The sequence below is a fragment of the Mixophyes fleayi genome, chromosome 4 (genome assembly GCF_038048845.1).
Source record: "Mixophyes fleayi isolate aMixFle1 chromosome 4, aMixFle1.hap1, whole genome shotgun sequence".
Classification (NCBI taxonomy): Eukaryota; Metazoa; Chordata; class Amphibia; order Anura; family Limnodynastidae; genus Mixophyes; species Mixophyes fleayi.
Window position 1 is genome coordinate 318,139,586 of NC_134405.1, and position 129,623 is coordinate 318,269,208.

Below are 129,623 nucleotides of genomic sequence, written 5' to 3' on the forward strand. Positions count from 1 at the left end.
AATTTATGTGACAATTTAGCAAAGGGAAAAAAGCTCTATGGCCTATCTATCAAGAGGTAACCCACCGAAAGCTTCCCCATGCAAAGATACAAGTATCACCGAAATCCCTGTGTGATTAATATATTGGGTTTCACTAAATAAAAAAAATAAAAAAAAACCTGACTTATAAGGAAGTTTAGCTACCCACAGAACATAACTGGCTATAATAACCTCTGGGGTTATAACATGTCTCCTCTATCTGTTAGGTCATAGTCGGAGCAAAAAGAAAAATACCTTTTGTCCTAATTTTAACACATTTAAGATTTTATCACACCAAAATTTCTTAGAAAGTAAAGAGGGGAAGAATGCCAGGGGTATATTTACTAAACTGCGGGTTTGTAAAAGTGGAGATGTTGCCTATAGCAACCAATCAGATTCTAACTTTCATTTATTTAGTGCATTCTACAACATGACAGCTAGAATCTGATTGGATGCTATAGGCAACATCTCCACTTTTTCAAACCCGCAGTTTAGTAAATATAACCCCAGGTGTTATTAGTAAAATCTCTAAATCATTGCTGCTGTGCCTGCTGAGGGTAATATTCATGGGATAACTTAGCACCTATTGTAAATTATAAGGATATTAGACATCAACAAGGTTTTTGTGACCATATAAAGGAACGAGGCTGCAAGTTTGGAGCTTATAAACAGATCATGGACGTTTGAAATGACTTGTAATATCTGTGACACTTCACAGCAGGGGGTTTGCTGTTACTTATAATGATAAATCTTAGGCTGGGTACACACTACAGAATTTCCTGACCAATGTGTTATCTACAACGATTTAACCTGCAAGTTCTGATCAGTCAGTTTATTCATGCGGACACACTATACACGTTTTAAATGAGTTTTGAACGACTATCGGTCTGGCCAGCTATTTTTGTCAGTCATAAAGTTGTCTCAAAAGATTGTAAGATCGCATAGACTGAACCGATATATGCCCCCCCCCCCCTCCTGCAGCAATATGCCAAATAAATTTATATAAAGAGCTGAACATCACTAGCACAAATTCCCACAAACTCAGATTTCGGAAAAGGAAGTACATCATCGCCATTCCTTCATAGGCACATCATTGTGTATAAATATACACGCCGAGAAAGGAGCCGCTGTTTGAGGAAGTTGGTCGAGCAATTGGTCGTGATTTCGGACACAGTGCGGGACTGACGGTGGTTGGAACAACATTTATAGTTCTGCTGAACAATCAACTGAAACGACTATAGTTCATCGTTTAAGTATACACACGATTGCCCCAATCGTCTGCTGCAAACACTGTACTGTGTACCCAGCCTTGGTAACAAACAGTGTAGCTATGACATCACTACCCACTTTGCAGCCAAACAATGTTGTCATTTTGGGGTAGGAGGCCAATTAGTTTGTGGGTCCCCTGTTGATAAGAGGCTCCTTTTCCCTGCATATAATAGGCAGTGCTGTAGCAAGGAACCATAGAGCTTGGAGAGAGCTTTTGCTATGGCTAGACCGAGTCAGCATGAAGAGGACATGGCCAGCATGCAGAGAATGCACGTTGAACTGAAGGGTCTCTGGACAAATGACTTTCATAACCAGCCCTTGGCACCCCTCCTGTGCCGTGTGATATATGCAGCAATTCCTACAAAAATGAAAGCAATTACTTTTTTATTATTATTATTATTATTCATTTTACAATTAGATTTATATTTCACAAATGTACAGGAAAAGACAGGTACAGATTAGGGACAAAACTGTTATAGATTAGTATGTGTCTTAGCACAGTGGGTTACTGACCATCAGTGGTGCCCTGTCATCAGTGGTGCAGTGCTCATGCCCTGCCCCTGATCATATGGCTCAGCCCGGTATATGTACTCAGGGTAATTTACTGCCTTGTTGCAGAGTATGCTTTGTACAATAGTTATGCCTAATGGCCACCATGGAACACCCACCAGGCAGCCTAGTTATCTGCAACAGTGCTTAAGATCATCATCATCATCATCACCATTTATTTATATAGTGCCACTAAATCTATCTAAGCTCCAAGTAATGAACAATCAAACAGTGTTTAGGTGGAGCTTAGCATGACAACCACTGAATAAATCACAATAACCCCCTGTCAACCAAAGCCAGATCATCCATTAGTCAACCTAGACTCCTGATTAGGGCCAATTGGTTTTTTTTTTTTCTTTTATTACATCAGAGGCATCCAGTCCTAAAGGACCATGTGTTAGAGACTATCTGTGATTACAATGTGGGACAATGTACTTACCCTAAAATGAGAGAACGTCAGCTCTGGGGTCTTCATGTAAATTGATATCATTTGAGAACCATATAACTAAGTGCTGTGCAGTAGGAACAAGATGTCATAAAAGTGAATCTTTATTTCATGATAGAGATAGTCTGATGCTCATTTTTTTTGGTGAACTACTCTTGTATTGCACTAGGCTCCTGCGGCAGCCCTACACCCTTATACGACACTCATTATTTTATTATACCTGCATATTCAGGGGCACCTGTGCGGTGGTCTACCCACTGTGAGATGAAAAGGGGGTGAGCTAGAGGTGGTTGGTGTGTCTGAGGCTCTCCAGAGGTGGGTGCTAGAGAGATTGTGTCTACACCAGCCCACCGACAGTCAGGGGAAAAATTGTAAATTAATTTAATGTTAGTTCCTGTCTACTATTGTCCAGTGTAATATACTGATGAAATCTCTGATGTGAAGGGAGCTTGATTTCTACATTGGCAAAAACAGGGGCTGCCCTAGGAAAATTGGAACACATCCTTACCTGAACTCACTGAAACCCACCTATCTGCATCTATATATCTGTCTATCTTATCTATTGTAAATAGGTAACATGCTATAGGTAACTATGTACATAAAATTGGCATTAATTTGACCTCTGCTAGAGGATGACTGGTGTCTGTGTGGGGTGGGTGGAGGAAACATCAATTCAGCACAGCACTTCCCATCTGCTGCTGCTGCTGCAGCCATGTTGAACTCTTTGTGAGGGGGTGGGAGAGAGGGGAGGAGAGAGAGAGAGAGAGAGAGAGAGACAAGACGATCAGGGGAGAGTGCTGGGTGATGGTGGGACACATCAGCCTCTGAATGCCCACGGATATTATTATCAGACAAGAGATTAATGCTGGAGAGGAAGAGTAACAATCACCTGCACCAGAGCCAGCAGCATCCTCCTGCACAGACTAGGACCATGCACTGCTGCTGCCACTGATCCTGGTAAGTGACATCATGGTGTCATTAGTCACCGGATCCTTTCCCTCCCACTCTTTTGGCTTTATTCGTATTTTCTGTTGTGTGCATTATAAAAGCATTGCCTAGGAGATTACCTCATTTCAGACCAATGTATGTATACCAGCTGCCGCCCACTGCAGACCTGATATACATCGTGCATATTATTCTTTCATTAACACATTTATCTCTCTCTTTTATCTCGCTAACCACATTCTTCCCTTTGCTGTGAAATATCTTCTTGCGGTTGATTATGAAACCCATGAGCAGGCGCAGCCACCTTTGCTGATATTCAGGGTGGCATCAGGTGCCCAGGAAGTACCATCTGAGTCCTCTATTGCTAGGCATTATCCCATTAAATGCATGTAAGTGATGCATCTGCCCATCATCAGTAGCTACGGAACAGGACAGTGTCTGCCCGGTCCCTGGCTCAGTATTAGCCTTATACCAGGCAAGTGTCTGTCCATCTCCTGGCCCAGTTATAGCTGTGTACCAGGCCAGTGTCTGCCCAGCTCCTGGTCCAGTTATAGCTGTGGACCAGGCCAGTGTTTGCCTAGTTCCTGGCTCACTATTAGCTTTATACCAGGCCAGTGTCTGCCCAGCTCCTGGCTCAGTAATAGCAGTGTACCAGGCCAGTGTCTGCCCAGCTCCTGGCTCAGTAATAGCAGTGTACCAGGCCAGTGTTTGCTCAGTCCCTGGCTCAGGATTAGCTGTGTACCAGGCCAGTGTCTGTCCAGCTCCTGGCCCAGTTATAGCAGTGTACCAGGCCAGTGTCTGCCCAGCTCCTGGCACAGTAATAGCAGTGTACCAGGCCAGTGTCTGCCCAGCTCCTGGCTCAGTAATAGCAGTGTACCAGGCCAGTGTCTGCCCAGCTCCTGGCTCAGTAATAGCAGTGTACCAGGCCAGTGTCTGCCCAGCTCCTGGCACAGCAATAGCAGTGTACCAGGCCAGTGTCTGCCCAGCTCCTGGCACAGTAATAGCAGTGTACCAGGCCAGTGTCTGCCCAGCTCCTGGCTCAGTAATAGCAGTGTACCAGGCCAGTGTCTGCCCAGCTCCTGGCTCAGTAATAGCAGTGTACCAGGCAAGTGTCTGCCCAGCTCCTGGCACAGCAATAGCAGTGTACCAGGCCAGTGTCTGCCCAGCTCCTGGCACAGTAATAGCAGTGTACCAGGCCAGTGTCTGCCCAGCTCCTGGCTCAGTAATAGCAGTGTACCAGGCCAGTGTCTGCCCAGCTCCTGGCACAGTAATAGCAGTGTACCAGGCCAGTGTTTGCCTAGTCCCTGGCTGGGTATTAGCTTTATACCATGCCAATGTTTGCCATACCAGGCCAGTGTCTGCCCAGCTCCTGGCACAGTAATAGCTGCCCGGTCCCTGGCTGAGTATTAGAGGTATTATTACAGTGCATGTGATGGGCTGTGCAGCAGGTGCTCGCACAGGAAGGGCCGGGCTTAGCAGTGCTGAGCTGACTGATCTCCCCACACAGATCTCACATCCGCAGCATCTGAACCTGACACATCCTCCCTCCAAGCCGGGCTCCTGCATGAGAGGTAAACACAGGGCGGCCCTGATATGGTGTATTCTGTAGGGAAGATTGATCTGTGACTGACAGACTGTGGGGGATGCAATACCCCCTACTGATGGCTGTCAGCCTTGTATAACCATTACAGCTTGTGGCTGTAATGTATTCATTCCTATTTGTATATGATTACACCACCAGCATTTGCTGCAGAACCTCTTGGTTCTCATGCCTGGTATCAGCCACCATTTTATTATTTACACCCTTCCCCCTCTATACATAGAATAAACAGTCATGTCATCCTACCTCTGGTTGTACAGTTTGACATTTGAACTGACTTCTATGATCTATCTGTCCTTAGTTTGGACCCAAAGCCCCATGTCCCTGTTTCTTCCAAATGTTCCATATATTGGATGTGCTGTATAAGTCTATGAATAAACATTTCTAATGGTTCTTTAACTTCTAAATTTACTTATTTTGCTTTAGTGATTTGTGGTTTTAGTAGCTGTGTATATTTAGCTGGGTCTCGTTCTCAGTTACATATTTATTTTTAATTGCATTTATACATTTATTTTTAATTGCAAGTTGAGATTTCTGTGTTTTTGAACTGCAGAACTCCACACCTCCTCACACCTCATCCTGTCTAGGGGCCTGATTCATTAAGGATCTTAAATTAAGAAGTTTCTTATTTAAGTCTCCTGGACAAAACCATGTTGCAATGCAAGGGGTGCAAATTAGTATTCTGCTTTGCACATACGTTAAATACTGACTGTTTTTTCATGTAGCACACAAATATCAACTTTAAATTTCAGTGTACAAATAAGCTATCAAGTATTTGTGTTCTACATGAAAAAATAACTTATGTGCAAAACAGAAAACTAATTTGCACCCCTTGCATTGTAACATGGTTTTGTCCAGGAGACTTAAATATGAAACTTCTTAATTTAAAATCCTTAATGAATCTGGCCCTAGGTTATTAAGCTGTAAAATTGCATAATAGAGCTGCTTCTCCCTGCGATCTCCCTGGTCTGCTTTGCCTGGACCTCTGAATACTTACTACGTTTTTTACATAATTACAGTCGTCTAGATGGAAAAAAGACCAATGTCTGTCAAGTTCAACTAAATTATAGTTCAAGTTATGCCATTGTAACTAATAGATTCATGTGGGAATAAAATGATCCAATTATTTTATCCTATAACTTTCGGTTTTCCCAAATAATTTTTAAAAGTTTATTTTTAACGTTTTTACTCTTGAAAAAATGTGCATTAAATGTAATTGAGAAATAAAAGTATGAAATTCACACAGTCCAGCCCTGCAATCATGTGTATAGCCGTACCCTGTTGCAATGGTTACCGACCAGAGCGAACTAAATAATGTAGGATTCTAAAGACATTTATATAAATCTAGGCTACATCTTGAAGTTTTAAGGAGCCGAGAAAGATGTACATCCAATGGCATTAGTAGCAATGTCTTCCTGAAGTTCGGAGCAAACAGTCTTTTTCTTAACCGCAATGGTTAACTGTAATTTGGCACAAGAATATCTGTATTACTACATCGTTCAAATGTAAAATAGAACTATGCCATCAGTGCTTCCTGTATCTTCACTCTCATATTCCTCATTTGCATGAAATCAATACGCAGACACCATTTTGCAAAATAAATGCAAATTATATTTTGATTAGCTAATACAGAGTAGAGATATGTTGCATACTATCCAATAAAGTGATATACAGAATAATGGACCCACACTCCCCTTCCTTCTTATACAAATGAGTGAGATCTCATACATTAACAAAAGCACATTAAAATGTATTGATTGTGCAGCGTTAATATTTCATCCTCTTTATAACAGTACCCTTGCTATAGAGCCATTTTCGGCCTGTGCTGTAAGTTTGTGGTATAAAGAGGGAGCACTGTATAAGAAGATAGTCTGGTCCTGCATTCCTTATGGTAGAGTATCTTTCGTTCTGCTTTTTAAAATAAAGTGATATGCTTGAAATACATTTCCATGCACTCCTTGTTGAAAGGTGATAGACGAGGGGGTGTTAGAAACTGTACTCACTGTGATGAACACATTCATAAGATAAGATGTGAATGAGTTCTCTGTACAGCGCTGCGGAATCAGTGGCGCTATATAAATAAATGGTGAGGATGATAATTGTTTGTCAACACACTTGTGATAGAGGGGAGGAAATTTGGAGTTTGGGAGAGGATACACATTTATGTCTGGCACGGTCACTGCACCTCACACTGTGTATAATGACATCTGTACATTTTTTGATAAGGTGATATACTGTGCAGGATAATAATTTGGCACGGCAACCCCTGTGAGTAGGTGATTATATATGTCTGGCACTGCACCACATTTAATAAGATAAGGTGAATATATAGGATAGAATGTTGGTATACTACACTTTGTGATAGAATGGAGATGGGCTTCTGGCATTGTGGTAAGGTGGTATACAGGGCACCATGCTCCTGTGGACACGGTGGTATACAGAATAGACCCCTGACATTGCACTCCTTCAGATAAGGTGATATGTAGGATACATGTCTCTTACAGCATTAGATGCGATATGGGTACAGGGCAGCACAGACCTCTGGCACTGCATTCATTGTTATAAGGTAGTGCACATGATATGCATCTGACACTGCATCCCTTGTCATAAGGTGATACGCAGGATAGATTACTGGCACTGCCCTTCTTGACATAAAGTAATATTCTAATTGCTCTTTCAGTGTTAATTTCTATGGATCCACCTCTGCTCCGCTTCCCTTACTAGTTGGAGCACCACAAGGTAACTGGATCTTCGCTATCTACACCACTTCTCTTGGAAAACTAATAAGCTTCTTTGGATTTCAGTATCATCTCTATGCGGATGATACGCAAATTTATCTGTCCTCTCCTGATCTCTCACCATCTGTGTTGTCCCATGTTAGTGACTGTCTTTCTGCCATTTCATCTTGGATGTCCTGTCGCCAACTCAATCTCTCAAAAACAGAGTTTATAATATTCCCACCCACCAACAGAAGTTACCTACCCACAACATGATCATAAATCCCACCCCACAAGCTAGCTGCCTAGGTGTGATCCTTGACTCAGAGGTATCCTTTGTTCCCCATATCGACTCTATATCTAAATTATGTTACATACATCTAAAAAATATTTCCAGAATACTGCAAAAACTTTAATCCATGCACTCATCATCTCCCACATCGGCTATCGCAATTCCCTCCTTACTGGTCTTCCCCTAAAACAGACTCTCACCCCTACGATCTATTTTGCACGCAGCAGCCAGACTGATTTTCCTAATATAAAATTCTTCTACTGACATACAAGGCCATCAATAAAACTGCACCAACATACATCTCCTCACTTGTCTCAAAATATCTCCCAACTCAACACAGTTCTATGCAGGATCTGCGTCTCTCATCCACTCTCATTGCATCCTCCTATACCTGTTTACAGGACTTTTGTTGGGCTGCTCCCACTCTGTGGAATTCCCTCCCTCGCACAATAAGACTTTCCTCTGGTCTACAAACCTTCAAGCGTTCTCCAAAAACTCACTTCTTCAGGCAAGCTTATAATATTCCTTAACCACCCTTTTAACTTTCCTAGGTTACCCTATTACCACACTTTACAGAATTCACACAAGACAACAACCCTCTTACCCCCTGACCAACATTGCTGTATGACTGATTCCTATAGCGTACAAACCACTTTTTACCTTTGCAATATGGCTGGCCCAATATGCAGTATGTAGATTTAACCTCATGTATCCCAACTCCCATTGACCTATAGATTTGTAACCTTGCGAGCAGGGACCTCTCACCTCTTTGTCTGTATTACCCAGTATTGTTTATTACTGTGTTTGTCCCCAATTTTAAAGCGCTACGGAATTTGCTTGCGCTATATAAATAAATGTCGATGATGAAATACGTGGTAGACATCTGGCACTACACTCCTTGTGATAAGATAATATATACAGAGTAGACATCTAACACTGCACCCTTATATATCATCATCATCATTTATTTATATAGCGCCACTAATTCCGCAGCGCTGTACAGAGAACTCAGTCACATCAGTCCCTGCCCCATTGGAGCTTACAGTCTAAATTCCCTAACATATACACACAGACAGAGAGAGAGAGAGACTAGGGTCAGTTTTGATAGCAGCCAATTAACCTACTAGTATGTTTTTGGAGTGTGGGAGGAAACCGGAGCACCCGGAGGAAACCCACGCAAACACAGGGAGAGCATACAAACTCCACACAGATAAGGCCATGGTCGGGAATTAAAGGGACATACATTTTGTACTTTAAATATTTGACATTAAAAGCATTCATATTTGGTGGCTTGGTAGTGGGGATTTCAGTAGTTTGTTCTGCAAAATGTAGTGTCTGTAGTATTATATATCACTTGTAACAGAAGATTCTATTGTCTTGTTGCTTTCAGAAAAATCGATGCTCCTTCACTTGTGAAGAATATTGAAAGAATACTCTGTATCCATTACTATTTCTTCAGGTAAAGTTCTGTCAAACGTCTGCAGTCGTAAAATATCATTAACTTGTAATAATACATGTAAATGCAGTAATGTGTAAGTGCTGAATGTTTATTCTAAGCTTTTAAACCATCTGCTAAGTGTGTCACCATAGCAACGGGAAATAATGTCTTTCACTGAAAGGACCTCACACACGGAGGCATTTTCCTGGTTACCAGTGGGATGAAGCTTAGTCACATAGGAGCTTATTTTATAAGAATAAACCGAAAAGACACTTTGTGCAAACCATACATAGAATTGCCGATTCATCCGTTTAAAACCAACAGATATGACACAAACGCGCTGCATGGAAATAGTCCTGGTGTTTGCTGCAAGTTGCATGGTAATAGTTGCAGGAATGCATGTTGCATTTAAACTTATTAATATGCAGATATGTACCATGAGTGTTTCACGTGTTTTAAATGACCTGGCAGCCCCAGCCCCAAGTAATTCACAATTCTTTTCTCTACCAAGCTACAGACATTTTACATATAACTATTTCTTGTAATTATTTTCTTAGCGTGTTTTTGGGATGAAGCCTCGTTAAGTGAGGTTTATTCAATCCTTAACCAACAAATGGAGCATAACTATTGGGCTAAATGTACATGGACTTTCATCCAACCTGCACCATGTTTAGTATGCGCTGGGCAGAGCGATCATTGATTCATGTGTAAAGTAGACTTTTGCTGGACATAAGTGGTTACCAAAATGAATGATCAGCCATGGAAGAAAATAAAGTAGTACATGCAGACTCCATGGATCACTATTAGTTTCCTGTGCTGCTCATGGGCAGCATGGTGGCCTAGTGGTTAGCACTTCTGCCTCACAGCACTGGGGTCATGAGTTCAATTCCCAACTATGGCCTTATGTGTGAGGAGTTTGTATGTTCTCCCCATGCTTGCATGGGTTTCCTCCAGGCGCTCCGGTTTCCTCCCACACTCCAAAAACATGCTGGTAGGTTAATTGGCTGCTATCAAATTGACCCTAGTCTCTGTCTATGTCTGTATGTGTTAGGGAATTTAGACTGTAAGCTCCAATGGGGCAGGGACTGATGTGAATGAGTTCTCTGTACAGCGATGCAGAATTAGTAGCGTTATATATATAAATGGTGATTATGATGATGTGTATTAACAGACAATTTTGCATATGCAGCAGTGATCCCTATTCTGTGCCACAATACCATTTTATTCAATGTATACTGAACATGGAGACCTAAGTGATTTCTTTTAGTTATATATCATTTTCTTGTATTTATCCACCATGTGATTTCCTATGACAAGTTGTCAGATTTATGTTTAAGCAATAGCTGTATATTAGGCCAGTTCAAGACAGTGGTTCCTCCCATCTCAGGTCACCCTACTGCTGCTAAAATGTCCTTTTATATTAATCCATTTTGGATCGTTTCCAACCCTCTATATGGCCACTAGAATTTTCCACTAAAGCTATCCTTGGCACTGAAGGGTCCTACATTATCTTGAACTGGCCTTTCATTGATTGTTCCAGTGTGGTTTGTTGTTATGCTATTTTGGACTCTCCTGTATCATTTTTTTGTTACATTGAGTTACCTGATTACAGTCTTGGACCCAGAAAGAATTCTACAGAGAATGGTGTTAATTTAATATTGCCTTTAACCAAACTTTGAATAGATCACATGTCACTGAATGTTCCGGGCCTGATTCATTAAGGAAAGTAAATGCTGATACGTGCCATATATTTCTTAAAATCACTCTGCGCGTTCCCAGAACTGGACCATGCACCAGTGAACACAAGCACATCTAATTCATCTAGGGGTGGAACTGGGAGGGGAATGGAGGGAAATGCAGTGTACAGCGAGGGCATGCCCAGCTCGAGCGCACACCGCAACGTCCAATTCAAGCTTTGGGCATCTCTAAGGTACTTGTTTTTCTGACATGTCACTTGCACCAGTTACAGTTCAGGTGTAAGTGCTGAGTGATAGCAATGACATCACGTATACATGCTAGAACATGTGTTTGCAATCAGTTCAACCCTAAAAATGCAGTTTATGTACAGTAGACATTACTAACATCATAAATGTGGGGAGAAAAAATGAAAAAGATACCTGTTTTATGTTAATGTTTTTTCATTAATGACTATATTATTAACAGGTGACATTAATTGAATAATTAATTGAATCAGGCCCTCCATGTTCAGGAAAAAGATTGGGAACAGTATTATCCACGTCAGAGGTGCAAAGCAACATTGCTGGGCCCCACAGCGAAAATGAGGAGGGTTGCGATGCGGCCCTCCCCACAGCCTCTGCTCTTCTGAGGTCTGCGCAAGCTCTGGGATAATAGTGGGTGTAGAAATTGGTGGTACTACTGCCCTCGACTCTGGGCCCCGTAGCCACTGCCCCCATGCTATAACGGTTCTGACACTAGGAGGTATACTTACTAAACTGCGGGTTTGGAAAAGTGGAGATGTTGCCTATAGCAACCAATCAGATTCTAGATGTCATTTTGTAGGATGTACTAAATAAATGAAAGCTAGAATCTGATTGGTTGCTATAGGCAACATCTCCACTTTTCCAAACCCGCAGTTTAGTAAATCTAGCCCTAGGAGCAGTAGTGGCTATGGTTTTACTCATTTCCTCATGGACACTATTAATGGATTGATAATATATAAGGATTCAAGTTCTTGGTTTTAAAAAACCCCACTGATGGCTTTAGAAAATTCTGACAACTGATTGTCTCTCAGGGTCCATCCGCAGCATTGAAGAATCTCCCACACTCTCTCCTACCACCACTACTGCACTCTTACATGGTTTCTCCATTATAGTCGGTTCTTGTTTCATCATCACCATAAATTATGGTGGTATCAGGGACCTAGGTCAGATCCCAAGGACAGAGAAGAGCAGCCAGTAAATGTGGTGTGACCACTTATTACCGATATAACCTTAGTCAATCTCTGTAATCCTCAAAAACGATTTGGGATTACCTTTCCCCCAAATTTTATAGAGCAATCTCCCTATTATATTTAGACGTCAGATTAGTAGCATCTATTTGTGGTTCTCGTCTTATTAGGGTCCCGGACAGACTGGTGCATTATGACCAGGTAGCTTGAGGCTGGTGAACTCAGTTACATGAGGGGAAAAGTGCTCAGTGCCCCTTTACCTTCTCACCTTATACATCAAACTGGTCATTAATGGGTGGCCCTACCTCAGTGACATTTTTGACCATTATACAATAACCATACCATTTGTTAACTCATTGGGCCCCTCTTACTAAACTTAAGTTCCCTAGTTCTCAGATGTCTCCAGTTTCCATCACAAGAGACATAAACCTTCCCCTTACCCTCTACAGGTCCCACAATTAGGTGACTCCAGATAGTTAAAGATTATCAGGGCTGCTAATTTACAGATGACGTTATATTTTCTCTTACAATTCCGCTTACTTGTATCCCATATGCTATGTCTATTCCGACTCAATTTGCTTCAATGTTTGGGTTAAGAGGGACCCAGAGACATCTAAGATTAGTTATTTTGTCTCTTACTTAGGTATCAAATTAACAGGTTATTTCCATACTTGCCAACTCTCCCCGAATGTCAGGGAGACTCCCTGAAATAGGGGTGATCTCCCTCACTCCCTGAAGAGTCTGGCATTCTCCCTGATGCTGAGCCAGTACAAGACGTGGTTGGCTTCACCATCTGTGGCATGATGGCACAGTTCAGAAATTGTGTCCTGTGTCCATGTATTGATGCCTATGGAGGTGACCATTTTCATGGAGACCAAGATTTAATCAAAGACTGACAGGTAAGACAACAAGACTTCAGTAATGGAGACAGAAGTGTAAAAGACACTTCAGTCTCTAGAGATTCATTAGCTGCTTTTCTTTAACACACAGTTGCCTACTCTCCCGGAATGTCCGGGAGACTCCCGCATTTCTGGGAGACCTCCCGGGAGAGCAGGGCAACCTCCCGTTTCTCGCCCCCGCAATAAATAAGTGGCGGGGCTTAATGACACAAATATTGCATCATCTTAGCCCTGCCCCCTGCTGTAATTGGCCAAAATTACAGCACGCCCACCTCCCCCGGGATCTCCTTGAAGCCAACGAGGAAAAGTTGGCAAGTATGGTTATTTCACACTTTATAAGTTGAGCCAATGTATGGGCTGCTTAAATCTGACATTCGTCAACGATCTTGTATCTATATTCTGTCTTCATAGTTGATGAGGTTGAAAAAAGACACCAGTCCATCAAGTTCAACCTATTTTGGATCTCCTGCAATCCTGCACTTATATTTGAAATTAATCCAGAGTAAGCAACCGCCAATCTGTTTCAATTTTGAAAATCCCCCCAGACTCAATATTGCAATCCAATTTTTACCCTATATCCACTACTATCCTTTATTTTAAATTAACGGTCGTATCCCTGGATACACCTTTCCGCTAAAAATTTGTCTAACCCTTTCTTAAACATATCTATTGAATCTGCCATCACAACCTTCCCTGGCAATGAATTCCATATCTTGACTGCCCTTACTAAAAAAACCCTTCCTTTGCTGGTTGTGAAATTTCCTCTCCTCTAACCTTAGGGGATGACCACGTGTCCTGTGTATGGTCCTTGGGGTAAAAAGTTCCCATGAAAGCTCTCCCTATTGACCCCTAATGTATTTGTACATAGTAATCATATCTCCCCTTAGACGCCTCTTTTCTAAAGTAAACATGCCTAAACTGGCTAACCTTTCCTCATAACTTAATGACTCCATACCCTTTATCAATTTTGTCGCCCTTCTCTGAACCCTTTCTACTTCCAAATTATCTTTTTTATAGAGTGGTGCCCAGAACTGTACTGCATATTCTAGATGAGGTCTTACCAACGATTTATACAGTGGCAAAATTACACTGTCTTCCCTTGCATCTATGCCCCTTTTTATGGATGCCAATACTTTGTTTGCCCTTGCAGCTGCTGCTTGACATTGAGCACTATTGCTAAGTCTACTGTCTACGAGCACTCCCAAATCCTTTTCCATTATAGATTCTCCTAAATTAATTCCATTTAATTTATAGATTGCGTTCTTGTTTTTGATCCCTGAATGCATAACCTTACATTTATCTGTGTTAAACCTCATATTCCATTTAGCCGCCCAATCCTCCAGTTTATTTAAGTCCCTCTGTAGAGAAGCTACATCTTGCTCTGATTTTATTACCTTACAGAGTTTAGTGTCATCTGCAAAAATAGAAACTTTACTCTCTAAACCATCACCAAGGTCATTAATAAATATATTAAAAAGGAGTGGTCCCAGCACGGAACCTTGAGGTACTCCACTTAAGACTTTTGACCAATTAGAAAATGTTCCATTTATCACAACTCTCTGTTCCCTATTCTCTATCCAGTTTTCGATCCAAGTACAAATTTTGATTCCTAGACCCAGTTCCCTTATTTTGTAAACCAACCTCTTGTGTGGCACTGTATCAAAGGCCTTTGCAAAATCTAAGTAGACCACATCTACTGTGCTGCTCTGGTCTAAGTTCCCACTAACTTCCTCGTAGAAACTAATTAGATTAGTTTGACATGACCTATCCCTCTCAAATCCATGTTGATTCCCACTAATAATTTTATTGCGTACCAAGTAATCCTGAATACTGTCCCTTAAAATACCTTCCAGTAGTTTCCCCACTATTGATGTCAGGCTTACAGGTCTATAATTCTCTGGTGGTGATCTCGTCCCCTTTTTAAACAACGGCACCACATCTGCTATTCGCCAATCCCTTGGTACTGAGCCTGATGAGATTGAATCTCTGAAAATTAAGAATAGCGGTCTAGCTATTTCCGAGTTTAACTCCATAAGGACCCTTGGGTGTATGCCATCTGGACCTGGAGCTTTATTTATCTTAATATTCTTCAGTCGCCTTTGGACTTCTTCCTCTGACAACCAAGTATTAATTAATGGCATGGTTTCATTTCCATTTTTATGTATTACTTCTGCCATTTGTTCCTCTCTGGTAAATACTGAAGAAAAGAACGTGTTTAATAGCTCTGCTTTTTCCTTAGTATCATTTATCAATTCACCCATAACCCATTCACCTCTTCAATGTCTATTCTCCTGATACTAAATTCCAGTTTATTCTTCAAGGGCAACAGGATTTGAATAGCTCTAGGACAATGAAAAAATTACCTTGATGTTCATTGAGACCTCCAAATGCAGTTTAATGTTATGTCGATGGAAAACTCCCACAGGCATCTCACCTGTTTAGCCCCATCTAGACTGATCCACCTCTTCTCTAAACAACCTCAGTTGTTATCCAGGTTGGTTAGATGGGGCACAATTTACCATACCTGGTGGACCTGCCCACTAGTTAGGTTTATATGGATTCAAACCCAGAAATGAACTTTGGACACATGACAGATTAATGTTCATTTAAACCCCTCATTTATGCTCCTTAGTAAGAAACTTCTAAAATTATGGCGTGCCTCTTTTAAATGTTTACAATATATACTCATGACCACAAGGATTCATGGTGGCTTAATGGTTAGCACTTCTGCCTCACAGCACTGGGATTATGAGTTCAATTCCCGACCATGGCCTTATCTGTGTGGAGTTTGTATGTTCTCCTCGTGTTTGCGTGGGCTTCTTCCGGGTGCTCCGGTTTCCTCCCACACTCCAAAAATATACTAGTAGGTTAAATGGCTGCTATCAAAATTGACCCTGGTCTCTCTGTCTGTCTGTGTATGTTAGAGAATTTGGACTGTAAGCTCCAATGGGACAGGGACTGATGTGAATGAATTCTGCGGAATAAGTGGCGCTATATAAATAAATGATGATGATGAAGGATTCATATCACTCAATGGCAAATTAAATGTATTAAGCACATTTTTAGACCTGTAGGTTCCTACCCCTTCTTATTCTTAAATTGGGAATGCACTCTGCATGGTAATAGCTTATTTTGTATTACACAGCATAGTTGAGTATTAGTCATTTTATTGATTGCATCGTTTTATCTTTTTATATTCTCTTATTTTTGTTCTGTTTGTTACTGATTTCTGTTGATGCTTTGCAACTGTTTATTTATATGCTAATGTAATGTCAACAGCGCGTTATCAATAAAGCTATTTATAAAACAAACAAAAAATATAAATAAAACAAATAATATCTATTTATTTGCCCTGGTTTCTCTTTGCATTGCGCACGTTTCATACGTGACTGGTGTTAAAATGTCTGTCTGCTTCCATTGTGTTTGGGCATGACTGGCAAGGTAACACTCCAATGCATATATTTATTTTAGACACAGAGACCGTTTTCATAAGAGCTTTCTGATTTCTTTTGTTGACTTAAACACAGAGATCTAGATGTGGCTAGTTATTTCAACTTGTTCCACTTTATAAGCCTATGATTAGCAGTTATCAATATTGCACATACTAGTGTGATTAATTCCATTATTCCTGCATCACTAAATCTGTCTGCAGAATGCAAATGTAAACTGGGGCTGTGAAATAAACTTGTGGAGGGTAGTTAATGACGGAAACATGATTGTTGTTCCAAGATACACTAAACTTTCACTAACCCTCATGAATGTCCTTGTGAAAGGGTCTCAATTTAGCCACAATAGTTTGATCCCTAATAACTTGTATCTATAGACAAGGGCCGGTGCTACCATTAGGCGACATTATGTAGCTGGTTGTCTGGGACAATCAGTTGTAAAATCTTAAAATAGGGTACCCATAAGTACCTGTAACATAAGTATAGCAGTTTGGGAGGTGGTTTCTTTAGCAAAAGCGTTGGTTAGGTTGAGAGCTGTGCTAGATTAAAATTGCTCAAAAAGCGGAGTTAGGGCCTGATTCATTAAGGATCTTAACTTAAGAAAGTTCTTATTTCAGTCTCCTGGACAAAACCATGTTACAATGCAAGTTTGCACATAAGTTAAATACTGACTGTTTTTTCATGTAGCACACAAATATCAACTTTAAATTTCGGTGTACAAATAAGCTATCAAGTATTTGTATGATACATGAAAAAACAGTCAGTATTTATCTTATGTGCAAAACAGAATACTAATTTGCGCCCCTTGCATTGTAATATGGTTTTGTCCAGGAGACTTAAATAAGAAGTTTCTTAAGTTAAGATCCTTAATGAATCAGGCCCTTAGTTTTCAAATGAAAAAACATTTAAAATGTGCAATCACCCAATCTCTGATAAAGAATTAGCCATGGCAACTGTTGGATATTTTGTAAAGCTGGGTCCACTCATCATCATCATCATCAGCTATTTATATACTCTACAGACGATTACTGGAGATGCGATTTCTGTAACAATTTTACCAACGACTGAAAGTCCCGATGTGCCGATGCATGTGTACACGATTCACAGATCTGTGATCTGCGGCTATCATAACCATCTGCTGAACAGATTGTGTCTCTGCACAATCTAAGTAGATCTGCCTACACTGCTGGTGGAGAGTGTGTACACACTTCCACATCATTCCATCGTTGATTGTGATTTTTAGGAGGTTTATAAAACCTAATCAAATGATACAGTGTGCTTAGGTGCGATAAAACATGATGGTGGGAGTGTACACACTAATGCAATATCTTACCAAACGGTTGTTTATTTGATCGGCACGATGATTGGATGAAAAGCCTGTAGTGTGAAGCCAGTTTAACTTATTGAGGCCACTTGTTATGTAATGTTGTCTGTCTTATCTGTTTATTACATTATGTGCAGGTTCACTGTCTTGTACTTAAGCAACGTCCTGCACAGGTTGGTAGAATCACACACACAGAGTGTTGGTGTTATTGTGCTTTGCTACTTGAGCTTTTTGTCTTATATCAGGACTATTATCATTATTTTGTAAAGGCTATTGGATGTGGCTGCTAGAGGTACATAAATTAAATGATCATTACTTATAGACTAACTTGAAGAAGTTAAAATATACAGGTAAGGACAATTTTCTGTAGAAGCTGAGAATTCTAATCTACAATTACTGAGGGTGTTCTCCCAGCAGACTCACGTGCTGTCTGCCACCGTTTGGTATATTAAAAAGAAAACTGAGTTTGAAATAGAAAAGCATGTTTGTTCTGCATTTGGCAAAGTGTTATTGGTTGGTGTATCTGTGTCACCAACACTCAGAGACACACTGATTGACCACATAACGAGTGCATTCAGCTTCATGTATCATTAACACTGTATGACACAGAATTATTCCAGATCAAACCGTCAGGAAATAAGTGAATAGGTTATCGTGCCTTATTGATATATTTAAAAGGAAGCTGTTCCTCTTGCTCAGACCTTCAAGAGGAACTGCTATGTGTTTTCTGCATTTCCTGTGTATAGTTTGTGAGATCAGTCACTAACATAACGTGTCTTGAAGTCACAATTTTATATCAGGTTACAGTGAAAGGTTTGAAGAGCCTTTTTAGTACAACCTTCCTCCAACTCATATTTTCTTCTCTCTCTTGGTGGTTTTACGGTCTGGTCGGTCACTTACTGTAGTTTAAACCATGGTTATGTGCTAAAAATGTATAAAAAATGTAACGTGAGTTTTAAATAGCTCCAGGAGTATAGCATCTGTTTTCTTTACTTGTCCCCACTGTTTACCCAGACTTAACCCAAGATACATAAGCCAGTTTGTAAACTGTTCAACTAAAAAGGCTAGTAAAGTATAAAGTATAAGGGCCTGCTTGGACTTTTAGTTCCTCAACCCTGCTCCAGCGCATATCATTTGTGATTTTCCCGCATTATATGTCTAAACAGACATTATCATCAGAGCTTTATGCTACTTTATGCAAGTGTGTTAGGTTACTTTATGCAAGTGTGTTAGGCTACTTTATGCAAGTGTGTTAGGCTACTTTATGCACGCGTGTTAGGCTACTTTATGCAAGTGTGTTAGGCTACTTTATGCAAGTGTGTTAGGCTAGCTTATGCACGTGTGTTAGGCTACTTTATGCACGCGTGTTAGGCTACTTTATGCAAGTGTGTTAGGTTACTTTATGCAAGTGTGTTAGGCTACTTTATGCAAGTGTGTTAGGCTACTTTATGCACGCGTGTTAGGCTACTTTATGCAAGTGTGTTAGGCTACTTTATGCAAGTATGTTAGGCTACCTTATGCACGTGTGTTAGGCTACTTTATGCAAGTGTGTTAGGCTACTTTATGCACGCGTGTTAGGCTAGTTTATGCAAGTGTGTTAGACTAGCTCAGTGATGGCTGACCTTTTCAGCTTGGTGTGTAGAAAATCGAAAAAAAGTGTAGCCTTCCTTGGGTCGCGTGTCATTTCAAGAAAAAAATAATAATATATATATATATATATGTTATTGGGTTACAGGGTGAAACCAGATACTGGCCACAAGCAATCTTATGTAGTGTTTTTATTAATAGACCAAAGACTCCATTTCTGGTGAGCCTGCAGGGTATGCTGAGCTGTGTGATTTATATATAAATATTGTATTATAGGATTAAAAAAGTAGAGGAAGATTGCTTGTGGCCAGTATTTTGAGGCTATTTTACGATTAAATATTACAAATATCCATTATAATCCCTACCGTGCCCCAGGGAAGCCAGCCGGTGAAGTCATGTCGGGAGATATGCAAGGGAAGAGCTGCTGCGACCGCGCATGCGCAGCAGCTCCGTTTCGCCGATGGGGAGTTGTACAGCAGCCGCAGCGCTGTCAAAGAAGCATCCGCGGCGGTGCTGTATAAAGAAAATGTTTGGCATGGTACTGGCGTGTCAGTCAAACTGCCTCGGCGTGTCACGAGTGACACGCGTCTCATAGGTTAGCCAACACGGGACTAGCTTATGCAAGTGTGTTAGGCTACTTTATGCAAGTGTGTTAGGCTACTTTATGCAAGTGTGTTAGGCTACTTTATGCAAGTGTGTTAGGCTACTTTATGCAAGTGTGTTAGGCTACTTTATGCAAGTGTGTTAGGCTACTTTATGCAAGTGTGTTAGGCTAGCTTATGCAAGTGTGTTAGGCTAGCTTATGCAAGTGTGTTAGGCTAGCTTATGCAAGTGTGTTAGGCTAGTTTATACACGTGTGTTAGGCTAGCTTATGCAAGTGTGTTAGACTAGCTTATGCAAGAGTGTGAGGCTAGCTTATGCAAGTGTGTTAGGCTAGTTTATGCAAGTGTGTTAGGCTAGTTTATGCAAGTGTGTTAGGCTAGTTTTGCAAGTGTAATAGGCTAGTTTATACAAGTGTGTTAGGCTAGTTTATGCAAGTGTGTTAGGCTAGTTTATGCAAGTGTGTTAGGCTAGCTTATGCACGTGTGTTAGGCTAGTTTATGCAAGTGTGTTAGGCTAGTTTATACACGTGTGTTAGGCTAGTTTATACACGTGTGTTAGGCTAGTTTATGCAAGTGTGTTAGACTAGCTTATGCAAGTGTATTAGGCTAGCTTATGCAAGTGTGTTAGGCTACTTTATGCAAGTGTGTTAGGCTACTTTATGCAAGTGTGTTAGGCTACTTTATGCAAGTGTGTTAGGCTACTTTATGCAAGTGTGTTAGGCTACTTTATGCAAGTGTGTTAGGCTAGCTTATGCAAGTGTGTTAGGCTAGCTTATGCAAGTGTGTTAGGCTAGCTTATGCAAGTGTGTTAGGCTAGTTTATACACGTGTGTTAGGCTAGCTTATGCAAGTGTGTTAGACTAGCTTATGCAAGAGTGTGAGGCTAGCTTATGCAAGTGTGTTAGGCTAGTTTATGCAAGTGTGTTAGGCTAGTTTATGCAAGTGTGTTAGGCTAGTTTTGCAAGTGTAATAGGCTAGTTTATACAAGTGTGTTAGGCTAGTTTATGCAAGTGTGTTAGGCTAGTTTATGCAAGTGTGTTAGGCTAGCTTATGCACGTGTGTTAGGCTAGTTTATGCAAGTGTGTTAGGCTAGTTTATACACGTGTGTTAGGCTAGTTTATACACGTGTGTTAGGCTAGTTTATGCAAGTGTGTTAGACTAGCTTATGCAAGTGTATTAGGCTAGCTTATGCAAGTGTGTTAGGCTACTTTATGCAAGTGTGTTAGGCTACTTTATGCAAGTGTGTTAGGCTACTTTATGCAAGTGTGTTAGGCTACTTTATGCAAGTGTGTTAGGCTACTTTATGCAAGTGTGTTAGGCTAGCTTATGCAAGTGTGTTAGGCTAGCTTATGCAAGTGTGTTAGGCTAGCTTATGCAAGTGTGTTAGGCTAGTTTATACACGTGTGTTAGGCTAGCTTATGCAAGTGTGTTAGACTAGCTTATGCAAGAGTGTGAGGCTAGCTTATGCAAGTGTGTTAGGCTAGTTTATGCAAGTGTGTTAGGCTAGTTTATGCAAGTGTGTTAGGCTAGTTTTGCAAGTGTAATAGGCTAGTTTATACAAGTGTGTTAGGCTAGTTTATGCAAGTGTGTTAGGCTAGTTTATGCAAGTGTGTTAGGCTAGCTTATGCACGTGTGTTAGGCTAGTTTATGCAAGTGTGTTAGGCTAGTTTATACACGTGTGTTAGGCTAGTTTATACACGTGTGTTAGGCTAGTTTATGCAAGTGTGTTAGACTAGCTTATGCAAGTGTATTAGGCTAGCTTATGCAAGTGTGTTAGGCTAGTTTTGCAAGTGTATTAGGCTAGTTTATACAAGTGTGTTAGGCTAGTTTATGCAAGTGTGTTAGGCTAGTTTATGCAAGTGTGTTAGGCTAGTTTATGCAAGTGTGTTAGGCTAGTTTATGCAAGTGTGTTAGGCTAGTTTATGCAAGTGTATTAGGCTAGTTTATACAAGTGTGTTAGGCTAGTTTATGCAAGTGTGTTAGGCTAGTTTATGCAAGTGTGTTAGGCTAGTTTATGCAAGTGTGTTAGGCTAGTTTATGCAAGTGTGTTAGGCTAGTTTATGCAAGTGTGTTAGGCTAGTTTATGCAAGTGTGTTAGGCTAGTTTATGCAAGTGTGTTAGGCTAGTTTATACAAGTGTGTTAGGCTAGCTTATGCAAGTGTGTTAGGCTAGTTTATGCAAGTGTGTTAGGCTAGTTTATACACGTGTGTTAGGCTAGTTTATACAAGTGTGTTAGGCTAGTTTATGCAAGTGTGTTAGGCTAGTTTATGCAAGTGTGTTAGGCTAGTTTATGCAAGTGTGTTAGGCTAGTTTATGCAAGTGTGTTAGGCTAGTTTATGCAAGTGTGTTAGGCTAGTTTATGCAAGTGTGTTAGGCTAGTTTATGCAAGTGTGTTAGGCTAGTTTATGCACGTGTGTTAGGCTAGTTTATGCAAGTGTATTAGGCTAGTTTATACAAGTGTGTTAGGCTAGTTTATGCAAGTGTGTTAGGCTAGTTTATGCAAGTGTGTTAGGCTAGTTTATGCAAGTGTGTTAGGCTAGTTTATGCAAGTGTGTTAGGCTAGTTTATGCAAGTGTGTTAGGCTAGTTTATGCAAGTGTGTTAGGCTAGTTTATACAAGTGTGTTAGGCTAGTTTATGCAAGTGTATTAGGCTAGTTTATACAAGTGTGTTAGGCTAGTTTATGCAAGTGTATTAGGCTAGTTTATGCAAGTGTGTTAGGCTAGTTTATACAAGTGTGTTAGGCTAGTTTATGCAAGTGTGTATAAAAGTGTTCTCTTGGACAAAGAGGCTTCACTCTGGTATGAACATCTTAGCACATTTTTGCTATTTTGCTTTACAGTCTGAATATGCCCACTGCCATTACATAGCAGAAATATTGGTAAGAAATAAGGGAATTATGGGACAGAAACAACAACAGTGGTTCTCTACACACAGGTATTAGTGTGCCTAGGATTAGTAGCACCTTGGTAGAAATTAAGTAAAGTGCTGTAACAAGAGTATTATTATATATATATTATATATGTATATTATATATTCATCTCTCAAGTTTTATGTTGAACAAACATAACATAAATTAAACCAGCGTCAGAGTGCATTTAAATGTTACTATATTTCTCTCTCAAATAGATAACTTTGTTATAAACTCCCTGGAGACTGGTGCTACCGGATTTACTCACCATGACCACCCACGTGACGCTGGAAGATGCGTTATCAAACGTGGACCTGCTGGAGGAGCTGCCCCTCCCTGACCAGCAGCCATGCATCGAGCCTCCGCCATCCTCCATAATGTACCAGGTAGAGTCTTGTTGTGTCAAAACCAGAGAACAAATAAACCTGCGCTCGGTATATCCCATGTTGTATATGGTACCAGCTGCGTGGCAATATAATGCCCATATATGTATACAAAACAAAATGACAGTTGTTTTCAGTGCATATCCTTTATACTGCATATTTGTCTGTATCTAGCAAAATGAAAACATGAGGTATTGGTTCATATTTTGACCAAAACATTTAAGCCTGCATCCCAGCACCTCGTTATATGCAGGTCCTACACTGACCTATATGCTTCAAACACCATAAACATTCAGTTAAAATCAGCTATGCTCACTTCCCAGGTATAGGGGCTTACATCTAGTAAGGGCTGGCTTGTGAGCCACACCCAAATGAGCCTTACATAGGCCTGATGGACATCCGCCAAGACAACATAGCCAATATTTTGAGGCAAAACCAGAGAAAAAATAAAAAATAAGCCTTCGCTCTGTATATCTCATATTATATATTGTACCAGCTGCGTGGCAATAAGTCTTAGAAACATAGAATTTGACAGTAGATAATAACCTAGGGCCTGATTCATTAAGGATCTTAACTTAAGAAACTTCTTATTTCAGTCTCCTGGACAAAACCATGTTACAATGCAAGGAGTGCAAATTAGTATTCTGTTTTGCACATAAGTTAAATACTGACTGTTTTTTCATGTAGCACACAAATACTTGATAGCTTATTTGTAAACTGAAATTTAAAGTTGATATCTGTGTGCTACATGAAAAACAGTCAGTATTTAACTTATGTGCAAAACAGAATACTAATTTGCACCCCTTGCATTGTAACATAGTTTTGTCCAGGAGACTGAAATAAGAAGTTTCTTAAGTTAAGATCTTTAATGAATCAGGCCCCTAGTCTGCCCATTTTTTATTGACATTTTTTAACCTCAAACCCTATTTGGTCCTTTAATCTTTGTAATGATATCCTTATGTCTATCCCACATATGTTTAACTTGCTCTAATGCATTAGCCTCTACCACCTCTGATGGGAGGATATTCCACTTATCCACTACCCTTTCTGTGAAGTCATTTTTCCTCAAATTTCCTGTGAACCTACTTCCCCCCAGTGTCAGTACATGTCCTTGTGTTCTAATACTTCTCTTCCTTTGAAGAATGTTTCCCTCCTGTACCTTGTTCAAACCCTTGATATATTTGAAAGTTTTTGTCAAGTCCCCCCTTTGCCTTCTCTGCTCCAAACTATACATATTACGATCGTTGTTGTGTATTGTACTAATCACAGGCCTACAAAGCCAAAATGAACTGGTATTCCACACGTATTCACCATCCTTACATAGTGCTGTTAATATGTCATTATTAACCAATAATGTCCATCCAAAATCAAGTTATAAGAATAAGTAAGGTGTAAATATATTGCATTTGTCCTTACCTAAATTAATTTTGTCAAGCATGTTTGTTCATCTCCAGAAGTGATTTCAATGGCAGAAATTGTTGATAAAATCAGTTACTGTTCCAAACTTCATTATTATCAGCGATAATATTATTCCAACTATATAATAACTGGAGAAATTTTTATAGACAATAAAAAGGACATTATACTGAAACTATATTACTCTTAAAATGTAGTCAGAGTCACTCAAAGATTTACACTGTCATTGTACGCAAAGGACATCATTGCAATTTGTGCACATTTTGTGCCCTTAATGTGTGACTCGTTATCATGTTTTCAACCACAGTTACTTCACTTTCCACAGAATGAAAGAAATTGTGTTTCAGTGAGATTAAGAAATTAACCTGTAGACATTATATACTGTGCTTAGTAATTTAATTTATGTACTGTAATAGCTAACCATTAATAAGCAATGACAGCGTTAAGCACCATTTAAACAACTATTACTGATTGTATTTATTATACCTCTATGCCTTTATGTGGTACGTAAGCACTGGAGAGGTAGGGGAATCTTTTAAATTGTTCTGTAGACCAGGTTCTGGAGAATCTCCCTATATTATCTATATTATGTTCTCACAGGCCAACTTTGATACCAACTTTGAGGATCGGAATGCGTTTGTAACTGGTATAGCCAGGTACATAGAGCAGGCCACTGTCCACTCCAGCATGGTGAGTATGTGCAGGATGCAGATTGGTTTCTAATGCTCCTAAAATCATTCAAAACTTCAGAAATTGCATTATGTAAAGAAGATTGTTCTGGCTTTCTTTAAATATGCATGGAGACCAAGACATTGTAAGTATTGTCTGTTTAAAAATACATTTGGAAAAAATAAATGCAGTAAAGATTTATGGAAAGACGGTGATAATGTACTTGATAGCATCCTTAACATGGTTGGAATCGGGATTATATAGTCGAGCTAGTCTCATTGAGAAATTTTAGTCACAGCACAGTAAAATAATTGAAGAAACTAAAGCTGACCACACGCGTTTCACATTCTAGTTTGCCCAACCATGTGATGGAACCACTGTTGTGGCTCTGGGCTGAGTACCAGCCTTTTCTCTACACACACGGACATGTCCTCTCTGCGTTCAATCCAATTTTGGGACAACCAATGATCTCACCAATGGGAAACAGCGCCAAGCCTGACTGTACACCCTGCTGGATCAACTGAGATCCAACTGCGTCTTATTTTGATATGACACCAGTGCCGGATCCAGGGGGGGCGATCGGGGCAAACCCCCCCCCTACCAGCACAAGTCCTTTAAATTTTGGTCCAAGACGCCGATCAAAACGTGTGGAGAGGCGGGGCCAATCGCGGGTGGTGGGCGGGGTTTTCCGGGGCCAGCCAATCGGAATGAAGGCGTGATTATGCTAAATCCCCCCCACCTCCTAAAGGTTACGTCTAGGTCCGCCCCTGTAAGGTACAATTGGGGAATGCACAATTTACAAGAAATGATCTAATATGTACGTGTGTGGCAAGTTTAAGCATTCATTAACAACACAACATTATAATTAAACATGTTTGTTTTTTAACATAGTGGCTTTTTTTATTGCATAGCATTGGGGGACAGAAGCCGTTCAGCCAGTGAGCCAAAAGAATCATATGTATGGTAGACAGAGAAACTGACAAAGACAAAGAAAACTGGAATGTTCACCAAACAAACAAGTTAGAATCAGTACAGGAATAAATGTAGACTTGGTGAAAATTCAGTGTTAAGGACAGGCAACGCTTTTATACATATCTGTAATAACGTACAACAGGGGGTATAGTATCCTCTTAACATACATTATCCTAATGCACATTAAAGTGGTGACATCAGAAATCTCTGGTTATAAGTGATGACCTCACAACACACCATTTATAAGATGTTGTTTATAGGAGTTTATTCACAGAATAGCAGTGTTTGTGAACAGGAGCTGTCCAGCAGTTCTGAAAACAGATCTCATTCCCCGCTGTGTGAAACATTTAGGGCTAGATTTACTAAGCTGCGGGTTTGAAAATGTGTGGATGTTGCCTATAGCAACCAATCAGATTCTAGCTGTCATTCTGTAGAAAGTACTAAATAAATGAAAGCTAGAATCTGATTGGTTACTATAGGCAACATCTCCACTTTTTCAAACCCGCAGCTTAGTAAATCTAGCCCTTAGTATGATAACCTCAGTTATAGGGAGAACTGTAGGAACCAGAGTCTACATAGTATTGAGCACTGACCATATTATTATATGTGTGAATATATTGCTGACATGATTATGTTACAGAATGAGATGCTGGAAGAGGGACAGGAGTACGCTGTCATGTTGTATACATGGAGGAGCTGTTCCCGAGCCATCCCACAGGTGGGTGTAAGCAGAGACCTGCACACTATTCATTGTTCCCTATTATTCTCCATTCCCTATTATTCTATATTCCCTATTATTCTTTATTGTTCTATATTTCCTATTATTCTCTGTTATCTATTGTTCTCTATTCTCTATTATTCTCTATTGTTCTCTATTCCATATTATTCTGTATTATTCTCTGTTCCCTATTATTCTCTATTCCCTATTATTCTCTGTTCTCTATTGTTCTATGTTCTCTATTGTTCTCTGTTCTCTATTATTCTCTATTGTTATCTATTCCATATTATTCTGTATTTTTCTCTATTCCCTATTATTCTCTATTCCCTATTATTCTTTATTGTTTTATATTTCATATTATTCTTTATTGTTCTCTATTCCCTATTATTCTCTGTTCTCTATTGTTCTCTATTCCCTATTATTCTCTGTTCTCTATTCTCTGTTCTCTATTATTCTCTATTCTATATTATTCTGTATTTTTCTCTATTCCCTATTATTCTTTTTTGTTCTGTATTTCCTATTATTCTTTATTGTTCTATATTTCATATTATTCTTTATTGTTCTCTATTCTCTAATATTCTCTATTCCCTATTATTCCCTATTGTTATCTATTCCCTATTGTTCTCTATTCTCTAATATTCTCTATTCCCTATTATTCCCTATTGTTATTTATTCCCTGTTATTCTCTATTCCCTATTTGTCCACCTCATTGTTCTGACACTGCTGTGTTCCAGTCACTCTCTTCCTCTTCAGACATCTAACCCTCTTTAGATGTTTGACCCCAATGACTACTTACTGTTATTAATTTTATCTTTGTGGCCTACTCGGCCTTAAAGCATATCTATCGCCTAAACACCGTGGAGGCAGCCATTTTGTGAGCTCCTAAAATATTGAAATGAATACGGCCAACATTAATACAATGTAGACCAGGGCCTCTAGAATGTTATTCAGGAAATATTTCCTCGATGTCACTGGTTCCTTCCCTGCAGGTTCATAGATAGTGGTTTAGCTCAAAAAATGGCTGCCTATACTATGTGCCGGTGACAGATACTCGTTAATTAAAGTCCCATTCACATAATGCTGGTGTGTGAAACTTTTATTTAGGAAAAAAAAGCTGATTAAACAGCAAAATAAAAATTATTGTCTAATGTTCCATTGAAGGTAAAGTGTAACGAGCAGCCAAACCGTGTGGAGATTTATGAGAAGACGGTGGAAGTCCTGGAACCCGAGGTCACCAAACTGATGAAGTTCATGTATTTCCAGGTAAGATGCTGCTGGATTCTTGTGTAATAGTGAAACCAGTAGGTCAGCCACATATCCGGGCTCATCTAGGTCTTTGCCTTATTAGCCCCCTTTCTCATGGAACTTAATGTGTTCACCAGAACCTAGTTGTCCCCAGGTCTTGTACACAAAGCTATCGTTACTGACCAATATGGGTACAACTAGGGACCAACAAAAGTGTCAGGCCGTAGGCCTACTGAGGACTACAATGAAGGAGAACACTAACCGTTATTAGCACTACTGAACTAGCAGGTGCGGAGTCTAACGTACCCCTGGTATTCGCCGGGGACCCCCGCAAGGAGGTTTGGACCTTGCTGCAGAGGGCACGCAGGTCACGGTCCTACTAGCCAGTTGCCAGTGTAGTGTAGAAGGATCAGACGGTCCGGGTCAAGCCAATCGGGAATGCAAGGTACAAGGGAGAATCCAGAGGAATAGTCAACAAGCCAAGGTCGCAGGAACAGTATGGGTCAAACAGATAGAAGGGATGGTCGCCAAGCCGGGTCACAACGGGAGAGCAGGAGCACTGGGAGAAACATCTGGGAAGCTGAGCAGGAAGAACCAGGAACACTAGGTGCAGAACCTGTTACTCTGGCACCCTATTGGCGCCAAAGCCAGGTATAAATAGAGCAGGATTGGCAGTGATTGGAGGAGCCAGGAGGCAGCACTCTGGAGTGAAGGTAGCTTCCCGTTGCTAGGCAACGGGAGGGCGCATGCGCCCGACAGGCAGCTGAAGCGGAAGCAGCAGCGCGTCTGTTGCTAGGCAACAGAGCGCAACTGCCCGGAAGACAGGTGTCCGTCCCCGTCTGACAGGGGATCAGCAGGGACGGCGCCTAACAAAAAGAGTGAGAGATGGTCTCGCCAAGGCATAACGCAAATGATAAGGAGCGATACAAAGTCAGCAGCAAAAACTCATGGTCATAACGCCCATTGTTGAAGGCCATTTTACACTTATCCTCCTGTCTGAAGTTTTTAGCTATATACAAGCGTGGGGACCTCCATCTTTTTAACAGCAAGGGAATAAAACCCTTACTATAGGTAAGGTAGGAGTGCGAATGGAACCACATTTAAGATTGTCCAGAATATGTTCCCTCCCTGAGGAAGTGGTCAGAGGACAATGAAACGTTGGCACCGGCTGATCTACTGACAGGTTAAAGACCTTCTGCACTGCAGAAAGTAGAAGAAACATCCAGATACACTTTATTAGGACTGGTAACTGTCTACTGCATTGTGGTCGTACTTCAGGTCTCATTGTGAGTGTGATTGCTCATTATATAAATATCGCTTTACAAATATTATAGACTATGAGAATTGTTCTCATTTTCAGGAAGCAGATGTATTGTTGTTTTATATCCTGGGAGCTATTTATTGAAGAAGAATTTCAACTTTAGTGTTTCATACTGTTGGTTTTTACCTCTAAGAGGAGGCGAGTGTGGCACTATAGCCTTAATCTATTTCCAAAGCATAAAAAAGGAGTAACTCTGCAACTGGGAAAAACCATGTTGCATTGGAGGGGGGGGGGGGGGGTAAATATAAAATGTGGGAAACAGATTTATAGTTGGGGTAGGGCATGTCCTAGATCAACTTTAAATTTCAGTGTAAAAATAAAGCTATCAAGTATATGTGTGCTACATGAAAAAACAGCCAGTACTTAACTTATGTGCAAAATAATAAACTATTTTGTACCCCTTGCATTGTAACATGGTTTGTCCCTTAGAATATTTACTCCTTTTTTCTTGCCTTATTTTCCTTAATGAATCAGGCCCTGTGTGTCTGTTATTGTCTCTTTATTTGAAACTACTATTGAATGGCCACAATATATTACTGCATAGCCTTGCACTCAGGTCCGGACAAGCCATAAACCTTTCCTCTAGGGGGCATGTCAAGTACCAATAGGACAGTCATAAAGTCTATGAAGTGGTAATATTTAAGGTTTTCGGTAAATTCAGAAAAACATGACGGTATACTCTACAACGAGACAAATAGGACGTTTTCGGAGACAACATGAACTCTACTTGGTTATCTCACCCATCAGTCAGAGGTTTAGGCATCATGGAAGAACCAGGACTAACTGACGAATTGGAGAAAAAAACAGACATAAGGATGTTTTTTATAAAAATGTAGATGACCTGCGGTCAAATAAATCTCAGGGGTTATGAAACAAATCACACTGTCCTTCAAAAGTCTATTATCTAAGGATAAAACATCCAAATGGATGTTCAGTAGGCACAGTAGGCACAAACTGAATACCTAAAACCTTAGCAAACTAGTGAACGTAGATCAGCATATACATATATATTGTGTCAAATTTTTGAAAATGTACGACCTAGATGACTTTCTACGGTCCCATCTAGATGCACAACTCGTTGCGGTCTAGCACAGGCACAGAATTGGGCACAGGCAAAGCTAAGATGACACTGGACGAGTTATTATCTTACAAGCGTTCTTGCTTCTAAGAAACTGAAGGATGGTTAGTCCAATTAGAGCTTTTTCTAATTGCTCTCCATCTGTAGCTCATGTAGCAGCTTCTACACATGTTAGTAAATGTAAATATTTCATGTTGTCAATATAGAATAACTGATGGTCGTATGTCTTACTCAATGTTTAAAATGAAGCCCAATACGTTATTTACAGAAAGTTTGTCCACACAAGGGCTGATCATGTGTCTCGGTCCTCTCATCATCAGGTGCTCAGGCCAAGTGACCATATCACAGGGCGGCCTGTTAGTGCAGTCGGTAGATGGCTTCATACTAGTCCAACAGTGGTCATCTGGTGACCAAATTTTAAGACATGTGCAAAAATGATCCATTTGGTTTCGATTGGTTCCTTCTTAGGCTGGGTACACACTACAGAAAACTTCTCCCTCTGCGATATCTTTAAGGATTTTACCCCTGATCAGCATGCTGATTCATGTGTACACACTATACACGTTTTACACGATTTACCATCGGCTGAAAAGATCCTGACTCAGCACACTCCATAGAGATCTATGGACACTGCCGGTCGTGAGTACATATAGTGTATATGGCAGAATCGGAAAGACATCGTTCCATCGTTGAATGAGATTTTTAGTCCGTTTATAGAATCAAATCAAACGATACAATGTCTTCTAGAACGATAAAACATGATCATTATAGAGTACACACTAATGCGATATGAGACCTAATGGTCGTTTATCATTTGATTACCCGGTGATCGAGTGAAAAGCCTGTAGTGTGTACCCAGCCTTAGACCTTTTGGGGCCAAACATACAAAAATATGTCAGTATTGGTGCCAACACCACTGCAGTTGTCGGCATCAATAGAGTTGGCCATTATTGAAAAGTATTACCTGAATGGTGTTAACTCTATTTTTTAAACTGCTAGGAAGCTAACACTACATCATCACAATTTAATTTTGTTATTTTTTTTTTTAATAAAAAGAAAAATCAGTTTGTTGTCATTTTAATGATCAATAAGAGCACCTCTTGTTGTTCAGGCTTTAACCCTCATAGTCTGACTCTGCTTCTAGATGTATGTTTAAGCTGTATTCCTTGTTGTGTTCTCTAGCGTAAGGCGATTGAGCGGTTCTGCAATGAGGTGAAACGGCTGTGTCACGCCGAGCGCAGGAAGGATTTCGTGTCGGAGGCGTACCTCCTCACGCTAGGGAAGTTTATCAACATGTTTGCGGTACTGGATGAGCTGAAGAACATGAAGTGCAGTGTGAAGAACGACCACTCTGCCTATAAACGGTGAGGAGACTTTGATCAATTTTTATGGTCCATCCATAAAAAAAAAGAAATGCGAACTGCGTCGGGTCCCACTCCAAAAATTAAAACTATAACACTATGATCTCAAGGTTTCTCCAGACAGTGAACAACCACTAAAACTCCTGGTGTGATTGCACTCACCTGTTAGCAAGTATTTAAAAAGAAAACCTTTCAATTCTGACAGAGATGATTCTTCCAGGTCTAGTAACTTCTCCAGATTATCAAAAAAAATTCACATAAAAATATGGAAAGAAAAATTAGAATCTAGCATAATACCCTTATTTATTTCATAATAAATAAGCATTATACACTGACGTAAAGAAGGTAAAATACCTGCTGGGGTAAGGAAGATTTTCCTACCAGACCTGTGCATCCCAGGTGTCCTCGGCTCTACCTCTCTACAGAAACAAAAGTCCATCAAACTCTCTATTGTTTGAAGAAACAAACTGAATGCAATTTCCTGGAACTAATCATCTGTCCTGGGAACGGAGGACAGGATAACTGAAAGTGGTAAGTATCCAGGGCTGTAACTGGAAATACTCAGTAGGGGTAATGAGCCAAGTATAAGAGACGGTGGCTCAGTGGTTAGCAGTTCTGCCTCACAGCACTGGGGTCATGAGTTCAATTCCCGACCATGGCCTTATCTGTGTGGAATTTGTATGTTCTCCCTGTGTTTGCGTGGGTTTCCTCCCACACTCCAAAAACATACTAGTAGGTTAATTGGCTGCTATTAAATTGACCCTAGTCTGTGTGTCTGTGTGTCTGTCTGTGTGTCTATGTTAGGGGAATTTAGACTGTAAGCTCCAATGGGGCAGGGGCTGATGTGGATGAGTTCTCTGTGCAGCGCTGCGGAATTAGTGGCGCTATATAAATAAATGGTGATGATGATGAAGAGACCTTGCAGGGACTTGCGCAGTCAGAGGAATCTTAGGCTTGGATGAAGCGGACTGCCAGACCAGCTTCAGGGCCCTTTGGGGCAAGGGTTCTTTACCGCCCTCTGTTGGGTGGTTGGGGGTTTGCAGGGCACAGAAGGATCATCTTCTAGTGCATGAGTAGAACCCTTTCATACGTTGCGCTGTGTCTGATTTTTTTTATATAAGATTTTGTTGCTGTATTGATTTGTATCATCCCTTTCCTCTCCTTCGGTATCTTTATCCCTGATTAAGTGTTTGAAATGTAAATGAAAATATATATGTAAAAAAAACCAACACAATACTACCTGCAGCGAGTGCAATCACATCGGGAGTTTTGGTGGTTGTTCACTGTCGCTGAAACATTTGAATTTTTGACACAAAATTGCTGTGGTTTCTGTTGTATGTTATTTATATCCTTGTGAGTGACCCTCTGAACTATTGTTTTATTATTATTTTTGGACATAAACTTTTTTCCTCACACATTGTTTTCACGTTTAAGGAAGATTTGCAACTATTCTATGGATCAGATGGGACAGCGTCTTTTGTATAGCCATCGACAGCACTTTTAACCCTAGTGCTGCTGGCAGACTTGCTGGCACAATACAGTAAATAAATACATTTTTATTGGTGATTGCCTCTGTTTATATTCATTCATATGAACTTTACTCAACCCATTGGGTTTTGGATTTTGTTTGTTGTGGACAGAACTTTTTAAATTTTTGTTCCGTGAATAAATATTTGTGTATTTTTACATTTCTCTCTGTGACACCATTCTTACACATTCATTGCACCAAGAGAGAATCTCTCTAAATACATTTTTAAAACTGCCGCTTTCCCCTCCCAAACAAATTAACCGTAGTGCTGCCAGCCAAGGCTGGTACTAGCAAAACTGGGGGCGACAAAAAGCGTGTGGTTCCCCTGCCATAGTGACAACCAGGCTGGATTCTATAGAGAGATGGGGTCTGCTGGCAGCACTAGGGTTAATGTGTTTGGGGGTTTGGAGTTAAGGTGTTTGTTGAGGTGTGTTTTCTGTCTTTTATTATCCATTAACTATTTCAGCATTGCCCTTTGAATGTCGACATTGTAACTGTCGACATTACTACTGTCAACATTCACAATGTCAACATTTTAAACATGTGGACAGAATGAATCTGTCGACAGATTCGCCGTTGCCATATCGTACCCAACCACACTTTAATAACATGATGCAAAGGGCACAACTGTGCTGTCGCCCATAGCAACCAATTACCTCTGTTAATTCTAGTGCAAGTTATGCAAAGGATAGCTAATTTCTGATTGGTTGCTCTGGGTTACAGCAGACTAGCGCTTTCTCCACCATGTTATTCAACCTTATTTTGTGTAAAAAAAAATACATAATTCCTTTCATAATAGGAAAAAATTAACGTTTTTTAATTATGATATTATGCAATATGAATAATTGTACTATTATTTTATAACATTTAACAAGAATATGTAGAATTTAAATACAGTAATAATATACAATTCATTTCAGTAATTACATATACAAAAGACAATATTGGGAGGAAGAGAAGCGTACAGGTAGATACCACTGAATGAAATAAGTCCAAGGTCAATCTTGGTTGTGTTGTGTATTGTAAGTAGATTGCGACACTAGCTGTGTGTGTTGGTAGCGAATTCGTTATATCATTATTATTATATTTACTCTCATTCGCTTGCAGTGCTGCCCAGTTCCTAAGAAAGATGGCCGACCCTCAGTCCATCCAAGAGTCTCAGAATCTCTCCATGTTCTTAGCCAACCATAACAGGATCACCCAGGTAGATACTCTTTTCACATTATGATTACACAGGTGATATTATAGGTATCCACGTCTCCCAACTGAAAACATTTTACACCCCATTATGTTTTATTCTTTATATTCTTCCCCGAATCCTACTTTTTCCATCTCCCTCCCGTTTTCTCCAGCCGTTCCCGCAACCCTCCTAAATTTGACTTTACTCCCTGTCATTATTTATCAGACCCCTCTATGCACTCTCTCCTATATACCTATAATGTTTTTCCTATTATCCCTGACGATGTCTTACTGCTTCCTGTAATACAAGCCCACACACGTGCAATCTGCTTGCATGATCATATCTACTTATGCATGGCCATCCTAACACCAGAGGATTACAGCTGGAACAAGGATGGCAGCAGACGGTCTGATGTGAATATCGATCTTGTATGTTTCTGTATAACATGTGTTACTACAGCGGACTTCCCGGAATGTTTAGAACGTAACGTCATTGTGTTATTGCCCTAACAGTGTCTGCACCAGCAACTTGAGGTGATTCCCGGGTACGAGGAGCTGCTGGCCGACATTGTCAATATCTGCGTGGATTATTATGAGAATAAAATGTACCTGACACCAAGTGAAAAGCATATGCTGCTGAAGGTAAACTGTTATCAGGGACATCATAGGGCCTCATTTAGAGTCGTACGCAAAGTCCATTTCAGGCGCATTGTGCACATTTCCACTGCCGCGCATGCGCAGGAAGCATCAGTTCCGTCTGCTTTTCAGACCCAGTGTAAACTTGCGACAGCTTGCGTCTCAGTACGAGGGAAAGGGTGGAACACGGAGTTATGTAGGCGTGACCGTGAATAATTTAGATACTATGGGTGACTAAACGCAAAAACTACCCTAGGCGGATCAAGACGCAGGCGGAACACACGTCAAAAAAGACTGAAAAAGTGCGGCAGGAATTAGGTGGCAGTAGTTAGTTAGCTGCAGGAGCTGGTCGCAACTCAGTAGGGTATTACGAGTGGGATGCAACTGGGGTTGCATGCCACCATGCCTTCCACTCCTGCTTTTCCATGTACGTCTTAGATGCACATTGCGTCCGACTCTACATGAGGCCCATAGTGAGCAATTGCTTTTTAATGGTGGCTGGAGAATGTGGTCACATCATATGTTTATTAGGTCCTGTTGCCAAATGACCAGATTTGCAAAATGTGTCTGTCCTTTTTAATTATTGCTATTATTTTAAAAAAGTGAAGCATTGAAACTTTAGTGCAAGGTTTTATCCACATTAAACAATAACACATTTGCCCTCCTTAAAGGATAAGTAATTGTGTGAGGTAAGTATAATAAGTAAGTCTCACTTGCGCTGCCTCCTACATTATTATTATTATTATCGTAGATTTGTAAGGCTCTGCAGCGCCGTACAGTAGGAAAGACAAGGACATATATAAAACAAGACATATGTAAGACAAGAACAGACCAGGTAGACAAAATAAATGCATACATGAAAACAAAGGGTATGAAGGACCCTGCTCATTAGAGAGTTTACATTCTAAGTGGAGGAGGGCACAGCTGAAACAAGAGGAGCGAGTGTGGCTCAGAGTATGGAGATTGGGATAATTGTGAGGGTGCATTAGTGTGATAGTGTTATTGAGGATAAGGTCACCTCTAAAAAAGAGATGGATTTTCAAAGAGCAGCTAAAGATTTGAAGGCTGTGGGAAAGTCTGATTGAGCATTGTAGGGAATTCCATAAGTGGGGAGCAGCACGGGAGAAGTCTTGTAGGCGGGAGTGAGAGGTGGTTATCAGAGACGAGACAAGGTGCAGGTCAGAGGTAGATCTAAGAGGGTGTATGGGAGAGTATTTTGATATGAGATTTGAGATGTATGCAGGGGTGTTGTTGAGGGCTTTGTAGGTAAGGGTGAGTAATTTGAATTGGATTCTGGAGGACACAGGGAGCCAGTGTAGGGATTTGCAAAGTGGAGCAGCAGATGTGGAGCGCTGAGAGAGGAAGATCAGTCTTGCAGCAGCATTTAGGATGGATTGAAGTGTGGATATATAGTTGTCAGGAATGCCAGATAGCAGGAGGTTGCAATAGTCAAGATGGGAGATGATGAGGGAATGGATAAGAGTTTTGGTAACATGTTGAGTAAGAAAAGGACGTATTCTGGTAATGTAAGGTGGAGTCTACAGGACCGGGAGAGAGTCTGTATGTGAGAAATAAAGCAGAGGGTGGAGTCAAGTGTGACACCAAGGCAGCGGGATTGTGAGACTGAGGGTATTGTGGTGTTATTGTCAGTGAGGGAGATTTGAGGGCAGGTGGTGACTCTGGCAGGAGGGAAGATAATAAGCTCTGTTTTGGACATGTTGAGCTTTAGGTAGCGTTGGGACATCCATGTGGAGATAGAAAGACAGTTGGTTACACGAGATAGTACAGAAAGGGAGAGGTCAGGGGAAGAGATATAGATTTGGGTGTCATCAGCATAGAGGTGTTATTGGAGGTCGAATGAGCGAATTAGTGCCCCATGATAAGAGGTGTACAATGAAAAAAGTAAAGGGCCAAGAACAGAGCCTTGTGGGACCCCAACAGATAGTGAGAGTGGAGGGGAAGATGTGCCAGAGGTAGAAACACTAAAGGAGTGGTTCGATAGGTAGGAAGTGATCCAGTAAAGAACTGTGTCACGAAGGTCAATGGAATGAAGGTTGTAGGAGAAGAGGGTGATCAACAGTGTCAAAAGGAGCAGTGTATAAATAAATATTAATAATAAAAAAATAATAAAAGGAGCAGAGAGGTCCAGGAGAATGAGTATGGAGAAATTACCATTAGATTTTGCAGTAAGTAGATCATTGGTCACTTTTGTGAGAGCAGTTTCAGAGGAATGTTGGGGGCGGAAGAATAGAATAAGAGGAGAGAAAGTGAGACAGACGTTTGTACATTAATCTTTCAAGTAGTTTGGAGGCAAATGGAAGGAGAGAAATAGGGCGGTAGTTGGAGAAAGAGGCTGGATCGAGAGATGGTTTCTTTAGAATAGGTGAGATGAGCACATGTTTAAACGAGGATGGTAATGTGCCAGTGGAGAGTGACAGGTTGAAGAGGTGAGTTAGAGATGGGCATGCAGTGGAGGAGAGGAAGCGGAGTAGTTGGGAGGGAAATACCTTACATGCAGATATACAATACTGCCTAAATGTTGTTTTTATCTGTACATTTCACATAGATTTAAAGTTTTTCCAAAGCCTACACACAGTGGAAGCAGCCATTTTGTGATTTGTACCTCAGTGATGTCACTGGTTCCTAGTGCATTGATAGGCCGCATTCTTCTAAATGTTAGGTTGGATCGCAAAATGGCTGCCTGGATTGTGTGCAGTAAACACATACACTTCAAAGGATAACTCCACCCACCAAAAACTACAACTTAATGTTGGGAGGAATTAGGAAAAAGATAAAAAAAATCTCACTTACCTGAGCTGTAGGGATTTTTAAAAGATATATTTCTGATCCAGATAATGGTGGGTGAGTTACCTCATCACGCCCAGTGTCACACTATGTGGACATGCTAGGTAATGTCACGAAACGTGGAGTGAATCGGACTTCTTGGAAAACAAAAAACAGCTGAAAGATTAAGCAGATCCTGTAAATGAATCCGTCTCTATGTGACTATTCGTCTCTGTCTTGCAGGTGATGGGTTTCGGGTTGTACCTGATGGATGGAAATGTCAGCAACATTTATAAACTGGATGCCAAAAAGAGGATAAACTTGAGCAAAATTGACAAATTCTTCAAGGTGATGTGTACAGTTCACCCTTCTATACACACAGAGTAATTCTCCATTTCTCCAATGGTACAAACGTATTCAGTGTTCTTTAAACACCAGGGGGTAAATGTATCAAGCTGAGAGTTTTCCGGCGGGTTTGAAAAACCAATCAGATTCTAGCTATCATTTATTTAGTACATTCTACAAAATGACAGCTAGAATCTGATTGGTTGCTATAGGCAACATCTCCACTTTTCAAACTCGCTGTAAAACTCAGCTTGATACATTTACCCCCAGGTATTTGTAGAGTCATCTAAATTTTCTAATCACTTGACGTTTGATAAGGAACAGTCCCATAGTAAGCTGCAACTGATAAGAAACCCCTTGAACCACAGCAGATTGAGAGATGGTAATTGAGAAGAGCGAAGGTACCATGGCTGAGCCAATACAGAATAGTCTTAGTACTCGTCCTATTGGCTTTCATTCAGGAACAACAGCTTTGAATTATTAATGTTATCAATAATCCGCTACCAGTATATTGGCACAGAAGGTGCCAGACAGTTAAGGGGGTGAAAACACTCTTTCCTTTCCATTTATTAATGTGAGGCATTGTCATTTTCCCATATCCCATCCGCTGCTTTAAACCCCATGCTCCATTTAAGAGGTAGCTGCCAAAATAAAGTAAACCACTTCCAAACCACTGAGCTACAAGCCACTAGAATAGCAGTAATGTACCATGGCATAGAGTGCTGGGGGGTAAATGTATCAAGCTGGGAGTTTCTGGCGGGCTTGCAAAGTGGAGATGTTGCCTATAGCAACCAATCAGATTCTAACTGTCATTTTGTAGAATGTACTAAATAAATGATGACTAGAATCTGATTGGTTGCTATAGCAACATCTCCACTTTTCAAACCTAAAAATGTTGTTTTCTTAATAGTGATGGAACCCAGCCTCAATTTTATCCACAATTGTCCCAAGCTGATATCTTTCTCTCATACTTCCATGTCTTCATCACCTTACCCACTGTTCTTTGTGAAACTTTAGCAATTTCAGAAGTCATCACCTGAATAGTTCTTGCCAGACGTTCCCTAACGATCACCCCTGTCAAACAGTCACAGAGATACTTTACCCCAGCTATAGTAGATGAAGTAACAGGCAACTGGCGCTTCCTGTGATTTTATTGTTCATGACTCTAAGCATGATGGGATATAAATTGATCCCACATTCTTAATTAACTGAGGGACCATAACCGCGTGGAAACGCCTGCTTTCATTATACTTTGTGTCCCCCATTTACAGTGGATTTAAAACAGATAAACAAAATGCATGTTCGTTCCTTTTTAAGAAGAAGGATCCATCAACAACCTTGAGGGCGTCACACATAGCCTGTGTGTGATAACTCGTCTCATGCACCCTGTCCTACTGTGCTCATATACAGAGCTTCCTGGATGCTGTACTTGTGTGTCTAATTGTGCAGTCCGTCTCTGTTCTCTCTTGCAGCAGCTGCAGGTGGTGCCGCTCTTTGGAGACATGCAGATAGAGCTGGCCAGATACATTAAGACCAGTGCTCACTATGAGGAGAACAAGTCAAAGTGAGTGCAAGCCGTAATGTCTCTTGGCTCTGAGGAGTGATAGGAGGAGGCCTCATCACAGTGCAACTTGCTGAATCATTTATTCTGGTGTTTGAGGAGGAAGTAATTAACCACAGCAGTAAGCAGCTTGTGGTTGGAAAATGCATTTACTGTGCCCTGGCTTTGCTGCCAAAAGCTGCTTAGTGCTGCCGTATCTCCATGTATAGCCGCCTGGCCGTTAGGACAAACAATACTGCTCCTGAACACTTTAGTGTCAGCTACCTGAGTTCTGTTACTTGTCTGGGCATATATCACTGAGACTTGGAAACCAAAGGTTGATGTTGGTAGAAATCCAACCTCGTTTTCAGATCTTTTTTGGGGGTGCCCGTGAGATTCCAGGTTTGGGAGCATTTTTGTGCTAAAATGAGCAGGAGCAGTGACTTACATCATACCAGCCGAGTAGATGATTGACCTCTTTTTTAATGGTTTATACTTTGAATTTTCACTTTCCTTTCAGTGGGCACTGATGTTTTTTTCATTACAATAAAAATAGAGTTCATATACAAATGAAAAACTCATTAGAAGGTGTTGTCTTTGGGTTTAATATAAAAGTGTGTTTTACCAAAAGCATTGTTTACCCAATCTGTCCGTCTGTATGAGAACAAAGAACAGGCCCTGTCACAGGATAACTCATATCGAAAGCCCTCTATCAGGTAATGGATTGCCTTGTTTCAGCAACTTGTTTTCATACAGATTCCGATCTTCTTTCATGGCAAAACATCAGGTAAAAAGGGTCTGTGGTTGAACAGCGAAATCAGTTGTGTTTTATCGCTTATTTGCATTGCTTTCAGTTTAGCATTTAAAGTTTACCAATCTGTTCATCAGAAAGGGGTTTTTCCACCCTCAGACACCCTCTTTAATTTATTGGTTTGATAATGACTTACTGCAACATTTTGCACATACATTGGCTTATCTTGCTGGCTTTCTTTTGTGTTTTTCCCCAGAGCTGTCTATGTTTGTAGCCCTTGGCTATTACACAGAACAAGCTGTTTGCTCAGTGCAAAGCTGATCTACATCTTAACCAAGGGAGATTAAAATAAACAGGCTTGTCTGTCTATTTTAAAGCCATTGCTGAAAAACACAGAAATATTCCAGGCAGAGAAAAAACAGACATTTGGTAAAGTTGTGCAATGTCATGTACACAGCAATAAATGTGAGTTATCTGAAGATTGAATCCCCCTATAAATTATGATTTAAGAGCTTAAAACTGGACACATTGGTGTGTAGGGAAAGGCTTAAGATTGCCAAAGTCTTATTTTAGTAATGGAATTGTACTATAAATATTCATTTGTTATTTAGTAGGTCTAGACCCTATTGCGTAGATTTATCAAACTTTCTAAAAAGAAAAAGTGGAGATGTTGCCCATAGCAACCAATTAGATTCTAGCTATTGTCTATCTAGTGCATTCTTGACAATAATAGCTAGAATCTGGTTGCTATGGGCAACACCTCCACTTTTTCTTTTTAGAAGGTTTGATAAACCTACCCCAATGTCTGTTTTGTTGATATGTTTCTCAAATGATCAGGGGCTAGATTTACTAAACAGCGGGTTCAAAAAAGTGTAGATGTTGCCTATAGCAACCAATCAGATTCTAGCTGTCATCTTGTAGAATGTACTAAATAAATGACAGCTAGAATCTGATTGGTTGCTATAGGCAACATCTCCACTTTTTCAAACCCGCAGTTTAGTAAATCTAGCCCCAGGTCTTTGCAGAATGTCATTATGACGTGTAGTGTAGCTGTTACCACCAGTTTACCTAACAAGTGCCCCCAGACTCTCCCACATGCCCCATTGAGGCCGATCCGCAGGCTTAAGCAGCTGTTTCCTGCCCAGGTGGACCTGCACCCAGAGCAGCATCAGCCCCCAGTACAATATCTGTGAGCAGATGGTACAGATCCGGGACGACCACATACGTTTCATCTCTGAGCTGGCCCGATACAGCAACAGCGAGGTAAGGAAATCCGCAGGCTGCTACTTACTGACAGTTATACTGTTATACTGCAAAACCTTTATATGACTTTTCTCGTAGCGCTTTATGTCGGAGCCATTTTGGGCTATTATTAACTATTAATCTATTTTTTATGTTATTTATTTATTTTTAACTATTTATTTTGAAAAATAGCACTGATATACAAACAGGAATCAACAATTAGTACATTGCAAAAACAGGCATAGGTAGATAACAATGCAAAGGCAAACATTCGAACAAAAACATATTGTCATAGGAGAAACAAATAAGGAACAATTGTTGCACAAATTGCTCAAACTCTACAACATTTTCCAAAAAAATATGAGGTGTGGGTGGGGGTTTGAAGACACTGATTGTTGCCGAAGGAGGAAAATAGAGTGCAGAGGAAAGTACTTCACAAAATCTCGGGGAGGGGGACAACTCTGAGGAGCAGACAACATAAGAGCCACTCACCAATGGAGACCAATGGGGGTTCACTTAAAGGGAGGTAGCAAGTGAAGGGCTTACAAGTACTGTCAGGGAGCCCAATTCTGGTGGAATTTATCATCCTTATCGTGTAAATGTTGTGTGATCTGTTCTATCTGGGGAATAAACCAGATATAGGAGCGTAGGGCCGCCATAGTGGGGGGCTCAGCTTGTTTCCAGAACTTGGCCACCAAGCATCGCGCTGCAGCAAGGATGTGGGAAGCTAATTTTGCGGATTGTCTGTCATCGGCAGTCAGGGGATAGCAGAGGAGGAAGGACCACGGTTCTTTCTGGACAGGACACGGAAGGAGGGAGGAGAGGAGGGCCCTAACTCAGTCCCAAAAGGAGGATATTTTAGGGCAGGTCCACCATATATGTAGAAAAGATCCCATCTGGCCACAACCCCGCCAGCATAATGGAGAGCTAGAGCGAAACATTTTAGCGAGCTTGTCGGGGGTGAAGTACCATCGATAGTATGCTTTATATGCGTTCTCCTTGATCAAGGTGGAGATAGAGCTGGTGGCAACCTGTTCTCTTATAATCTCCCAAAAATCCTCCTTGAGGTGGGGGGTGGATCCCTCTTGTGTCTCCCGCCGGGAGGCAAAAGTGCGCCAAGGCTTAAGCTGTAGATTTAAGAGATCATACCTCTACTTAAAGGTTAGGAGAGACATAAGGTTTCAAAGGGGGAAGTAGGAAGGGGGGGGGAGCACCCCTTGGGAGAGAGCCCACAAAGTGCCACAGCTGAAAGTATTCATAGAATTTAGGAAGGAGGTTTGGATGCTTAGAACACAGATCATCCCAGGAGATAAAGGCACTTTGATATAGGAGGTCTCCAACAAATCGGACACCAGAAGTACACCAGCCACCAGAGAAAGCTGAGGAGAGCCCAGGAGAGAAGGCAGGATTTCCCCAGAGAAGCAGGATAGGAGGGGAGGAGGCGAGATACTGAGATGGGGCCGGCAGGTCTCCCAGATCGTAGCTGAGAATGACAGGGTGGGGCAACGGCCAGTAAGGGGCGATCTAGACTGTTTTGAAAGGCCCCATATGCAGGAAAGGAACGGAAGTTTGAGGTAGGCAGATTCAATGTCAACCCACGACAGTGCCGCTGGGGGAGCAAAGGAGTCTACAATCTGGCTCAAGTGAGCCGCCCAATGGTAAATCTTCATATCCAGGAAGCTCTTACCACCACACTTAGTGGGCCTCTTTAGGAGAGCCAGCTTGATCCTAGGAGACCAGCCGGTCCAGACAAACCTAGAAAGGTAGTTTTGGATAGAAGAAAGTTCCGAAAGGGGAACTCTAACAGAAAGGGTCTGAAAGTAGTAAAGAAACTTAGGAAGGAGATTCATCTTGACAGAAATGATCCTGCCCAGCCACGAGATGTTCAATGAGCGCCAGGAGAAGAGTTCTGACTTGATTTTTGCAAAAAGGCCCTGATAATTCACCCGGTACAGGGAGTCATAGGAGTCGGTGATAAAAACTCCTAGATATTTAATTTTCTTTCTTTGCCATCGGAAGTTAAAGCGGGAGGTGAGGGCTAGCCCTTCTCGGCTGGAGATATTAAGCAGAACGGCTTCCGATTTAGCAATGTTAATCTTATAGCCAGAAAGGCACCTGTAGGATGTTGAAGATCCCAGGGAGCGATGTTCTCAGGTGTTGGAGAGTTAAGAGGACATCCTCTGCGAAGAGAGAAAGCTTACTTTCCAAATCCCCCGTCTGCACACTCCGTATGTCAGGACAAGCTCGCATGGAAGCAGCAAGAGGCTCTATAACAAGGGCAAAGATTAGAGGGGAGAGGGGGCAACCTTGACGGGTACCGTTGGAGACGGTAATAAGGTCCGAAGGAGAACCGTTGATCATGACTTCCGCAGAGGGTTGAGAATACAGGGCTTGGATACCAGTAAGGAGGTTACCAGAGATAACAAACGCCAACAAGGCTCGGGACATAAAGCTCCAGGAGATCCTGTCAAAAGCCTTCTCAGCGTCGAGAGAGAGAATAATGGCCGAATCAGATCAACGGTCCTCCTGGTATTATCTCTGGCCTGGTGGCCCGGAATGAAGCCAACCTGGTCATAATAGACAAGGGAGGGAATTTAATCTATTAGCCAAAATTTTAGCATATAATTTGACGTCTGTATTAAGCAGGGAGATAGGGCGGTAACTAGCGCAGTCGTTAACATCTTTACTGTCTTTATAAGTAACTGAGATCCGAGCCTCCAAGGAATCCCTGGACCAACAACCTCCATCCAGGATTGAATTGAAGAGAGTGTGCAAACGAGGAACCAGGAGCTCAGCAAACTTCTTGTAGTAGACAGCCGTAAAGCCGTCGGGCCCCGGGGCCTACCTGACTTCCGGGACTTTACAACCTGTTCAACTTCATCTCTGATAATCTGATGAGGGGGGCTACTAGCGTATTCGCCTAGGGCGGCCTGAACCCTTAATCAGGACCTGAGCACGGTTATGTGCAAATATACCAGCGTACTGAAAAATACAAAATCCATATGTTCAACAACTAACTTCAGCCGAGATATCCCCTTACTATCCTGAGTTAGATAATTAATTAATAGCGGTGTTGGGGGTTTGTCCTAACAGATAAGTAGTCTGATCTTTGACCTGAGTTTTAAACCTGCATTTTGGATGCACGACGTATAGAACACTGTAGCCGCGCAATTGTGTTTTAGTAGGCAGACAATGTCCTAAATCCATATGTATGGAAGAGTGTAAAACTGATGAGGATTATAACTGTCTTTGATAGGTTGTAACAGGATCCGGCCTGGACAGCCAGAAATCAGATGAGGAGTACAGGGAGCTGTTTGACTTGGCACTGAGGGGACTTCAGCTGTTATCTAAGTGGAGCGCTCATGTCATGGAAGTGGTGAGTAGGCGGAAAACAAATATGGCCGACTCTGGAGAACTGTCAATAAGCCCCCCCTGGACCCCAGTGAGAGAGTATCAGGATGTAGGTTAAGGCTGTGGGCAGTTTCGCATCATAGTGTGTACATTCTCATCATGCTCAGCATTGTGAACCTTACTTGTTCTTTTACAATTTCACAGAGAGATTGAAACCTACTGTAACCTGTTTGCGCAAAAAAAAAAAACACCACTCACATTTACTCTGTGTCAGGGTCTGATAATGCACCACACAGACCTGTCTCTACTTGACAAGTGGGTGTGTTGGTCACTCAGAATGCTAATAAGACTGTTGATTATGGGTAAGGTAAGAAGGCCATCATCATATACAGCTATATTCTGTTTACTAACTTAAAGTGGCCACACACGGTCAGATCTGGTAGATCGGGCAAACCTGCCACATACCTGCTCATTTGGCCATCAGTCTGAGTGACCGGGGGGTAATTGTATCAAGCTGAGAGTTTTCCAGCGGGTTTGAAAAACCAATCAGATTTTAGCTATCATTTATTTAGTACATTCTACAAAATGAAAGCTAGAATCTGATTGGTTGCTATAGGCAACATCTCCCCTTTTCAAACCCGCCGGAAAACTCTCAGTTTGATACATTTACCCCCTGGATCGGACAAGACTGCTAAGAATTTCCTTGTTCCAGTGGACTGGTGATGCCATAGATGCGTATCGTCAGTGGCTGACCAAATTTTCCATTCTGCCTGAATGGATTTTGATTCCACATGATGGGCATATGATTGGCACTCCACTGGTACGATTGGCACACCACGATACTGGTTAACGTCATCTACGTGGGCTTTATACTAAAATCTCTATTTTTTTATCATCTCCTATAGAACACATATACATAATTAAGAACCATACAGGGGTAAATTTATCAAGCTGCGGGTTTGAAAAAGTGGAGTTGTTGCCGATAGCAACCAATCAGATTCTAGCTGTCATTTTGTAGAATGTACTAAATAAATGATAACTAGAATCTGATTGGTTGCTATAGGCAACATCCTCACTTTTTTAAACCCGCAGTTTGATAAATTTACCCCACAGTCTTCTTTTTCATTTGTTTTATTTGAGGGAATTAGAGAAAAGACATACACTGTTGGCTTCTGTAAAGGTGCGCAGGACTAATTTGTATATTGGCTTTTTCAGAATAGTGACCCTGGATTATTGCAAAGTCAAAATGTAGCGCTGATATTTAACTGAAGGTGTATGGTCATTTAGAAGCTGTGAGGGGTCACTGTGATTCCGAGACATAAAAAGGACTGCTCTTTTTTACTTGTTTTTCTTTTTTCAAATAGTCCTTGTGTAAATCCCCTAAATATGTGAGAATTGAGACTTGTATAGGAAAAAATAGAGGTACTCACATGTAAGATGACAAAGCCATACATGAATGTGTTCTGCAATTTGTATGCTAAAACGTACCTTTTTCATTACCCATGTTACTTGTCCATTTCTGAGCATGGTAGTAATGTTCCTCAGTATTTTGTTTTTATGTCTGGTCACGACGGTCGCTGTTTGCGCACCTTTGCATGCTTCACACCTCACCCACGCTTGACCGCACTGTAAAGTAAGAGATTAGAGACTGAAGAATAGGAATCAGAGGTTCAAACAGGAAGCAAAACATCAGTATTGAGGCAATGCAGACTGAGAGGGAGAGGACCACGTTAGATACTGCTTAAGCAATAAAACATGCATGTTGGCATTGCACATGTCTATAGTAAAGTATAATTGCTCCGTAAATACATAGGGAGACATTTATGAAAACTGGTGTAAAGAGAAAATGGGTTGTTGCCTGTTATAACCTGATTCTGTCAGTTTTCTATTGCAGTTTATAAAATGAAAACTAATGTTCTTAATTTGTTTTTGTGGTCAATCCTGCACAAGTTATCAGAAACGTCCTTGATTGTTATTTGTATCTATATGTTTGGCGCAGTGCCGTAACTATAAATTTTGGTGCCCTGGGCGAGACAGGGCAACGGCGCCCCCCATCTAAGGCGTGGGGGTGGGGGTCGGTAAGAGGACAGAAAGAGATAGAGAGATTTTAACTTACCAGAGTTTGATGCTTCAGCCGTTAAGTTCCGCGGTGGAATGCACGTGCGTTCCACTGACAGGAAGTTTGGCATTTGCGTTCCAAATGCCGAACTTCCTGTCAGTGGAACGCACATGCGTTCCATGGCGGAACTTAACGGCTGAAGCATCAAACTCTGGTAAGTTAAAATCTCTCTCTCTCTTCAGCCCTTAAGCGGAACTTAAGGGCTGAAGGCAGGTAGCGGACGGCTGCTGCGCCCCCTTGGCTTTGCGCCCTGGGCGAGGGCACCGCCCGCACCACCCTCGTTACGGCACTGGTTTGGCGTGGTGAGATGAGTTTCTTGAGCAATGGCCAGGAGCCCGGTTACCCTGAAAATCCCCAGCTCCACTGTATGACATTCCCACACGCATGTACACTGTCCAACGCCCAACTGAGGCTTCTAACTCTTCATCTCTTAGTATTCCTGGAAGTTGGTTCACCCTACAGACAAGTTCTGTAACAAGGATTGCCCAGGCACGGCGGAAGAGTATGAGCGAGCCACGAGGTACAACTACACCAGCGAGGAGAAGTTCGCCTTTGTGGAGGTAAGAGAAGTCTGCTCCTACATTACAGTACAACACATTCCTGTATGTATCTATAAACAATGCTGAGTAAGGTGCAGCTAGAGGTAAAACATGCAAATGTAGATCAGCATCAGCACTGAGAGCAACAAAATACAAATGTTCTACCACACTCTGGGCCTCATTCATCCAGGAACTCAAAACATGAATGGAATATGCGTTTATGTTTCTTCAAACGCACGTACATCATCGGGTATACGCACGTCTGTATTCATGAAGGAGCGGATGTGAAGATACATCTGGTGATGAATACGGGTCTAGGTGCGCTCTGCTCTAACAGACAATACACTGCAGGGTACGACAAATACATAGGTGAAATATAAAGTCACAAAAGAACGCACAGAAAAAAAGAAACTTCAATTAATGACACTTAATACCATAATCATTAATGGTAAAACATTAAAAAGTTTAAAAAAAAAGTGTTTTTTTTACTTATTTTTATTCTTTTTATTAAATACATTTATTAGGATGTTATTAATGTCTACTGTACATAAAATACATTTTTACAGTTAGTCTTGATTCCACACCTGTGTCCTTGCTTGTATACACAGTCATCATCACTTACACCCGACCTGTAACCCAGCGCAAGTGTTACGTCTGAATATTATATATAGTTTTGAGAGGCCCAAAGCTTGAATCAGAGGCTGCTGCGTGCGCATGAGCTTGGCACGCCCTTACTGTACATTAGCTACGTGCATACGCCCAGTCCCCTCCCTGTTCCGCCCATGAAACCGTAGGCTGTAGTAAGGGTCCTTTGCACTCAAAGATGAATGGGACGTAGCTGCGTTCTCTGGTGTAGCTCCGGTTATAGGCATGCACAGTGTTATTTTACACAGAATACGTCATGTATTCCTACTCTGGATTCCCAGCAGCTTGTTCCCAGTACAACCTTCCTGTTGCAGTTCAATGGGGCGCCCTTCCTTAGGACCACCACTGTATGTGATACCTGAACTGCACCGTCTGATAGAGGGATGTGGTACCAGGGGAGGGATCCCAAGATAGTACTAAAGTGAAGGCTATTCCTTATTTATTCAACTTTGCAATAAAAAATTAGGGCAGTCTAATTATAGGCCGTGTTAGTTGATACTCTCACATGTGCATGTACATGTAGACACAGACTTCAGTGCCACTGCAGTGGTTCTATAGGAAAAACAATGTTTAAAAGGCACCAAAATAATCATCTGGTCAGTCTAGGTCACATTACACGTGTGGTGAGGCGTCCAACTTATAACAACCAGACTTTATCCAACTTCTCTCTGCACGTCTGACTAAGGAATGTCGCTTTGTAGCAGTGGCGGATCCAGGGGGGGGGGCGATCCCCTAGCAGGGGCTTGCTGCCGACAGCTGCACACTGTGCAGGTCCGCTCGGCAGTGACAGTGCGCTGTCCGGCTGCTCTGATTGTGTTTTAAACACAATCAGAGCAGCGGGGCAGCACACTGTCACTGCCGAGCGGACCTGCACATACTGTGCAGCCGCCGGCAGCCTTAGAAGTCGGAAAGGGGCGGGGCCTAAATCGCCATCCCCCTACATCGCCCCGGGTATAGCAATTTCCTAGATCCGCCCCTGCTTTGTAGAAGGGTAATGCACCATTGAGATGGACTATCCATTGTTTCCTCGCATGGGCCCTGGTTTTTCTTTTCCAACGATCTGTGTATTTCTCGTAGACATAAAGAACCTAACCTGACAACTGTTCTATCTGTATCCTACACTCAGATATCTGTAACTGAGGTCTGTAACTGCTGTATAGAAGTGCTATGGGAGGCAGATATATCACCCACGGTCCCCAATTGTTCCATCTCAGAGTCTCACATTTAGAGGCACTGGGCATCTGCTGTGTAACCATTGCAGCCAATAGCTACTACATCTGGTTAGTGAGAGAGTACAAGCCTCTCCAATGCTGCCGGGGACCCTGCATTACAGCAGTGCTGCTCTCCACACTGCCCCCGTGTGGCGGTTCTCACATGGCGCAGAGGTTGAGCTCCCCTGACACACATCCACCCAGGCTCACAGCATGGCCATGGCACCACGTCAAGACTTGTGTAAAGTGATTTGGAAACTGTAAGCTGTAATTGGCATCAGACATCTAGTGCAAAAAATCAACACATATATTGTAATCTATCCAACAGTAAGAAATCATTTTTGATGGTATCATTGTTTGTGTCATACATTTATGAGAATATTGTCTTGTTTACTAACTTACTGGACTCTGTTCTTAATCTCTTCTGAAGGTGATTGCCATGGTGAAGGGTCTGCAGGTTCTCATGGGCCGCATGGAGAGCGTGTTTAACCAGGCCATACGGAATACCATATACGCTGCCCTGCAAGACTTTGCCCAGAGCGCCCTGCGGGAGCCCCTCCGCCAGGCCGTGCGCAAGAAGAAGAACGTGCTGATCAGGTAAGAACACAATCTTGTAGGAGTTGTCCACTCAGACAACCATCCTGCTCCCTAGTAATTAGTGACAGCATTTCCCCTGGAGCCATACTGTGTGTCTACGGGAACCGCCAGCCATTCAGCTCTGAAGGACTGGAGTCATCCGAGCATTTCAATTGGGCATGGCGGGAATGGGGAAACTAACGTGTAGCTTTCATGTCCCTCAGTCTCTGTTGTCTGTCACAATAGCACAGGTTGTAAAAGTTACCGGTGTTCTTATAAGGGTGTTGCAGTATGATGGTCACTATTCTCTATAGAATACATGTTCATAACTGGCTTCTATAATTCTATTGACTCTTATAAACAAGAGCTATAACACTTACTGTAGCTCCCAAGAAGCCATCTATACATTGTTGTATGTCTTCATATTCTCCTAATTACTGTAAGATATATTTTTCTATCATACAGTCATTCCATATAATTATCTTAAAGAGTAAATCCACCCCAAATCATAAATTCAGTATTAATATCACAATTTATACCCCCTCCTCAAAGTACCGACCAGTTCAGTAAGATTGGCGGGTCCCCCGTCATCCTCCATACTACCGCCGCTCTCCCGCACCCTAGCACTGGTATGGTATGTTTTGTCGGTGTATAACACCCTGCCCAAAATAACATATTGAAAATTCTGTATCAAACAAGCAGCATGTTGTGCACCAACGATACGCTGTTTATGGAAACATGCAGTGGCCATTAGTGTGGCCAGATCTTCTAAACTCCCAACCACAGGTTAATAAACTTTGTGACTGGGGCATAGCAGTTTGGGTTGGAATTATCTTTTATTAAAAATATTTTTTTTGTTTAAGTTTTGAGTTTATTTTGATTTTACCTTTTTATGTTTGTTTAGCTAAACTCATTGGGCACAAATGATCCACTCAGCTGTACATTTTTGCATTTATTAAAATAAACAGTTTTTGCAGTATTGATTACTCTGATGATGTAGAATAAAACATCCATAGAAGGCATTAGAACAGTGGCATACAGGACCTCCCATTGGCTAATTAACTAACATTAGAAATAGCAAAATGCTTCTTTTGGCATTTGGTAATAAATTTTGAATTGAGAGCGGGTCCAATGTGGTAGCAGTAACATTGACCGATGTGTCATTTATGCTTCTGTTCTCTTACTGCGGGATAAACTAGAAAAAAGAATCACAAAAAACATTCACAATTCCATATGCACAGTTTGTTAATACAGATGCGTCTCATTTTTTGGAAATAAGTGTTCCAACGTATTGATTTCCAGAGACTGCACACAACTATTTTTTTCCAGATCCTAAATAGCCCAAGGGGTATATTTACTAAACTGCTGGTTTGAAAAAGTGGAGATGTTGCCTATAGCAACCAATCGGATTCTAGCTGTCATTTATTGAGTACATTCTACAGGATGACAGCTGGAATCTGATTGGTTGCTATAGGCAACATCTCTATCTGCAGAATAAAGTATACCCAATGACATCTGTGCTTGGACTGTGTTGTTGACGTACTAATCCTTTGCTCAGCGTTCTGCAGGCTATACGTAAGACAATCTGTGATTGGGAAGCCGGCCGTGAGCCCCCCAATGACCCATGTCTGCGAGGGGAGAAGGACCCTAAAGGTGGCTTCGACATTAAAGTTCCCCGGAGAGCAGTGGGACCCTCCAGCACTCAGGTCTCTATCAGTCCCCTTCATCAATTGTTTATGCAGATTTACTGGTACCTTTCAATCATTAAATAAAGACATGTACTTAGCTCGTAGAGCTTAGGATATTGTGTACATTTTTAGAGAAATATGGCAGCATGAACTGAACAACTTAAAGATTTTATGATTTTACATAGCTGTTGTGTCCTTCAAGCAAAACGCAGTTTAGTACAATGCGCCCTCTACTGTAACATTTCAAATAAGCATATTTTTACGCTCATTCCTGGCTACTGACCTGTCTCCTCTTCCCCTTCTAGCTGTATATGGTGCGTACAATGCTGGAATCTTTAATCGCCGATAAGAGTGGTTCTAAGAAGACATTACGCAGCAGTCTGGATGGACCCATCGTGCAGGCTATAGAGGAGTTCCACAAACAGTCTTTCTTTTTCACTCACCTGCTCAACTTCAGCGGTGCGTCCTGGGTGGGGAGGTGGGATAATGTGCAGGGGCAAATGCAGGATTTGTAGAGGGGGGTTTCCACACCACCAGTGGGCGTGACCAGCATGCATGGGGGCGTGGCTATAATATTAGACAGTGCTTGGCTGCTCGCCAACTCTTCCTATCCTTATAATATACATGGGCAATGCTGCGTGCACTACTGTTAGGTGCACACAGCTCTCCCTTTTCAAGCAGAGCCGTGTGAAGCAGGGGCAGGGTCCAGCCACCTCAATTATACAGTGCCCCAGGCTTGGAGGTGGGTTTCTGGCACTAGGAAACCCCTCCTCGGTTTGCCTATGCTGTGCCCCTACACAAAGTACAGGCAGCCATTGTGCCATGACAATACATCCTCACTAGTGACCAATGACGGAGGCACAGTTACTCCATCTGTACTTACGGTCCCAGCTACTAGTGTGTTGCAGGTCACAGTCTATGCTCCCTCTCTATACTGAGACAGTAAGACCAGTACATATGTACTTTTCATAGGCTTATAATGATGTTAATTGTGTACCCTGGCCCACCTGGTGGTCACGAAGGTAACATGGGTCATCGCAGCTTGTCCCCATCCACCTTATTGATGGATAACCTCCCTATGAAGTTCTAGAGGTCTCCTAATTCAGTAGTCTCCCGGACATTCCGGGAGAGCAGAAATCTATGTGTATCATGTAATCTATCTTTATAGTAGCGAGAACACAGTATATGATCAAGGATATTACATTTAATTTGTCTACAAAATACCATATTCCTTCGTTCTGCTGATCGCACATAGTACATCTAATCTGTGTGGTCTCGTTCCAGAGGCTCTGCAGCAGTGCTGTGATCTGTCCCAGCTCTGGTTCCGCGAGTTCTTCCTAGAACTCACTATGGGCCGACGTATCCAGTTCCCCATCGAGATGTCCATGCCCTGGATCCTTACCGACCACATCCTGGAGACCAAGGAGCCCTCTATGATGGAGTAAGTGACCAAAGAGACTTTTATCTCTCCGTACAGCGCTTTAGAATTGGGGGCGCTATGTAAATAAACGATGATGATTGTAAATGTAATATAGCAGCTCCCAACGACAGTTTGAAAATGAATAAAGTCGAGTTACAATTGTATATATCAGAACTGTATTTGTTCGTGTTTTTGTTTTTATTTCAATAAGTTGTTTAAAGCCAAGTACAGAACATGAGCCACGTGAGTTATTTCCTATAAGATAATTAACAGTTACTCAGGTGTTTGGGGAGTATATTCTTACAGACCGTTATATGGAAACTATTTATTTGATAGCAGAAAACACTCCCTAGACACCATTAACAACAGGGACACCTGCGGGTTGTATAAGAAGTTATTAAACGCCACTAAATGAAACCGTTACATATCTGTGCCAAAGTTTTGAATATCTCTTTTTTTAAATTAATGAAGCGCAAGATAGTTCCCCTGTAATCGCCTCTCCTTCCACAGGTATGTGCTGTATCCCCTGGACCTGTATAATGACAGCGCCTACTATGCTTTGACCAAGTTTAAGAAGCAGTTTCTCTATGATGAGATTGAGGCGGAGGTAAGTGACAGTCATTATGTATAATGGTAATGTGGAGCAGAATATTACTGTGACTCGCTGCTAACGCATTGATCTTATCCTCTGTTTCTTGTGATATATTCTTAAAGTGCAGTAAACAGCCCAATTATAAAATAAGATTTATCATTATTTTCCATCATTTTATGCTGTATCACCCAGAAATTTTACATTAGAGGGTAAAGTGGACTTGTTCCAACTACTCCTTTTTTTAGGGCAGCTCTCTTGTATCCTGATTTTCCCAGGACGTCCCCCCTTTTCCCCCAAAAAAATCTGGAAGTCGATATTAAACTCCTAATTAATCCACATTAAAACGACAAATAGGAAAAGGCTCATAGAACTATTTTACATTATTTGGGATCTAAAGAAATATAGGAGCATGTATATAGGAACATAGTACTACTCCTATAGTACTTTTTATAAATCATATATTATTCCAAAGTGGTCATAGTCTTGTGTGACATGGCATGATGCAAAAGCGGGCGTGACAAAGTAAAAAGTGGGATGTGGCTAAAACGTTTGCAAGTGGGGCGTAATTATGTCTAGGGTGCAAATTTTTACCTCTAGTTGTTATTTAAGACTCAAAATACCTTATTATGCCCTTGACCATTTGATATTCTCAGTGCTTTTAAAATCAACTATCTGTAGCACTCTGATCTTGAGCATGCGACCTTTGCGTAATATTTGTCCCGAATTCACCTTGTTTGTCAATATATTGTGAGACAAATTTAAAAAAATAGATGTTCATTAGAAATAGGGCAATTCCCAGCATGCTAAATCACAGAGCATCTTTTGTGTTAGTGGGACAAGTGGCTGTGTTGTCATTTTCTCTAGTATATCTCCACCTTGTGGACATTTTCCGTTTATTTTATGACTGCGTGTAAATTTCTGTTAATACTTATATTGTTATTTCTATATAAGGGCCCAACATATTTCAGTCGGCTTCTAAATTCCCTTTTAATTACCTATTTTCATTTCTTTTCTTGCAGGTGAATTTGTGCTTTGACCAGTTTGTGTACAAGCTATCTGATCAGATCTTTGCCTATTACAAGGCTATGTCTGGCAGGTATGAACACATATAGACTTACAGGCATTACAGATTGATTGGATAAGTGTTTTTTTGGAAATAGAGAGTAGGAACAAGGTCTCTATGATTGATAGAGAAGAGCTGTATCGGGTGTTTGCACAGTCTGCATTTTCCATAGACATAAGAGTCACTCTTCTCCTTGTTCCAGTGTTCTGCTGGATAAACGTTTCCGAGCGGAGTGTAAGAACTACGGGGTGATAATTCCGTACCCACCATCCAACCGCTATGAAACACTGCTCAAACAGCGGCACGTACAGGTGTGTGATCCTTCATTTGTATATGAGAGTTGTACTTGGTCGTATTTCTATTACTCTATTAGTACCTTGTGCTGCATTCACCGGATGAAGTGCTGCATTCACCGGATGAACAGTGAAATGTCAAACAAGTGAAATTGACAAAAAAAGACACTAACAGGAAAAATTCCAAATCTTCAGTACAGAAAATCACAACCATGGGCCTGATGTAGAGTCGGACGCAAGTCCAACTGATCAACGCAAATAGCACTTTTAGCCAATGATCCGTCGGACTGAGACTAGTCTCCCTCTTGCACCTCTCTGCGCTTAGGGAGGTGGAGGAAGGTAGTGGGCTAGCCTAGCAATGTACAGGCGTGTTCACGCTCTCTGTACATGTTATGCTGAGTTAAAAGAAGCCACAGATAGGTCTCAAGGAGACGTACCTTTTACGGGTATTTTCTGCTGGTGCAACAGACCTTGCAGCATTAAAAACAGAAGTAAAAAAAATTATTACATTTAAAAAAAGGCATGTACCCCCCCTCCCAAACAGCATAACCAACCCTAGTGCTGTTTGGGGGGAGAGGCACGATTGTTATTTTTTTTTTTACATTAATTTATTTATTAATTTATCTGCTTTGCAGGGCCGCTCTGACTGATACACTTAAGTGTATCATGCACACCGGCCCATGAGGCAGATAAAGAGGTTTGTTTGGGTAATTTGCACAGTGTTCTAAAGATCCGTTTGACTTGTAATCCTGCGTAAATTACGGAATGATGCACTTACAACGTCAGTGTAAATTGCATCCAGCTCTGCATCAGGCCCCATATGTGTACTTATGTTCTAGTAATTAAATGCTGTTCAGATTACACTAAGATAAAATATCATTCACGTAAGTCTGAGACGCATCACATGTCCATATTGTTATCTTTCCCTTTTACCTTCCACACAGCTGTTGGGCAGATCCATCGACTTGAACAGGCTGATCACTCAGCGGATCTCAGCCGCTATGTACAAATCTCTGGACCAGGCGATCAGTCGCTTTGAGAGTGAGGATCTGACCTCTATTGTGGTGAGTGTGATCTGTCAGCATTAATATTATGTGCAGCCCTTAAAGAATTGCGAGGTCTAAAGAAAGGTCCATTATACAAAAGAGCTATTAATAATATTATATATGTAAAAGTTCCACAAGGTTGTGATGGTGAGAGGAGGTTTGTGTTTGCTGAGCAGACCTCCTGCCTCTAAGTCTATATGAAGCACTCAGACAGTGGGCCTCTCTGTCTGAAATAGCTGATAACAGAGAACACCAGCTCACATCAAGTCGTTCTATGTATTCCAAATAGTAACGCTGGCTGCTCGCTGCCTAAAGCACTCCCATTTCCCCTCCTTTCATCCTCCCAACCTGCCATCTATTAGGCCCCTCTGCCTCCAAAGTTATGGAAGGGACCTGCCCCCCCCCCTTTCCTTCTCCCTGGTGGCACGTGGGCCGCCATCCCCCTTTCTGCCACTCTGGTGCCATTACAGTGCCCTCACCCCCAATGTGAGCTCCCGTCAAGTCATTCTGCCACCATATGGGCACATTTACCTTTGTGTATGTTTTTATTAACTCTTTAGCTTTCTGATTCTTTTTCTTGACATTTTTTATTGTAATAAAATAAGTGTGGCCATTGATGGCTGGGAACTGTTATTATAGCGGGGTCACGAACATGTAATTACTGCACATCTGCAACAACGTACAATTAACAAATCAGCACGCAGAATGGAACCGAGCTAAACGCAGTGCGGGACATTTATCAAAACTGATGCCAAGGAAGAAGGTGGTATTGCCCACAGTAACCAGATCCTGCCATGTTTCTGATGCTGTTTCCAAACTGGAAGCAAATATTTCCTTGATTGTCTGGGGCATCCCTATCTGTTTTCTTTGTACTAGTTTCATAATTGCCACTTTAATATCCAACATGTTGTTTTCCTTGCCTCAGGAGCTGGAGTGGTTACTTGATATTAACCGTCTCACCCACCGCCTCCTCTGCAAGCACCTGACCCTGGACAGCTTTGACGCCATGTTCCGAGAAGCCAATCACAACGTCTCCGCTCCTTACGGGAGAAACACTCTGCACGTCTTCTGGGAGCTCAACTTCGACTTCTTGCCCAACTATTGTTACAACGGCTCAACCAACCGGTGGGTTGACGTGCCGATGTATAAGTTGTGTACTCACACAAGGCTTGTACATTTTATGGTATCCTGCTAACTAAATTGCACCTGTTACAGCCTACATTAGGTGCTGTGGCTTTATTCACTTTCTTAGTTCCGTTAACTTATTTTGTTTTGTTTTTGACTATTTCCAATTCTTTGGCAGGTTTGTCCGTACGGCTATTCCCTTCACTCAGGAGCCACAGAGGGACAAGCCAGCAAATGTGCAGCCATATTACCTGTATGGGTCAAAGGTCAGTGAAGAGAGAATAGAGAAGAACAAACAATTAACGAGTAGTGTGATAATGGACAAGAAAGATGGATAAGGAAGTAATAGATAAAGTTATCCATGGAATCACAGTCGATGAGATTTCGACACCGAAATGTAGCTTTTCTCTCTTTTAGAGGGGTGTCTATAAAATAAGATCCCTGGAGATCGCACATTACTGTTACATGTGTTAAGAAATCCTAAAAAAAATTGTTGCGAAAAGGGAGTTAGGATTGAAATATGTCATTAATGCTGTACACTGAGATGTTGGTATTTTTTGCTTGCAATACTTACGTGCTGTTTTATTATATGCTTTTTCCTCGTCGTGGAACGTGGCCTGCAGCCTCTCAATATTGCCTACAGCCACATATACAGCTCATATCGAAACTTTGTGGGTCCACCTCACTTCAAGACCATCTGCCGCTTGCTGGGCTATCAGGGCATTGCTGTGGTGATGGAGGAACTGCTGAAAATTGTCAAGAGCCTGGTGAGAAGGGCACATTGTGTGGTGGGAGAGGGGTTTTCTCACAGATTGGGGAGGCAGATAATTGGTTCAGTGTAGTAGAAAGTGACGCCTGGAGGAACAGTTTGGTAGTTTTTGATCAAATTAGTTTTACGTTGCAGTATTAAATTTTATTAAGCAGAAAGGAAAATCTGGTTGACAGATGACCAATGAACAGTTCGTGTTGTCCTTGTTCAACCAAGAAGGACCCTTTGCTGTATGATAATTATGTCCGACCTTTGTCCAAGTTGGTCCTTGAGTCCATCCTCGCATTGAGCATTCATGAGTGAGGTGGACAATAACTTTAAAGAACTTATGATCACTTTATAATTGTTTACAGACTATTTTGACCCATCTGGATCTTGTCTTCCACAGCTTCAGGGAACTATATTGCAGTACGTGAAAACTCTTATTGAGGTCATGCCAAAAATCTGCCGCCTGCCTCGACATGAGTATGGATCTCCAGGTAAAGGATGGACCACGGGGTGGACGCAGAGCTAAGTCTCACTTTATTAGATGAGGAATCTAACAAGTAAATGGGTCAAAATCTGTGACGAAGCAAAGGCCGTAATGGGACGTCTGTTACTATGACATTTGTGAATCACTTTCAGGGATCCTGGAGTTCTTCCACCACCAGCTGAAGGACATCATTGAGTACGCTGAGCTGAAGACTGACGTGTTCCAGAGCCTGAGAGAGGTGGGGAACGCAGTGCTCTTCTGTCTGCTCATCGAACAAGCTCTGGTAAGATCCCGATGGACATTTAAATCCTCTGCAATACTTTTTATTAGTACTTTTATGGGCTTCATATATCTTAAATTAGCGGACCTTGAGGGTTATATTCTTCAGAAATAAGCCCCCTACTTAGATGCTTTAGTAAAGTGTATCTGATTGTTACCCTGAGTGTCTAATTCTGTTGTGTATTTGATAACACAGATTTAGGTTTTAGGTTGAGATCTGGGGGATAAATTTATCAAAAGCTGCGAGTTGTCGGCGGGTTTGAAAAGTGGAGATGTTGCCTATAGCAACCAATCAGATTGTAGCTATCATTTATTTAGTACATTCTACAAAATGACAGCTAGAATCTGATTGGTTGCTATGGGCAACATCTCTACTTTTCAAACTCCGCAGAAACTCGCAGCTTGATAAATTTACCCGCTGGACTGATCATTTAATGATCTGTGTTATTGTGCAGTTTGATTTGTGTGGAAATCTCTTGTCTAAAGATTGCCGGGAACCTGTGAATATTTATTTTTTATTTTTAAAGAGATGGATTAATATATACAATGGAGAGTATTTTCTATGTTTCTACCCATAGTATAGTATAGACTGCTGTACCTAAGCAGCCTCCGAAACTTAGTATGCATTAGCCATAATCCTTATCATTACTGATGAGATCTAATAAGGGTGAAGCAGCTGTATACAAGTATGAATGGCTGCTTTGTCCTGTCCTGTTTCTGTACATATAGGGGGTATTCAATTGTCAGCGAGTTTTTTTTTGACCGTGTTAAGTCATTTTAACGCTCTTTTTTATCATTTTCGAGTCGGTTAACTTTACCCGCAATTCAATTCCATTTTTAACGCTACAGTTTTTTTCATGAAACGGTCCTCTCGCGCTCCAGTGGACGGTCTATTGAATGTATAGGGTGTGCGAGAGGCAGCCGCGTTAAAAGCTATTCAATTGTTTTTTAACGCGTCGGGTAAAACAGGAAAATATGATGTTTTATCTCACACCTCCTTGGGGTGTGTTAAAAATAAAAAACCTCTGAAAAGTATTTGAAATCATATAAAAATGTGGGGAAAAAGTTAAAGTTATGTTTATCACTAATGCCTAACTTGTGTAAGTTGATTTTCTTGTTAAAAAATAATGAAATAAAAAAAATAAAAAATAAAAAAATCACTAATTAATTGTATTTATGTATGTTTTTTGTACAAATATGAATGTAGTAATGTGTTTTAACATGGTATAGATGAATTGTATGGTAAAAAATAGTTCAATTAAAAAATATGCTAAACAAAGTAATGTAGATATTATCAATGTGTAATGCAATCTAATGTATGAAAATGTATGCAAAACCTTTTTTTTTTTGTTATACATGACAGCGTTAAAACTCCCCTTCACTCCCTTAAAATCTCGCAAACACAATTTTTAACGCGCAGGGGCAGCGTTCCCTCTTTTTCAATTGAATTGCACAAGTTTTCCCGCTGCGCTAACTCAAAACGGTCGCTATTGCCGTCAAAAACCCGCAGGTGATTTTTTTTTTTTTTTTATTATGCGCCAGGGAAAAAAAAACTCGCTAACAATTGAATACCCCCCTTAATATTGTGGTGCTTACATAGTCTGCGTGAAATGCTAAGAGGTGTCGTACAACATGGTCATTTGCATATAAACTTACTAAGTGCAATTTTTCCCCTATATTTTCGGAGTTGTGGGAATTGTTTCCTAGGAACTTGCAGATACTCCCTTCTTACATAACATGTATTTGTTTTATTTTGTCCTTCTTTTTTGTTCAGGCGATGTTCATGTCTGCCTTACCCAATCTCTTCTTCCCTTTCCTAGTCACAGGAAGAGGTGTGTGATCTCCTTCACGCAGCGCCCTTCCAGAACATCTTACCACGGGTATACATCAAAGGTAAGGCTGTAGGAACACATAGGCTGGCAATTATTGGGATTCAATTGCTAATGGGCAGACAAGCCGAGAATACATTGGTATAAATGATGGGTGCGAGAACCGTCATGTTATGAAGGGGAGAGCTGGTTTGGGGAGAAAACACAAGTAAGTGGCCAATTCTAGCAGAGCGCACCAACGAAAAATGGGTGTTGCAAATGCCTGGATTGTCTAATGTGGAGCATGGCTCCATCTCTGACGTACACCTCTCATAACCTCCTCTTACTCCCTCCTCCATGATTTCTCCAGTGCTATGGAACTCATTGCCTCACCCAACCAGACTAACCCAACCTACAATGTTTCAAGCACTCCCTCAAAACCCATCTCTTCACTCTTGCCTGTCCCACCTAGACGACTCCTGATTACTCCCTCTTGTCTACCTGCCATCTCCACCTGCCCCCTCCCTCTAGATTGCAAGCTCCTATGAGCAGGGCTCTCACTACCGTACATCTCATGTCTGCACCCTCTTACTCTACCCTGCTTCTACCGGTTATGTTTTATGCTGCAGTTATAGTAAGTGAGTGTTATTCTGCTTCATACAAAATCTGTGTTTTTTTTGTGCTACTTGTCGCTGTATCTGTGCAAGCTATACTTTTATTTGTACCACACGTCTGGTTGTTATGCTTTAACTTGTATTCATGTATTTGTATGTGGAATTGTGGCCCAATACAGATAAACGATGATGATGATACCGCCAACTCATTATATGGAAAAATGTTATTGCAAAAAACTATAATAAGACTAATCCTTCTGTATTGGTTACAACATTAGATTTTGTATCTGGTCAGCTAACGTAATGCCACAAAGTTCTGTTTACACTTGGTGTTTTTGCCACTTAGAGGGGGAACGTCTGGAGGTGAGGATGAAACGACTTGAGGCTAAATATGCCCCTCTGCATCTGGTCCCATTGATTGAGAGGCTGGGCACACCGCAGGTATGAATGGCTAACAAGTGACCTGAGGGCAAATGTATCAAACTTTCTAAAAGAAAAAGTGGAGGTGTTGCCCGTAGCAACCAATCAGATTCTAGCTATCATTTTCTAGAATGCACTAGGTAAATGATAGCTAGAATCTAATTGGTTGATATGGGCAACACCTCCACTTTTCCTTTTAGAAGGTTTTAGAACCATCTGTGTGGAGTTTGTAATTTTCTGCTAGTTTGTGAGGGTTTATAACACACGCCCCTGTTTTCTTGTATACTACTGGTAGATTAATATGGGTACGTTTATGTATAATTATGTGCATGTGATAGGGAAATTATAAAAATAAATTGTAACCTCCACTATGGCAGGGATTGATTAAACATTTAGTGATTGTACAGTGCTGCGTAATGTTAGGGCTATATTAATAAAGCATGATAATAAGAAAGCGTATGACACAATATAAAATATTTTATCTGTAGTAGATTACAGACAGATTATATCAAGGTTTTGTGTATTGTTCATAGCTTGAGTATAAAGTCTGTGATGTGGATAGTAATCTATTAGAGACTACTGTTATTAGGATTACCAGGATGATATATGTAATCTTTTGTGTATAACTATTGGGATTACTATAAAATAAATAATCTGTTGGCTATAAATGTTGGGATTGCTATAAAATAAATATTCTGTAGGGTATATATGTTGGGATTACTATAAAATAAATAATCTGTTGGCTATAAATGTTGAGATTATTATAAAATAATCTGTTTGGTAAAAGTATTTGAATTACTATAAAATATATAATATGTTGGGTATAGATGTTGGGATTACTATAAAATAATCTGTTGGGTATAGATGTTGAGATTATTATAAAATAATCTGTTGGGTATAAACATTTGAATTACTATAAAATAAATAATCTGTTATGTTAGGATTTGTTGGGATTACTATAAAATAAATAATCTGATGGGTATAAATGTTGAGATTATTATAAAATAATCTGTTGGGTATAAACATTTGAATTACTATAAAATAAATAATCTGTTGGACATAAATGTTGGGATTACTATTAAATAAATAATCTGTTGGGTATAATTGTTGAGATTACTATAAAATAAGTAATCTGTTGGGTATAGATGTTGGGATTACTATAAAAAGAGTAATCTGTTGGGTATAAATGTTGGGATTACTATAAAATCTGTTGGGTATAAATGTTTGGGTAACTATAAAATAATACCACGTTCACACTGCCGTTCCGGCAATATCCCGGGTTTTAGAACCCAGGATATTACCATGTCACAGAACACCCGAGCTCATCAGACCCCGTTCACACTGCACCTTGGACCCGGGAAAATCCCGGGATGACCACATACTGAACCCAGGTCTGCCCTGGCAATAAGTGTAAGTCATCACAAGAGGACCTTTGATTGGCTGACAAAGATAAGGTCAGCTCCTTTCTATGAGAGCCGGGTTGAGAAACCTGTGTCGCACTGTTCACACTGTCGATTACCCAGGATAGACCGTGAATAACCCTGCAAAAGTCCTGGGTCTAACTCCCGGGTTATTAGATGCAGGGAACCACGTTCACACATAGCCACTACCCGGGTCGTCGGGACTCGCCCCAGCAATATCATGGATTTTTAGGTCAGTGTGAAAGTGGTATAAGTAATCTGTTGGGTATAAATGTTGGGATTACTTTAATATAAATAATCTGTGGGGTATAAATGTTTGGATAACTGTGATATATGTAATATGTTGGGTATAAACGTTGGGATTACTATAAAATAAATAGTCTGTTGGGTATAAATGTTGGGATTACTATAATATAAATAATCTGTGGGGTATAAATGTTGGGATTACTTGCAAAATAAGTAATCTGCTGGGGTTAAATGTTGAGATAACTATGATATATGTAATATGTTGAGTAGAAATGTTGGGTTTACTATAAAATTAATATATTGGGTATAAATTTTGGAATTACTATAAAATGAATATGTTGGCTATAGATGTTAGGATTACTATAACATAGTCTGTTGGGTATAAATGTTGGGATTACTATAAAATAAATAATATGTTGGTTATAGATGTTGTGATTATTATAAAATAGTCTGTTGGGTAAAACCTTGGGATTACTATAAAATAAATAATATGTTGGGTATAAACGTTGGGATTACTATAAAATAGTCTGTTGGGTATAAACGTTGGGATTACTATAAAATAAATAATCTGTTGGGTATAAACGTTGGGATTATTATAAAATAAATAATATGTTGGGTATAGATGTTGGGATTACTATAAAACAGTCTGTTGGGTATAAACATTGGGATTACTATAAAATAAATAATATGTTGGGTATAAATGTTGTGATTACTATAAAATAGTCTGTTGGGTATAAACGTTGGGATTACTATAAAATAAATAATATGTTGGGTACAAACGTTGGGATTACTATAAAATAAATAATATGTTGGGTACAAACGTTGGGATTACTATAAAATAGTCTGTTGGGATTACTATAAAATAAATAATATGTTGGGTATAAACGTTGGGATTACTATAAAATAAATAATATGTTGGGTATAGATGTTGGGATTACTATAAAATAGTCTGTTGGGTATAAATGTTGGGATTACTATAAAATAAATAATATGTTGGGTACAAACGTTGGGATTACTATAAAATAAATAATATGTTGGGTATAAACGTTGGGATTACTATAAAATAAATAATATGTTGGGTATAGATGTTGGGATTACTATAAAATAGTCTGTTGGGTATAAATGTTGGGATTACTATAAAATAAATAATATGTTGGGTACAAACGTTGGGATTACTATAAAATAAATAATATGTTGGGTACAAACGTTGGGATTACTATAAAATAGTCTGTTGGGATTACTATAAAATAAATAATATGTTGGGTATAAACGTTGGGATTACTATAAAATAAATAATATGTTGGGTATAGATGTTGGGATTACTATAAAATAGTCTGTTGGGTATAAACGTTGGGATTACTATAAAATAAATAATATGTTGGGTACAAACGTTGGGATTACTATAAAATAAATAATATGTTGGGTACAAACGTTGGGATTACTTTAAAATAGTCTGTTGGGATTACTATAAAATAAATAATATGTTGGGTATAAACGTTGGGATTACTATAAAATAAATAATATGTTGGGTATAGATGTTGGGATTACTATAAAATAGTCTGTTGGGTATAAATGTTGGGATTACTATAAAATAAATAATATGTTGGGTATAAACGTTGGGATTACTATAAAATAAATAATATGTTGGGTATAGATGTTGAGATTAATATAAAATAGTCTGTTGGGTATAAACGTTGGGATTACTATAAAATAAATAATATGTTGGGTATAGATGTTGGGATTACTTTAAAATAGTCTGTTGGGTATAAACGTTGGAATTACTATAAAATAGTCTGTTGGGTATAAACCTTGGGATTACTATAAAATAAATAATATGTTGGGTATAGATGTTGGGATTACTATAAAATAGTCTGTTGGGTATAAACCTTGGGATTATTATAAAATAAACAATATGTTAGGTATAGATGTTGACATTACTATAAAAGAAGGAATCTGTTGGAGATTGATGTTTGGAATAAAATAAAACAGTGATATGTGGGGTATTTACTATATGGGCGAGTACACAAGGGCAGGTTCCTATCCCCTATTTAGGACTGCACTGTGAAGAGACGAGCAGGTGAAGCTGCCACACTAGGGCTAATATGTCCCTATGTGATAAGCACCGTGGTCTCCATGTAACTCAGGCCTGACAAGGCACAAGAAGAACATTTCCTTTGTTCGCTTCCTTATTAGTCCTGCACTATATGAAGACCTTTTATATGGATTTTGATCCCTAGTGAACCAGTTATTAAAACTGCCCATGTGCACATAAACTAGCAGTGATCTGGTATAAAGTAATGTATAGATTAATAGCCGTTTATTTGGATTCATTGTTTGGTTGACTAACACAGAAGTCCTTTACCAAGGGTGTGTTGTATTCTTCTGTAAATATACCCCATGGTGCTCTATATGAATACTTGAGCAGCTAATTATGTTTGTATTGCATTTTAGAGATATGCTCACTCACATGTTTTCGTACAGCAAATTGCCATTGCCCGGGAGGGAGACCTCCTGACCAAAGAGCGGCTGTGCTGTGGTCTCTCCATGTTTGAGGTCATCCTGACCCGAATCCGCAGCTATCTGCAAGACCCCATCTGGCGCGGCCCACCCCCCACTAACGGGGTAATGCATGTGGATGAGTGTGTGGAGTTCCACCGGCTCTGGAGTGCCATGCAGTTTGTGTACTGTATTCCGGTGGGGACCAACGAATTTACAGCAGAGTGAGTATCTGCGCATCTGATCGTACGGCGAACTATAGCTCACCAGTAGGTGGCGACCTTCCGATGTCAAGCAAATTAAAGAGACCATGTTCTCTTAGCAAACATCATTTTGTGATGTACCATAATTAAAGATAACAAGCCTTACACACCTGTACAGTCATGGCCAAAAGTTTTGAGAATGACACAAGTATTGGTTTTCACAATGTTTGCTGCTTCAGTGTTTTTAGACCTTTTTATCAGATGTTGCTATGTTAAACTGAAGTAAAATTACAAGCATTTCATAAGTGTCAAAGTCTTTTATTGACAATTGCATTAAGTTTATGCATAGAGTCAATATTTGCAGTGTTGACCCTTCTTTTTGAAGACCTCTGTAATTCGCCCTGGCATGTTGTAAATCAACTTCTGGGCCACATACTGACTGATGGCCGCCCATTCTTGAATAATCAATTCTTGGGGTTTCTCAGAATTTGTGAGTTTTTGTTTGTCCACCCGCCTCTTGAGGATTGACCACAAGTTCTCAATGGGATTAAGGTCTGGGGAGTTTCCTGGCCATTGACCCAACATTTTGATGTTTTGATCACACTTAGTTATCACTTATGCCTTATGGCAAAGTGCTCCATCATGCTGGAAAAGGCATTGTTCATCACCAAACTGTTCTTGGATGGTTGGGAGAAGTTGCTCTTGGAGGATGTTTTGGTACCATTCTTTATACATGGCTGTGTTCTTAGGCAAAATTGTGAGTGAGGCCACTCCCTTGGCTGAGAAGCAACCCCACACATGTATGGTCTCAGGATGCTATACTGTTGGCATGACACAGGACTGATGGTAGCACTCACCTTTCCTTCTCCGGTCAAGTGTGTTTCCAGATGCCCCAAACTATCTGAAAGGGGATTCATCAGAGAAAGTGACTTTACCCCAGTCCTCAGCAGACCAATCCCTGTACCTTTTACAGAATATTAGTCTGTCCCTGATGTTTTTCCTTGAGAGAAGCAGCTTTTTTGCTGGCCTTCTTGACACCAGGCCATCCTACAAAAGTATTTGGCTCACTGTGCGTGCAGATGCACTCATACCTGCCTGATGCCATTCCTGAGCAAGCTCTGCACTGGTGGTGCCCCGATCCCACAGCTGACGGTCCTGGCGCTTGCTGGACGTTCTTGGGCGCCCTGAAGCCTTCTTCACAACTATTGAACCTCTCTCCTTGAAGTTCTTGATGATCTAATAAATGGCTGATTTAGGTTCAATCTTACTAGCAGCAATATCCTTGCCTGTGAAGCCCGTTTTGTGCAAAGCAGTGATGACTGACGTGTTTACTTGCAGCTAACCATGTAACCAGAGGAAGAGCAATGATTTCAAGCACCACCCTCCTTTTAAAGCTTCCAGTCTGTTATTCTAACTCAATCAGCATGACAGAGTGTTCTCCATCCTTGTCCTGGTCAACACTCTCACCTGTGTTAACAAGAAAATCACTGACCTGATGTCAGCTGGTCCTTTTGTGGCAGGGCTGAAATGCAGTGGAAATTTTGTTTTTGAGATGAACTTCATTGTCATGGCAAAGAGGGACTTTGAAATTAATTGCAATTCATCTGATTACTCTTCATGACATTCTGGAGTATATGCAAATTGCCTTCATGAAAACTGAGGCAGCAGACTTTGTGAAAAATCATATTTGTGTCATTCTCAAAACTTTTGGCCATGACTGTATTTTCCTTAAAAAGAATAATGTTTAAATTGTGTTTACTTCTATATTATAACATCAACAGACGCAAAGGCAACCATTTCCATAGTATTTCAAATCAGCAATTATATAAAGCTGAGTTTTATTAGCTCCAATGAAATTTAGTTTGCACACCTCGCATCCTGTGCACGAAAAGCATAACATATAAAGAAAAATGACTTGGAACGTTGTGTACAGAACAATTCTTTATTTTAAAGTGATTACCTTATCCTGTACGTTACCAAGACAAAAGCTTTTAGTTGGCTATGATAGCAAAACAGTGGAAATGTATCTGCAGTTCCATCTTTTGTACTTGTATATAATATTTCTGTGCCTTCAGTCTTCCTATTATAGCCATGTTGTTCTGATACCTTTGTCATTTCCTGTCCTCTTCATTTTCCCTTTTTGTGTCTTATGATGAATGATTACATCCCGCTCTTCTCGCCCACCTGCTTGATTCTGCAGACAGTGCTTTGGAGACGGGTTGAATTGGGCAGGTTGCGCCATCATCGTGCTACTGGGCCAGCAGCGCCGCTTTGATCTCTTTGATTTCTGCTACCACCTCCTGAAAGTCCAGCGCCAGGACGGGAAGGATGAAATTATAAAAAACGTGGTGAGTGTGGCCTCCTCTGACCAATCAAAGCAGAGAGAGTTGTCCTTACTCTCCGTATATACAACACGGCACTCCCCACGTGTGGGTGCGTTATGGTAGCTCCCAGCTTTGATTGATATGAGTCACTGTGAAGCAAATAAAATAGGTTTTTAAAAATAAGAGGCCTGATTTATTAAGGATCTTAATTTAAGAAACTTATTATTTAAGTCTCCTGGACAAAACCATGTTACAATGCAAGGGGTACAAATTAGTATTCTGTTTTGCACATAAGTGACAATATTGACTCTTTTTTCATGTAGCACACAAATACTTGATAGCTTATTTGTACATGGAAATTTAAAGTTGATATTTGTGTGCTACATGAAAAAACAGTCAGTATTTAACTTATGTGCAAAACAGAATACTAATTTGCACCCCTTGCATTGTAACATGGTTTTGTCCAGGAGACTTAAATAAGAAGTTTCTTAAGTTAAGATCCTTAATGAATCAGGCCCAAGAGTTTAAATTTTATTGCACTTAATGGGGATAGCGAGGTTCATTGTTGCAAAGAACCTTAAAGTTCTTGAGTTAGTGCTGATAGACGTACTATAGAGTCCTTCGTCTACTCAAACCACCTATTCTGTCTCTGCTTCTCCCAGCCTCTGAAGAAGATGGCAGATCGAATTCGAAAGTATCAGATTCTAAACAACGAGATATTTGCTGTCCTCAACAAATACATGAAGTCCGTAGAGAGCGACAGTTCTACGGTGGAACACGTACGATGCTTCCAGCCCCCTATTCACCAGTCACTGGCCACCACCTGCTGAGGGAACTGACACAACAGGAAGAACTTCCGGACAATTCAGACAAATTCCATAATGTCGTGGTGCATGATCGTCCTGTTTTCAACGTACACCTACATGACACTATGGGAGCAGCAGGACGGTACAGGATGTAGCCATGTGTCGATTGACCGCCGCTCCTATCAGGATGTGTCCGTGGTGGGTCATTGCCAATATTGATGTCACCACCAGTGTTTGCTAAAGTCTGGTGAAGACAGTGCTGTATCAGTGGTTTTATACTGGTTTGGACCTTTAAGTATTTTTTTGATCTAATAAAACGGACATTAGCCCAGGGCTAGTGTGTAACCACAAATTTCTTCTATCGACCTATTTATTGTGACTCTGTACAGTGTTGTGGTAAGCTCAACTGCTTGAAGAATGTTTCGCCAACTTAGCTACTTATTCATGTTATCGATCAGTTCAATTTATTAGTGCGGACAGTAAGCCGACCAAATATGTCCCCTTGACTGCTGACCATTCACACTGTGGGGCAAATGTATCATACTCCGGTTTCTTCAACTCGCGGGAGTTCAGCGAGATGACAGCTAAAATTTAAAGCGCCGCTGCCTTGTAAAGGGAAACTTGCCTTTACATGGCAGTACCGCTTTAAATTTTAGCTGTCATCTCGCCAAACTCCCGTGAGTTGAAGAAACCGGAGTATGATACATTTACCCCTGTATCTCTAAATTGTTTTGTTCTTCTTAAGTTTTAAACTCACCTCATTTGAACAGATTTGTATTTATGTACCGTGGCAACATATTAAACTGTTTTATAGGTTGTTGTTTTTTTCTCATTTGTATTAGCAAAAGCCACCTTGTTACAGAAAAGAAACATTATGTTAAATTATTTTGCTTTTTTTTTTTTTGCCTGTGAATAAAAAATAAATAAAATTCTGGTAAATAGATCCATCACTGATTTTATCTACGCCCTGAGAGCGCAAGTTGTATTATTGATTGACTGTCGTTTGGATGTGTTTTACCGAAGTCAACCACAAATGATTGCGCTCAGCAGATCTGTCTGTCTGTCCTTGTGTACTCTTGAAACAGGCCCTGCACTTGTGTAACGTAGCTCACTCTGAAAGTGTTCTATTGTAGGAATGCATAGTCAGATTATATGTATAAAAGAAAAGTCACAGAAAGTGGCCACATATATGTCGATTGGTTTCCAGAAAGTTTATTCTCAACAATGGTTAAAAACACTTGTGGGACACAGCACCAATTCCGGACCGAACAGACACACAAGGTATCAAGGTAAAATCAGCAAGAGCACCCTACGCGTTTCTTGATAGCAGTTCATCATTAAGCATGCTTTTATAGTGTCCATAATTACAAAATTAAGAATAGTCCTGTGAGTGGAAGAGACCAGTATATCGGTTCCTGGTGATGACCAAATCCGCCATGAGTATAGAAATCTCATCCAAAATGGCCGAAAATCTTATGATAACTGTTTATAATGATATTGTGTGTTTAATAATACATACGCATATGATCCAAGGTAACAACTAATACGTCCGCACAGTAGGATTCCTATTGTCAGGATCATATGCATTTGTGATTTTAATTGTGAAATGTCCTAGGATCGGATTATTTATTATTAACGCTGCTGTGTCTTTTGACAAATATTTGACATTGGGATTTTATTGCCAAGTGGTTGTTTGGTTTTTTTTATTTATTATTTAATAAAAGTGTAATTTTTAGAAAAGTGACCAATTCCTTTTTAAACATAAACTCCACCTTGATGAATGTTTTTTTATATTGCACCATTTTTTTTTATTTATCTTACAGCGCCGTTGTTGTTTATCACAAGTTGACTCCCAGTAGTTAGCTAATACTCCTTTTACAAGTGACCACGCTTTCATTTACCTTCTTCATTCAGTTACATGTTTGTTAGCTGCAAAGTGTTGGGAGGATGACAATCATTGTTCATATAAGCTTCTTGACGTGTGTCGGTGAGTGGCTGAACCACTATGCAACCTAACAATTTGCTAGGAACCAGTGACATCACCGACTGACTAATATCCTCCATGGATGAAATAAAATCATGAAGTACTGGTTCCTAGTAAATTAACAGACTACATTGGTATTATTTATATATAGTTATATTATTCTGTTTAATACACCACTGGTGTATTTCCTCTGCAAAGCTCCTCAGCTAGCCTCGTGTCACTCATACCAAAATATCAGACAGTTCTTTGTAATAGACAGTTGCCAATTATGTGGAATCTAGATGGTAAGATGACCCACACAACACTATAGTCTCTAGACCAAAACAAGGGAAAGAAAGGACTGTGGATTTAGAACACGGCGTCACAAGGGGATCATAGATGACATATGTATGGCTCTAGAACAGACTTGTTCCATCTTTGCATATAAAGTTCTATTCTAATCTTACAAAGGTCTATTTCCCCACCCCAGCTAAGTTTTCATCTTATTTGGGAGATGTTTCTTTTACAGGTACCAGATACAGATGAAAACATCCTGTTGCTATTCAGATTCGCCCAGATCGCTGTCCAGATCTGAATGAATGAGAGCGTGGAACCTCAGGACGTGGCTTTTCAAGTGTTAAGGAGGCAAAGCTAGAAGCATTGTTTAATGTCCCATGTAAGACAGTACTGGTGTATGGTGAGATGTCCCATGTAAGACAGTACTGGTTTATGGTGAGAGGTCCTATGTAAGACAGTACTGGTGTATGGTGAGATGTCTCATGTAAGACAGTACTGGTGTATGGTGAGATGACCTATGTAAGACAGTACTGGTGTATGGTGAGATGTCCATGTAAGACAGTACTGGTGTATGGTGAGAGGTCCTATGTAAGACAGTACTGGTGTATGGTGAGATGTCTCATGTAAGACAGTACTGGTGTATGGTGAGATGTCCTATGTAAGACAGTACTGGTGTATGGTGAGATGTCCTATGTAAGACAGTACTGGTGTATGGTGAGATGTCCATGTAAGACAGTACTGGTTTATGGTGAGATGTCCCATGTAAGACAGTACTGGTGTATGGTGAGATGTCCTATGTAAGACAGTACTGGTGTATGGTGAGATGTCCATGTAAGACAGTACTGGTGTATGGTGAGATGTCCCATGTAAGACAGTACTGGTGTATGGTGAGATGTCCATGTAAGACAGTACTGGTGTATGGTGAGATGTCCCATGTAAGGCAGTACTGGTGTATGGTGAGATGTCCATGTAAGACAGTACTGGTGTATGGTGAGATGTCCCATGTAAGACAGTACTGGTGTATGGTGAGATGTCCATGTAAGACAGTACTGGTGTATGGTGAGATGTTCATGTAAGAGTACCGGTGTATGGTGAGATGTCCATGTAAGACAGTACTGGTCTATGGTGAGATGTCCCGTGTAAGACAGTACTGATGTATGGTGAGATGTCCCATGTAAGACAGTACTGGTGTATGGTGAGATGTCCTGTGTAAGACAGTACTGGTGTATGGTGAGATGTTCTATGTATGACAGTACTGGTGTATGGTGAGATGTCCCATGTAAGACATTACTGGTGTATGGTGAAATGTTCTATGTATGACAGTACTGGTGTATGGTGAGATGTCCCATGTAAGACAGTACTGATGTATGGTGAGATGTCCTATGTAAGACAGTACTGGTGTATGGTAAGATGTCCATGTAAGACAGTACTGGTGTATGGTGAGATGTCTATGTAGGACAGTACTGGTGTATGGTGAGATGTCCCATGTAAGATAGTACTGGTGTATGGTGAGATGTCCATGTAAGACAGTACTGGTCTACGGTGAGATGTCCCATGTAAGACAGTACTGGTGTATGGTGAGATGTCCCATGTAAGACAGTACTGGTGTATGGTGAGATGTTCTGTGTAAGACAGTACTGGTGTATGGTGAGATGTCCCATGTAAGACAGTACTGGTGTATAGTGAGATGTCCCATGTAAGACAGTACTGGTGTATGGTGAGATGTCCCATGTAAGACAGTACTAGTGTATGGTGAGATGTCCTATGTAAGACAGTACTGGTGTATGGTGAGATGTCCCATGTAAGACAGTACTGGTGTATGGTGAGATGTCCTATGTAAGACAGTACTGGTGTATGTTGAGATGTCCCATGTAAGACAGTACTGGTCTATGGTGAGATGTCCCATGTAAGGCAGTACTGGTGTATGGTGAGATGTCCCATGTAAGACAGTACTGGTGTATGGTGAGATGTCCATGTAAGACAGTACTGGTGTATGGTGAGATGTCCATGTAAGACAGTGCTGGTGTATGGTGAGATGTCCATGTAAGACAGTACTGGTGTATGGTGAGATGTCCCATGTAAGACAGTACTGTTGTATGGTGAGATGTCCCATGTAAGACAGTACTGGTGTATGGTGAGATGTCCATGTAAGACAGTACTGGTGTATGGTGAGATGTCCATGTAAGACAGTACTGGTCTATGGTGAGATGTCCCGTGTAAGACAGTACTGATGTATGGTGAGATGTCCCATGTAAGACAGTACTGGTGTATGGTGAGATGTCCCGTGTAAGACAGTACTGGTGTATGGTGAGATGTACTATGTATGACAGTACTGGTGTATGGTGAGATGTCCCATGTAAGACAGTACTGGTGTATGGTGAGATGTTCTATGTATGACAGTACTGGTGTATGGTGAGATGTCCCATGTAAGACAGTACTGATGTATGGTGAGATGTCCTATGTAAGACAGTACTGGTGTATGGTAAGATTTCCATGTAAGGCAGTACTGGTGTATGGTGAGATGTCCCATGTAAGACAGTACTGGCGTTTGGTGAGATGTCCATGTAAGACAGTACTGGTGTATGGTGAGATGTCCCATGTAAGACAGTACTGGTGTATGGTGAGATGTCCCATGTAAGACAGTACTGGTGTATGGTGAGATGTCCTATGTAAGACAGTACTGGTGGATGGTGAGATGTCCCATGTAAGACAGTACTGGTGGATGGTGAGATGTCCCATGTAAGACAGTACTGGTGTATGGTGAGATGTTCTATGTAAGACAGTACTGGTGTATGGTGAGATGTCCATGTAAGACAGTACTGGTGTATGTTGAGATGTCCCATGTAAGACACTACTGGTGTATGTTGAGAAGTCCCATGTAAGACAGTACTGGTGTAGGGTGAGATGTCCCATGTAAGACAGTACTGGTGTATGGTGAGATGTCCATGTAAGACAGTACTGGTGTATGGTAAGATGTCCATGTAAGACAGTACTGGTGTATGGTGAGATGTCCATGTAAGACAGTACTGATGTATGGTAAGATGGCCATGTAAGACAGTACTGGTGTATGGTGAGATGTTCCATGTAAGACAGTACTGGTGTATGGTGAAATGTCTTATGTAAGACAGTACTGGTCTATGGTGAGATGTCCCATGTAAGACAGTACTGGTGTATGGTGAGATGTCCTATGTAAGACAGTACTGGTGTATGGTGAGATGTCCATGTAAGACAGTACTGGTTTATGGTGAGATGTCCCATGTAAGACAGTACTGGTGTATGGTGAGATGTCCTATGTAAGACAGTACTGGTGTATGGTGAGATGTCCATGTAAGACAGTACTGGTGTATGGTGAGATGTCCCATGTAAGACAGTACTGGTGTATGGTGAGATGTCCATGTAAGACAGTACTGGTGTATGGTGAGATGTCCCATGTAAGGCAGTACTGGTGTATGGTGAGATGTCCATGTAAGACAGTACTGGTGTATGGTGAGATGTCCCATGTAAGACAGTACTGGTGTATGGTGAGATGTCCATGTAAGACAGTACTGGTGTATGGTGAGATGTTCATGTAAGAGTACCGGTGTATGGTGAGATGTCCATGTAAGACAGTACTGGTCTATGGTGAGATGTCCCGTGTAAGACAGTACTGATGTATGGTGAGATGTCCCATGTAAGACAGTACTGGTGTATGGTGAGATGTCCTGTGTAAGACAGTACTGGTGTATGGTGAGATGTTCTATGTATGACAGTACTGGTGTATGGTGAGATGTCCCATGTAAGACATTACTGGTGTATGGTGAAATGTTCTATGTATGACAGTACTGGTGTATGGTGAGATGTCCCATGTAAGACAGTACTGATGTATGGTGAGATGTCCTATGTAATACAGTACTGGTGTATGGTAAGATGTCCATGTAAGACAGTACTGGTGTATGGTGAGATGTCTATGTAGGACAGTACTGGTGTATGGTGAGATGTCCCATGTAAGATAGTACTGGTGTATGGTGAGATGTCCATGTAAGACAGTACTGGTCTACGGTGAGATGTCCCATGTAAGACAGTACTGGTGTATGGTGAGATGTCCCATGTAAGACAGTACTGGTGTATGGTGAGATGTTCTGTGTAAGACAGTACTGGTGTATGGTGAGATGTCCCATGTAAGACAGTACTGGTGTATAGTGAGATGTCCCATGTAAGACAGTATTGGTGTATGGTGAGATGTCCCATGTAAGACAGTACTAGTGTATGGTGAGATGTCCTATGTAAGACAGTACTGGTGTATGGTGAGATGTCCCATGTAAGACAGTACTGGTGTATGGTGAGATGTCCTATGTAAGACAGTACTGGTGTATGTTGAGATGTCCCATGTAAGACAGTACTGGTCTATGGTGAGATGTCCTATGTAAGACAGTACTGGTGTATGGTGAGATGTCCATGTAAGACAGTACTGGTGTATGGTGAGATGTCCATGTAAGACAGTGCTGGTGTATGGTGAGATGTCCATGTAAGACAGTACTGGTGTATGGTGAGATGTCCCATGTAAGACAGTACTGGTGTATGGTGAGATGTCCCATGTAAGACAGTACTGGTGTATGGTGAGATGTCCATGTAAGACAGTACTGGTGTATGGTGAGATGTCCATGTAAGACAGTACTGGTCTATGGTGAGATGTCCCGTGTAAGACAGTACTGATGTATGGTGAGATGTCCCATGTAAGACAGTACTGGTGTATGGTGAGATGTCCCGTGTAAGACAGTACTGGTGTATGGTGAGATGTACTATGTATGACAGTACTGGTGTATGGTGAGATGTCCCATGTAAGACAGTACTGGTGTATGGTGAGATGTTCTATGTATGACAGTACTGGTGTATGGTGAGATGTCCCATGTAAGACAGTACTGATGTATGGTGAGATGTCCTATGTAAGACAGTACTGGTGTATGGTAAGATTTCCATGTAAGGCAGTACTGGTGTATGGTGAGATGTCCCATGTAAGACAGTACTGGTGTTTGGTGAGATGTCCATGTAAGACAGTACTGGTGTATGGTGAGATGTCCCATGTAAGACAGTACTGGTGTATGGTGAGATGTCCCATGTAAGACAGTACTGGTGTATGGTGAGATGTCCTATGTAAGACAGTACTGGTGGATGGTGAGATGTCCCATGTAAGACAGTACTGGTGGATGGTGAGATGTCCCATGTAAGACAGTACTGGTGTATGGTGAGATGTTCTATGTAAGACAGTACTGGTGTATGGTGAGATGTCCATGTAAGACAGTACTGGTGTATGTTGAGATGTCCCATGTAAGACACTACTGGTGTATGTTGAGAAGTCCCATGTAAGACAGTACTGGTGTAGGGTGAGATGTCCCATGTAAGACAGTACTGGTGTATGGTGAGATGTCCATGTAAGACAGTACTGGTGTATGGTAAGATGTCCATGTAAGACAGTACTGGTGTATGGTGAGATGTCCATGTAAGACAGTACTGATGTATGGTAAGATGGCCATGTAAGACAGTACTGGTGTATGGTGAGATGTTCCATGTAAGACAGTACTGGTGTATGGTGAAATGTCTTATGTAAGACAGTACTGGTCTATGGTGAGATGTCCCATGTAAGACAGTACTGGTGTATGGTGAGATGTCCCATGTAAGACAGTACTGGTGTATGGTGAGATGTTTCATGTAAGACAGTACTGGTGTATGGTGAGATGTCCCATGTAAGACAGTACTGGTGTATGGTGAGATGTTTCATGTAAGACAGTATGGTGACGTTCTAGTATGTTTGGTTTGTATGTTAAAATGTGCATTGTGCCTCTTTCAGGTAATTTGTTTTATAAACTGTGGAAGGATTCACCCCCATACTTGTGAAGTGTTTTTTTGATGTTTTTTTTACCATTTTCCATAAAAATATATATTTTCCAGTTTTGTCCACCCATACAATGTGGGCATATTTATAAAAACTGATGCATAAGAAAAATGGCGTTTTTAAAGCCAGAGTGGCGATAGGTCCACCCATTGCCGCTTTAAAACTGTCGTTTTCACTATGGCCATTACAAGTGACGTAATTTCTTACTGCAGATATTTGCAAAAGTCGCATTTTAGATGTGCCGCTCAGTAAAACTGGGGGAATAGTCGTTGTCAGTTACATGGTAAGTGTAGATTTTGTGCTGTCTGCTAGATGATAAGTCTACATGTTGTGCTTGTCGCTGTTATAGTCATCAGTATTTTAACGTAGCTGTAAAGTCTGACGGGATTGTGACAGCCTATTAAATGACTACCACACTGGATAAATAGGCACCTTAAACACAATCAGGCCTGAGTCATTAAGGAGAGCAAATCATAAAAACGTAGTAAGTTTGTGCCTGGGCAAAACCATGTTACATTGGAGGGGGAGGTAAATTTAAAATGTGGGGGCACATTTATAGTTGGGGTAGGGCATGTCCTAGATCAACATTACATTTCAATATAAAAATAAAGCTATCAAGTATTTGTGTGCTACATGAAAAAACAGCCAGTATTTTCCTTGCATGCAAAACAATAAACTTATTTGCAGCCCTTGCATTGTGACATGGTTTGTCCAGGAACAAACTTACACCTTTTTTTTTTGCTTTGCTTTCCTTAATGACTCAGTAATTTACCCAATTGTGTGTAAATTACTTAGCAGGTAGTGAGGAGAAGCAATATAGTTAACAATACCTTTGCCTACTTTGTTTGATGTCCTTGTGAAAAGATTCCTACTGCTAGTTTGCTGTTGTGTGAGTATATACAATTAGTGGCTTTCCACAGAAAACAGTAAGAAAGAACAATACTAAACATATCTTAAAAACATGAGTAAGTATAAAACAAAGTCGGGAAGCTGATGCTGATGTTTAACACCTTCTCAATGCAAATTACTTTAACAGTGATTACACAGAAAATAAACAATGAGCAAAGATTGAAGCAATGGGTTCACTCTGAAAACTGCGTAGGAATATTGCTAAAATGTACCTTTACATGTTGCAGAAGTAGTAGGTGTTTGAAATTAGCTGTCAGCAGTGTTTGAAGTGGAAATTTATAAGTGGTGGTATGAAAAATGTAATGGGAATGGAAATGAATGAAAGTTATTATTTATTATTATTATTATTAATTTTTATTTATATGGCGCCACAAAGTATCCGTAGCGCCGTACAAGGACAAACAATGGCACAGTACAAGGTGAAACAGCACAGTACAAGTAACAGTAAGCACTATAACTCTGGGGGCTCAGACACAGCATGAAAGAGAGGGAGGGAGGGGAAAAGTGAGTATAGGCAGGTAACTATGGCCCAAGAGGGTGGGCACGGATGACAGGTTGAGAGTCACTGAGGGGAGCGGAGAGAAGCGAGAGGAGACAGAGGGCAGAGGGACTGAGAGGAGGTGAGCTGAGTAGCTGGAGAGCGCAGTTAAAAGTGATGGAAACAGAAGGTAGAAGAGCCCTGCTCAAAGGAGCGTACAATCTAAAGGGAGGGGAAGACAGACAGACACATGGATGAGATGGAGAGACAGGAGAAACGGAGACTGAGTCGAGGAAGGGGGAGAAGGGAAGAAGGGATGAGAAAGAGAGGTAGCCGACCGGTGGGAGTTTAGGCATGAGACTGGAAGGCTTTAAGGAAAAGGTGGGTTTTTAATGTACGTTTGAAAGAGGACAGATTAGGGGAAGTTCTGATGGGGGAGCTTGTTCCAATGGAGGGGAGCGGCGCGGGAGAAGTCTTGGATACGTGCGTGAGAGGAGGTAATCAGAGGGGAAGAGAGGCGACGATCGCAGTGAGCGGGAGGGAGTGTGAATAGAGATAAGGTTAGAGATGTAGGGAGCAGTGGAGTTGGCGAGGGCCTTGTAAGTCAGAGTGAGGAGCTTGAAAAGGATTCTGTAGGGGAAGGGGAGCCAGTGAAGGGCTTGGTAGAGTGGGGATACAGAGGTGGAACGGCGAGAGAGGAAAATAAGCCTAGCAGCGGCGTTAAGTACAGATCTAAGGGGAGCGAGATGAGAGAGGGGGAGGCCGATAAGGAGAAGGTTGCAATTGTTTTTTGATGCGTTAAACAGGCAAATATGCTGTTTTATCTCGCACCTCTTTGGGGTGTGTTAAAAATTAAAAACCTCTGAAAAGTATTTGAAATCATGTAATAATGTGGGAAAAAAAAGTTAAACTTATATTTATCACTAATGCCTAACTTGTGTAAGTTGATTTGTGTAAGTTGACCTCCCCCGGGATGTCCCTGAAGCCAATGAGGAAAAGTTGGCAAGTATTCATAGGTTACAACAAAGAAATGGAAACCACCCGCCTGGAATCCCAGAACACAGAAACGTAACTGACAACAAAGTTTGTTATACAAGTCAGAAGCTCCGAGGATTTGGTTACACTACTAGTAGTATAAAATGATTCTGTCCCATGTTCGCTCATAGGTGTAAGTGCCGACTGATAGTGATGACTGTCACAGCACATTCTTTGTATTACAACCTACATGTATGCCTGCCACTAGTTAGCAAAGCAAAAAAGAAGATTGACTATGCATTGTATGTACAGTACGTATTAACAAACGTCTTGATTTATGTATTTAATGGGGAAAAAATGGAAAGCATTTTTTTTCTTAAAACACATTTTTATTAATGATTATGGTATTATGAGCTGGTAATTTCTTTTATAAATATTTTTTTTTTCTTCTGATTGAACTTTCCATTGCACATATGTAAGTGCGTATCCTACAGTCTGTTCTGTCTGTTACATACGAAAAGTACTGCTTAAGCTGGGTACACACTACACTGTTTTCGTCCAATAATCGGCTCAAACAGCCGACATACAACCGCTCGTTCAAAAGTCTGGTCAGTGTGTGCAGTGACACGATGGTCGAAAGTCTGCCCAAATATACGATTATCGCCTCATTTGGTTGGTCGTACCGTTTAATATTTTCGTTCCAATCTCGTTCCCGCTGTGTAGTGTGTATAAACTTCCGACCGATCCCCAACAGTGAGTACGAAATTACAGTCATTGCTCACGACAACATGGCTGTATAAAGTCGCTAAAGGGATGTCTGCTCTTCCCTTTATCGTCCTAAACAAGACTAGTGTGTATGCAGCCCATGGACCGAGCGATCGGAACATCGATCGCATGTAAAATCGCTCGGTATAAAAAGTTGGTCGAAATTTCTGTAGTGTGTACCCAGCTTTAGGCAGCGCACTTATAGTCAGGTTCAAACGGAAAAGAATCTTGAGACCCACCTGGATTTGAATACAAGTACACGTACGTTCAAGTTCCGTGATCGTTTTAAAAACACAACTTGCGTGCTGGCTGCGTTAGAAGGTTAATCAGTCCCCAGACCTCTCCCCTTCGTTAAGCAAAAATATATATTGCTATAGCTGAGATGCTGTCTTAATTATAGCTTGTTAAAAGGCATACTGGTAGGTTAGTTGGCTTCTCCCATATAAAGAACTCTAGCAAATATTCTCTGTAAAGAGCTGTGGAATATGTAGTTCCTATATAAATAACTGATAATATAATAATAATAATAATTAATTAGATTTAAGTATTCTGCATTTTGCCATCATAACAGAGCTCTATTGAAGGCTAGAAATAATAATCAGCCAATTTGAGAGCTCCCCTGTCCCTTTGCCTTATGCAATATATGATAAGAGATGTGTATTTTAGTGATCTCATGTGTGTGTACTTATTCCATGGTTTCTGTAGGGAGGTCTGTTACCTGGTGGTGAATATTTGCATTGGATCTCACGTGGAGGACAACCATAGTTCCCAGTCATGTGATATAACCTGAAATACCGGCTGAGCTGGCCGGACGGAGGAGTGGGATACAAGACAAAGGATTGCATGGTGGTGCCCGGTCTGTCAGCTACACAACTCCCGCAAGTTTTACTAATGTAAATAATTCTCAGATTAGAAACTCAGTAAAAGGGGACATGTCGGATACTTCCTCATGGACCTTTTTGAGAGGTATTTAGATACGTCCTATAATAACGTATCAGTCTGGATGTACCCAAAAAGGACCCTGAGCTGGGCATGACAGTCTTATAAATAATAATTTACTGTACATCTTTTTTTTATTATTTACAAAACTACAAACATCAGCTACCTCCAGCAGGGCTTTCCCATATTGGAGCCTATTTATCTATTATCGTCACTTTACCTGTACTGCTGGCCCTATCTCAGGATGGAGATCACTGAGAAAAATATTAAATAAGTTATTTTACTCAGTTCAGGTTACCAACTGAATGTGCTTGTTCCCACTTAAACTGGGGGACAAAGAGTCTGGCGTTCCCATGATTAAGTGGGAGCCAGGCTACACAAACAAACTGTGGGCTCCCCATACCATACTGGGAACCAGCGCTAGTCTGGTCAGAGCGGGATGGAAACTCTATGGTCGGGAGCTACAAAAAACACAGCTCTTTGTACTGAAAAGTACCTGGGCTCTTCCCGGTCTACCTGGGATGTGGGTCCCCTGTGGCTCCAGTTTAACACACATATACAAATAAAATATTTATTTGCTTGACACTAAATGATTGTGCCCTGGAATGAAGTAAAATCTCATTAACTGCTTAGCCAATCATAAGCATGTTCTCACACTGGACACTTGTTATTGGCTAAGAAATGTCCTGGCTATTTTATTCAGCATTTATGCATTTATTGAGGGAAGGGGGGGGGGGGGGGGGTTCTCTCATTGGGTTACAAAGACAAAGGGGTAGATTTAGCAAACCTTCTTAAAAGGAAAAGTGTAGCCCATAGTAACCAATCAGATTCTAGCTATCATATTCTAGAACATTACCCTTAATTCTCAGCAATAGTTTAAAAAAACAGGCATTTTAAAAACGTGTTAGAAGCTATAACAAACAAATCTGCCAATGAACTAGGGAGGAGCTAGGGGTGCAGGTGAAAGTCTGGATGGTCGCATGTGACCGTAAGGCGGCCTGTTGTCCATCACTATAATAAATAAATGATAGCTAAAATCTGATTTTTTTAGAAGGTTTGATTAATCTACCCCATAATTTTTCATTGCTACAAAAAGACAGAAACATTTCCCATTAGATTATGGCAAAGAACAAAAACGGAAGATTTTATTTTATATTGAAAGCGATGACCAAGCGATTTGTATGTTTCATTCAAATACGTTTTATTTTAAAACGTGCCTGTGCTTTGTATTTTGCTATTGTGGTTCAACATGCCCCTTCCAGTCAATAGTTTCCTGTGCATGCTGAAACTTGTAGTTCTCCTTTATGTCTTTAATTGTTTAAAAGAATGTTCCTAAAATTTTCTTTTAATATGTTTTATTTATTACTTATATAGGAAACTGGTATTTTGAGTTGAACTGGTGGAAGTACCCCTTGTATTTGTCTAATATGCCCCGCACCACATACCACAGGGTAAGTAGATCTAGGGGTAAATGTATCAAGCTGGGAAAACGCCGCAGATCGCAGGCGATTTTGCCGTCTAAGCAGCAGGATTTACAGTCCAAGGGTGAAAACCCAGAGCATTGGCCATGTGTGGCATTATCAAAAGCCCTAAATCACGTGATTTATCTTATATCCATGGTACCCACCTGGCAGGGGTAAAAGAAGGGGCCCAATGCTACTCAGCATCAGGCTCAGTCCTTTGAGGTCACCAAAAAATGTTTGGGCCCCCCGTACTTAGAGATCCTCATGTTACCCCTGGCTCTTGGGTACCAGGGAAATAAAATAAACTATGTACCCCCTTGTATTTAAAAATAAATGATTGTTCTCCTTGTATTAAATATCAAATGACTGTACCCTCTTGTCCTAAATACGAAATTATTATTTTGTATATATTATTTTGTATATTATTGAGTCCCTACATTTTTCTCTAGTTCAGTGTTATTAAAAAGATGTGACGTGAAAATTAGTTAATGGCCGGTAAGCCTGTTTCCTTAATAGCCAATCAGGAACGGTCTCTTGTCTCAAGGATTTAAGGGAGCAATAATATACGAAACAATAATGCAGACAAAATAATTATATTACTGCTTTATTATTCTGACCTGACAAAATATCACGCTACATGCACTAAAGCCTTTTATAGGCATAATAATTAGAGAACCTGGAAGTATTTGGAAGAACGTGTAGATATATGTATATCTAGAAAGTGTGTGTGTGTGTGTGTGTGTGTGTGTGTGTGTGTGTGTGTGTGTGTGTGTGTGTGTGTGTGTGTGTGTGTGTGTGTGTGTGTGTGTGTGTGTGTGTGTGTGTGTGTGTGTGTGTGTGTGTGTGTCACATACAACATAAATAGATTTAATATCACTTGCATATTGAAGCTGATTTTTATTAAGAACTTGATAAATTGATCGTTATCAAAAATTAACACCCACCATCAGCCCAGTTGTTTTTAATGCTTTTAATATATATATATTTTTTGTTAATATATAATTTTTTAAAACTCTTTTTATTTATGTTAAATAACAAAATGGACAAGTCACTTCAATTGTATAGAAATATAAGTTATTTTGTAAATGTCTGTTTTTACCCGGGTTGGTCACTAACAGTCCTGTGAGTAGACTTATATGATCCCTAACCTTGTACCTCTTATCACTAATAGCCTAGGATTTCATGATATATCGTTGTAACTGTTACTGACTATACTGCTATGAGAGCACCCAAATATGCAAATACAAAATATTGAGTACATATGTAATGTAAGTAGTTCAGGGTTAATACATTATCTCTGATCTCTAGTCCAGAGAGCTTATTCACACTTTCTTTAAAGAAAAAAAAAGTCGTGATAACTATTGTGTGTGATTTGTTAATAACATCAGCGTGAACAATAGTGATTGGGATAATCTCTTAGTGGGATATAAGAGACATGATACTGAGAGGGAGGGGAGATACTAGTTAGAGGTGTATTTAAAGGAAGGAGTGGCCTGGCCCTATAGTCTGCTCTAAGTCTCTCCTCACACATCAGGTGAGGGCGGTGTAGAGGAACATTTAAATCTTGGCTCTGAGATGCCCAGTATCTGATAACCCAGAGATCACTACATGGCTGCCCCATCCAACCACAACTGTGCCAATGGTGAGTAATACAGACCACTCAGCCACAGAATGCTGTGAGTGTAGACTCATTAACTTACCTGTGGTGCAATGCATGAACTTTTTTGTTTCTTGCTAAATGTTTTATTAAGTTGTGGAAAAGTGTTGTGTTTTTATTTGTTTTTGTTTTGGTTTTTTTGTTTGAACATTTAATATTTTTAGCTAGTATTTTTTTTTTTTTTTTGTGTGTGTATGTAAATTCTATTAATGTATCAGAATGTTTGGAAGTCAATCGTTGTCATGTGACCTTGTACTAGCAGAATAAAAAAGGAATGATTAGCTTGTTACTGGAGCTCTGGAGTATATTGTGTAGTTGTTTCAGTGATTATATCTTGCTGGGATCTCTGGAAGTGGCAATGTGTGTGTGTCTTTGTGTGTCTTTGTGTGCTGACCTGGGAGAGGGGAGAACTTGTTGGGAGGGTTATGTGTCCTTGGAAGTGTTTGGTTTTCTAATTGTCTCAGACCCCACAGCACCTGTAACCTGAGTCTGGATGTGTCTGAGCTTAGATCATCCACATTCCAGCTACAGCTGCATTTAAACTGATTTTATTTTGGATTCTTATAATTAGAAAAAAGTGGTTTTCTTTACTAATAGAATTTTTTTTTTTTTTCTTGCATAATTTGGGGAAAACATGATTCATTGTTGCTGTTCTAAGTATTAGTCTGCTGCACATGTTTAGTATATTGTTGCAGGGTGTATTTAGTGTTGTACTAACACAAGTCATTGACAGTAGTAACATCCTGCTGTAACCTGACCCGGACAGATTACACTCCAACCAAGTGTCATATTTTTGTCCAAAGAAGTTTTGATTAATTGGCACTAGGGGAAATGCTATTTAACCAGACAATAACATAGTATTTAGTTAAGTCAAAAATGTAAGATGGTATTGCTGTACATAGGAAAAAAAATAGTCAACAAGTTGTTTTTATAATTTTGATGCTAGCTACTACTGTCTTCCTGATGTGTTAATATCAAATTCCCTTTGCTCCCCCAACCCCCTTTTTCCCTCCTCTGAGGTGTCTTCTGATATATGAAAACTACAGTACATAAAGATTTTCTTCTTTGATACAGATTTTATTTACTAGAAGTATATAAATATATTGATACTAGATAGTATTGGGTATTGGTTTTTGGTTTTGTTTTTTTAAATAAAGCATCAACTCCTGTAGCTACATTTATAGAAGTTCATCTATTTTCTATATTAAAAAAAGTTAATATTTTCTCACTGTACCTCTGTGTATAGATAATTGGAGGTAGATGCTACCTTGCAAGCTTTTACTCGATCTTTGTTACAAGTCAATGCTTGTCTGTAAATCAATTTCTAGACTAAGAGTTTTTAAATAGACAATAATTTTTGCTTTGCAATATGGTAAGCTATTATAAAACCTAATCACTTTATGGGGACCTATAAGTCCCTTCTGGCTGACTGGAAATGGGTTTATGGTTCTGTTGTACTAACATCCTGCTAATACCTTCATCAGTGGTTCTAAAATCTATCCACCCTCTCTGAACTTCTAAAATAATCCCTTAGTCCCACAGTGTTCATACTCTGAATGGACAAATATATAGAAAGTCTTTTTATGTACTAGAATATGATGTTACTGCTTGTTTGGCGAACATCTGAATAGGCCTTTGCTTACCTCTTTAAATTCTTCTGTTTATTACATTCATGTGATAAGAATCTGTACATTACACACATGCACACCCTTTCCATTAGCTGAAATTTCAGTATCGGTTTCACTGAAATAACTGGAAAATATTTAATCTGGGAGAGATTCACCTCTAAATTTAGCACTGAGTGTTGGACTCCATCAACCTGGGCTCATTTAATTGCATGAAAAATTTCATTTTGGATTTGGTTGAATGAGTCTGGGTTAATTCTGTTGGAAATGCCGTTCTAAATGTAGAAGCAAATGTCTCTGTGATGAAATGGGTCAGAATACATAAATGATTACACTTCAAAATAAACTTATGGGGGGGACATTAAATGTGCACATTTCATTCAGGGTCTGACTGCTAAAGGGGGCCCTTGAAGAGGGAAAAGAGAGATTTTTTTTTTTTTTTTCTTTAGGGATGGGGGATAGGAATGGCCCAGGTTACACTGGGTATACATGGGCAAACCGAGGGGGGGGGGGGGGGTTCTAGTGCCTGGAAACCCCCCTCCAAGCCTGGGGCACTGTATAATTGTGGTGGCTGGACCCTACCCCCAGCTTCACATGGGTCTGCTTGGAAAGGGAGCGCTGCACCTAACAGTAGTGCACACAGCATTGTCCATGTATTTTATGGGGATAGGAAGAGTTGGAGAGCAGCCAAGCACTGTCTAATATTATAGCCACGCCCCCATGCATGCTGGTCACACCCACTGGTGGCGTGGTTTGGAAACCCCCTCTACAAATCCTGCAATGGCCCCTGCCTGGTATACTCTCCGGAGGGAGGGCATGTTGTGCCCCCAGTGTGGTGTGGCCACGCCCACCTGCTGTCCCAAATGGAATAATTTAAATGTTGTTCTGTGTGCTGGGCTATACAGTCCTCACAGGGGAAGCTGCACTGAATAGTTGTTAATACATGAAGAGACCATTGGTTGGCAATATAGAATTCTATTTATTTAATGCTTTGCCCTGGCCCAGTTACACTACTGGCTGCTGCCTAGTGCAACATGCCTTTTTTAAAAAAAAATTATTGCTTCTATATTTGATTAGTATATCGGTCCTGATGTTGGGGGAAGGAAGAGTTAAAAATTCAATTTCAATATGACCTATACTTGGGGTTTAAACCTACTGGTTTGAACAGGGCCAAACATACTTGCTGCCCACGTACTTATGTGTTTAATGTCTTTTGTTACAATCCTCAGTCTCCCACTTTGTATTAAGTTCTGTGATTGTTTATTTGCTGATCCACAACCTCCCACATGAACTAACACTTCTGCCACGTTCCCTCCAGGGACTCTGGTGACACTATCCTGCCTGTCACGCCAGGTGATCTGTCAGATCTTGAGTGAGGCTGACCTGTCCACATACCACAACCTGACTCTGGATACCAGCTGGGCCTCTACAGCAAATACCAACTATAATTTCCTCATCGGTGTGGCCCTGGCCGTGTTTTCCAGCTTACTCATTGGCGGCAGTGTTATACTGAAGAAGAAAGGACTCCTCCGTCTGTCTGGGCATGGGAAGACACGTGCAGGTATGGAAGACCGATTGCTGCGTGCGATACGCCTTATATCAAGAGACTTGTCTAGTTTAGGGTTTGGTGACCTGTAGCTCCTCTACTGTTGTGAAACTACAAGTTCCAGCATGCACTGCTCAGGCACCTGCCCACCTGCAGTGTAATGCCTAGTGGTTAGCAGTTCTGCCTCACAGAACTGGGGTCATGAGCTCAATTCCTGACCATGGCCTTATCTGTGAGGAGTTTGTATGTTCTCCCCGTGTTTGCTTGGGTTTCCTCTGGGTGCTCCGGTTTCCTCCCACACTCCAAAAACATACCGGTAGGTTAATTGGCTGCTATCAAAATAGACCTGTGTGTATGTTAGGTTGTAAGCGCCAATGGGGCAGGGACTGATGTGAATGAGTTCTCTGTACAGCGCTGCGGAATTAGTGGCGCTATATAAATAGCTGATGACGATACTGCAGACCTGTTCACCTTTTTGCCTCTTTGAAAGTGGCTTTAATGTAGCCAAACTTTTGGCTTTTGGATGCCTATATAAAAGGGGATGTTCAGTGTGTACTGTTATAAGAAAAAACTGAATGGCTCAACCATGACACAGTTATACATGTTGTGTTGTAACGGATGATGTCGCGTAAATCTGAAAGCTTGGCTGCATTAATGCTGTGTTCATAGTAAGGAAAGTGGGACTTATTGTTTTCCCTCCATGAACAACTATGGAGTGTAATTGAACAATGCTGTTGTGTTGCACCTTTTGAGACCTGATTATTATCTACCTTGCAGGTGCTGGAGGACACGGCTACCTGAGAGACTGGTTATGGTGGGCTGGACTTCTAACGAGTAAGCTTAAAATACTAAAACGCTGTTGTCTATTTACATTGTTTGATTTATCTTTTACATGTGAAGTGTTCAGAGCTCCAGTTTATATTCTGCTTTTTATCTCCTGTCCTGATTTATTTTTATTATGTAATTGCAGTGGGAGGAGGGGAAGCTGCAAATTTTGCTGCTTACGCCTTTGCAGCAGCTACTATTGTCACCCCACTGGGGGCTCTCAGTGTCCTGATCAGGTAATGTCATACATGGGGTGAAGCTTATTCTTGTACTAACAAACTGTATAGTCCCAGTATCCTATTTAAGGACAACTGTGTGTGTACCGATTAGATAGTTTCATATAGCGTTGGATATCGTTGTGTAACATAACAAAACAGGTTTTTCCAATAACATTTGGTGCCCTAGTTTTACGTCCCTCCTCTTCCAGATGGTGTTTAAGTCCTTTTAGACTAAATGGTCCTGAAGTGACCTTATCAGGCAGATACAGAATATTTGGTAATCTGGTGACTCCATTGGAATGTGTCATGGTCATCTAACAATCAGATTGTGTGATGTGATCATTCAGCCCAGCCACCAAATACCTGTCCAATCTGGCCTTTCAGATGTCTGAATTCGGTTTTTTGACAATGGGATCTCCTTAACAGTAACCTGGCCACCTGATACCCTCCCCCAAAAAACTGTACAGGAGTATCGTAACTGAACATTACAATGTTTAACTACAGTTCAATAGAAACAATCTTAACCCCTCTGTACAACAGGGCGTAACTACATCCTGCTTGTTTAGGAAAAGTGTAATAGTCAAATTACTGAGTAGATCTGTACACCTACCCTCTGCAGATAACTTCTAGAAGTTTGATGTGTTGATGATTTTCTGTTCCGTAGTGCTGTGATGTCCTCTTATCTGCTGGGGGAACGCTTGAACATCTTGGGGAAGTTAGGATGTGCACTCAGCGTGTTAGGGAGCACTGTTCTGGTAATCCATTCCCCTGAGGAGCAAGAGGTGACCACACTAGAAGACATGACTTCAAAGCTTAGAGATCCAGGTATGAGGGCAATGCACACAGGCCACTTGTCTTACGGATGAGTGCTGGTACCAAGAAGGATAGGGCTACTTTGGTCCTCCATTATATATAAAATGTATGTTCTAGTACATCACCAGCCCATCCTACAGTAGACTCCACCACAAAAGCTTCAGGTGAAAAATACTCAAAGCTTCCACAAATGTACAAATACATAAAAACAGAACAAGTTTGACAATGGTGATACAGATGTGAGAGACTGAGGATCGAGAGGGCTCACAGTTCAGAAGATAATGTCTTGTTGGTGTAGACCATGAATCAGGGAACCCAACACAAATATCTTCAGGTCAAACTACACCCCTCACCCCTTGCTAGACTGGACCAGTGATGTATAGAACCCACTTGCTTTTTAACATATTCAAACACGTAAGATATTTTTGTACAAGGAATATAGATAATTATATCTCAAACGTCTATAAATTTACACAACACTTGCAATTTTCTTGTATGAAAGACCTGAGAATACTTTTTTTTGAGATGTAGATCACACTGTCAAAATAAGAAACTGGCAATCTTGAAGGGTTTGTATAATACGACTTTTGATTTTGTTCAGTTAAATATCTTAATATGTTAAGTGTCTTTTTATTTAATCCACAGGTTTTATCATCTACATCAGCCTACTGCTCTGCTGCTGCTTAGTCCTAATCTTCTTTCTCTCGCCTCGTTTTGGCCACACAAACATTCTTGTGTACTTGGCCATTTGTTCCCTCTTGGGCGCCTTCTCAGTGTCTTCCGTCAAAGGCTTGGGCATCGCTGTAAAGGGCCTAATCACTGGCCGACCTGTCGTCCAGCATCCTCTGCCCTGGGTCCTCATACCTATACTAATTGTATCCGTTGTTACCCAGGTTAACTACCTCAACAAATCTCTGGATGTGTTCAATACTTCACTGGTCTTCCCAATTTACTACGTCCTGTTCACAAGTGTGGTAATTACTACGTCTCTCATCCTCTTTAAGGAATGGGTGTCTATGTCTCCCCTGGACGGAGTGGGAGCAGTCTGTGGATTCCTCGTTATCATCCTAGGAGTCTTTATGCTCCATGCTTTTAATAACCTTGATATAAGCCTTAAGAGCCTTCGGGAACAACTGCAGAAAACAGTAACCATTCCCACCCAACAAACCAAAAAAGAGGACAAGATAACTTTAGTAGACAACATGGAGACTGAGTACACCGGCAGTATTCCCAAAGTGTTTGTTATTTACACCTAAACTGTGTTTATGCACCATTCATCCATGGTAAGCTATTATACAGCGTGATTGGAGCAGTTCTTGAATCAAATGTTTAGAATTGTAAACTGACCCTTCTTAGAACACGCAAGATCTCTGACTTGTTAAACAACCGATCAGTTTTTTTTTAAATCGGTTATCTACATAAGCTTTGACAGAAGTCTGTGGAAGATGTTCTCCGGAGAATTGTAGAATGGATCAAACGTCCCTCCTTTCTTCTGGATAATTAGGATGTTGGACCAAAGTTGTTATTTTCAGAGTGACAAGAGATGGAATTGCCTAGATGTGACTGGACTATCGCGTTACAAAGTGTATTTCTGCCAAGCAGGTTGGAATAGTGCATACTAAATACCATTTCTGTATATAGCAAACAAGGTCACCTCAAATGAGGCTGGGACTCCATATAATTTATTTGGCTAGTTTTCACATGTGCATCTAATACGTGATTTTAAAAGCTGTGTTTTTGTTAATTTTATTTAAAGTGTTTTTAATAAGTTGTGTCTTCAACTGTGTGGCACTTTTGAGTGCTTTCTAATTCACTTGTAGTAAGAAAAGCGAGTAGATAAGAAAGATGGGGAGCAGCATTGATGGAATTGTACTGTGTAGACAGCACCTATAGAATTGAATATAACAGTGCCCCCTAGTGTATGGGGGTACTAACGTCTGTTTTAATAGATTCCCACTTTTACTAGTATATGTTTCATGTTAAACAGCCTGTAGAATGCTTATAAAGCTCTGACTTTTAAACTGTTTCAGACATGTTTATAATTAAGAATGCTGCAAAAACTAACTTTATAATATTCCTGTATTTGATTTAACTAAATAAAACGAACTTGCCTATACCCAATGGACAGCATTTTTCTGAAGGCAACTTAGAAACCAAATTATAGTGAATGGACTTTAAGGGTACACTTTATACAGGGAGACCACCTTTAAGAGTTCCAGTCACATGGAGGGGGATTAAAACAAAAAATATCACTCTGGTATCTGTGAGAAACAGATGGAGTTTGAAGAAAGCACTAAAGGAAAAATGAACAATCTAATAATAATTTAGTTTATAAAGTCTTAGTTGCCATGACAACCAGTCACATGACATCGAGTACAGGCTTTAGAATTCTTCACTCCCTTCTGCCATCACATGACCACTGAGGAGCTTTGTTACTGACAGCATGTTGCACTCATGACAATACAGAAGTCAAACATTTTTCAACCTATCTACTTAAGTCTGTTTGAAGTCATTTGTCTATAACACGTGTCTAGGTATCTGTCAGCCATTGGAGCCTGCAGGAACACACTGGAGGGCTGCCTAGTGGACAGGTCACACTATTACACTTCAATTGTGGTTTGTAAAACAGTACACACTAATGAAAAATGTAATCTGCCTAATAGGTGTTTAATATTTCTTTAGAGTCACTGTCTTGACAACTGTAGGAAATATTCTACAATGACTTGGGCCAGACTTTATTAATACAATGAAAAATTAAACAAGCGTAGCAAAAACAAAACCTTTATTCTAAAAGACAACTTTAAATAGTTTTATATAATTAAAACAGGTTGGCCCAGTCAAACCCTGTAAGAAAATGTCTTTTGGTCCATACTGGGATGTAAATGTCTCTCTGTACCAGACAAATTGACCAGGCCACCAATCAGCTGTCAGTAAGTATATCTGGATGCTCTTCCCAAAACGTGTCACCGATAACATCACAGTGCAGAATGACAGTCTGACTCCGCAGTCGAGACACCTCCACTTCTTTCTCCTCCGTTTCATCTGGTAACTTTATTACCTTCTTGCTAACTTCATTTACCTAGACAATGTATGAAAACCAGCATTAATTAAACTTAACCAAGACAATTTTCTGTGATCTGATAATTGAGAAATGTTGCTAAATACAATGTAAAGGTATTTTACAGTAATCTTTACCACCAATCATCTGCACAAAGGGAAAAACATTAAAGGTCTTTACACAGCAACCGGATCATAATTCAATCTGGCCACTTGTGTCTGGAGTGAATGACGTGTACGGGGCTGATAGCAGTCATCATTGCAGTGTTTGTTAGGATCATTCCCTGAATTTTTTTAAAAAAAATTGAGGGACCAATGATACTGCAGCTTGTGGTCAACATTTAACCGAATTTTATGCACTTCCTTCAACTACAGATCGCTACTCAATAGCTTAAAGAAAGGTGAGTGTTCTGTGTACAGATGGACCAATCCGATGTCCTCTTTTCCTGTACTGAATACACCCCCCCCCCTTTCACATCTCTTCAAACAGATGACTAAGCAGTGATCTCTCCTAATCTGTACACTAAAGAGATCCAAAGCAAGTTTGATTTAATAGAACTAGTACAATAATTATTACAATCATTTTGTATGCGTCTATTAGCTTTGCTTAGCACAAGACGACCGATTCCGTTTCAGCCATCTCCATTTCACAAAGCACCCGTTCCATGCCAATTGCTTCCTTACCTTCTTCCATATGATGACTGATCCTTTCCTGAATAGAAGAGGCTCATTGTTGTAGTTGATGTTGAACTCTGAAAACAGTATTTCATTCTTATCAGCGGAAAGTGTTCCCTATGGTGATTAAGGAGACAAGTAGAAGGCTTATTAATCTAGTGCACTTGGAATCACAAGTCATAGCAGGAGGTGAGCTGGGTCACCCATGAATCAAGTACAAGGGAAGGAAGAGAGGACAACTACATAATAACCTTGGGCAGCGTAACATATGTCATTTGCTGAACATTCACATTGGCATATGAGGCTTTATAATTTCAGCTTTTTGTCTTCTATAAGCAATATATACTTTTTAAATATTTTAGGCCACTATAGTTTAACAAATGCTAAAGAAAAGGGGATATCCAGCTCTGTTTAGGATGAAACATGTGATGCTTAACAATGACATTGTATCTCAAGTCATTACCCTGTACTATTTAACACCATGTACCCACAAATCAAAGGCCAGGAATAAATACACTGGAGATTGGTTACATGAATGTGCCAGTCTTACCCGCAGCTTCTCCTGAGCTTGCTGTGAAGTTAGTCCTCCCTTCTGTACCAGCATCCAGAACACGGTATTGTACAAATTATTAATGTGACCTGCAGAATTATGTAACAAAGAAAAAAAATGAACAAAAGCATGTAGACAAATACAATTAACAACACAGGCACTAGTACTTTTTCTTTGTGCTAATGGTACCTGTATATGTTGTTTCTACTTTTAATTCAGGACAAATGTTGATATAGTATAATAATTTAGCAGTATTTTTTATATACAAAATGGTCAGTAAAATTATATCCAAGAATTGGTTATCGTGGTTATGACTTTCTCCAGCTTTAGAATTTCAGTTAAGTCTTTTTATATCCTGCAGAGGGCGCTGCTGCAGTTCATAAAGAGGCTTAGTGGTCGCTTTACTAAAAAGGAAAAGTGGAGGTGTTGCCCATAGCAACCAATCAGATTCTAGCTGTCATTTATCTTGTCCATGCTAGAAAATGATAGGCAGAATCTGATTGGTTGCTATGGGCAACACCTCCCCTTTTCCTGTTTAAAAGTTTTTAGTAAATCAACCCCTGGTCTGCAACTAAAATATCTTCACCAATAGCAACAATACATAGAATAGCTGAATTTCAAAAATACTTAATATAATCAAAACTGAAATTGTAATAGTGCTGTCTAAATAGATTTAATAGTACACAACACGTAAAAATTGTGTTATTCACATTTCATCAGTCACATACAGAGAGTGGAGGCAGGTATTTCGTGCGCCAATGACGTCCCATAAGGTCATTAGTTCCTAGTGAGTTGGCAGCTGCATTCTTCAGAATATTGGTTCATCTTACAAGATGGCCGCCTCCAATGACTGTAGGTGACAGACGCACTGTAATTAAAGGGCGACAAGTTCACTTTAAAACGGCTCCTTACAGTCAGCCTGTCTCCAGCTGAGGTAATCCTTAAGGTTCTGCTCGCTGGGGTACAACACGACTCTCCCATCAAATCCGGGGGGACAGAGGATGGGCTGGTCCGGGAAGAATTCCTTCCAGTAGAAGACGTAGCTGGAGGCAAACTGTGAGACCACGTGCGTCATAAACTTGCTTACAAGTAGGGGGAAAAAAAAGAGGAGAAAACAAAATTGCACAACTGTAACAAAGTTGTCCCGAGAGTTTAATCGCTGAATTTGTATTACTTATGGAAATCAATATGCACTATTATAGTACATCTATAGTCATTTGTTTTACCTCACAATATCCATGGGCTGGCAAACATGGATCGATGAGCAACTTCCTCCACTAAATATTTATAGGATACATTTATAAGATGGGCTTTTGAGTTCCAAGTTTGATTTCAAACACACGTTTTCCAAATCAAACCAAGTGTGAAATAGAAAATGGTGTCAGTCTGTCTAACTTCTAGATAGTAGGAAGGATACAGTCTTGTGGGGAACGGAAAGACTACGGATGTCAGAGAGCTTTAATGGTCCATTAATGGCTAGAGTCGCTGACCACAGATTTCAGGAGTCTCAAATAAATATAATACAGATGTGCGCACAATTCTAATTCAAATCCCAGAATCGAGGAGATGGGTTACAAACACTGCTGTTCACTAATCTGCTGGGTGAAAAACAACATGTAAGCAGTTTCTCTGCACACTAAGGGGTATAGTTACTAAACTGCGGGTTTCAAAAAGTGGAGATGTTGCCCACAGCAACCAATCAGATTCTAGCTGTCATTTTATAGAATGTACTAAATAAATGACAGCTAGAATCCGATTGGTTACTATAGGTCCATGTGCCCACTGATGTATATACGTTGCATGCGACTGGAAAAACTTGTATTTGCATAGTAAAATAAAACTCACTCTATTCCATTTTAGCTAATAATTGCTTCAGCCTACGGTTAAGTTGCTACTTTTTTTTTTGGGCGTATTTTGAAGTTGTGTAATGTGTGAACCGAGAATGTTTATACTAAATCGGTGTATTTAAAAAAAAAAAAATGAATATCTATTTCTTTTGGTACTTTTCCAGATATGACTTTCGGATCTTATTTATTTCAGCATTGGGAGATTTAGTGTAACCTGTGATGTGTCATCCACTGTTAGATCAGGGTTACACAGGATCTATCAGTGCTGACAGTGGAGAGAAATCTCCCAGGCAGGTATACCAGCTGCAACATGTGCTTTAGTATGAAGTCCTACAAGTTAATTTTTAACACTGTGTACAGAGGAAGGGGGGGGGAGGGGGCGGGAGGGGGTTTGGAGGCCACATGAAGGAAAACATGGGTTTATTCTGGTAGTACGCCACACAGCACAAAACATACGCTAATCCCCCTCAAACAAATAAAGTAACCTACAATCCTTCAAAATGGACCAGTTACTAATTTATATTCTACTCTTAAAGATTAGAATTTCTTACAAGATAAATGCATTCATGCTTCATGTCTTTTAGATATATCTAGTCAGAATAAGTGTTCTGTTGCCATAGAAACAGCTTTGGTTTCCTCTATGTTGTTCTACGTCACTGTTTCCCAACTCCAGTCCTCAGGGACCCCTAATAGTGCAGATTTTCCAGGTCACAGGTGAAATAATTAGGACCACCTGTGGATCTTTAAAAATGTGTCAGTCAGTAATGAATACACCTGTGCTCCAGCAAAGAGATATGGAAAACCTGCACTGTTAGGGGTCCCTGAGGACTGGATTTGGGAAACACTGTTCTAAGTTAACATCGCGTAGCCCAAGCATTGAGCAATAGCTTATGTGTCCAATTTGGTTGCACATGTGGGTGCTCAAATTGGACATTATAGGACATTTGACATTATCTGGCCACTTGGTCTTGGCCCAAATCAGCTTCAGCTTTAGAGGAGTTTGGTAAAGACTCTGGAAATTACCGAACACACAGGACAATAGAGGTCCGCGTGTACCAACATGCCTAATAATAATCTATACAATGCCCATAAGATTAATATTGGGCTCATCTTGGGGTGACTGCATGGTATCACGTGTGATGCTTACTTTACAATTATAATGTAGGCCCCTAATTCATTACTAGACAGTGATTAGTAAATGTTTTATCTTTCACCACATCATAAATGTATTCCAGCAATTATGGTTTCATGTATCTGAATGCAATTTAAGTTTGAAACATAATGTATATTTTACAGTGCTGTAGAATATGATTACATTATATAAAGCAAGGTCGATTATATGACTGATAAGTAAAGAGTACATAAAAGGTACCAGATTTCAATCTTGGGGCCAACAGGGTGGCTTAGTGGTTAGCACTTCTGCCTCACAGCCCTGGGGTCATGAGTTCAATGCCCGACCATGGTCTTATGTGTGTGGTTTGTATGTTCTCCCCGTGTTTGCGTGGATTTCCTCCCACACTCCAAAAACATACTAGTAGGTTAATTGGCTGCTATCAAAATTGACCCTAGTCTCCTTCTCTGTCTGTGTGTGTATGTTAGGGAATTTAGACACTAAGCCCCAATGGGGCAGGGACTGATGTGAGTGAGTTCTCTGTACAGCGCTGCGGAATCAGTGGCGCTATATAAATAAATGGTGGTGATGATGATGAGAAAGATCAATGCTAATGTTATTGTGCACTGAACATTTGGCCGGCCAAGGCAACAATACCAAAACCCCATATTGTTCTCTACAAACCAGTCACTGTGGTTGCACTGCATTCATTAGTAGCAGGCCAGGTTATACCTAGATAATAAGAGAATAATGATGATGGAAGAATGGAACCATCTGAAGTCACAATGTTCTATGAGGTCTCTGCAGTGTAAAGGAGCTGACCTGCTATATGTACCTTTCTGTTCAGTAAAGGTTTCACAGTCTGTGATAAACAGTGGCAGAATAGGGATTGACTGACCTCGCCCGCCTCTTGTACCAGTTACATTTCTTGTGAAAGACGAAGCTGTATTCATCGCTTTGCCCGTAAGCCAGACAGATGTCTTTTAGTTCATCCATCACGTTCTGGGCACAACGGTTCATGAGCTGCAGAGCGCGGGCATCGTTGGGTTTGACGAACTTGTGCTGTTCAGAGAATCTATGAAAGAAAGAGAAGGCAACAAAGGAAGAGTTACCCTTAGAAGGTGGGAACCAGTTATTGTTGGGTAATGGCATGTGTCACTTTCGTCTTTCACTGGTATAACAGCAAATGAATGGGAGGCTTCAAATCTGTTTTACTGTGCACACTTCAAGTCATCATTTCTTTAAGCTCTCCCGTAAGCCTGGGTGTTATTTTTTTAAAAAAGAACATTAAAGAAGTCTTGCATGGAATTTGTCATTAGCCATTTCAGAGTAAAGTCTATCTTAGAAACTGGATTATAAAGCATTTTCACATAAAACATTGTTTTAAAAATATCAAAACTATTTTAACGTAAAACCCAACTTGTATCATGACTTATTTTAAACTGATAGCTATCAAAACCCTATGGCTAAAAAACGGTTATAAGATACAGCATATCAGATACTTAATCTCTTGGCACCAAGTAGTTTCACAATCTTTAGGACAAGGGTGACAAAAGTCCACTGTGCTGCCAGCATTCAACGTATGAGACTGTACAGGCACAATAGGATGTACGTCAATACACCAACAGGAACCCAGTGCTTGGTATATGGGGTCACCGCTGAAACTAACAGAACACATCAAATCAATGGCATAAAGCAGCCAAGCCAGCATTACTGAGCTATATAACATACCCTAAACTATGCTGTGTTCACTCAGGCGTAATGTAAAACCAGAGCTCGTGTGATTGGATTGTGGTCTCCCTGGTAACAGACTACAGATTTGTGAATACATATACAGAGGCGTTGCAAGTAATATCACTGCAGGCAATATTTTATCATCAAATATCAGCACAACATTAAACAGTGTTTTAGATCTCTAGTAGAGGTTGTATAACTATTTGTGATGAAGGGGAGAGGAAATAATTACACTTCACAATTTAACAAATATATCATGGGAAGAAGTAAATGACCTTACACACTTCAATAACTATAAATATTTGCTCTTTGTGTCCTTAGAATAATTAGAGGCTCCCCTTGAATGAAGTAGATATTGGAACATTGAGCTTAATGAATGGACACCATTTATGAGTTCTCCAATGTATATGTTTAAGCGATTTTTAGGATGTACAACCTCCATTTGTAAATTAATGACTCACTATTAGGTTATACTTCCCTACTTTTATTAGTTGGCTATTGTGCAGTAGTGTGCACTGATATTACTACACTACTGCCCCCCCCCCACCCCCAATGGGTTATGATTGTCAATATACGTAATTTACTTATAGTGTTATTAAATCATGATGCTTATTGTACACAGATTTTCAGTGCCAATATATAGAAACTGGTCCTAATCTCCCTTAAATGCCCAGCACAAAGCTGTTTTACCACTTCTCAGTTATCCAATAATAAAATTAACAGTGGCTGCATGCTTTAAATATTGTTATATTGATTGCTGGTAGTTTGGGACACTATTTAAACCCACTCATGAGAAGTGGTTTTTGACATCTGTCTGCTGTGCATTCCTTACTCCCTCACTTGTCAGTCAATTTTAAATGTTTGTTCATTTTATGGATCAAAGCTTATAGGAAAATAAGTAAAGAGCAAAGTTGTATGTCTATTGGAGTGCCTGAATTCTCTTTTTTAAAGGTTATAAATATCACCCACAAATTGAACATTACTGTACACTGGTTAAGCTTACAATTTTTATTTGTCTTTAATGTTAAGTCTATGCTGTGCAACTGTGTGGGCAGCGTGGTGGCACAGTGATGTGTATTGCATTCTCACAGCTCCAGGGCCACTAGTTTGACACTTGACAGGGCACTAACTATTTGTGCTGCAAAAAATATATTGGTAGGTTAACAGGCTTTGGATAAAAGTGATCCAAGGTTATTTGTGGTTGTGAAATGCTTATTGTTACATTTTAAAGCTGGGTACACAGTACAGAAATTTCGACCAACTTTTTATGCCAAGCGATTTTACATGCGATCGATGTTCCGATCGCTCGGTCCATGGACTGCATACACACTAGCCTTGTTTAGGACGATAAAGGGAAGAGCGGACGTCCCTTTAGCGACTTCTTACAGCCATGTTGTCGTGAGCAATGATCGTAATTTCGTACTCACTGTTGTGGATTGGTCGAAAGTTTATACACACTACACAACGGAAACGAGATTGGAACGAAAATATTAAACGGTACGACCAACCAAATGAGGCGACAATCTTCCATTTGGGCAGACTTTCGACCATCGTGTCACTGCACACACTGACCCAACTTTTAAACGAGCGGTCGTATGTCGACTGTTTTAGCCAATTATTGGACGAAAACAGTGTAGTGTGTAAGCATACAAACCAACAAAATGTTAAACTGAATAGTAACAATTGACTATTAAAGTAATGCACAGCAATACACTGGCCAAGGTTGCATTCAGAATGGACACTGGCCATGGTAAGATGCTCTATGATCATGCAAACACCCTTTCTCCTGAAAACAGATGGTTGTTCAAATGCAAATAGTAAGAATAATGCAGGGCATGCTGGTACTTATAGTTCCACCAATGCTGCAAGGCCTCAGGTTGCCTATACATTTGATGTTTGTATGTCTAGTGACAGCACCCCAGCCACACCCAGCCTGCACGTGGCTCACACTGATCACATGACCTCACCTGTGGAAGTTCCTCCCGTCCACTCTGACCACCACCCAGCAGTGCGGCAGACACGTGTCCTGGACCTCGAAGTGTTTCACGTACTCGAATTTGCTCTTCGCCATCTTTCCACTCTGCCAATGGCGGGCACAGGTGACAGCGGGCGACAACAATCTGCTCAATAGCCCCAGACCAGCTCTATGCATGACCGGAAGCGGAAACCAGACCGACGCTGCCCAGCGACAACTCTATGGTCTCCATGGTAACGGAGCCGCGCAATCGCTTTAGAAACTCTATGGTGCGAAGGGAGCTGTGTGACGTCATAAGATAAGGGCGGAGCAACCCAGCAGTTACAGTGTAACACGTGCAATGTAAATACTAAAACATCAGAACCCAGGACACAGTAATGTTACATTGTAACACCAGGACACAGTAATGTTACATTGTAACACCATAACCCAGGACACAGTAATGTTACATTGTAACACCATAACCCAGGACACAGTAATGTTACATTGTAACACCATAACACAGGACACAGTAATGTTACATTGTAACACCATAACCCAGGACCAGTAATGTTACATTATAACACCATAACCCAGGACACAGTAATGTTACATTATAACACCATAACCCAGGACCAGTAATGTTACATTATAACACCATAACCCAGGACACAGTAATGTTACATTATAACACCATAACCCAGGACACAGTAATGTTACATTATAACACCATAACACCAGGACACAGTAATGTTACATTATAACACCATAACCCAGGACACAGAAATGTTACATTATAACACCATAACCCAGGACACAGTAATGTTACATTATAACACCATAACCCAGGACACAGTAATGTTACATTGTAACACCATAACCCAGGACACAGAAATGTTACATTATAACACCATAACACCAGGACACAGTAATGTTACATTATAACACCATAACACCAGGACACAGTAATGTTACATTATAACACCATAACCCAGGACACAGAAATGTTACATTATAACACCATAACCCAGGACACAGTAATGTTACATTATAACACCATAACCCAGGACACAGTAATGTTACATTATAACACCATAACACCAGGACACAGTAATGTTACATTATAACACCATAACCCAGGACACAGTAATGTTACATTATAACACCATAACCCAGGACACAGTAATGTTACATTATAACACCATAACACCAGGACACAGTAATGTTACATTATAACACCATAACCCAGGACACAGTAATGTTACATTATAACACCATAACACCAGGACACAGTAATGTTACATTATAACACCATAACCCAGGACACAGTAATGTTACATTATAACACCATAACCCAGGACACAGTAATGTTACATTATAACACCATAACCCAGGACACAGAAATGTTACATTATAACACCATAACCCAGGACACAGAAATGTTACATTATAACACCATAACCCAGGACCAGTAATGTTACATTATAACACCATAACCCAGGACACAGTAATGTTACATTATAACACCATAACCCAGGACACAGAAATGTTACATTATAACACCATAACCCAGGACACAGTAATGTTACATTATAACACCATAACCCAGGACACAGTAATGTTACATTATAACACCATAACCCAGGACCAGTAATGTTACATTATAACACCATAACCCAGGACACAGTAATGTTACATTATAACACCATAACCCAGGACACAGTAATGTTACATTATAACACCATAACCCAGGGAACAACATTTTAGGGGCATACAATATTAATGCACAACAACCATTTTTATTTACACATGATTACATAAGCACATGCAATATCTACCATTGGATAATACATTAATATAATATCGCTGACAACCACTTTTATTCATTTACACTTAAATGGTCACTAAACCCAAATACAAACGTCCTTATACAATATAGCTCCTTTACTATAATATAATATTACTGAGATAAATTTGTGATGGTTGGGAGTGGTATTTTTCTGTGCATATCAGTCTTTTTGCCTTTAATAGCTGATGAGAGAGAACAATAGGTGCATTTAATAGTTTTATAGAATGCTCTGTTACTTGTGTAACTTTTCAGTATCAATAAACTCCTTAGGAACCAATATGCATTTATTTTTGACACCATTAACCTGTCAGGGATAGTTTTATCACAGAGTAGTTAGCCTGACAAAGTATCCATAACACACATATATTTATAATGTGTTTATTCCATTTACACAATAACACATTGTTTTGTTTTTTTATAATAAATGTATTTAATGGACACTGTAATAATGATAATACACCAGTTTGTGACACAGTTATATGATAACAACTGGTGCTGATACACATTTGTAAACCAAGGACACATGGAATGATAAGACCTAACTTGAAATGAATGCCAGGTATTTATTTGCTGGGCACATCATGGTGACTTCTATAATACCCTCATTTATGTAACACCCATAGTTAGAATAATGCTCTAAGCCCCGCCTCCGCCCTGTCTCCATAGTAACAGAACCCGGCGTCTCAGTGGTGACTGTGGTGCGCGTGCCGCAGCAGCTGCGCGCCGCCTAAGATGTCGCTAATGAGCCAATGGCAGTGCGAGGGAGCTCGGCAGCGAGGGGGCGTGGTCCGCCCAGAAGGCGGGTCGTTTCCCCAGCCGCAGATTTGAATGATCTCGGGGTTCCAAGAACGTTATTGGCTGGGGGGCGATAATAGACAGTAATGGAGGTGGAGCTATGTGAGAGCAGCAGTGGGGAGACTCAGTGGGCTGGGACTGGTGCATCATGTAGCCATGGAAACAACCATGACACAGGGCAGATTGACAGTCAGCAAGGGGTCACCATAACCAATATGTCCTGGGAGGTGACTGCTTCCCAAACTGTCACTGAACCATTGCCAGGTTACCAGGGGCCAAGCCAGACCACACAATTAAATGATTATGGGGGTCATTGGGTTTCACCAGGTGATGTAGGGTTGGAGACAGGTCAAATTAAAGCCAACGCTGTCAGTTGGGGAGTCAGTTGCAGCAAAGCATCATGGGAAAGCGCCGACCAATTGTTGTGTCACAATGGCACAGACGCCAAGACAATCACTGCCCACAAAGAGCTCTGTGGGGTCACTAGACAGACAGCAGATCACAGTGACACAGGCCACTGGCCACTTGCAAAGTGCAGAGTATTCCGGGACGGGCCCCAGAGCCCCATTACTATAACTGGAATGGAAAGCAATAGAAACATCTACATGCAAGAGGAGAACAAGCTGCCCAAGTATGGCAATCAGTTCCAATTACTCCAGGAAGAAGATATAAAAACAGAAACAATGGAAGATGAAGGACAGGAGGAAAAAAATGGCACATTCCTCAAAGTGCCAGACTCTAATGGCTCTAGGAACCCACAAAATACAGCCATACCCCAAGCCCAGGACATCAACCCATTTGGAACCCTTTTCGAAGATTTGAGAATCCCTATTACTCTGCAAGCTGTTCCCCCTGGGGCACCACTTCAGTTCCAGCCTCTTCCAGCCTCTACAGATATGACGGGTCTCACGAAGATATCACTGGCACCGTTTCCAATAGATTTGCAGTCCTTTATGGAACCAATAGTAAAACTAGAAACCAAAAATGTTCCCCTCACTGTGCTACCCTCAGAGGCAGGTAAAGTGACTCATTCAACTATTTACTTAGGGCAGTACTTTCTACATACAATGTTTCAATTAAATTTGGTTCAGTCTAAAAAGCTAAGGCCCTGAATTCATAACAAATGATAGTTGTTGTTTTACTAAGACTAGGTTTGCATTGCTGTCTTCCAAATTTAAATGTTACATTTTATTTATTTTTTAAATTACAAAAATATATCATGTAGAAGTTATCACTGCAATAAATTGTTTTTTAACTATCTTACCATAACCTGATTTAGAATTCACCCATGTATAACATGTTTCCATAAATATTCTGCATACCTTGTCTGTTTATGGTATTTATCACAAAGTCACTGACCCAGTGCAGTCAATGCATAATACAAGCGCCTACGAAATGGCTATGCAAATGACTGCTTGTAGAATAGATACAAGTCCAATTACTAATCCTTATTTCATATTCCACTCACTATTTCCTTATTCCTGAGAAAGTCTGTACCTTCTGTTATCAGTGGTAATCGTTTCACCATTCCAACACCGAGGAGTACTACAGTTAAATTCCGAATGTGTGAAGAAACGATTGTAATCTAAGTAGACGTACCTGCAAACCGACGCTGTAGATCTCAGTGGGTGAATGGGCACAATGGTTTCTGTCCTTAACACTTCTCAATTCCCTCTCTCAAGATATATTGATGTAGAGCCAAAACATTCCCTTTGCTGTGCAGTAGTGGCCTGTGACATCATTAATAAGCATTATTGTGCTGATTCCTGGATTTTTGGTGACAATTACATTGTATGATTCTGTTGATGTTCCATTGCACCTAATTGTTTCAAGTGTCAAGTCGTTTGGTCATTTTAAAATAATGGTTTAATGAACACTGGAGCTGGCCCTTTGCATGTAATATTTCCGAACATAATACAACTTCCAGTTCCACTGATGTTTGATTCTGTATAGATACTGAAAAAAGTAGAAGTTGATATAATCCCACCCATAAATATAATATAGGGAGAAAGTACTAGGACTAGGACTCAATACACTAGTTATGGGCAAAAGATGGCCCTAGGGCCCTATGTTGCCCTCTGAGTTTTCACTTATGGCCCCTAGCTCCTGCAGACTTTATTTTCAGATTTGTTTGTTATAGCTTGTTAACCTTGTTTAAAATGCCTGCTAATATGTTATTACAGATAGGGGGTCTCTTTATTTGATTAAATGTATTGTTTTAACATTTTACTGAGATTAAGGGTAATGTGCCGTCCTTTTAAAAGTTAGAGGCCGCCCATGAGGTTCCAGAGTACATCAGGTTCCCTTTCATTGCATTACGCGGTGTATAGGACATAGACCAAACCCTCCTGGTTTGTTCCTGAATTTCAATGATCTCTGCGTTGACCATTCTTCTGGTTTATATTCTTTACTTTACAGCTGTTGCTGACCTGTTTGACTACAAATGACCTGATTGTGAAATGTTTCCCTATTTCTTGATCTGGCCTTAAGATCTGGCGACAACCAAGTACCAGAAGGCAGGCTTTTTATGGATAAGGGGCCTACTGTAGAAGAAGACCACACTTGCCCAGTCCCGAGTGTTCAGGATTGGATATGTGGCCTCAGATATTACCATGCTTAGATACAGCCTGTCAGAAGCAACGAGGCCCTGGAAATTATAATCAATTGTTGGTAACTGTGTGAATCTACTGCTGTAGCTAAGGAAGGGACTCCTATGTTCAATTTGGAGTATTCCACTCCTTAAGTAGATTAATTGGTTTATCCTAGGGTTGGTAAACTCAATAATAAATAGTAGCTCAATGGTAAGTAGAGATCATCCACTAGTAAGCCTTTAATAGGTAAGGCCCCCTCTCCTGTGTAACATGCAGCTCTCGTGGGCGGAACTCGTCCCGATCTGTTCTAGGTCCGCAGTTTCTCTCTCCTCTACTCTTCTTGTGGCAGCAGATGCACATCCGTATTGCGCCTGCTGACATCAGCGGGCGCCATATTTAAAAGGCCAGCTCTTGAGCAACAGGAGTTTTCAGCTTTGATGCTTCTCATTATTATTACTGTTTTGACCTAGTTTGTCCCTGACCATTCTGGTGCCTGATGTCTACATGACTTTCTGATTCTCCACTACTGGCTGACTTTGAATCTGACCACATCTATGTCTCCTTCTATTGCTACTGATCTGTCCATAGTCAGCTGCTGTCTAGTTTGGTGAACCCGGGGGCCACAACCTGTTCATCGTGAAGACCATCACTTTTTTGCAGGATCTCTGAGGAAGCCCCAGTTGATAAAGACCCCATGGTGCCCCAGGCAAGATACTGGTTTAGGTTCCCTTATCCCCCTCCATTTGTAATTAAAAAACAAATAAAACAGGTTAGAGCAACCTGTGCCCCTCAGTGCTAATCTGCACATTCCTTTAAAATCCCTTTAAAATATGTTTTTTGATGACTAAGGGGTATATTTACTAAACTGCGGGTTTGAAAAAGTGGAGATGTTGCCTATAGCAACCAAACATTCTAGCTATCTTTTTGTAGAATGTACTAAATAAATGATAACTAGAATCTGATTGGTTGCTAGAGGCAACATCTCCACTTTTTCAAACCTGCAGTTTAGTAAATATAGCATAAAAAAAACTTTATTATAGAATTTATTATAGAATTACAACAGCAGATTAATATTATTGTATAAAAATTGTTCTTGAGCAAAATAATTTCATTTCCTCCTAGGAATGCCTGATACGCCGTTCAGTAGAGACAAATACGGTCATGTAAAACGCCCAATGAATGCTTTTATGGTATGGGCAAGAATTCACCGTCCAGCAGTGGCTAAAGCCAACCCAACCGCCAATAACGCAGAGATTAGTGTGCAGTTAGGTGTGGAGTGGAACAGGCTAACCGAGGAGCAAAAGAAACCTTATTATGATGAAGCGTTTAAAATCAAGGAGAAGCACAGGGAAGAGTTTCCAGGTATTTTACTAATGGGAAATAAAGCTGACATTATTCTTATACATCATATAAAGGCATCACCAATGTCTAGCTATCTCTTTGCATGAGTTAAAGTTGTTTTTGCTATTACATCAGATAAGGTAAAGTGGAATCTCCAGACAGAAGCTAAATTTTAATCCTCTTTCCTCTCCCTCAATTTACACAACACATATGAGATATAACAGTGATGGGCAAACTTTTTCAGGAGCTGGCAAAATAAAAAATAAAAACTTTAGGCGGGGCAATATAATTTATTAAAAAACTCAAATATCGAAATATATAATACAAATGTTTTGAATGGGACGGGAGGGTGTTATATAGCAGTGTTACCTCTATAAGTGCAGCGATCGTACAGACACAGGACTTATTTCAGCAGATTGTTGCAGATCCGTCTTTCTGGTGAGCCACTAATACCACTTTCATACTGCCGCCCCGGCAATATCCCGGGCAGTATAGATAAGAAGATTCCCGGGTCGGGCGGGTTCATACTGCACCTGCCCGACCCGGGTTTTAGAAAAAAAAAAGTGTAAAAAAATTTTTTAATTAAAAAAAAAACCCATAACAAATGTTTACTTAACTTATTTTCAGCCAGCGGTGTCTCCGGTGCGTTGCCGGCTGTCAGGGGGACCTCTGGGTACTAAAATGACGTCATTTCTAGTCCATTAGGAAGGAGGATGAAGTGTAATGGAGGAAATTGCTAGGAAGGCATAAAAATGAAGGTTCTGACAAACAGGGTCGGCCCTAATAATTTTATGCATATTTTAATGAAATTATTCAAAATATTGGCGGGCCAGATAGAACCTCTAAGTGGGCCGGATCTGGCCCGCGGGCCGTAGTTTGCCCATCACTGAGATATGGGATCCCCAACAATAGAAAAAGATGATTCTCCATACTTCACATTTGCACTGTCAGTTAATAGTTTATTTTATGATCCAGTTCTTCCATTCCCATGGTCTGTGGATGATACACAGGGCTTGCTGTGCATATGACCATACTTTTTGTCTTTTAGGTTGGGTGTATCAGCCGCGGCCGGGAAAGAAAAAGAAATTTCCCGCTAGTGACTACTCCATTGCTTCCTACAACCTGATGAGTTCAAACACAACACCTGTGATCTCGTATAGTTCTCCTACCTTCTCCATAATGATGCCCCCGATCAGTCAAACTATGGGTAAGTCAGATAAGTGGTGGGTTCAGCTCTCAGTGCATCTTTGTATAGCTTTGGGGTTGTAGAGTTTGGTATGACTTTTGGAGTATATATTTGAAATGTATGAAACTTGGTATGAGCTCAAATACAGGGATCCATAATGAGCAATAATTAGACAGCATCTCAAGGTGGAAAATATAAAATGCACAATGAAAAATGAGGGCTCAGCCCATATTTTCATATGCAGAATTCATGGGTGTTGCTCAAAATCGAGCGGATTGATTTAAATGGAGCACATGACAACACAAAACAGAATTTGTACTGCACTTGTATGTGTTCAGGAATGATCCTTACTACTCCTGTCAGTAGATAATGGTATGTGGGTGTGTTCTTACAGCACTGGTCTATGTCCAGACCAATGATACTAGTTGTGTGGTGAAGTGGGAGGAAATCATTTCTGTCGAAGTCGTATAATTGGATGAACGAAAGTATATTGGTTAACATTGTTTTGTTGTGGGATTGCACTCAGTATGCCACGCTACACGTGGCATACTGCGATCACATGGTAAAATACGCACACACTCGCACTACAACATTTAGTTATTTATATATTTCATATATAAAATGATTTCTGATCCACAGTGATTTATGAGCAGATAGTATTTAGTTTATTATTAGTTTATATATTATGATTATATGTATACTTTAGTGTTATTTAAGGTTCAGGTTATAGGAAATGTGTCATGTCTGATATCATTTTATTCCCCTATTCATCAGCAGTTGTCCGGTTATTTCGCCGTAAAGATCGCATATTGCATACTCTAGTTATTGATGTTAGGGAATAAATAGTCAGAGTGATATCAAGCTGTAAAATGCTAATGGACTAGTTGTAACTGGTTTCTGGGCGGGAGAATCATCTGGAATGTTGACCTCAGCCTTTGAGGGGGTTGTTTGAACTAGCCTATGACCTGTTTACCCTGGACCCACCTGAAGTCTGGACCTATAGAAGAAAGCCACGTCATCTGCATTGTTCTCTCTGTAACACTGAATGTATATAATCATAGCTGCGCTCCCACTAGCTTCAGTCATTCTCTGACCACAGTATTCAAGAGTGAACTACTGTGCACTGGTACCCATGGGAGCGCATTGCGAACGCAGCGGTATGTATGTATCTTTTGGTATTGGCTGTACTGTACTTATATAATAATCATGTATTGAACTGTTAACTTTTTACATCTGCTAAAATAAATTACTTTGTGCCTTGGAAACACAATACAATCGCCTATGCAATGCTTATTTGAAAACTATAAAATTACTTTAATATTTCATATCACAATTCAGAGGTTCAACAGAGAAAAGCAGCTTTTTCCATTGAATAACTACTGTTTGGTGAACATGGGTCGCCCTTCATAATGAGAGGAGCACAAAGTGTTCTAACAGTCTGGACAGTGCCCCAAAATCAGCAATGTCCCACCAGAATCAGTGCTGCTCTCTCCAACCTGTTACTGCAGCTTTACCTGTTGTTGCGACTGGTGTCTTAATCTCAGTTGCTTCTTGGCTGGATCCTGGAATATTGGGACCCTGCTTGAAAAATAGATAGGTCCTATTCACCTCCTTGAAATCAGATGTATGAGTAAACAGGTGAAGACCTCTCCTACCCCAGCCAGTCCCAACAAAATCAGCATTTAATAATTAGGCCCCTTCTCCCAGCCAGCCCAACATAATTGAAAGATGAAGTGGATATTGTTAATTTGCATTTAGTCTTAACAAAATTTGTTCAAAAACTGTTCCAAAGATTTATCCAGTGTTCTAATAGATCTAATTCCGCCCTAACTTTACCACTCTTCATGCATTAATTCAGCTACATTATTACTCTTATTGCAAATATTTTATAAGAGTGGCATAACGTTAACCTCTGAACAGCTACCATGGTTCCTAGCCTCTGGTATATTTCAGAAGGTCATCTTGTAGCTTGGCTTTGACACCAGTATAATCTTGGGGGTTGCACAACAGGAGATATGATACCTTTTGAGCAAATTCATGGACGGAACTTGTTATCACTATGATGGTTGTTGATCTTACTTCTAATGTACTTTCTTGTCTTGGAAGGTGAACAAGCTCCTGCAACAACACCTTTTGTTCGGCCCAATGCGGTGAATCCGACACAGATAACTCTAACTCATCCTCCATCTGTGCACACAACAGCCCAAGTGGAACCTCGAGATGCAAATCAGGATTTACCAATGCAAAGCTCAGAAACGATTCAACCTACAGAGCTGTCTACATCTATAGAGCGTCCTCCATCTGTACCAATGGAGAGCAGCATCTATACCGAAAGCAATCACAGCGAAGAATCTACTACATATTCCGTACCTGAGATGCATCATCCCAGAGAGCTGGGGGATCTCCCCAGCTGTCGTAGGTCAACATTTTTGCCAACTCCAAGTCTACCACATCCCCATGTTTACCCGGCTCCGCACCTAGGACAACCAGGCCTTTTCGGGCCTCCACCACATTTCCCTTTCCACCATCCTTACTTCTTGCCTGGACCACATTACTTCCCACACAGGTAAGCAGGATTTATAACTCAGCATTATGTTCGCCATATCTGTGGATTTTGTATACATTGTTGAACATTTATCTGGTTTTGTAAAATAATTTAGTATTGCAGTCTAGTGAATCTCCTGTGGCTTCTACATTTCCCCAGTATCAGGTTAGGGTCATGACATTTATACTTGTACCAATGTATAAATATACTGGTGGACATTTATGAAAACTGATCCGCAGGTAACAATGCAAAACAAGGTACCGAAAGTATTTTTCAAAGGAAGGAAAATAAATAGCAATAGACAAAGGAAGAGAAGTATTAGAACACGAGGACATGCACTGACACTGGGGGGAAGCAGGTTCAGAGGAAATGTGAGGAAAAACGACTTGACAGAAAGGGTAGTGGATAAGTAGAATAACCTCCCATCAGAGGTGGTAGAGGCTAATACAGTAGAACAATTTAAACATGCTTGGGAAAGACATAAGGATATCCTTAAAAATAAATAAGGATTTAATAGGGTTGGAGGTTACCATAGGTTAATAAATGGGCAGACTAGATGGGCCAAGCGGTTCTTATCTGCTGTCAGATTCTATATTGTTTTGTTTTTCTCTTACATTACTGGAATCTGTAGGTGAACAGCCTTAAGTGACTTAAGCTCTGCCCCATCCGTAACCACTTTGCTTTTTAAACCTAGTATTCCATAGCTGTGATGGTCCAGAGCTTATCAGCACTATTACACACACCATCCAAGTACGTCTCCGCATACCCAGTACCATAGTTGCCAACATTGGCAGCTTGTGTCCCGGGAGGTCCGGGGGGCAGGTGGGTGTGTGGGGGCGGGTCTTGAAGAATTGTGCCATTAGCCCCGCCCCCAAAGCTGTCACCACCTTTTTCGACCAATAAAACTAGGGGGTGGGGTCACAGTGACGCGTCCATGATGCTAATACGCCCCACCTCCTCCATTTAGTTTCCACAGCCGGTCGGGAATCAGGAGAATTGCCCTCTCTGAGACTGACCCAGATTTCGGGAGTCTCCCGGATATTCCGGGAGAGTTGGCAAGTATGCCCAGTACTTTTGTTGGTTTTGTTTATCCCAACAGTTTTCTTTGTATTGTTAAATAACACAGGTCTTTTGTACCATAAGCAAAAGCCAGCCCTGACCCCACACACCCTATTCAGATTTATGGAGTCATCTACTAAATTCAATTTGTAGAATTTGTGATAAAAGTTGTTCTTTTTTTAGTTCAATTTCCAAATAATCAAACCTAATAAAAGGAAATCGACTAATAAATCACAAGTTATCCAGACTTCAGAAAAGTAATAGCCGAACATCGTCCGTTTCTCAATGATAAGTATGAAACAGGTGAATTGGCAATCACCAAAAATATTTTCATTGGCTTCAGACTCTCAAGATGAGTTTGAAACCTGCGAGATGAAAAATACATCCAAACTTTTATGCTTGTACAAGCATTGAAATGAATGGGCCCATTCATTTCAGTGTTGTTTCCAAAGGTGCGCTAGTCACTTTGAAATGAGTGTGCATGTTGACTATAATGTGAAAGATTCAGGGGTATATTTACTAAACTGCAGGTTTGAAAAAGTGGAGATGTTGCCTATAGCAACCAATCAGATTCTAGCTGTCATTTTGTAGAATCTTATATTGGACAGATGACTTTTTTCAATCAAAGCGGCCTCTGTCCGACATAAATAAGCTACTGAGCACTAAGCTGTGTGTGTGGGGTTCAGTGCGTTGTAGTCATGTGCTAGAATACAGGATACGTTTTCTGATTGTCTCACTATCTTGTCAGCTAAGGAAGGAAAGCCGGAAGGGTCAACAAGTAACAGAGATAGTGAAAAGACATTTTACTGTTAAATAGCTTGATTTATTATCATGGAGATAATGGAATTACTAGATGTCAGCTGTATGGCCTCCAGCTCAATATTTGCAATGATCCAGTGCATTATATGCTCATGGGGTTGTACAAAGTACGTGGGAGCAATATAGCCTTGGTTATTACAGCAAAGACAAAATGTGACCTGGGCCTATTATCCTTTCCCAACATACACCAACAAATGGCTGGCAGTATATGGTGTGCAGCGGGGGGGGGGGGGGAATCTGTGCAATATATTTTTGTGGGGCAGGGGGATCTCCGTGCATAAAATGGCTGTCAAAGGGGGGTCTATGGGCCCAGTTTAGCTGGCTTACAACCAGGACTTAGATGTGTATGCTTGTGCAGCAGTGGTCAGCTCCAGACCAGGACTACTGGTTAAAGGGGCTACATCTAAATGTTTTTTTTATGGAAGGGGGGTCTCTGTGCATGAAATGGCTATCAGGGGGGGAGGGATCTATTGGTCCAGTTTGGCTGGCTTACAACCAGGACTTATGTACTTAAGTGGCTACATCTATATATTTTCTTAACATTAAACTTGCCTCCACCAAACTATCAGAAAACTAAAATATAAGGAAAAGTGGGGGTGTTGCCCATAGCAACCAATCAGCTTCTAGCTGTCATTTTCTAGAATTTACTAGATAAAAGCTACAATCTGATTGGTTGCTATGGGTAACACCTCCACTTTTCCTTTGTGGAAGTTTTAGTAAATCTGTCCATTTGTGTTGTCTTCCTTCATAAAGCCAGACAGGATACTGAATTATCCAGATTAGACTACATATTATGCACCCTTACAATTTACAGTAAAGTGCTGAAAAGCTCTAAAACAGCTGCCACTATTATCGTACCTCTTGCATGGTCAAGTCTAGTAAGATCCCATTATGTTAAGAAGCTCTTGAAGCAGCCCCCTAAGAAGGTATAGGTCATTGATGTTTCCTCCTCATAACCCTAGAGCACAAAGCTCTCCTGAGTAGATGGACGTGAGGTGTAAGTTTATTTTACATTTGTTTGTCTGTCAGAAGAACATCGTAGTTATAAGAGAAATATGTAGGGAAGTTGAAATGATGCCATTGGGATGTTAATGCAGACATATTTTCAATGAAAATTAAAAGATTCAGACAAGATATTTAAATAATCTCATATTTGTTTAATTATAGTTTTGTTTATTCATAGTTGCCAACATTTTCAGCTCGTGTCCCGGGAGGTCCGGGGGGGCAGGTGGGTGTGTGGGGGCGGGGATCGAAGAATTGTGCTGTTAGCCCCGCCCCCAATGCAGTCACCGCCCTTTTGACCAATAAAACTAGGGGGCGGGGCCAGAATGATGCATCCATGATGCCAATAAGCCACGCCCCCCTCCATTAACTTCTCCACAGCCTGTCGGGAATCGGGAGAATTTCCCTCTCTCCTGGGAGTCCGGGAGACTGATCCAGATTTCGGGAGTCTCCCGGATATTCCGGGAGAGTTGGCAAGTATGTGTTTATTAGAATATTTTAACACTCTTGTGTCTTGAAAAACATTATTCATAATCACTGTGCGTTGACAATGCCACCACATGAAAATGGTTGGATTTAGGCCTTTGCAACCACTCTCCAAGTGTTGTGAAACTACAAATCCCAGCATGTCATGCCAGCTATCATCTGGCTATCTGCTTGCAAGGCATGCTGGGGCTTGTAGTTTCACAACACCTGTGGAGCCACAGGTATGCCAGGCCTGGTTTATACAGTATGTCCCTCATAAGTATTATCATTCTCCCCTTCTATTCCACACAGCACGTGTCCCTTCAGCTATCCTGCTTTCGGCTATGGAGATTTTCCAGCCCCGTTGCCGGATTACCTGGGGTATTATGGGGAACAATGCCACCAGCACGAGGCCATGTTGTCAGCTTTGGGCAGGGACTATCCCTGCAGTGAGTACAGAGATGACAGCGCACAAAGTGAAGACTCTCGCAACTGTGAGAGCGCAGGAAGGAGTTTATATTATGCCGGAACAGATGACTACCTGTCTGCAGTGCAGCACATGGATGTAGAAGAGCCCAGAAATGTCTTTCCTGACACTGCAGCCAGACAAGCATCGCACACCCAGCGTATCAACGTGACTGACAGCGATGATGAGGCAGAGTCCAAAATCCTCCGAGAGCTGTAGATTTCAGAGCTAAAATATTCTATATGTTGCAAAATAAACCCAATGATAAACAAATGCGCTGAGTTTGCTTTATGAAGGTTTTAGGATTCTCCTCTTGTATACATACAACTAAGTTTTGTTACATGTCTAGCGAGTGTCCTAATGTATATGTTATGCATTTAGAAAATCACTGTTTTTAATATTACCGTTTTATATTACTTTTGTATTGGGAACATTTAGTTTAATTTAGCTTTTTGCCTTCATGAAACTCATATTTATGCTTAAATTCTTTTTTCTTAATATAAGCCAGTATTTCTCAACTCCAATCCTCACGTACCCCCAATAGCTCCTGCTTTGTGCAGTTGTGTCTGAGAGAACAGCTGGGAAAATAACTTACTCAACCAAACAGATTGACCTGAGTATGATTAAAGAAATCCTTAAATCACGATCCTTGAGAACCAGGGGCCTGATTCATTAAGGATCTTAACTTGAGAAACTTCTTATTTCAGTCTCCTGGACAAAACAATGTTACAATGCAAGGGGTGCAAATTAGTTTTCTGTTTTGCTCATAAGTTAAATACTGACTGTTTTTTCACGTAGCACACAAATATCAATTTTAAATTTCAGTGTACAAATAAGCTATCAAGTATTTGTGTTCTACATGAAAAAAACAGGCAGCATTTAACTTATGTGCAAAACAGAATACTAATTTGCACCCCTTGCATTGTAACATGGTTTTGTCCAGGAGACTGAAATAAGAAGTTTCTCAAGTTAAGATCCTTAATGAATCAGGCCCCAGGTTTGGGAAACACTGCTATAGGCCATTTGTTCCTAGCCAATTTTACCACATTATGCTCAGAACTTGTGTCTATTATCATTTACAATCCTATTAAACTTAATTACCAAAAATATCCTAATTCACTGGTACAATTTATTACTATTTTGATTTGCCTGCTGCACTAATTTCCAAATTTAAGTTGCGTTATACAATTAGTGCAGACTGTGGTTATGGGTGACCAGGACTGCAGACAAGCACATTTCTCCTTTATGTTTGTGAGTGTATATATTTTATAGTACTGAGATTTTATATGGTTGTTTATCCTCTTTTTTGGAGTCATACATACTGGAGCTGAAATAACACATCTACAGGATTGACACAGATAAGCCTCTTATTTTGTTTCACCCGATACGCAGATTCACTATTATTTTGGGTATTGCAGTCTTTATATAAGAAACAAGTTAACCCGTGCATGATACTCATGCATTCTAGTCAAATCAAGCTACTTAAGGTGTTAAAAAGGTTCTTGTCATCTTCATCGCCACACACACACGCCCCGCTAGGCTTTTATATATTAGATAATGCTAATAATTTAGTAGGTCAGTGTAGTATATAACTCCACCCAGCAGGTGGCGCTGCAGCTTGAGCACTCTGTCACCCGGTAGTTTTTTCCACACACACACACACACTAACACAGCATGTGTGTTCATGAGGTAAAATTACCTCACGAAAATGAGTTTGAGCCCTCAACTCGTAAATTTAGCCTTTACTACCCCTCCCACGGGGGAAAGGGGGGATGATGGAAGTTAACTGACTTCACTATTATCATTTTTTTGTCAAATAATGTCAGTATACCAAATTTCAGGTCAATTGGATGAGCTCTTTCTGAGAAAATAGTTTTTTTCACACACACACACACACACACTAACACACGCCGCTAGGCTTTTATATATTAGATAATGCTAAGAATTTAGTAGGTCAGTGTAGTATATAACTCTGCCCAGCAGGTGGCGCTGCAGCTTGAGCACTCTGTCACCCGGTAGTTTTTTACACACACACACACACACACACTAACACACGCCGCTAGACTTTTATATATTAGATATTACACTACTTCTGGTTGTTTTCTTCCTTTGTTTTTGGTACCTCTGTTTGGAGTCAGGAGACACAGTGATATTTGATTTCACCTGGGAATATTATATATAGATGTGCCTGAGGTATTCATCAGTCTGGTGCGCATATAATTAAACATGATTTCTACATTTGGTCGTATTCGGCGTCTTTTTCTTCTCTTCTACAATACAGATTTCCTCTCTTTGCTGCCTACTACACATATGAAAGCGTTTTGTGGTATATCCATAAAAATTGTTAAGTGTTTATAAGGTTGTGTTGAGCACCATGTATTGGCTTTTTATGTATATTAAGACTATATATGAATTTATATATTACTAGTACACATATTGGGCCTGATTCATTAAGGAAAGTAAAGCAAAAAAAATGAGTAACTTTGAACCTTGACAAAATCAAGTTGTATTGGTGGTGGTGGTGGGGGGGATTTAATATGTGAAGATAGATTTATAATTGGTGTAGGACATGTCCTAGATCAGCTTTTAATGTCAGTGTAAAAATAAAACTATCAAGTATTTGGGCTAGATTTACTAAGCTGCAGGTTTGAAAAAGTGGGGATGTTGCCTGTAGCAACCAATCAGATTCTAGCTTTCATTTATTTAGTACCTTCTACAAAATGACAGCTAGAATCTGATTGGTTGCTATAGGCAACAGCTCCACTTTTTCAAACCCGCAGCTTAATAAATATAGCCCTTTGTGTCCTACAGGAAAAAACAGCCAGTATTTTCCTTATTTGCAAAGTAATAAACTCATTTGCATCCCTTGCATTGTAACATGGTTTTGCCAAGGTTCAAAGTTACTCATTTTGTTGCTTTACTTTCCTTAATAAATCAGGCCCTTTGTCATATGACACTCATAGTCCGACGCAAAGAAAAACACAACTAGTGTGCAGGGCCATCTTAACAACATTATGGGCCCCCGGGCAAAGCAGTGCACCGGGGCCCCTAGATATAGATATAGATATATAGATGTATACAGATACAGATATAGATATAGATAGAGATAGATAGATGTAATTGCTCAGTGACCCTTGTAGGTTTTCTTTTGCAGGTTTTTTTCTTTTGCAGGATTATTTATTCTCATTAAGAGCCGTGCCTATGGGGCCCCCTTGCCCGTGGGGCCCCCGGGCAGCTGCCCTTCATGCCCAATGGAAAAGATGGCCCTGCTAGTGTGAAGAATTAACACACAATGTGTGACGTGATTATTATAATTCATAGAATCCCAGAAAATGTAATTTTAGATGTTGCATTTATGATGGAATATTTTAATAAAATATGTTCACTTTCTATTTATTTAAATAATAAAGTTCCATTAAAATATACTATATACACATTTTTTTTTTAGGTACTTTCAGCAGCTCAGTAGCGCCCCCTGTCTGCCAACTAGCTAATCTCAATGTTCTGATTTACTCCCACTGACCCATGCCCTTGTAGCAGTAATCCACTATACTTAGTGTTTGGCAGCTGGGCCTCTTTCCCTTTGTAAGCAGCTGTTAGCGGTTCACCAAGGAGAACTAGATATAGGCAAAAATGCTTTTCACTACAAGAATGTTACCCTGCTCATGTGATTAGGTGTTGGAGAAGGCTAGCACTCCTAAATCACTTGTCTCCTCATAGGACTATTTTAGGTACTATATTAATGTAAATATAATTATTGATGACATATTTTCCATAACTTCCAATGGCATCCTGTTTTCCGGCTCACCCAGTTGTATTCTACAGGCATCCAACAAATAAACTACTTCATAGTACAAGCAAATAGTTCAGTCTGTTTATAACTGATTTACCAGGAAGAAATGCATTCATTTGAGTACAGGGTTCCTTGCCGTACCCAAGGCTGGTGTCAAACCTGTGTTTTGGCAGCAGAAATTGGTGCCAGATTTACTAATATTCTCTTACAATTTAATTCTTATTAACAAGACACTATTTCAATGTTGCTGTTACATTTTGTAGTCAGCTATGTGAGTTTTTAATACATTACACAGCATCTGAAACCGGTTTATTCAGAATAGTGTTTGGTTATAAACATAAAGATTTATTCACAAATAGGACATGAGGCAGCTGACATATTTTGGCTCTGTGGCAGGAAATTTAAAAGAAAATAGCAGGACCCTGTAAAACCCTTACTGTTGTCTCCTCTAATCAGCTTTATTCCGTTCAGATCAGGTCACCTGACCTGTGCAGCCATATTGGAAATAACTTCTGCCTCACTGCTTTGGGGCTAAGCGGGATCTGTTTTGTCTTATTGAGATTGATTTATGAGCCACTACAGACACACAGAGAAAGTAATCGGATAGTAAAAGGATAGACCAGTAGAGGAAGTGGCAGAGAAAAAATAGAATACACATCAAGCTCTCATATTAGAGAAAGACCTCTTTCAAAGGACACACAGAACAGGAGTTTAAGTATAGAGGAAAACAATGCAGACATGCCTATATGGTAATTTACATACATTTATTTTGATACTGTCATTTTGATTACAAATTAATTTGCGAATATTCTGTCAGCTTGGGTTTAAATACATTTTGTGTAGTATATTCATTTGCAATATGCCTCAAAAATGTTTGGGATGACATTGAAATAATTTCATTGTTCTGATTAAGTGCAATGCATGGTTAATGTGTATTTAATTTGACACAACTTAGACAAATATCTTGATAGTTTTCTTTATATTACAGGAGGCAATATATTCTGTTCCGTACCGGTCATTATGACACATTATAGCTAAAAAAGACACTGCGCACATTATACTGGGGGGTATGTGACAGGATGGACAACCTATGCCACCCTGTCTGTTGCTGCTGTGAACCGGCTGGGCTTACTTTTCCACCGTTCCGGGACTTACAAAGGCTGCCACCACTGGACTCCTTACCGGCATCCAGTACTGGGTTTCTTCTGGGTAACTGACGCTGCGAGTGTACCCCGTTACTGTTGTACCTGGGCAGGCCCGGCGCTCCCATTAGGCAACCTTAGGCAGTTGCCTAGGGCGCCGGGACCTGCAGGGCGCCGCTGACTAGATTTTCTAATCTAGTCAGTGGCTCGGGAGAGGGTTGCGCCGCCGCTGTTTTTCAGTGTCCGCGGCGCATCAGTGAAGTATCACACTGCCTGTCACTGACAGACAGTGTGAATAAAGTTCTCTCCCGACGCCCCCCTCCCCTTCCAGCATTCATCACTCCGCCTCAGCTAGAGACAAGAAAGAAAAGGTAAGTGTGTTCGTGGCAGGGGAAGGGGGGCGGCGAAATTTTGCCTAGGGCGCCGAAAACCCTAGCACCGGCGCTGTACCTGGACTGGTACTCCTGACCTCTTACTATGGATCAGGGTTGCTGTGGATGGATCCCCCCTGGCCTATCACACTGACCAGAGCTGCAGGGTAGCAGGCAGAGCGGTGGTACTGGAAAAGTGGGGTCCAAACCTCAGAAACAGCCGGGAACGGATTAGATTTTGGGTCTAATCTGTAGGTCACAGGATTTTCAGCATGGGAGATATTTTCAAGCAGGTCTTTGAAGCAAGTGATGTTTATTTGCAGTCACACTGATTGGAGGTACCAGTGCTAAGGTCAGATGAAATCAGAAGAACAACTTTTAATACAAAACAGTGCTGTTTTTATACACATTTGAGCGAAGCCTCACTGGATAAGCCAGTCCCCTTGAGGTCTGAGTTAGTTTTATAATCAGGATGCAATTTGTTTATCCAAACATGGATTTACATGCAATTCAAAGCTAACAATATTTACACTTATCTGTGATATCCTATAGCTTGCTGTGATTTCCTGCATCACATGCTGTTTACAATGTTCAGAAAGGTTTGAACACTCTGGACAAAAGGCCACACAGTGGAGATTTTGCCTATAGAAACCAATAAGATTCTAGTTATCATTTATTTCGTACATTCTACAAAATGACAGCTAGAATCTGATTGGTTGCTATAGGCAACATCTCCACTTTTTCAACCCCGCAGTTTAGTAAATATACCCCTCAGTCTTTTCAGTTGAGTGTTATACTGCTGTATTGTGGTCAGTAAAAACTATTAATGTAAGTGAAAAATTTGTCGGCCTCTTTCAACTGTTCTTGTCTCCTAATGATCTACCCGCCCTCTTTAAGGTCATCCTTTCACCGTCCCTCCAACTCACCTTTTTCTCATCTGCTTAGGACCCTTTTATACAGGTCACTCTCCCCATCTTTTCACCTTTAGTCCACCTTCCCCTTCTTCAAGTTACATCTTCTACACCTCCTATGCTTGAACTCCTCTGGCTTACGGTGCCTTCACATTGCTCCTCTATTGCAGTTGTCATTGAACACAACTCAAAAGGAACTTTACGAAGGGATCATTGAGCTCTATGATGATCACAAGGGCTGTTCATGTGGCCACTTGGAGAACAGTAAGGTTAATACTTGACAGAACATAGACTCATCTTGCAGTATTATTTCTACCTCTGCTCCTTTAAGCATTCGCCTAAAATTGCCCCAAGTACAGAGATGGAAGCTCACATAGAGATCATTCCTCCAGATAAAAGCTCAATGATGGTGGGCAGTAGAACATGATCTCCCTGTTCCCATCCTTGCTCCAAAGATGGCATGCACACTGCCCTGGTGTCCTTTCATAGAGATCAGTGATCTCTAGAAGCGCTTCCATATCATCATCATCATCATATATTTATATAGCGCCAACATATTCCGTAGCGCTTTACAATTGGGGACAAACACAGTAAACTAATAAACAATCTGGGTAAAACAGACAAAGAGGTGAGAAGGCCCTGCTTGCAAGCTTACAATCTATGGGACAATGGGAGTTTGACACATGAGGCTAAGTCTACATTTTGCATTTTGCCCCAGCCAGACTGCAAAGGTAAAAGTGACTCATAAGCTAAATGATCCTGTCACACAACAATGTTGGTCATGGGGTAGTTGTCTTGTGTGAAATTGTGTAACGGGTGGTAATAGGGTAATGTAGTGAGGTTAAGATGGTGGTTGAGGAATATTATAAGCTTGTCTGAAGAGGTGGGTTTTCAGAGAATGCTTGAAAGTGTGTAGACCAGAGCAGAGTCTTATTGTGCGAGGGAGAGAATTCTATAGAGTGGGTACAGCCCGAAAAAAGTCCTGTAACCTGGAATGGGAGGATGTAATGAGGGAGGATGAGAGACGCAGATCTTGTGCAGAACGGAGTTACCGAATTGGGAGATATTTTGAGACAAGAGAGGAGATGTGTGTTGGTGCAGCTTTGTTGATGGCCATATCTCCTAGGACTTCTATAATTTAGAACTAGAAAGCCATAGCAGGTATGTGACCAGAGTTTTTTCAGGCCATAAAATCCACCCTATGCTTCCTTTTAGATCCCAAAAAATTTAAATAGTTTTAGCAAACTATTTACATGTGTTCCTTTTGGTGCAGTGTGTAGCTGCTCAGCAGACTTCCAGAATCACATACATGTGATAATTTTTTTTTACTGTCAGTAAATTTACAAACAGTTTGGCAACACTGATACAAAGTAAAAGGCTAAGAGAACATTTTGAAAACAAAAAATGTAGGTGTTTATCATTTCAGGTCCATACATCAGACCCAAAAGAGTGACGACTGACAGGAAAGAAGGATAACTGGGAGGAAATATGGATTGGGGGAAAGACAAGACTTATTTTGAGGGGTCTGCAAAGCTCTTGGCCATGGATGGATGTATCAAGAGTCTCCATTAAAATCTGCCTTTGCAAATACCCCACAGTTTGTAAACATTGCCCCATGTGCCCCTGTGTCTCATTCCTGCCCTCCAGTGTACACACCTCAATCCAATCCTCGGCCAACATTGTAATTCTGGCTTTGCAGCTGCCATTTACACAGACATGTCTGAACTCGCCAGTTCCATATTACTGCTTGTAAAACAGACCCAGACAAAGCCTTACATTCCTGTGTTCTATTATGACTTCGTTATAAGCTTCTTAATAACACACGATATAGACTGCTGTGGACCTCTAATGAGGCAAACGCAGGCAGTTGGCTGCCCCCGTTTGGGGGCAGCAAAAGTCTGGTATGAATAGAAAACCTTATATGTTATGAGCTCTGTTAGTTTAGTGGCAAATTATATTGGGGTAGATGGAATAATTGGCTGGGGCTCAGAGAATGATTGGAGCCCATGGCTCTCACCCCATCTACTGACAGTGGGCAATACACCAGGAGTATATTAATCCCACAGTAATAAAAATGCTGGTAAGACAGTATTGTTTTTTTGTTGTTTTTTTTATTCCCACGGTGTTACTGCAGTTATGAGATAACGCAACACTTCGTAATAGAAGAGACGCTGTCTCTAGCAATGGTAAGATATGGAACCGACAAGGGCAAGAGAGGAAAGAAGCAGATATATTTACAGTAGAAAGGTTTCTGTGTTCATACGTACATGATATGTGTGTGTAGTTTTTTTTATATATATTCAGTGTGTGTGTGTATATGTATATATATGTGTCTGTATATATATATATATATATATATATATATATATATATATATATACATACTTTTTAGATAGTAATATTTGATCTTGCCCTTAAATTGTGAAAACATGATAACAAATGAAATCACATTAAGATTTCTCAGAAAATCCTTGTGCCCTTAAAAAGAACATTTATGATACTAAAAAAGTAAAGTGGAAAATAAAATCTAACGATGAAAACTCCTATTCACAATGATATAGAACAATCTACTGATAAATAATATATGACAGACTAAGAAATAGAAATAGTGTTCACTGAACTCATAGATCAATAAATCATTGAACCATTATTATAAGTGAAAGTTATTGAGAAAAGTTCACAAAGAATAGAAGTAGCAAATAAAAATTGTAATTGTTGGATAGATAAAATCAAAGGTTGCTGGGAGTATGAAATAACTTTGAAAAATATCACTGATTCCAATTAGACTTGTATGTCCTTTTATAAGATATCTTATGATTAAAAGTTCTTTAAAATTTATAATCACAAGTTTTTTTTTTATCAATAATGATTTTATTAAAGTTTTTCCATTTGGTTTCATGGTACATAAAAACAGAAAAGACATACATTGTAATTTACAAGGGAGGAATGGGGGGGGGGGGGACAATGGGGAAGGGCAGGGAGGGAGGCAGTACAAATCAATATATAATCACAAGTTTTCTGCATTTTATTAAACAGTAATCAGAGTAAGAAATCTGGGACAAGAAAACTCTGCAGCCTGGGACAATGTAAGGGTGCAGCGATTGTAGCTCATGCACAGAAGTTCTCTCATTGGGTGATTGAGTCAGCTGACCAAAAACTTATAGTGATCAGCAGCCGCAGGTACCGCTTGCTTCAGGATGCCATTCACCGCTTTCTGGACGTCGAATGGTGTTACAAAGCGTTGTAATGTATTTTTACCCAGCATGCTTCATGTTATACTTTAAACACAAGCAAGAATTCACAGTGCTGGATGGGAGAGAACCGCTTGGTTTGGTAGCTGTCAGAGACACATGTCTAGCCCAGCCACTTAATTCTGAGCATGGATAGTGAGGGACAACGCAAAGGTTAATGGGTTGAAGAAAGTAGAATCGTAAACAAGAAACTATAAGTTGATGGGTTGGAGAAAGTAGAATAGTGAGGGACAAAGCCGAAGTCAATAAACAGCCAAACAAAATAAGACTGTTTGAACCACCAACAAAGAAGAGTAAATCCAACTTTGCTTGTGAAAAGTTTGGCAAGTTTGAGGGCTTTTAAACGGCTGCTTACAGGTGAGGTCTCTTAGCCCAGATTCCAGGGGCCAGGCTGGGCTGGTCCCATAGTGGGCTACTTTGGGCTGGAACACTGGGCCACCTGCATTTTTTTTCCTTTAAAAGTCAAGTCTTGCCCTCCGAGCTAAAATGTGCCAGCCCTCCCCCGCCTGATTCTCTACATCTTTAGCAAAAGGGCTGAGTCTGCAGTTACATAGGTGTTGCAGTTGTCAGTTTTGATAGTGCACTGCCACCTGTCATCCGTCACCAGTATTGTAGCAGATCCACACTGGGACATTAAACAAACCTTACAGGTTTGTCTTGGCAACATGGAGTACAACTAGCAGATAGATTGAGAGAGAGGCTTGTTGTGAGTTAGCAAGCAGCTGCATTATGCTCTTGCAGGTTGGTCACAGTTTGGCATTCTGCGATTCCTTATTAAGTGACCTGGTATGATGGAAAAACACTTTGGCCAGCCACAAAAGGATGTGCTCTATTGGGCAATGGGACACGCCCTCAGGCACTACAGAACAATGCAATAACGCACCCACTGGGGGTCCCTTAAAGGGAAACTTCCCTTTACAAGGCAGCGTCGCTTTAAATTTAAGTTGCGAAGACGCCGATCTCCCGCGAGTTGAGAAAACCGGGGTATGAAACATTTACCCCCAGGTGTAAGGGAGCTGGCATAGTGGTGCCCCCTATCTTTGTATGGAGGGGGTGCGTAGTGGTGCTTCCCTATCTGCACACGGTAGGTTATAGTAGTTGACAAGCATGCAAAAATCTCTGCAAACTTCATTTCTACATTGTTTTGCAAAGCTAGGCGCACCAATGCACTGACACTATACCTTACTCCTCCTCTGTCCGTGCCAACATCTGCTCCTCCACAGACGCTACCATCTTGCTACGTAAACCCAAATTTAGGCATATTTGCTCAGATTGAGGCGCCATGCTGGTCTGGCTCGGAGAGATGTTTTGGGCTTTATAAATGACCTTCAGTGACTTTTAGGTCTGTATTGCTGTGCTCACTGCTACTGATGTGCTACCAAGAATAGATTATTATTATTAAATCTGTAAGTTCATCCTCTGCTGTAATATATACCCCGTCTCTCCCATATAAAGTACTTATATCACTTGCACAATGCTAGTGACCGCTAACATCTTATTGCTACAAAATATAAGGCAGATATTGTTACGGCTGCTTCTCACACTAATAACAGTGCACCACATTTAAAAACATTGTCGAACATGCTTTTAATTACAGCGTACATAGTGCTGTTCCAGGAGGAAGCATGTGCTGGGACATATTTGTGGTCAGAGTGCTGGGCGGGATGTGCCACAAAAATTTAGGACTCTCAGATAAAAAAAAAGAAAGAAAATGGATATACGGTGATTTATTCCATGTTTCTGCGGACAGATATAGGCAACTAGTACACCAGCCTGAGGCTTTCTTTGTATACCTTGTGTTCATAGAACAGAAATAAAGGAGCAAATTTAGAGGTGGACGCATTGTGCTCCGAATGTACAGAGGAAAGTACACGTTAAGAAAAACCCCAAAAATATTTACGTGCATGTGTTTAGTCGGGCGTTGCGACAGGCGTATGTGTACTTACACTCCCCAACCGCATAGAGATGTTACTTGACAGTATTAGTAATAAATGTCATATGCTGGGACTATTTGTATTAGAGATGCTCAGGCTTGGTTCCTGGAGAACAGATCACACCCGAACTTAGGGGATCCGAGCACTGAGCCGAGCCGGCTCAGTACTTTCGCGCACCCTCGGAATCGAAAACGAGGCAAAACGTCATTGTGACGTCGTCGGATCTCGCGATTTTTGGATTCTTTTTTAAGATCCAACATAACGGTGGGTGGGAGGGAGGGCGGACCTAAGGTCAATTCCATCTTGCAGGGAGGGCAGGCCCATCTTTCTTGCACCATTTTTCTTTTCTGCCACTGCTGTGTGTCAATGTGTCCTAGATGTGCTAGTAACTGCCGTGTGTTTGTGTCATTGCTCTGTCACTTACCATCCAGCCAGGTCACTGCAGTATTTGTCCAAAAGTGTATGAAAATAATATTGTGATCTGTGAGGTGGTCATAATCAGTGGCGGGCTGGCCCGGGGGGCAGGGGGGCAGCGGCCCCCCTGGCCGCTGGGTTTGACGCCTATTAGGGCCGGGGGGTAACCCCCCCCGACAAAAAACCCCCAACAAAAACCAACAAAAAAAGCAGCTCCATTTCGGCAGCGCTGTCCTATACAGCACCGCCGTGGGCGCTTCTTTGACAGCGCCGCGGCTGCTGTATAGGACAGTGCCACTATGGTGGCCACTTAGTTAGCGGAGGGGGGGGGGGGGGGTTCTGGAGACCCAGAAACCCTGCGTGCGCCACTGACACTGTACCACACTTTACCATCTTTCCCGTGTGTTAATTACAGACTGTAAAGCAGGGTATCCAACCTTTTAGCTTCCCTGGGCCACATTGGAAGACGAAGAGTTGGTTTGGGCCGCACATAAGATACACTAACAATAACGATAGCTTATCATCCAAAAAACCATAGAAAACATAGTTAATATATAAATGAGAAAAAAAGTGAGATATATATATATATATATATATCACTTTTTTTTCAAATCCCCCTATACTTACCTTTCAATTGCCCTGTTCAAAAAATCCTCTCTAGTTATTATACTATAATCACTTTTTGTATTGTTTCGATGCAATATCAATAAAGTGCATTTAAGCCAGGCATTGTATATCAGCGTGCCCTGACCAGGCCTGCGGTACCTGACATATACATCACTGTGACCCCAAATTGTGACCTGTTTTGCTAATTACACCACTATGTTAGTTAAGGGATAACAACTTATAATGGGCCAAAGAGAATAATATATAATGCCCCATTAGTATTACAAGTAGAAGTATGTAGCAGGGAGATAAGGTCCATGATGCTCCAAGACCAGGTGACTTTTATTCACTGGTCAGCGTCCCTTGAAATAATAAAAAAAATCCCCCCTAACTTACCTTTTAATCGGCTTGTTCTCCTGTCCTCTTCTCTTCTCCAATTCTGTGCTGCTGATTGTTCTTCTCGCGTGGGTGACTCCTCTGTGCTGCGCTCCGCAATGGATGCTAGGCGTGATGACATCACGCCCAACATTCACTGCGAGCACCGCATGGAGGAGGAGACAAGGGAGGGAGCCGGAGTACCAGCTGACGTGACCGCGTGACCGCAAGGTAAGTATTTTCTTTTCTTTTTTTTTTGCAGGATTTTTTTTCCCCATTAACAGTTCTGCCCCCTTGCCACAACCAAAACTCCTTCTGGGCCACATTTACAGGCGGGCTGGGCCGCATGCGGCCCGCGGGCCGCGGGTTGAACAACCATGCTGTAAAGCCTGTAGAAAATAAATCCCATCCATCCGGTTCACCAAGAAGAGGGTCAGATAGGAAGTGTGTTTGGAATATTAGTGGCATCCATTGCTCGATGCCAGCTCACTGGTCTACAGTCTACAGTCTGATATGCCCACTGTCACCAACCTGGTGGCAGTGGGCACAATTGGCATCCTTAACAGCCTCGTTAGTGTACTAATTGCCCAGCCCAGTGAAGTATCTCCCGGACAAAAGTCCTCTTTGAGAAATCACTGCCCGTAACAGAAATTTTAACTGTGTTTCAGAACTGCTTTATTTAGTTATTTTTATTTTAAGTTTCCTCTTTTCTAGGGATACCTTTGATGTGTGTAACTTGTAGCACAGTGCACTTTCCATCCAGTGTGTGATTTGTAGCCTGCCCAGCAACAGCACAGTGGGAGAACCCAGTACTACTTACTTCTGCTCTGCAAGAGAATAGATCAGAGAGCACTATATCTCCTATAACAGGATAGCTTGTTAAAGCAATTCGCTACCTTAAGCTGGGTACACACTATAGGTTTTCCATGCAATTATCATGCCAATCACACGATAAATGACCGTTCGGTGAGATATTGCATTAGTGTGTACACTGCCATGATCCTCTTTTATTGTACCAAAGCACATCATAACATTTGATTAGGTTTTATAAACTTCCTAAAAATCTCTATCAACGATGGAACGATAATGGGCAAATGTGGAAGAACCAATGGAGGAAAAAAGATAAATCTCATTTACCATTTTCCCTACTATGAACACAGCATTAATCAGTTCTGCAGAGCTGCACAGAGAATATTTGTCATTTACATCAGTCCCTGCCCCAATGTAGCTTGCCGTCTAAATTCCTTAACATACACACACAGACCAGAGTAAATTTTGATGGCAGCCTATTAACCTACTAGTATGTTTTGGAATGTGGGAGAAAATACAAACTCCACACAGATAAGGCCATGGTCAGGAATTGACCTGATGACCCCAGTGCTGTGAGGCAGAAGTGCTAACCACTAAGCCACCATGTTGACCCGTGTTTGCCTGCTCAAACTGAGCAGGCAAAGAGTGACTGCCAGCCTTACCACTTTGCTTTACTGGAATTCACTGTATTGGATTGGTGAATTCATAAACAGGGACAGGGAAAATGATGTCACTAAAGCTCCCATACGCACATCCCATATTCGCTCTATTGAAAAGGAGAGATGTTAGGGCACTGAAACGAAGGAGAACAGTACATGCAGGAGAAAAATTACCAATGTATAAATGAAACACCAAACTTGAATGATGGGTCCTGCGCTGTTTTACAGGTAACATCGAGGGTCCACTGCTTCATTCAGACCACAGGGGTATACTTTATTAAGCTACCTAATCCATTGCTCTCTGTCTCCCCCTAGAGGTAGAATCGGC

At 40.7% G+C, this 129,623-nt stretch overlaps 4 protein-coding genes across 7 annotated transcripts; 3 read left to right on the forward strand and 1 right to left on the reverse strand.

Moving 5' to 3' along the window:
* The first annotated feature begins 3,025 nt into the window (after nucleotides 1-3,025).
* On the forward strand, nucleotides 3,026-70,835 carry CYFIP2 (cytoplasmic FMR1 interacting protein 2). Of its 3 annotated transcripts, none has more exons than XM_075210146.1 (32): nucleotides 3,026-3,238; nucleotides 9,226-9,294; nucleotides 23,166-23,333; nucleotides 25,347-25,436; nucleotides 27,028-27,105; nucleotides 28,267-28,368; nucleotides 31,932-32,113; nucleotides 34,746-34,842; nucleotides 35,331-35,459; nucleotides 38,481-38,585; nucleotides 40,055-40,146; nucleotides 42,019-42,136; nucleotides 45,372-45,491; nucleotides 48,020-48,145; nucleotides 50,411-50,577; nucleotides 52,115-52,262; nucleotides 52,550-52,703; nucleotides 53,529-53,685; nucleotides 54,175-54,271; nucleotides 55,276-55,352; nucleotides 55,522-55,630; nucleotides 56,557-56,676; nucleotides 57,584-57,783; nucleotides 57,962-58,049; nucleotides 58,407-58,550; nucleotides 58,941-59,031; nucleotides 59,177-59,307; nucleotides 61,124-61,196; nucleotides 62,072-62,166; nucleotides 66,264-66,532; nucleotides 68,712-68,859; nucleotides 69,498-70,835. In XM_075210146.1, exons 3-32 carry the CDS (start codon nucleotides 23,217-23,219, stop codon nucleotides 69,663-69,665), a joined length of 3,792 nt encoding a protein of 1,263 aa, XP_075066247.1. In that variant the 5' UTR covers nucleotides 3,026-3,238; nucleotides 9,226-9,294; nucleotides 23,166-23,216; the 3' UTR covers nucleotides 69,666-70,835. The 3 variants fall into 3 exon arrangements, with proteins under 3 accessions (XP_075066247.1, XP_075066250.1, XP_075066248.1); XM_075210149.1 differs by having other exon boundaries at nucleotides 66,294-66,532; XM_075210147.1 differs by lacking the exon at nucleotides 3,026-3,238 and adding an exon at nucleotides 4,707-4,797.
* A 13,984-nt stretch (nucleotides 70,836-84,819) lies between these two features.
* Nucleotides 84,820-92,099, forward strand: NIPAL4 (NIPA like domain containing 4). Of its 2 annotated transcripts, none has more exons than XM_075205390.1 (6): nucleotides 84,820-84,941; nucleotides 87,900-88,142; nucleotides 88,905-88,961; nucleotides 89,098-89,188; nucleotides 89,835-89,995; nucleotides 90,629-92,099. In XM_075205390.1, exons 1-6 carry the CDS (start codon nucleotides 84,908-84,910, stop codon nucleotides 91,237-91,239), a joined length of 1,197 nt encoding a protein of 398 aa, XP_075061491.1. In that variant the 5' UTR covers nucleotides 84,820-84,907; the 3' UTR covers nucleotides 91,240-92,099. The 2 variants fall into 2 exon arrangements, with proteins under 2 accessions (XP_075061491.1, XP_075061490.1); XM_075205389.1 differs by lacking the exon at nucleotides 84,820-84,941 and adding an exon at nucleotides 87,291-87,375.
* Nucleotides 92,100-92,748: 649 nt separating this feature from the next.
* On the reverse strand, nucleotides 92,749-101,141 carry THG1L (tRNA-histidine guanylyltransferase 1 like). The gene is made up of 6 exons (XM_075210150.1): nucleotides 100,925-101,141; nucleotides 98,122-98,298; nucleotides 95,178-95,347; nucleotides 94,266-94,354; nucleotides 93,725-93,832; nucleotides 92,749-93,062 (listed from the first exon to the last, which is right to left on the reverse strand). Exons 1-6 carry the CDS (start codon nucleotides 101,107-101,109, stop codon nucleotides 92,904-92,906), a joined length of 888 nt encoding a protein of 295 aa, XP_075066251.1. The 5' UTR covers nucleotides 101,110-101,141; the 3' UTR covers nucleotides 92,749-92,903.
* Nucleotides 101,142-103,487: 2,346 nt separating this feature from the next.
* Nucleotides 103,488-115,412, forward strand: SOX30 (SRY-box transcription factor 30). Its single transcript, XM_075205391.1, has 5 exons — nucleotides 103,488-104,572; nucleotides 107,269-107,508; nucleotides 108,536-108,694; nucleotides 110,780-111,239; nucleotides 114,876-115,412. The coding sequence occupies exons 1-5, from the start codon at nucleotides 103,642-103,644 to the stop codon at nucleotides 115,246-115,248; spliced, it is 2,163 nt and encodes a 720-aa protein (XP_075061492.1). The 5' UTR covers nucleotides 103,488-103,641; the 3' UTR covers nucleotides 115,249-115,412.
* The last annotated feature ends 14,211 nt before the right edge of the window (nucleotides 115,413-129,623 follow it).

What these genes read in the sequence shown, in the direction of transcription:
- CYFIP2 (XM_075210146.1), top strand. Translation starts at nt 23,217, where the DNA reads ATGACCACCCACGTGACGCTGGAAGATGCGTTATCAAACGTGGACCTG. An exon ending in GCGCTCATGTCATGGAAGTG is followed by an intron (nt 45,492 to 48,019) that starts GTGAGTAGGCGG and finishes TTCATCTCTTAG; the next exon opens with TATTCCTGGAAGTTGGTTCA. An exon ending in TACAACGGCTCAACCAACCG is followed by an intron (nt 57,784 to 57,961) that starts GTGGGTTGACGT and finishes ATTCTTTGGCAG; the next exon opens with GTTTGTCCGTACGGCTATTC.
- NIPAL4 (XM_075205389.1), top strand. Translation starts at nt 87,306, where the DNA reads ATGCTGGTCACACCCACTGGTGGCGTGGTTTGGAAACCCCCTCTACAA. An exon ending in GCATGGGAAGACACGTGCAG is followed by an intron (nt 88,143 to 88,904) that starts GTATGGAAGACC and finishes TCTACCTTGCAG; the next exon opens with GTGCTGGAGGACACGGCTAC. An exon ending in GCTCTCAGTGTCCTGATCAG is followed by an intron (nt 89,189 to 89,834) that starts GTAATGTCATAC and finishes TCTGTTCCGTAG; the next exon opens with TGCTGTGATGTCCTCTTATC.
- SOX30 (XM_075205391.1), top strand. Translation starts at nt 103,642, where the DNA reads ATGGAGGTGGAGCTATGTGAGAGCAGCAGTGGGGAGACTCAGTGGGCT. An exon ending in TGTGCTACCCTCAGAGGCAG is followed by an intron (nt 104,573 to 107,268) that starts GTAAAGTGACTC and finishes ATTTCCTCCTAG; the next exon opens with GAATGCCTGATACGCCGTTC. An exon ending in CCACATTACTTCCCACACAG is followed by an intron (nt 111,240 to 114,875) that starts GTAAGCAGGATT and finishes TATTCCACACAG; the next exon opens with CACGTGTCCCTTCAGCTATC.
- THG1L (XM_075210150.1), bottom strand. Translation starts at nt 101,109, where the DNA reads ATGCATAGAGCTGGTCTGGGGCTATTGAGCAGATTGTTGTCGCCCGCT. An exon ending in TGGTACAAGAGGCGGGCGAG is followed by an intron (nt 95,348 to 98,121) that starts GTCAGTCAATCC and finishes CCTACTTGTAAG; the next exon opens with CAAGTTTATGACGCACGTGG. An exon ending in AAGCTCAGGAGAAGCTGCGG is followed by an intron (nt 93,833 to 94,265) that starts GTAAGACTGGCA and finishes TAATCACCATAG; the next exon opens with GGAACACTTTCCGCTGATAA.